At 37.7% G+C, this 144,179-nt stretch overlaps 3 long non-coding RNA genes across 12 annotated transcripts; 2 read left to right on the top strand and 1 right to left on the bottom strand.

The window, feature by feature from the left end:
* Positions 1-29,432: 29,432 nt before the first annotated feature.
* LOC134484776 (uncharacterized) lies at positions 29,433-121,583 on the bottom strand. Of its 9 annotated transcripts, none has more exons than XR_010062560.1 (9): positions 75,339-75,684; positions 65,976-66,063; positions 65,621-65,685; positions 60,982-61,041; positions 60,062-60,462; positions 59,854-59,948; positions 59,469-59,599; positions 46,006-46,089; positions 29,433-29,639 (listed from the first exon to the last, which is right to left on the bottom strand). It is a non-coding gene; the product is annotated as an uncharacterized LOC134484776 (long non-coding RNA). The 9 variants fall into 9 exon arrangements; XR_010062555.1 differs by having other exon boundaries at positions 60,062-60,227; positions 75,339-75,682; XR_010062562.1 differs by lacking the exons at positions 65,976-66,063; positions 75,339-75,684 and adding an exon at positions 121,490-121,583 and having other exon boundaries at positions 60,062-60,227.
* On the top strand, positions 39,937-61,262 carry LOC134484778 (uncharacterized). 2 transcript variants are annotated; one of them, XR_010062563.1, is made up of 3 exons: positions 39,937-41,108; positions 44,502-44,592; positions 60,735-61,262. It is a non-coding gene; the product is annotated as an uncharacterized LOC134484778 (long non-coding RNA). The 2 variants fall into 2 exon arrangements; XR_010062564.1 differs by lacking the exon at positions 60,735-61,262 and adding an exon at positions 52,820-54,116.
* On the top strand, positions 120,684-137,466 carry LOC134484779 (uncharacterized). The gene is made up of 2 exons (XR_010062565.1): positions 120,684-121,852; positions 137,230-137,466. It is a non-coding gene; the product is annotated as an uncharacterized LOC134484779 (long non-coding RNA).
* The last annotated feature ends 6,713 nt before the right edge of the window (positions 137,467-144,179 follow it).

The following is a 144,179-nucleotide window of genomic DNA, read 5'->3' as shown; positions in this document are numbered from 1 at the left end:
TATATTCCTTTGTATATATATATTTGTGTACTCAAAAACTGTATTTTCCAATTCATTTTTTGCACTGATTTTGGCAACAAAGAGGGTCGAGCTATAGAGTAAATCTAAGACTTTAAATATAGTGTACCTAATTCAAATGATAAACTCCCAAATCCTTATTTTATCCCAATATTACCAGACATCAGTAAAGCAAAGGACAAAATGAACTACAGATTATGTTTCTTGTAGTCCCATTAGATATCAGTACTCTAATATCTGAATTCCTGAGTTCTCAGGGACAGACTTGAGGGTTTTAAATAAATTACCCCGATTCTTTCTTCTGGTAAAACATAAGATTCAAGAGGATGGGCAGGGAGAAAAATCACTTGAGGTCAAGATAAACCTCAACTTCAATAGTTTCATAAGATCAGGAGGGAGTCTATTTGACATTGTCATTTGGTGATTCTACATTCATGACCTAGTTTCCCAGAAAACATATTAAAATTCCACCCAACATCCTAGCGGTAGGAGCCAGCAAAATGTGTGTGTGTGTGTGTGTGTGTGTGTGCATACATTTTCTATATATATTTCAGACACCAAAATTAGATAAGATTGATGATGCTAAGAAGTGCATGCTGTGTGGAAAACAAGGGCACTGGAGAAAAATTCCTGAAGAAACCATGGCCTATGATCTAAGATCAAGAATCAACAAATGGGATCTCATAAAACTGAAAAGCTTTTGAAGGCAAAGGATACTGTGGTTAGGAAAAAACAGCAACCAACATATTGGGAAAAGATCTTTACCAATCCTACAACAGATAGAGGGCATATATATATATATATATATATATATATATATATATATATATATATATATCCAAATTATACAAAGAACTCAAGAAGTTAGACAGCCGCAGGGAGTCAAATAACCCTATTAAAAAATGGGGTTCAGAGCTAAACAAAGAATTCACAGCTGATGAACACGGAATGGCAGAGAAACACCTAAAGAAATGTTCAACATCTTTAGTCATAAGGGAAATAAAAATCAAAGCAACCCTGAGATTTCACCTCACACCAGTGAGAATGGCTAAGATCAAAATCTCAGGTGACAGCAAGTGCTGGCAAGGTTGTGGAGAAAGAGGAACACTCCTCCTTTGTTGGTGGGATTGCAGACTTGTACAACCCTTCTGGAAATCAGTCTGGAGGTTCCTCAGATAATTGGACATTGAACTACCTGAGGATCCAGCTATACCTCTCTTGGGGATATACTCAAAAGATGCCCAAACATATAAAAAAAAGACACGTGTTCTACTATGTTCATAGCAGCCTTATTTATAATAGCCAGAAGCTGGAAAGAACCCAGATGCCCTTTAAGGGAGGAATGGATACAGAAAATGTGGTACATCTACACAATGGAATATTACACAGCTATCAAAAACATCGCCTTTATGAAATTCATAGGCAAATTGATCAAACTGCAAAATACCATCCTGAGTGACGTAACCCAATCACAGAAAAACACACATGGTATGCACTCATTGATAAGTGTCTATTAACCCAAATGCATGAAATATCCTAGATGCACAGAACACGTGATACTCAAGACGGATGATCAAAATGCGAATGCTTCACTCCTTCTTTAAAAGTGGAACCAGAATACACTTGGCATGGAATAGGGAGGCAAAGATCAAATGAGCGGCAGAAGGAACACCCATTCAGAGCCTGCCCCACATGGGGCCTATACATATACAGTCACCCAATTAGAAAAGATCGATGAAGCAAAGAAATGCAGACTGACAGTTACCACATGTAAATCTCTCCTGAGAGGCACAGTCAGAATACAGCAAATACACAGGCGAATGCCAGCAGCAAACCAATGATCTGAGAAAGGGACCTGCGTTGTAAGAATCAGAAAAAGGACTGGATGACCCTGAAGGGGTTCGAGACCACATATGAACAACAATACCAACCAACCAGTGCTTCCAGGGAGTAAGCCACTACCCAAAGACTATACATGGACTGACCCTGGACTCTGACCTCATAGGCATCTATGAATATCCTAGTAAGAGCACCAGTGAAAGGGGAAGACCTTTGTCCTTCTAAGACTAAATCCCCAGTGAACGTGATTGTTGGGGGGCTGGAGGTAATGGGGGGAGGATGGGAAGGGGATCACCCATATAGAATTGGTTATACAATGGACACCTTTACATACTACATCTCCCTAAAGTTAGAAACTACTTCTTGCTTCATTAGTGTATACATGCTGTAAATGTAGAAGGTCAGGCACTGGGCATACAGAGAAAAGATCTAGGAACATGGGGTGAAATAGATTCTTCTGGACAATCATTTTATTCCCAATTCCATTCCTCTGACATACAATTCAATTTCCTAGGTTTTCTATGTTTTCCACAAGCCAGTATTTTTTCTACAGACCTTAATTGAATGAATTTCACATTACATTTTCTTATTTTACATTCCTTGATAGGGGACTTTATAAATATATTCCTGAATGTGTACTCAAAACTTCTGTTTTCCAATTCCAATTTTTAAATGATTTTTTCAACAAAGGGGACTCAGCTATACAGTATAATAATTTAAATATTATGTACCTACTTCAAAGAATAAACTCCCTAAACCTTAATTTATCCAAAAATTACCAGAAATCAGTAATGCAAAAAACACCATGGAGTGTAGAATGCAGTTCTCTAGTCCCATTAGATATCAGTTCTCACATATCTACCTTCCTGTGTTCCCAGTCCCAGACTTGAGGGTTATGGATGTTCTACCATGATTATTTCTACAGGCCAAACAATATTCAGAAGGATCGGCTGTGAGAGGAATGGCTTTAGGTCCACTAAAACCTCAATACCAATATGTTCATATGAAAAGGAGGGAGTCTATTGGTCATATTCATTTGTGGATTATAAAATCTTGACCTAGTTGTGCAGAATCCATTTTAAAATTGCACCTAACCAGCTGTACGAGCCAACAAATGTATATTTACTAGCCACAAAAACTAGATAATGTTGATAAAGCTAAGCAGTGCATTCTGCAAGGAAGCTGATATAGATCTTCCCTGAGAGACACAGGAAGAACCTGTCAAGCAGAGAAGTGAATGCAAGTGGCAAACCAGTGAACTGAAAACAGACCTCTTGTTGGTATATTTTGAGAAAGAATTAAAGGAGCTGAAGTGGTTTTCAACCCCATAAGAACAACAATGCCAATGAACCAGAGCTTTCTGGGTCTAAACCAATATTCAAAGACTAAATGGACAGACCTATGGCTCCAACTGGATATGTAGCAAAGGATGGCTTTTTTGTGCATCAACAGGAGAAGCCCTTCATCCTCCCTGGGTTTGACTCCCAGTTCAAGGGAATGTCAAGGAGCAGTAAGGGACATTGTAGAAATGGGGAGAGGGACAGTTTAGGGATCTTATGGGCTGGAAATTGGGGAGGAAATAACATTTGAATTGTAAATATAGAATTATCCAATTGAAAAAAGGAATAAAATTTGCTAAAAAAATAAAAGAAATTAAAGTAAAGAAATCTGCCACCTAATCACACCTACTGATTCAGAAATCTAAAAGGTCACTGTCAAGGAATGGAACTCAGATTATTACTAGTGAAAAGACTGAGATGATGAAGTCTCAACTAGAAACAATTCTATCTCCCAGATATCAGTGTCAGACACAAACTGCAAAATAAGACCAATTTTTCCCTATTTAAGTTTCAAACCACAGATGAAAATCACCACGTGATTCAGGTAGTCTCTTTACTCTCCTTAAAACAAACTTAAACACCTTCTATTGTTGTTGTAAAAATTAATAAAAATAAAAAATAAAAAATAAAAATGAAACAGTAAATGTTTTTCTCTGGTTGGTTTACCCTGCTTGGGTTCCACACCTCAGTGCCCCAGATATCTGCTGGATATCTTGGCAGAAACACAGCCCAGCCACACACTTTCTTACAGTGAGACTCTTACATATAAAAACACACCACACAATAATCTTATTTCCAATTGGTAAGATATAATTGCCCACTTAAACATACAAAGCCCGGTACCATCTATCCCTTGCACCTTATATTTACCAAGTCTCCAGCTTCTCCCACAACGACTCCTTGCTTCTCCTCTCTCTCTCTCTTTCTTTACTCACTCTCCCAAATATATCAACCCTTTCATGCTTTAGTTTCTCTTTCTCTTACAAAGACTCCTAGCTTCTCCCCTCTCTCCATCTCCTGTCAATTCTAACTCTTCTCAGTTCCCCATCCTGTCTCTAAACCGTTCCCTTCTCCTCCTAGCTTCCTTCTCCTCCCCTATCTCCATCTCCTGTCTCTTCTAACACTTCTCAGTTCCCCATCCTATCTCTAAACCATTCCCTTCTCCTCCTTGCTTCCTTCTCCTCCCTTCACACTCCCAACTGTGCCATCCTCTCCCCCTCCTGCTCAGGTTCCACTGGCTCAACTGTCAGCAACTGTTCTCTCTAACCCTATTCTCTGAATCTAATCCCCCTCTTGCTCCTGACATTTCCCTCTGTCCAAATCTCACGCTCTTGCCTTTATTTAACAAATTCAGAGAAAATTTCAAGGCAAACCACAACATTCTATCAATTCTAAAATCAATATGCAACTTAAAACTCAGGGCTTTAGCCCAAAATATATCCATCACTTAAGCTCTCTACCCGGAGCCACAGATTTTTCTTTAACCTTAATAACTTCTACAATATATGTCTGCATTCACTCTGCCTGCTGTTACAGACATTTATCACAACTCTCAACTTGGTGGTAGTGACTAATTTTTCCTTATCTAAGTTCTGAAGCTTTTATGAAAATCCCCCCTGTTTCAGGAAATGTCCCTACACTCTTCTTTCTAAAACCAAATTTTATCACTTTTTAATAATACCTTTAATAATGAAGTACCTTGTGTAGCTAGGATTTAATCCCAAAATTCACTTGGAGCCCACCTTAAAAAGAATATGAGTATCCTGAAAAACTTTCTAAACAACTTTCTTTAAAAAGCAGCTTTAATCTCTTAACTCTCTGAGCTGCCCTTACTTATCACAGAGCAGCGGACCTACAGCCTGTCAGTACAGGCTGCTTCGCTTTTTCATTGTTTGAATTCCTGGCCTTAAGTTATCACATGCCTTAACATAGAGCCTGTGTCCTCTTACTTAGAAAATAAAACTTTTCAGTAAACTCTAAGGAATGCTATTGGATTCTTGATCATCACCTTGGTTCATGATCTGTTGTAAAAAGAGAAAAGAAAAAAGTAATGTTGCCTTTTACCCCGCTAGCACTGGCACCATATTGTCCCATGATATCTGGTAGATATCTTTGGGAAAACACATCCCCACTCCTTGGCTGCCCAGTGTCTCTTGCTGCCACACACTTTCCTATCCTCAAACCCTCATGTAAAAGAACACACAACACAATAATTTTGACCCAATTAATAAGATATAATTGCCCACTTAAACAAACAAAGCACTTTACCATCTATCCCTTAGGAACATTAATACCAACCTGTAAATACAGAGAGCAGAATCTTGACTTCACCTTCAATGGCTTCTCACCCTCTCCTCTTCCTGTCTCTCCCTTTTCCTCTAGTCTCCTCCTCTCCTTTCAAACATCTCTCCCGCCCATCCTTCCTTCTCCTCCAATGACAGGATTCCTTCTATCCTGTTCCTGCCCCTCACATGTACTTTACAAATTCAATGGGAGGTGGTTCTTGTGAAGTCACCTGAGTTCTGAGTACAAGACTAGGCAACTATCCTTGGGCAGTGGATTTAGCATCAAAATACAGATAACTTCAGGGCAAACCACAACAAGTAGCTTTGATATCCTAGTGAAATCTTTCAAGCCGTTAAAAATTGCAAATGTGAACATGTACTAATTTCTTCTCCTGCTTGATGGTGAAAAAAGTGGTACCCAACACTGTATGAGACCTAGTATTACATAATACATGTAGACAAAACAAATTACTCCCAAGGCCAACGTAACTTCATAAGTAAGCAATTTGTTATAAAGTAACAAAGAACAAACAAAGTATTTTTTCAGTTGGTTTCCCTTCACTGTAGGCAGCAATTTGAATTTCTAGAGCAATGGTTAAGTATTGTATTATTTATCATTAAAAGTACCCTCATAAGAATCTTAAAAAAAAAAAAGAAATCTAAACATCTGTATAAAAACGTCATATCTGCTTTAAATGATCAGAATATACGTCTGTGATTGGAAATCCTTATTAAATCTTATCAGGAAGCTGAGGGTAAAACTGGATCAGAAATGAGTCATCAACAGTCCAGCTTCTGTGACAGTCACACCATTACCTGTACCACCATTGTTCTTGATCCCTGACCTTAAAAGGTCCCAGCCTTTCCGAACTTCAAATTGTTCCATATATATATATATATATATATATATATATATATATATATATTACATCAGAGACAGTAGTGAAAACATCTTAGCCAGCTTCACGAACAATTTTATTTTCCCAAAAGCTTTTTAAGGGTTGTGGTCGTCTCTGACCATTGTACATTTCTTCAGGCAATGATGGAAGCACTGATCTGCCCCAGAGGCAATCCCTAAATGACCTTGACCACTGTTATTGCCAATACCAATGGTGCTGCCCTGTGAGTGGTGGGAATCTCCATGAGGATTTTCATGCACTTCTTAGATTAAGAGAGATATGAGTGGTATAACTGAGCAACACTCTGCATGAAGTCCTCGTTGGGTTCATGACTCACCAAGGTCCAATGAGGCTGTGCTGAAGAGTGGGCCATAACCCAGGAGTTCTAAATCTCTATGCCATTTCTCCTTCTCAGGCCTTGGCCATACTCCATGTCAGAACCAAATTTGAACCATTCTTTTACCATGGATAGAATTTCAAATACTCTACTGATAGTGGGCATCCTTACATTGTCCTTGACTTTAATGGAATTGCTTTATGTTTCTCTCCATTTAGGTTGATGTAGGGTACCGACTTGCAGCTCATTGCTTCTATTATGTTTCTGCATAGGACTGGTATCCCTGCTCGCTCTTATCCTTTTAACATGAAAAGGGTTTCGAATATTTTTGCAAGCCTTTTCAGCATCTAATCAGATTATCATGTGATTTTTTTCTTTTATTTTCATTAGGTAGTGCATTATATTGATGGATTTTCAGAAATTGAACCATCCCTGCCTCCCACTAGAAATTAATAATTGCACAGCATAACCTACAGAAGTGTTCTCATATTCACACACATACTCTAACAGCTCCTCCAAAAAACAAAAACGAAACATGTTAACAAAAAAAGCCATGCACCCTACAGAACATATCTAATACTCACATACACACTCAAACATCCCAATCGAAAAAACAAAAACCAAAAAACATGCAATCAAAAAAAAAAAATAACCATGCTTCGACAACATCAAAATAGAATGAACTAAATATCACTTATCATTAATGCCTTTAAGCATTAATGGCCTCTACTCAATAGTAAAAGAACACAGGCTATCACAATGGATTTAAAAACAGGATCTATCCTTCTGTTGCACTCAAGAAACACAATCCAGCAACTGAGATAGACACAACCTCATACAAAGGTGTTTGAAAAGCTTTTCCAAGCAAATAGACACAAGAAACAAATGGCGTAGATATTCTAACATCCAGCAAATCAGACATGCAACCAAAAGTAATCAATAGAGTTGGGGAAGGACAATTCATATGCATCAGAAGAAAAATCCACCAAAATGCCATCTCGATTCTAGATGTCTATATGCCAAAGACAAAGGCAGCAATATTGCTGAAGCTTAAATATCAAATCGAACCTCACAAATGAGTAGTAGGGAATATCAATGTCCTACTCTTACCAAGGGCAGGCCATTGAGACAGAAATTAAAAAAAAATGATGTAACTAACACGGGGTTCAATTAAGTTGACCTCACTGATATCTACATAATAATTCACCTGAATACAAAAGTAAACACTCTCCTTTCAGTACCTCATGGAACCTTATCCTAAACTGACCATGTTCTCACACTCTAAAAAAGCCACAAGAGATACAGAAAGACTGTGCTAACCAATGTATTTTCTCAGATGACAATGGATTAAAACTGGACTTCAACAATAAGAAAAAGTGTATAAACTCATTGAAATTCAATAACTCGCAACTGAAGAACCATCAGTTCAGAGAAGACATAAAAAAAAGCATTCCTAGAATTCAAAGAAAATGAAGGCACAGCTTCTCCAAACTTAAGGGAAATAAGGAAAGCATTGCTAAGAGGAACAGGCATATGCAGCACAAGGCGCTTTCATAAAGAAACCAGAGAGAACCAACACTAGCAACTTCCCAGCACACCCTAAGTCTCTAAAATAAAAAGAAGCAAATACATATTAAAGGAGGAGACAGCAAGAAATAATCAGACTCGGGGTGAAAGTGGTACATCAGAAACAAAGAATACAAAGATCAACAAAAAAAAAATAGCTGGTTCCTTGGGAACATCAACAAGACAGACAAACCCTAAGACAGATAATGTACTAGGAGGAGAAATAGCATCCAAATCAGAAATGATCAGGGAGCCACATCGATGGACACTGATGAAAGTCACAAAATCCTTAGGTCTCACTTCAGAAACCTGGTGGTTACACAATTTGAAGCTCTGAATGAAATGGATGATTTTGTAGATGGATAACACTGACCACATGTAAACTGAGGTAAGATAAACTATGTAAATAGCTCTACAACACCTAAAGAGACAAAAGAGTAATTAAAAGTTTCCCCACTGAAAGAGCCACAAGGCCAGATTGTTTGAGCACAGAGTCCTACCAGATTTTCAAAGAATTCTCAACATACTCCAAAAAACAGAAACAGGAGGAAAATTGCCAAACTTATTCCTTGACAGCACAGTCACCCTGACACCTAAATCACAAAAGGACTTAACACAGCAAGAATTTCAGACGAACTTCCCTTAAGAACATAGGTGGAAAAAATACTAGGTAAAATTATAGAAAACAAAATCCAAGGACACATGAATATTCCATCCAGTGCCATCTAGTAGGCTTCCTCCTGTAGCTGCAGGAGTGGTTCAGTCTATGAAAATCGATCAAAGTGATTCACCATATAAGCAAACTGAAGTGTAAAAAATTCTGCCCTCAGCATTTCACATTAACTTGTGAGCTACACATGGAGTTAAACTTTGTTTAAGTTGCATATAAACCAATATATATATATATATATATATATATATATATATATATATATATATATATATACCTAGCTATACTACTCCTGGCCTTATAACTGAAAAGACCTCTGCCATACCTCAAGGACATGTGCTCCATAAGTTTCCTTACTGCTTTCTTCATAATGAGAAGGAAATAGAAATAACCCAGATGCCCCTCAACCAAAGAATGGCTACAGAAAATGTGGTTCATTTATAGTATGGAATACTATGCAGCTATGAAAATGAGTACATTGTGAGGATGTAGTCAAGTAGATGGAATGAGAAAGTATTGTTCTGAATGAGGTAATTGAGACACAAAATAACATGTACATATTCACTTAAAAGAAGGTATTAGCCATAAAGTACAGAATTCACAAGCTACGATCTACGGAACCAAAGAAGCTAAACAAGAAGAAAGGCCTAAGAAAATGCTTAAATTTCACTCAGAAAGATGAATAAAATAATGAGAGTAGGCAGATGGAAGGAAAGGATTGGGTGGTGAGAGGATGGGAAGGGAAATGGGGTTTGAGAATCATTTCTTGGGAGAGACGGGCAAGAGGGACAGAGGGCCAAGAGAATAAACTGAAATCAGTGACTGTCCAGGGTGGGTGATATCTGTATTATTTGCCTGCAATCTGGGATGTGTGAGGCTACCCCAGCATCCATGAGGGTGACTTTAGCTGAGATTCGTAGCAGTGGGGATACGGGTACTGAAATGGTCACTTTCCATAGCCACAGAGGACCCAAGGTGGAAGGATAATAACCCAAACACACTCCCAAAATTTTGACCCAGAATTTGTCCTCTCTATAAGAAACACAAGTACAGAGATGGAAGAGGAAATGAGGGAATGGCGACAAGGTAAGTGGCCGGATGTGAGACTTATCCTATGGGCAAACGGCAAACCCTGACATTATTAATGGTCCTTTCTTATGTTTGCAGACAGGAGGGTAGCATTATTGTCCTCTGCAAGACTCAACGGAGCAACCGACTGACACAGGTGCACAGACATACGGCCAAATATCGAATGGAGCTCAGTGAGTCTCACTGAAGGGCTGAGGGAAGGGCAGACAGAGACAGAGGAGCACAATGATCTTCAGGTGGGGTCACTAAACCAGTCGCTTGTCTGTGGATCCTGTTCTCCTACCCGGGCTGCGTTTTCAGGACCTGGTGGGAGACGATGAATCTAGTTGAGTAGAGACTTGATGTGCCAGGGGAGAGGGTGAACCCAGAGGGGTCCTCCACTCTCTCAGATAAGAAGGGGAGAGGATAGAAGGAGGGAGTATAAATGGTAGGAGCCTGGAGGAGTGTGGTTCCAGGGCAGCATTCAGAATGCTACCTGGTGAATAGATGCAACCATTCTAGCAAGGGACTCAGGCATGACATCACTGGGAAGGGGGCGGGACATCATGGGTGTGGGACATGACATCATGGTGGTGGGGCATGACATCACGATTATCCATCAGAAGTAATTATCTGGCTAAACATTCATCACGAGTGTCAGCTCCACAGGCTCACTGAAGATCCTGAACCATAGTTGTTAGTGAAGTTATATATAGAAAAACCCAGTCAATATCTTATCTTGTGTCCTTTCACCTGTACCAAATCGTTTGATCTCTTTGTTTGACTCTTGATAACTGTTTTGGAACCTCTTGGAATGTGTTCTGAGTAGGATTAAGTCTGTTTACTCTCTCAGAACAATTAAATGGTGACACCTGGGAGACTGGCAGAGTTGTCACTGGAATTTTGACTAATAGAAAGAGACTTATAGCAGTCCCACTATAAAAGAGCTTAATAACCATTGATATAATTTTAAGAATTATTGTAGGATCGTTATTAAGACTAAAGAATTCATCTACTTGTCTGTATACTAACACTACGGGACAGTACAACTTCATAGGCCTGCAGAGATGTGCTCCAAAGGTGCTATAACTCAATTATTGTTATATATGTCTAATAATAACAACAGGAATAGCATTTTAATAGCAGGAAACTTTCCCAAAATGAATCCATTACAGCCTTGCTTAATAAGGGTGTACCAGTTGTGGATTATAAAGTAATCCGATGCTGTTCATCTGAGGATGATCACCTGCCAGTTATTAGCTTGTCCAGTCATGGCTCCTGACACTTTCTTCTCAGTCCCACATAGTACCTTCTCCAAAACTGACAATATGATCCATCACAAAACAGGCCTCAACAAATACAAGAAGACTGAATTAATCCCTTGCATCCTATGAGATCACTAAACACTAAGAATGGTCTTCAATAACAACAAGAACAACCAAAGACCCACATATACATGGTAGCTCAGGAATGATTTACTCGAGGAGAACTTGTTCAAGGAAGAAATAAAGAAAAAATTAAAGACACTTTTGAATTTAATGAAAATGAAGGCATAACTTGGGAACACAAAAAAGAAATTCTAAGAGGAAAACTCACAGCTCTGAGAGCCTCCACAAAGAAACAATTGCTATGATCCACTAGTAGTTTGACAGAACACCTGAAATCTCAGAACCAATACAAATCCAAATACACCAAGAGGACTATACAGCAGGAAATAATCAAACTCCAGACTGAAATCAACCAAGTAGAAACAAAAGGAATTATATAAAGAATCAACAAAACCAGGAGCTGGTTCTTTGAAAAATCCAGAAATAGGTAAATCCTTAGTATTCAAATTAAAAATAACAAAATCAGAATTGAAATAGAGATATAACCATAGAAAATGAGAAAACTCGAAAAATTATCAGATCCTACTATAAAAGCCTATGCTTAAAAAAACGGGAAAGTAAGGAATAAATGGATAATTTTCTATTCAGATACAAGTTACCAAAGTTGAAACAGGATCAGATAAACCATCTAAATACTCCCATAACTCATAAAGTAGTAGAAGCAGTCATTAAATATCTCCCAACCAAAGATCCCAGGACTGGAAAGGTTTAGTACAGAATTCTCTCAGACCTTCACAGAATACCTAATACCAATATTCTCCAAACTATTCAACAAACTAGAAATAGAAGAAACACTACACAATTCTTTCTCTGATGCCATAGTTATGCTTATAACTAAAGCAAACAAAGACCCATCAAAAAAAGAGAATTTCAGACCAATTTATTCATGAATATCCCTGCAAATATTCTCAGTAAATTTCTTTCAAACCAAATCCAAGAACACATCAAAACAATCATCCATCATGATCAAGTAGGCTTCATCCTGGAGATACTGGGATTGTTTAATATACAGAACCTGATCACTAATCAAACTAATCCCAGTATAAAAACAAATTCAAAGAAAAGAAAACAATTAATTATCTCATTAGATGCTGAGAAAGCATTTTACAGTTAAAAGTCTTGGAAATATCTTAAATTCAAGGACCATACTGAAGCACAGTAAAAGCAATATACAGCAAACCAGTAGCCAGCATCAAACTAAATGGAGAGAAATTTAATGCAATCCCACTAAAATCAGGAACTAGACAAGGACACCCACTCTTTCCCTACCTTTTCAATATAGTATTCGAAGTCCTAGCCAGAGTAATTAGACAACAAATGTAGGTAAACAGACTAATATTGCAAATGAAGTATTCAAAATGTCACTATGTGCAGATGATGTGGTAGTATATTTAATTGGCCCCAAAATTTCCACCAGTGAATTTATAAGCCTAATAAACATTTTAGCAAAGTGGCAGGGTAAAAAATTGATTCAAACAAATCAGTACTCTACTCAAAAGAGAAATAGACTGAGAAAGAAATTACAGAAATGACACACTTGACAATAGTCAAAAAGCATATGAAATACTTCAGTGTGACTCTAACCAAGCAAGTGAAAGATATATATGACAAGAACACATGTCTCTGAAGAATTAAATTGAAGGTCTCAGAAATTAGAAAGATCTCCCATGCTTGTGTATTGACAGGACAAATGTTGTGAAAATGTCCATTTTGCCAAAAGCAATTTACAGATTCAATTCAATCCCCATCAATATTACAAGTGAATTCTTCACAGACATAAAAATGACAGTTTGCCAATTTATTTGGAATAAAATAAATCCCAGGATAGAGAAAACTATTCTCAAAAATAAAAGCATTTTGGGGAAATCACCATCCCTGAGCTCATGTTGTGTTACAGAGCAATGGTGATGAAAAACTGTAATGTATTGGTATTGAGACAGGCAGGTAAATAAATGGAATAGAATTGAAGATGCAGAAATGAACCCACACAGCTATGGCCACTTGGAAATTGATAAAAGATCTAAAACCATTCAGTGGAAAAAACGATAGCATTTTTTAAAAAATTGTGCTGTTTCACCTGAAGGGCAGAATGTAGAAGAATGCAAATTAATCCATTCTTATCTCCTTGTACAAAGTTTAAGTAAATGTGGATTAAAGTCCTCCACATAAAGATCACCAGTGGAACAGGAAGCACTTGGTCCTGGTAAGACTGAAACCCCAGTGAATGTGATTGTTGGGGGAGGGTGTCAATGGAGGTAGGGTGGGGATGGGAACACCCATAAAGGGGAGGGGGAGGGATTAGTGGGATGTTTGCCTGGAAAACTGGAAAGGGAATAACACTGGTAATGTAAATAAGAAATACTCAAGTTAATAAAAAAATTAAAAAAAGACCTCCAAATAAAACCAGATACACTGAAACTAACTGATGAAAAAGCAGGGAAAAGCCTTGAACACTTTAGAATTGGGGAAAATTTCCTGAATACAACACCAAAGTCTTTTGTTCTAAGATCAAAAATTGAAAAATGAAACTTCATAAAATTTCAAAGTTTCTGTAAGGCAAAGGACACTGTCATTACTTCCATACAGCAACTAACATCTTGGGAAAAGATATTTAAAAATCCTATATCCGATGGAGCACTAATCTACAATATATACAAAAAATTCAATAAGCTATCCTTCAGAGAACCAAATAACACTATTTAATAGTGGACTACAGTTCTAAACACAAAAATTCTCAACTGATTAATATTGAATGGCTGAGAAGCACCTAAAGATATTTTCAACATCCTTAGTCCTTGGGGAAAAGCAAATCAAAACAATCCTGAGATTCTACCTCATACCACTCAGAATGGCTAAGATAAAAAAGTCAGGTGACAAAAGAGGCTGGCAAGGATGTGGAGAGAAAGGAACACTCTGTCACTGTTGAAATTGCAAGCTCTTTAAATACTCTGGAAACCGGCTGGAGGTTCCTCAGAAAATTGAACGTAGTATTTACTACTTGAGGACCCAGCTGTACCATTCGATGGCATATATCCAAAACTTGCTCCAACCTACAACAAGTTCACATACACCACTATGTTTATAACAGCCTTATTTATAAAGGACCGAAGCTGGAAAGAGCCCACATGTCCCTCAAAAGACAAACAGATAAGGTGGTACATTTACACAATGGTGTGGTACTGAGGTATTAAATAGAATGACTTCAGGCAATTCTTAGGCAAATGGATGAAACTAGAAAATATCCTGAGTGAAGTAACCCTAACACAAATAAAGGCACATGGCATTCACTCACTGGTAAGGGGGTAATCTCTTGAATTTCTCAGATACTAAGGATGTGACAGGTTCCCTGGACCTAACATTGATGACATTAGACAACATACACAACAACAGTGATATTGAACCTGAAGACACCACCTGCAGTAGATAGACATGGTCCACAGTGCAAGAATGGGACAACTCACCCATCTCTTATTAAATCACAGTTATCCCTGTCTAGTGGAAATGCAGGGCAAAAATGCAGCAGAGGCTGAAGGAAAGGCCATCCAGAGATCTGCAGACACCAAACTGGACACTGTTGCTGATCTTGAGATCTGCTTGCAAACTGGAGTCTGGTATGCCTAACCTCTGAGAGGCTCTGCCAGCACAGCCAACCATTGAACTGAGCCTCGAGATCCCAATGGAAGATGTAGGGGAAGGCCTGAAGGAGCTGAAGGGGATTGTAATTAGAGGTCGAATAACGATATCAATTAAGCAGACACCTCAGAGCTCCCATGGCCCTAACAACCAACCATAGAATGTATATGGTCTGGTACCCTACATATGTAGCTGAGGACTGCCTCATCTCACATCAGTGGAAGGGGAAGCACTTGGCCTTTAGATGCTTGATGTCCCAGAGAAGAGTGATTCTAGAGGGGTGAGGCAAGAATGAGTGGGAGATTTGGGGAGGCACCCTCTTAGAGACAAAGTGGAGGAGTATACTGTGGGGTGGTTTATTAACAGGGACTGGAAAGTGGTTAATATTTGCAATGAAAACGAAAATAATGATTAATAATACTAATAATAAAGGAGTGGCATTTTCCATACATTATTTTACTGCACAGGTTAGCTTGGAACATTTATTGTTGCCTAGATGCATATTTCTTCCTACAGTTTCTGATTTCTTGTTTTCTGAGGAGTGTAGCCTTAGGTCTTTCTCTTCATTCAAAGAAGGCATAACACTTAACTCCTTTCTCCAAGCAAGGGTGATTGTAGATATGTCTGTAAAAGGCAGGAGCCATTTCTACAATCTAATTGGGGGTCACGAAAAGAATTAATTACAAGCAAAATTTGTAACACGAACAGTATGTGTTCAATAAACTTACTAGTATTGAATGCATCCCAGGATTTCTAGCCAGGCAACTGTGTACGATAACAAGAGACATTTAGAATTTCAATATATGTGACTAGAGAAAATACATTCCATTGAGTAGCATACTCAATATTTCAAAAATATCATCATGGAAATAATATTAAGAGCTTTAGGACGAGAAAAAATAATGAACACCAAGTCACAAGCATCACAGAAACACCTGGAAGTCACATGGAATTCTAATATCAATCACATGCATTCTATGCTCTATTCATATCCTATCACATGTTCATTCCCTAACACAGTCCACCAGTGATTTTCTAGTCCCTGCAGTCTCTGAGGAGCAAGGGTCTGGATCAGCTTTTCACATTCGGTTTTGAGGCTCCAAGACACATGACTGCACCACTGATGGCCTTCAGTTTACAGGAAACTACCCTGTTTTAAGAGTCGCTTGACTGCACAGTGTCTTAAGCACTCCTTGCCCTTTCCATTCATGTTGATCCTTCCAGAATCCCTTGTCTTGGCCCCTGACAGTGTGCACAAGAGCAGACAGCACTCTGGATTCAAAGGAGGAGAGTCGACAGGGATCCTCCCCATTCAGAAAGCTTGGATGATCGCCCGCTACTACAAGCAGAATTGACAAGTGAGGCAGCTCCTGACTGGGCCATGAAGACCTCGCGACTGCCTCGTGCAGACCTCGCGACTTCCCGGTGCAGACCTCACGACCCCCGTGCAGACCTCGCGACTGCACCATGCAGTCCTCGCTACTGCCCCGTGCTAACTCGAGGACAGGCCCTCTCGAGCTTTGGTTGTTTCCTGAGATCAATGGTCACTCGAGATTTCCCTGCTTTGCCTTCCGGACTTGTCCAAAGTTCTCGGGAGAGAGAGCAATACTCAAATGATAAAGCTCAACTGATGTTCCTCACCACTGGGAAGTACATTCACTGCCACTTCACGAGTAGTAGCCCATTTGCCATTTCTTGTTCAATTTCCTAACGGCTAAAAGGCCAGATGTGTGGAGAGAGGCCAGTGAGCTTCATCCCGGACTTTACCCTCTGACCATGCACCGCCGATTTCCCAGCCTCCTCGGCCTTGGAACGCCTTTAGATTCCCCCAAGATGATTATAACACCGGACTCCAATGGGGGAAGCACTTTAAGGGTTCCCAGTGTTCGCCACCTGAGACCGCCTTCAGTGTCCCCCAACCGGATTATAACTTCCTACACCAGTGTGGGAAGCAATTGAACAGCAGAGACCCGAGCGACTTTGTACCTTCCGGACTACTTAGACGCACTCGGTAAAAGTTCAGATCCACAAAACCCTATGAAGACCAGAGATTCAAAAAAACCTGATATTCGTGCTACAGAAAAGCTACGGAAACTCGAAGATCATATGAAGGCTTCAGTCAGTAAGGGGGTCCTAGACCACAGACCGGAACTGACAGAGAAGAAGAAATGGACAGTTCCACTTCCTCTGAGGGTTCCTGAGGGCATGAGTAATTCACTGACCAAGGATAGCAGATCACTGAGTAACCCACTGACCAGGGATACCAGAACATGTGCTTACATCCTGCTACCAGAAAAAGAGTGGCCGCATCTTTAGTGCTCATTCTTGGGAAGATGAAAAAAAAAAAGTGGGTTATTTCTACTGGGTTTGAAGAAAATATGGACTTTGACGAGTTGGTAGCCAGAGTGCCTGCAACATCTACAAAACACAGTACTGGAGAGAACACTGAAAGATTCAAAGTAGATTACACTGTGCCTGGGCCACCTTCTGCTGACTCTTCTACTGACAAACTTGGACAGGTAATTTCCCCACACTTTCCAGGTTCCCAACATCCTTCCCTATCTAGACATGGAGAACTTCGATCTCCCATTTTACCCCAAGATATTCCTACCCACCCAAGACTTTGCGGAAATAACCAAATGTTTCCAATGTTCTATAGGGTTATTCCACATTTGCCCAAGTGTCCAAAATTCTTCCCACAGATACTGAACGGAAAATGATACATTCTCCTCTTCCAGAAGGAGTGTTTTTTTTTTCTTCAATCTTTATTAACTTGAGAATTTCTTATTGACATTTCAAATGTTATTTTCTTTCCAGGTTTCCATGTTAACATTTTCCTAGCCCCTCCCACTCCCCTTCTACAGGGGTGTTACTGTCTGATTCTCCCCCACATTACTGCCCTTCTCCCAACAATGCCATTCACTGGGGGTTCAGTCTTGGGAGGACCAAAGACTTCCCCTTCCACTGGTGCCCCTACTAGGCATTCAGTGATTCCTATGATTTTGGAGACCAGGGTCAGTTCATGTAAAGTCTTTGAGTAGTAGCTTAGTCTCTGGAAGCTCTGGTTGGTGGGCATGTTATTTCACATGGGGTCTCAAGCCCCTTCAGTTCTTTTAGGCCTTTCTCTGATTCCTTCAACGGGGATCCGTTTCTCAGTTCAGTGGTTTGCTGCTGGCATTTGCCTAAGTATTTACCATTATCTGGCTTTGTGTCTCAGGAGAGATCTACATCCAGTTCCTGTCAGCCTGCCTCTCTTTGCTGCTTCATCCATTTATTTAGTTTGGTGGCTGTATATGTATGGGCCCCAATGACTGTTCCTTCATTCTCTTCTCTAAACATTGACACCCTGTGCCCTACTATGGGTATACTTGTTCCCCTATTAAAGAAGGAGTGAAGCATCCACATTACAGTCATCCTTCTTGAAATTCCTGTGGTCTGTGCATCTTGGGAAATTAGAGCATTTGGGTTAATATCCGCTTATCATTGACTACATACCATGAGTGTTTTTTCTGTGATTGGGTTACCTCACTCAGGGTGATATTTTCTAGTTCCATCCACTTGCCTATGAATTATATGATGTCATTTTTTGAGAGTTGAGTAGTATTTCTTTGTGTAGATTTATCACATTTTCTGTATCCATTCCTCTCTTGAAGGGCATCTGGGTAATTTCCATCTTCTTCTGTGAATATAGTGGAGCATGAGTCTTTGTTGTATGTTGGAGAATGTTTTGGGTATATGCTCAGGGGAGATATACTTGGGTACATAGATAGTGCAATGCCCAGTTTTCTAAAGAAGCTCACAGAATGATTTTTACCAGTCTGCAATCCCACCAAAAATGGAGGAGTGCTCTTTTTTTTCTCTATATCCTTGCCAGAATCTGCTGTCACCTGAGATTTTTTTTGTAGCCATTCAGACTGGTGTGACGTGGAATGTCAGGGTTGTTTTGATTTGCATTTTCCTTATGATTAAACATGTTGAAAATTACTTTTTTTCTCCATATTTATTAACTTGGTTATTTTGTTTTTTAACATTTCAATTGTTACTCCCTTTCCCAGTTTCTGGACCAACATCCCCGTATCCCATACACATCCCCTTCTATATAGGTGCTAGCTCCCCTTCCTCCCTCATTAGTGCCTCCCCAAAACAATCCCATTTAATGGTGAATTCAGTCTTGGCAGGACCAAGGTCTTCCCCTTCCACTCGTGCTCTTCCTAGGATATACATTGCTACCTATGAAGTTCGAGCCCAGGGTCAGTCCATGTATAGTTTTTGGGTAGTGGCTTAGTCTATGGAAGCTCTGCTTGGTTGACATTGTTGTTCAGATGGGGTCTCGAGCCCCTTCAAGCTCAACTGATTCCTGATTCCTTCAACAAGTGTCCCGTTCTCAGTTCAGTGGTTTGTTGCTGACATTTGACTGTTTATTTGCTGTATTCTGGCTGTGTCTCTCAAGAGAGATCTACATCTGGATCCTGTCAGCCTTCACTTTTTTGCATCATCTCTTATCTCCTTAGGTTTCTGTATATGTATGGGCCACATGTGTGGGAGACTGTGAGTGGGTGTTCCTTCTGTCTCTGTTGTAAACTTTACTTCCCCATCCTCTCCCAGGTATATTATTGTTCCCCATTTAAAGAAGGAGCAAAGCATTCACATTTTGGTCAACCTTCTTAAGTTTCACATGTTCTGTGCATCTAGGGTAATTGGTCTAATACCCACTTATCAATAAGTGCATACCATGTGTGATTTTCTGTGATTGGGTTACTCACTCAGGATGATATTTTCCACTTCCATCCATTTGCCTATGAATTTCATAAAGTCATTGTTTTTGATAGCTGAGTAATATTACATTGTGTAGATGTACCACATTTTCTGTATCCATTCTTCTGTTGAAGGCATCTGTGTTCTTTCCAGTTCCTGGCTATTATAAATCAGGCTGCTATGAACATAGTGGAGCACGTGTCTTTGTTACATGTTGGGGCATATTTTGGGAATATGCCCAAGAGAGGTATAGCTGGTTCCTCAGGTAGTTAAATGTCCAATTTTATGAGGAAGCTCTGCACTGATTTCCAGAGTGGTTGTACCAGTCTGCAATCCCACCAACAATGGAGGCCTGTTCCTCTTTCTCCACATCCTTGCCAGCATCTTTTATCATCTGAGTTTACATCTTAGACATTCTGACTGGTGTGCGGTGGAATCACAGTGTTGTTTTGATTTGCATTTGCCTTAAGACTAAAGATGTTGAACATTTCTTTAGGTGTTTCTCTGCCATTTGATATTCTTCAGCTGTGAATTCTTTGTTTTGCTCTGAACCCCATATTTCAATAGGGTTATTTGTCCCCCTTTAGTCTAACTTCATGATTTAGAGTTTGACAATCATTATCCTAAGGATCCTTTGCTACAATTTTTTACTGAGCATCCAGTGATCTTTCCTCAGGTCACTGCCTCAGAGCGTTAGATATTTATACAGATGGCTCCAAAACAGGTGTAGGTGCCTACATGTTTGATTCTCAAGAAACAGTATTGATTCAGTACAGTCCAGGAACACCCCAAATCACAGAATATAAAATGGTATTGGAAGTTTTTAAAATATTTCATGATTCTTTTAATTTAATTTCTAATTCTGCTTATGTAGTTTACGCTCACTTGAAATTTCAGGGCCAATTACTTCGACTAATACTGTATGTCAAATTATTTTCGAATTACAAAAATTGATTTGGGTCAGAAAAAATAAGTTTTTCATACAACATATCCGAGCTCATACTAATTCGCCTGGTCCTGTGGACAATAATAACGACTTGGTGGATGCTAGTACTCGTAGAGAATTTATTTTTCATGCAGCTCCAGTTGATCTTACTAGAGAATTGCATCAAAAGATTCATGTTCCTGTCTTTACAAAAGTTTAACATCTCTAGGGCTACAGTTCGTGATGTGGTGTTAGTTGCCAGAATTGTGTTCAATTTCACCACCCTTGTCATGTGGGGATTCACCCTTGTTGTCTGATCCCCCTAAAACTTTGGCAGATGGATGTCACACACATATTTCAATATGGAAATTTAAAATATGCTCATTTTTCTGTTGATACTTGTGCTGGTATTATACATGCTACTCTGGTGACTGGTGAAAAGGCTAGTAATGCCATTAGTCATTGCTTAGACACATGGGTGGCCTGGAAAAGCCTGATAGTGTTAAGACAGACAACGGGTCTGCCTACACAGCAAAGTCCTTTAAGGAATTTTGCCAGACAATGCAGGTTTGTCATACTACAGGATTACCATACACTCCCTAGTGGCAAGGAATTGTGGAAAGAGCACATTGTACCTTAAAAGAGCTTATAAAAAGCAAAAAGGGGGATTTGCCAGTGGCCAAACACCAAAAGAAGAACATTCATTAGCTATTTTTACTCTAAATTTCTTAATTTTGTCCGTGCATGGCCGCTCTGTCACGGATTGCCATGCTGCTACTACACCTATGAGTAATGCAGAAGAAAAGTGGAAGGAAGTATTAACTGGTGAATGGTGTGGGCCAGATCTTGTGATTTCGAGGTCTAGGGGAGCTGTTTGTCTTTTTCCGCAGAACTAAGAAAATCCAATTTGTACCTGAGCACTTGACTCAAAAATTGCCTTCTGCTCTCCTGAAGATGAGACTACGAACCCTACTATAGCTGGGAATGGTAATCCAGGTTGATTCACTAATCTTGTGGGCTACTGCCAGATCCTGGCCAGTACCCATGCCAGTTCATAGCAATTCAACTGTTTTGCCAAACTTTTCCTCTGCCTCCTGTTTGTGTGATGCTCCCTGTATTTTGCCAAATGGAGAAATGCCCCAATGCTATGCAGCCATTAACTTTTCTCTGTCGCAACCTTATGTTTTATTTAAAGAACTCTTCCCTGCCTTGCATTTGGTTGCGTAGAGCCACATTTCAATATTCAATATAATATAAGCTCTAATGTGAGCAATATACCCATTTGGTATCTGGTCTCCTATTAGTTAATCAAAGGATAGTTTAGTTCAAGGACAAATTGAAGCACTGTATCATATTACGCAGCTGTCCTGCTTTTCTTCCCATAGAGGCTTATGCATTACTCCTTTGCAAGTTAACTTTTCTCAGCATTCTCAACAGAGCAAAGAAATCTTGAATTATCTGAAAGGGAACTATTCCATGAAAGCAGAGCAACTATCAAGACAATTGCTGATGTAGATTACTGACTTAACAGCACTAGGTTGGACCCTATCACAGTTGAAGATTTTACGTCATGGATTGCCAATGCTTTCTCCCTTTATTAAGGAGTGGGCTGGCATGTTTGCCTGGGGAGCTATTTTCCTCCTTGGGTGCAGAGTATGTCTCCAGCTTATTGGCCATTTAAAAAGACAACATGTCAGACACAAAGCGGTTGTTTACTAGGCTATGATCATCCTTGAAAATGGTGCTTCTCCCAAAATAGGGCTGGCCTCTTTATAAGATTAAGTGTTCGCCCTAGATCATTTTTGTCATTGTCATGTGGAGTCATTGTATCCAGAGATGGGTAAATTTCCTCGAGTTCGGTCCAACCTGAGACAGGAGACCCAGGTGTTGTATGTGAACCCAATGACGGGTAAGTCTGAGTCATCATCAGCAATGACCTAAGACAGGAGCAATGAAAAGAATGACATTACACCCAGATCTAGACCATTCATATTATTAAACAAAAAAGGGGGAGAAATGGGGAGCAGCATGGTAAAACAAAGATGGCGCAGACATCCTGTCCCGTGTGGTAGTGAACGACTTATCGAGGATGAATAGGCTTGTCCACTTGCCAGGGCGGCCTTATGATAATGAGGTGATCCGGAGCCCTGCTGTGGTGAACAACGGTATTTGCATACTGCTCATGCACGGAATTTGCACCTGGCATCAGTTGGATGGGACAGTAATGTGCTAATGAGGGATTCATGCTCTGCCAATCCATGAAGGACAAGTAGCAGAGTAATAGTGGGGTGATTCGTGATCCACCAATCCCTGAAGGACAATTAGCATAACCACAGCCTCTTCTCTACATAAGGCGAGCACTTTTGCCGCTCGAGTTCCCCTTATCAGTAAAGAGGTGATCCCGCAATAAAGGCTGTTAAGAAGAATCCCACTGTGTTGCGTATTCCTTGCCAGCCGAGGTGGACGTGACACTTCAGAATAAAAGTCGTAGAAAGATCAGGAATTGAAGGCCCATTTCTAAACATAGTGAAAGAAATATACTGTAAACCTCTAGATAACATCAAACTAAATGGAGAGTAACTTGAAGCAGTCTCACTAAAATCAGGGACTAGATAAGGCTGCACCACTTTCTTCCTACTTATTCAAAACAGGACTCCATGTCATAGACAGAGAAACCAGACAACAAAAGGAGGTCAAAAGGATACAATTGGAAGGTTAGATATCAAAATATTACTATTTGCAGATGATATGATTGTATACTTAAGTGACCCCAAAAGTTCCACCAGAGAACTACTTAATCTGATAAATAACTTCAGCAAAGTGTCAGGGCATAAAATTAACTCAAACATACCAGAAGCCTTCTTATCCTAAATGGATAAACAAGCTGAGAATGAAAATAATGAAATCATACACTTCACAATAGTCCCAAATAATGTAAAATATCTTGTTGTGTGATTTACCAAGAAGGTGAAAAATGTGTATGACAAGAAATTCAAGTCTCTGAAGAGAGTAATTGAGGAAGAACTCAAAAGATACAATGAGCTTCCAGGCCCATGAATTGACAGAATTGATATAGTAAAGATGACCATTTTGCCAAAAGCAATCTACACAATCAATGCAATCCCCGTCAAAATTACAATTCAATTCTTTAATAGAGAGAGAAAGAGCAATTTTTAAAATCATTTGGAATAAGAAAAACCCATGATAGCTAAAACTATCCTCAACAATAAAAGAACTTCTGCGGGAACCACCACCCCTGAACTCCAGCAGTATTACAGAGCAATAGTGATAAAAACTCCATGGTATTTGTAAGGGACAGACAGATAGAGAGTGAAAAAGAATTGAAGACCCAGAAATGAACCCACAAACCTTTCACTTGATCTTTGTCAATGGAGATAAATCCATCCAAAGGAAGAAACATAACATTTTCCGAAAAGAGGGCTGGTTGAACTGGAAGTCAGCATGAAGATGAGTGCAAATTATACCATTTTAAGAACATGTACAAAGCTTAAGTACGAGTGAATCAAGGACCTTCACATCAAACCAGATACACTCAAACTAATATGTAGGGAGCGGCTAAAGATGGCTCCGACATCCGGTGATCATTAGTGATAAACAACTACAAGGTGCATGTCGTGACATTTCTCCAGCAGTTATCAGACTGGAGTGATATTCATGTTAATAAGGTACTTCATACTCCACCAATCCCCAGAGAACAAATTTACAACCACAGCCTGTCTTGTATTTAAGTCAGGTGCCTTTGTTCCCCAGGGTCCACCATATCAAGAATGAGGTTTTCATGCAAAAAAGGCTGTTGAGAAGAATCCAATGGTGTTGTGTCTTCCTTACTGGACGACGTGGGCGCTACAACTTGTACGGGGACCCAAGAAAATTCTCTTTTCTCAAGAGGATTCGGAACTTTTCAGCCTCAGGTCTGTGTCGTGAGGAAGTTTCTGGATGGGACGATAAAGCTCCTGAATAAGGGATGATAAAGCTCCCAGAAAAGGGACGATAAGTATCCTGGATAGTGTCGATCAAGTTGTGGTGTATTAGGGACTATAAAATTTCCCTAATGGGAAAATAAGTTTCTCTTGAGTAAGCAGAGATGATGAAAGCCTTGTTTTACAGGCAAAAAGGTGAGTGAAACGTGGCAATGTTTTTTTTTCCCCCAAATGATCTTCTGTGGGTTGTACTAACACTTTTGCCTTTTACCCTTTTTGTGTGGTGGTGTTGCTACTGTTTGAATTGCCACGATCCAGGCCATGAATACATGTGCTGGGTAGAGACCACTAATGATGAGCTACAAACTGGTGTGTAAGTAAACACTCCAGCTTGCCCTGCTCTTAAATCAATAGTAAATAAGGTCGTAGATCGTGGGAAACTCACACTCCACCCCCTCCTGTCAGCTATTCAGGAGCTTGTTGGTCAGCGTAAGCTTAAAATCAAAAGGAAAAGAGACAAGGAAACTTGAGGAAGAAATCACTCTTAAATAAAATTTCCCCAGATAAGGCCTCTGGCTAAGGAGTAAGTGTAGTAGAAGGAAATTTAATTTTATGGACCCTGCTCTAGTAGTGGTGTGTTGGTTGATTCCCAATGTTAATTTTTGAAACATAGTGTTTTATCTGTGCTTTTGTTCCCAGCCCACACAGTAGGGGGGAGCAAAACTAGCTGCGGAGCTGCTACAGTGAACATGGAAACTTCTCAGTCTCACCCAATTTTCCTGGCTCTTCAAGAGCTGTTTGAAAGAAATAGACAGGATAAAAAGAAGCACTATAGAGAGATTTCTTAGTGATTTCGAAGCCATTACTCCTTGGCTAACTCTCTGGGAATCTCATGGTGGACAGCTGAGATAAGCTGGGAAAAGATTTAAATTTTGCTTGGGAGCAAGGAACTATAAAGACAGAGGATGGGCCGGTTTGGCACTTAATGAATACCTGCCTAGAAGATCAGAAATGCTGTTAACAGGCTATAGAAAAGGGACAGGCTGTGTTAGAAATGTTACAGAAAGAACGATCTGAAAAGGCTGAGCGTAAGGCGGGGGAAGACTCTAAGTAAAACAAGAACTAGAAAGGAATTTATCCATAACTCAAAGAACAAGGTCAGAAGAAAAAATTCCACTTGCTCCCAGTTGAACACCTGACCTTCAACACTTGCTCACAGAAAGAGAGTGCTCATTAAGACAACTTCCTTAAGAGAGTCTGCCTTATCTGCTGGCTTTATTCCAAGAGAGGAGTCAGTCTCCAGCATTAAGTTACTTTTGCCCTTGATCTCCAGCATTAAGTTACTTTTCCCCTTCATCATCATTAACATGGAGAGTGCCTTTGATCCTGTCCCCTCAGCAGCCAGTTTCTGCCCCTATGGTAAAAATGCCCCAGATTTGGGGACAGGGGGTGCCTAAAGTAGTTTCAAAAATGTCTACAGCAGAGTATGAGTAACTTTGTCTTTCTAGACAGAACAGGCTTTGCTCTAAGATGATAAGAGGTGAAAGTCTTGGCATAGGCTCTTCACCTTACTCCAATAAGGGGTTGTGACCAAGGTCAAGATTAATGTTTTCTTTTCCATGGGCCTTTAGCCCTCTGATACAGTTTGATAAAGGGCCACTGTTGAGGTCCTGAAAGTCCCAGGTGAACTGGTTACAATTCTTTTGTCAGTCTTTTGATGAAAAAATCATGTAAAAACATTAAATGACTTTCAAAAGTTACTAGGAAGAATAAATTGAATTTGACCCTATATTAAAATGCCTAAAGTAGATTTTCAACCACTCTATGAGATCCTGAAAGGAAATTCTCAGGTTACATCACCCTGTGCTGTAACCAAGGAAGCAAAATTATCCTTGAGAAAAGTAGAAGAAAGACTGGAAAAAGCAATGCTAAGAAGGTAAAAGGAAAAGGAGGTTCTCTTTTTGTGTATACTGAGAACTTTTCGTCAGCCTACAGGAGTGCTATGGCAAAAAGGACCACTACTGTGGATTTATCCCCATATTTCTCCGAATAAAACCCTTGAATATTTTTCCTCTGCTGTCGAACAGCTTGCTATGTTAGGTGTTAAATCTTGTATTCAGCATTTTGTTATTTTGTCCAAGAAAATTATACCATATACTACCACTCAGGTGGAAACATTGTGTGCCCTGATAGATGACTGGGCCATATTATGCTGTAGTTTTGATGGAGAGTTTGAAAATCATTATGCTAAGGATCGTTTGTTACAATTTTTTACTGAACATCCTGTGATCATTCCTAAATTCGCTGCCTCAGAGCCTTTGTCTGGAGCGTTAGATATTTATAGAGATAGCTCCAAAACAGGTGTAGGTGCCTATATGGTTTATTCTCAAGAACCAGTATTAATTCAGTACAGTCCAGGCACCCCCCAAATTGCAGTATGTAAAATTGTGTTGGAAGTTTTTAAAAGATTTCATGATTCTTTGAATATAATTTTTGATTCTGCTTAAGTAGTTAATGCTCTGCGCTCACTTGAAATTGCAGGGCCAATTATGTCGACTAGTACTGTGGGTCAAATTCTTTTAGTATTACAAAAATTGTTTTGGGCCAGAAAAAATAAGGTTTTCATACAACATATCCGAGCTCATACTAAATTTCCTGGTCCCATGGCCAATAATAACATCCTGATGGATGCTAGTACTCGTAGAGAGTTTATTTTTCATGCTGCTCTGGTTGATCTCGCTAGAGAATTTCATCAAAAGTTTCATGTTCCTGTTTTCACTCTTCAACAAAAATTTAAAATCTCTAGAGCTGCAGCTCGTGATGTTGTATAAAGGTGAGAATTGTGTTCAGTTTCACCTCCTTCCTCATGTGTGAATTAACCCTCGTGGTCTGATCCCGCGAAAATTTTGACAGATGGATGTCACATACATATCTCAATTTGGAAATTTAAAATATGCTCATGTTTCTGTTGATACCTGTTCCCGTATTATACATGCCCCTCTGATGACTGGTGAAAAGGCTCGTAATGCCATTAGTCATTGCTTACAGACATGGGCAGCCTGGGGAAAGCCTGATAGTCTCAATACAGACAACGGTCCTGCCTACACTGTAAACTCCTTTCACACATTTTGCCAGACAGTGCAGGTCAGTCATAGTACTAGATTGCCATACAATCCCCAAGGTCAAAGAATTGTGAAAAGAATAGATCGTACCTTAAAAGAGCTCTTTCAAAAACAAAAAGGGGAAATTGCCAATGGCAGAACACCAAGAGAACAGTTGTCTTTAGCTCCTTTTACTCTAAATTTCTTAATTTTAGATGTGCATGGCCGCACTGCTGCGGATCGCCATGCTGCTACTAAACCTATGGCTAATGCAGACTTAAAGTGGAAGGATGTTTTAACTGGTGAATGGTGTGGCCCAGACTCGTAATTTTGAGATCTAGGGGCGCTGTTTGTGTTTTTCCACAGAATCAAGACAATCCAATATGGGTGCCTGAATATTTGACTTGCAAACTGCCTCCTGCTATTCGTGAAGATGAGACTACGAACCCTACCATTACTGGTGGAAATGGTAATCCAGGTTGATTCACTCACTCTGTGTGCCATTGCCAGATACTGGCCAGTACTTATCCCAATTCACAGCAATTCTACTGTTTTCCAACTTTTTCTGTACATCCTGTTTGCATGATGTTCCTTGTATAGCGCCAAATGTAGAATTGCCCCAACGGTATACTGCCACTAATAATTCTTTGTTACATACATTATGTTTCACTCTTAAAAATTCCTCCCAGCATTTTATATGGTTGTGAAGGACCACATTGGCCAATTGGTTAGATCCTATGAACAATAGTGCTGTGGGCACTGGAACCATCCTGGCTGCTTTGAGTCAAATTGCCCAAGTAGCTTCTTCAGGCAGTGAAAACACATCAATCAATAATTCTGCTAAGTTGAACATTACAACTTTGATTAGGATACATAATTGCAGTTTTTCATGTATTACTCTTTACAGGTTAACTTTTCTCAGTATTCTAACAGAACAAAGAAATCCCAAATTATCTAAAAGGAAACTGGTCCATGAAAGCAGAGCAATTATCAAGACAATTGCTGATACAGATTCTTGTCCTTAACAATACTAGAATGGAACCCATCACGTTTAGAGATTTCACATCATGGATTACCAATGCTCTCTTTTTTTTAAAGAATGGGCTAGCATTTTTGCCTGGGGAGCCATTGTCCTCTTGGGATGTGGAGTATGTCTATGGCTCTTTTGCGGTTTACAACGAGAACATGACAGACACAAAGCGATTGTTTACCAGGCTATGGTTGCCATTGAAATTGGTGCATCTCCCAATATATGGCAGGCCTCTTTAAAAAATTAAGAGTTTGCCCTAGACTATATTTTGTCACTGTCATGTGAAGTCATTATATCCAGAGACGGACACCATTCCTCAGGTTCAGACCAACCTAAGACAGGGGCTTGGTGTCGATAGGGTTACACAAGGACAAGTAAGGCCGAGTCCTGGAGAAGAACGACCTAAGACAGAAACAATGACATATACTGATGTGACACCAAGATCTAGACAGTCATTTTTAGAAAACAAAAAAGAGGGAGATGTAGGGAGTGTCTAAAGATGGCTCCGACATCTTGTGGTTGTTAGTGATAAACACCTACAATGTGCATGTATTGACATTTCTCCGGCAGTTATCAGACTGGAGTGATATTCACGCTAATAAGGTATTTCATACTCCACCAATCCCCAGAGGACAAATTTACAACCACAGCCTTTCTTGTATTTAGGGGGAGTGCCTTTTTTCCCTCGGGGCCCCCCTCATCAAGAATGAGGTTTTCCTGAAATAAAGGCTGTTGAGAAGAATCCAACGGTGATGTGTCTTCCTTGCTGGTCGAGGTGGGCACTACTTTAATAGAAGAAAAGATGGGGAAGAGTCTTCAACACATGGGCACTGGAGAAAGTTTCCTGAAAAAAAAAAAAAAAACATGACTTATGCTCTAAGATCAAGAATTGACAAATAGGACCTCATAAAATAGCAAAGTTCTGTAAGGCAAAATACATTGTCATTTAGACAAAACTGCAACCAACAGTTTGGGAAAACATTTTTACCAATCCTATATCTGATAGTGGGTAATATCCAAAATATACAAAGATCTTAAGAAGTTAGACTTTAGAAAGCAAAAACAGAATTAAAAATGGGGTACTGTGAGTTACAAAACATTCTCAGATGCAGGTTATCAAATGGCCAAAAAACACATAAATAAATGTTCAACATACTTAGTAATCAGGGAAATTCAAATCAAAACAAATCTGAGCGTCTACCTCACACCAATGAGAATGGCTAAGATATAAATCTCAGGTGACAGAAGATGCTGGTGAGGATGTGGAGAATGAGGAACACTCCTCCATTGTTGGTGAGATTTCAGACTTGTACAACCCTTCGGAAAATCACACTGAAGTTTCCTCAGAATATTGGACATTCCATGAATGAGGACGCAGCTACAACTATCCTGAGCATATACCCAAAATATTGTCCAACATACAACCGAGAAATATATTTGTCTGTATTCATAGCAGCCATATTTAAAATAGTTAGAAGCTGGAAAGAACCCAGATGCCCTTCAACAGAAGAATGGATACAGAAATGTGGTACATCTACAAAATGGAATATTACTCAGCTGTAAAAACAATGACTTCATGAAATTCTAGTCATATAAAAGGAACTAGAAAATATCATCCTGAGTGAGGTTACTCAATCACAGAAAAACACACTTGATATGCATTCATTGATAAACAGATATTAGCAAAAAGCTTGAAATACCCATCATGCCATACACAGACCACATGAAGCTGAAGAAGGATGACCAAAATGCAGATGCTTCACTCCTTCTTTAAAAGGGGAACCAAAATACCCATGACAGGGGATAAGGAGGCAAAGGTCATAAGAGTGACTGAAGGACCTGCCATTCAGAGCCTGACTCACATGTAGCCCATATATGTACAGACACCAAAACTAGTTAAGATGGATGAAGTTAAGAAGTGCAGGCTGACAATGACTGGATATTGAACCCTCCTGAGAGACACAGCCAGAATAAGTCAAATACAGAGGAAAATGGAAACAGCAAACCACTGAACCAAGAACCAGAACCCGGTTGGAGGAATTAGAGAAAGTATTGAAAGAGCTGAAGTGATTTGCAACCCCATAATAATAACATTGCCAAACAACCAGAGATACCAGGACCAAACCACAAGAGAAAGACTATACATAGACAGACCCATGGCTCCAACTGCATATGTAGCAAAGGATGGCCTTGCTGGGAAAAATGTAATGAGAAACTCTTGTTTCTACCAAGGTAGGACCCCCAGTGTTGGGGAAAAAGGGGAAGTGTGGGGAGGCCATGGGTGGGAATGTGAACTCCCTTACAGAAGAGTAGGGGGAAGGGTTAAGGGGCTTATGGACTGAAAACATGGACAGGGAATAACATTTGAAATGTAAACATGAAATCTCCAACAATGAGAGAGAGAGAGAGAGAGAGAGAGAGAGAGAGAGAGAGAGGGAGGGAGGAAGAAGAGGAAGAAGAAGAAGAAGAAGAAGAAGAAGAAGAAGAAGAAGAAGAAGAAGAAGAAGAAGAAGAAGAAGAAGAAGAAAAAGAAGAAGAATTTTAAACAGAAATAGAACTAAAGTTCCATTCTTCTCCATTCCCTCTCTTCGTCAGCTGTTGTTTAGGCAGTAGTTTTAGTGAGATGATATAAGTGTAATTTCTGGTGTTACATTGAGACACCATCTCATAGAAAACTTTAGTCTCTTACAATCTTCATGCTCCCTCTTCGGTAATGTTCCTCAGCCTTGAATCATGTGACATTTTGTAGATATAGTCATTGAGACTGGGCTTGAAATTACTATCCTGCATTTTTTATGGCTGGGATTTTTACTGTGATGTTTGTTCCAGAGACTGTAATTAATTCTGTATATAAGGACACATGGCTTTGATTGTTGTTAGATATGATACTGGCTTAAGTAAGTAAGGGGCTGTATATGCTCCTTCGCACCCACAGCTTCAATAGTCTTATATACATGGCTACATTTCTACTACAAACGATTTTCATTGAACAGGACTTAAGCCAAGTTAGAGAGCTGTTGGCTATCACCAAGCTATTTACGCCATTGCACTGCCCTTATGGTTATACTGCATGTTTATCATTGTGTTTTACAGGCATGATGTGAACAATCATTTGAAACTGACAAGACTGATGATTGTAATAACAGGTTATACTAGAAATTTGACCTGTGCCTGGCACATCTTCCAGTATAAGAATATTGATTTTCTGATAGGTAGGGGGATGTAAAAGTTAAATTTTGTTTAAAAAAAAGAGGAAATTAAAATTTTCCTCCTATAGCATGTTTAATTAACTGAAGCAAAATAAAATCTATTTACATGATGTTGGGGAAATATCATTTAACAATATAATTCTAACTCTTTTTTTTAATCTATTAGCCATTTCTGAGTTTTTTGCCTATTTTTGTAGAATGTCACATTTTAAAAACAATTGTCAAAGTTTCCACTCCTTGGTTAGATTCTAAGAATGAGAATTGGCACATCTCCCTGGAGTAGGTCAGGCATAGCTCTCCTTTTGGGTATTTAGGCTTTCTTTGTGGGAGAGTCATGGGGATTGTAGTGTCAGAAGAGGCTCAACTCTTCTTTTGAGAATTTTTTTTTTAACTTGAGTATTTCTTATATACATTTCGAGTGTTATTCCCTTTCCCAGTTTCTGGGCAAACATTCCCCTCCCCCCTCTCCTTCCTTATGGGTTTTCCCATCTCAACCATCCCCCCATTGCCGCCCTCCCCCCATAGTCTAGTTCACTGGGGGTTCAGTCTTAGAAGGACACAGGGCTTCCCCTTCCACTGGTGCTCTTACTAGGATATTCATTGCTACCTATGAGGTCAGAGTCCAGGGTCAGTCCATGTATAGTCTTTAGGTAGTGGCTTAGTCCCTGGAAGCTCTAGTTGCTTGGCATTGTTGTACATATGGGGTCTCAAGCCCCTTCAAGCTCTTCCAGTTCTTTCTCTGATTCCTTCAACGGGGGACCTATTCTCAGTTCAGTGGTTTGCTGCTGGCATTCGCCTCTGTATTTGCTGAATTCTGGCTGTGTCTCTCAGGAGCGATCTACATCCGGCTCCTGTCAGTCTGCACTTCTTTGCTTCATACTCTAATTGGGTGGCTGTATATGTATGGGCCACATGAGGGGCAGGCTCTGAATGGGTGTACCTTCAGTCTCTGTTTTAATCTTTGCCTCTCTCTTCCCTACCAAGGGTATTCTTTTTCCTCATTTAAAGAAGGAGTGAAGCATTCACATTTTGACCATCCGTCTTGAGTTTCATTTGTTCTAGGCATCTAGGGTAATTCAAGCATTTGGGCTAATAGCAACTTATCAATGAGTGCATACCATGTATATCTTTCTGTGATTGGGTTAGCTCACTCAGGATATTTTTCAATTCCAACCATTTTCCTAAGAAATTTCATAAAGTCGTTGTTTTTGATAGCTGAGTAATATTCCATTGTGTAGATGTACCACATTTTCTGTATCCATTCCTCTGTTGAAGGGCATCTGGGCTCTTTCCAGCTTCTGGCTATTATAAATAAGGCTGCGATGAACATAATAGAGCATGTGTCTTTTTTATATGTTGGGGCATCTTTTGGGTATATGCCCAAGAGAGGTATAGATGGATCCTCAGGCAGTTCAATGTCCAATTTTCTGAGGAACCTCCAGACTGATTTCCAGAATGGTTGTACCAGTCTGCAATCCCACCAACAATGGAGGAGTGTTCCTCTTTCTCCACATCCTCGCCAGCATCTGCTGTCACCTGAGTTTTTGATCTTAGCCAATCGCACTGGTGTGAGGTGAAATCTCAGGGTTGTTTTGATTTGCATTTCCCTTATGACTAAAGATGTTGAACATTTCTTTAGGTGTTTCTCAGCCATTCGGCATTCCTCAGCTGTGAATTCTTTGTTTAGCTCTGAACCCCATTTTTAATAGGGTTATTTGTTTCCCTGCGGTCTAACTTCTTGAGTTCTTTGTATATTTTGGATATAAGGCCTCTATCTGTTGTAGGATTGGTAAAGATCTTTTCCCAATCTGTTGGTTGCCGTTTTGTCCTAACCACAGTGTCCTTTGCCTTACAGAAGCTTTGCCGTTTTATTAGATCCTATTTGTCGATTCTTGATCTTAGAGCATAAGCCATTGGTGTTTTGTTCAGGAAATTTTTTCCAGTGCTCATGTGTTCCAGATGCTTCCCTATTTTTTCTTCTATTAGTTTGAGTGTGTCTGGTTTGATGTGGAGGTCATTGATCCACTTGGACTTAAGCTTTGTACAGGGTGATAAGGATGGTTCGATCTGCATTCTTCTACATGTTGCTCTCCAGTTGAACCAGCACCATTTGCTGAAAATGCTATCTTTTTCCATTGGATGGTTTTGGCTCCTTTGTCAAAAATCAAGTGACCATAGGTGTGTGGGTTCATTTCTGGGTCTTCAATTCAATTCCATTGGCCTATCTGTCTGTCTCTGTACCAATACCATGCAGTTTTTATCACTATTGCTCTGTAATACTGCTTGAGTTCAGGGATAGTGATTCCCCCTGAAGTCCTTTTATTGTTGAGAATAGCTTTAGCTATCCTGGGTTTTTTGTTATTCCAGATGAATTTGCAAATTGTTCTGTCTAAGTCTTTAAAGAATTGGATTGGTAATTTGATGGGGATTGCATTGAATCTGTAGATTGCTTTTGGTAAAATGGCCATTTTTACTAAATTAATCCTGCCAATCCATGAGCATGGGAGATCTTTCCATCTTCTGAGGTCTTCTTCAATTTCTTTCCTCAGTGTCTTGAAGTTCTTATTGTACAGATCTTTTACTTGCTTGGTTAAAGTCACACCGAGGTACTTTATATTATTTGGGTCTATTATGAAGGGTGTCATTTCCCTAATTACTTTCTCGGCTTGTTTCTCTTTTGTATAGAGGAAGGCAACTGATTTATTTGAACTAATTTTATAACCAGCCACTTTGCTGAAGTTGTTTATCAGCTTCTCTGGTGGAACTTTTGGGATCACTTAAATATACTATCATGTCATCTGCAAATAGTGATATTTTGACCTCTTCTTTTCCGATCTGTATCCCCTTGATCTCCTTTTGTTGTCTGATTGCTCTGGCTAGAACTTCAAGAATTATATTGAATAAGTAGGGAGAGAGTGGGCAGCCTTGTCTAGTCCCTGATTTTAATTGGATTGCTTCAAGTTTCTCTCCATTTAGTTTAATGTTAGCAACTGGTTTGCTGTATATGGCTTTTACTATGTTTAGGTATGGGCCTTGAATTCCTATTCTTTCCAGGACTTTTATCATGAAGGGGTGTTGAATTTTTTCAAATGCTTTCTCAGCATCTAATGAAATGATCATGTGGTTCTGTTCTTTCAGTTTGTTTATATAATGGATCACATTGATGGTTTTCCGTATATTAAACCATCCCTGCATGCCTGGGATGAAGCCTACTTGATCATGGTGGATGATTGTTTTGATGTGCTCTTGAATTCGGTTTGCCAGAATTTTATTGAGTATTTTTGCGTCGATATTCATAAGGGAAATTGGTCTGAAGTTCTCTTTCTTTGTTGTGTCTTTGTGTGGTTTAGGTATAAGAGTAATTGTGGCTTCGTAGAAGGAATTCGGTAGGGCTCCATCTGTTTCAATTTTGTGGAATAGTTTGGATAATATTGGTATGAGGTCTTCTATGAAGGTTTGATAGAATTCTGCACTAAACCCGTCTGGACCTGGGCTCTTTTTGGTTGGGAGACCTTTAATGACTGCTTCTATTTCCTTAGGAGTTATGGGGTTGTTTAACTGGTTTATCTGTTCCTGATTTAACTTCGATACCTGGTATCTGTCTAGGAAATTGTCCATTTCCTGAAGATTTTCAAATTTTGTTGAATATAGGTTTTTATAGTAAGATCTGATGATTTTTTGAATTTCCTCCGAATCTGTAGTTATGTCTCCCTTTTCATTTCTGATTATGTTAATTTGGACACACTCTGTGTGTCCTCTCATTAGTCTGGCTAAGGGTTTATCTATCTTGTTGATTTTCTCAAAGAACCAACTTTTGGTTCTGTTGATTCTTTCTATGGTCCTTTTTGTTTCTACTTGGTTGATTTCAGCTCTGAGTTTGATTATTTCCTGCTTTCTACTCCTCCTGGGTGTATTTGCTTCTTTTTGTTCTAGAGCTTTTAGGTGTGCTGTCAAGCTGCTGACATATGCTCTTTCCTGTTTCTTTCTGCAGGCACTCAGCGCTATGAGTTTTCCCCTTAGCACAGCTTTCATTGTGTCCCATAAGTTTGGGTATGTTGTACCTTCATTTTCATTAAATTCTAAAAAGTTTTTAATTTCTTTCTTTATTTCTTCCTTGACCAGGTTATCATTGAGTAGAGCATTGTTCAATTTCCACGTATATGTGGGCATTCTTCCCTTATTGTTATTGAAGACCAGTTTTAGGCCGTGGTGGTCTGATAGCACACATGGGATTATTTCTATCTTTCTGTACCTGTTGAGGCCCGTTTTTTTGACCAATTATATGGTCAATTTTGGAGAAAGTACCATGAGGAGCTGAGAAGAAGGTATATCCTTTTGCTTTAGGATAGAATGTTCTATAAATATCCGTTAAGTCCATTTGGCTCATGACTTCTCTTAGTCTGTCTACATCACTGTTTAATTTCTGTTTCCATGATCTGTCCATTGATGAGAGTGGGGTGTTGAAATCTCCCACTATTATTGTGTGAGGTGCAATGTGTGTTTTGAGCTTTAGTAAGGTTTCTTTTACGTATGTAGGTGCCCTTGTATTTGGGGCATAGATATTTAGGATTGAGAGTTCATCTTGGTTGATTTTTCCTTTGATGAATATGAAGTGTCCTTCCTTATCTTTTTTGATGACTTTTAGTTGGAAATTGATTTTATTTGATATTAGAATGGCTACTCCAGCTTGCTTCTTCTGACCATTTGCTTGGAAAGTTGTTTTCCAGCCTTTCACTCTGAGGTAGTGTCTGTCTTTGTCTCTGAGGTGTGTTTCCTGTAGGCAGCAGAATGCAGGGTCCTCGTTGCGTATCCAGTTTGTTAATCTATGTCTTTTGATTGGGGAGTTGAGGCCATTGATATTGAGAGATATTAAGGAATAGTGATTATTGTTTCCCTTTCTATTCATATTTGGATGTGAGGTTATGTTTGTGTGCTTTCATTCTCTTTGTTTTGTTGCCAAGACGATTAGTTTCTTGCTTCTTCTAGGGTATAGCTTGCCTCCTTATGTTGGGCTTTACCATTTATTATCCTTTGTAGGGCTGGATTTGTAGAAAGATATTGAGTAAATTTGGTTTTGTCATGGAATATCTTGGTTTCTCCATCAATGTTAATTGAGAGTTTTGCTGGATACAGTAACCTGGGCTGGCATTTGTGTTCTCTTAGTGTCTGTATGACATCAGTCCAGGATCTTCTGGCCTTCATAGTTTCTGGCGAGAAGTCTGGTGTGATTCTGATAGGTCTCCCTTTATATGTTACTTGACCTTTTTCCCTTACTGCTTTTAATATTCTTTCTTTATTTTGTGCGTTTGGTGTTTTGACAATTATGTGACGGGAGGTGTTTCTTTTCTGGTCCAATCTATTTGGAGTTCTGTAGGCTTCTTGTATGTCTATGGGTATCTCTTTTTTTAGGTTAGGGAAGTTTTCTTCTATGATTTTGTTGAAGATATTTACTGGTCCTTTGAGCTGGGAGTCTTCACTCTCTTCTATACCTATTATCCTTAGGTTTGATCTTCTCATTGAGTCCTGGATTTCCTGTATGTTTTGGACCAGTAGCTTTTTCCGCTTTACATTATCTTTGACAGTTGACTCAATGATTTCTATGGAATCTTCTGCTCCTAAGATTCTCTCTTCCATCTCTTGTATTCTGTTGGTGAAGCTTGTATCTACAGCTCCTTGTCTCTTCTTTTGGTTTTCTATATCCAGGGTTGTTTCCATGTGTTCTTTCTTGATTGCTTCTATTTCCATTTTTAATTCCTTCAACTGTTTGATTGTGTTTTCATGGAATTCTTTCAGGGATTTTTGCGATTCCTCTCTGTAGGCTTTTACTTGTTTATTAATGTTTTCCTGTGCTTCCCTAAGTGTGTTCATGTCTTTCTTGAAGTCCTCCAGCATCATGATCAAATATGATTTTGAAACTAGATCTTGCTTTTCTGGTGTGTTTGGATATTCCATGTTTGTTTTGGTGGGAGAATTGGGCTCCGATGATGGCATGTAGTCTTGGTTTCTGTTGCTTGGGTTCCTGCGCTTGCCTCTCGCCATCAGATTATCTCTAGTGTTACTTTGTTCTGCTGTTTCTGACAGTGGCTAGACTGTCCTATAAGCCTGTGTGTGAGGAGTGCTGTAGACCTGTTTTCCTCTCTTTCAGTCAGTTATGGGGACAGAGTGTTCTGCTTTCGGGCGTGTGGTTTTTCTTCTCTACAGGTCTTCAGCTGTTCCTGTGGGCCTGTGTCTTGAGTTCACCAGGCAGCTTTCTTGCAGCAGAAAAGTTGGTCTTACCTGTGGTCCCGAGGCTCAAGTTCGCTCGTGGGATGCTGCCCACGGGCTCTCTGCAGCGGCAGCAACCAGGAAGACCTGTGCCGCCCCTTCCGGGAGCTTCAGTGCACCAGGGTTCCAGATGGTCTTTGGCTTTTTCCTCTGGCGTCCGAGATGTGTGTGCAGGGAGCAGTCTCTTCTGGTTTCCCAGGCTTGTCCGCCTCTCTGAAGGTTTAGCTCTCCCTCCCACGGGATTTGGGTGCAGAGAACTGTTTATCCGGTCTGTTTCCTTCAGGGTCCGGCGGGGTCCTGCCGCTCCTGTGCCCTCCCCCACGGGAGCCCAAAGGCCTTATACAGTTTCCTCTTGGGCCAGGGATGTGGGCAGGGGTGAGCAGTGTTGGTGGTCTCTTCCGCTCTGCAGCCTCAGGAGTGCCCACCTGACCAGGCGGTTGGGTTTCTCTCTCACCGGGTCTGGGAGCAGAGAGCTGCTGCCACCTCTAAGGTTTATTAATTGGCCTTTATTTTAGTTTAAACAGCTATTTAGTAGGGAGAACAAATAGGATGTAGATATCAGAGATGGGGGGAAGGAAGTTGGCCTAATGTTTTAGTTTAAAAAACGAAGAAATACATGGTACATGGGAAAGCTCTGGGTACTGTGTAGGGGTTGTGAGGGTACACTGAACACATCGCCTTGATCTGAACCTTCAACATATTGGATTCAGGAGGTGAGAGCCTCTCAGTTGCATCTGCATTTCCTTGCTGGTTATGGCTCCTGGAAGTCTGAGATTTTTTATTATTAATTTCTTTATTCCAAAAGGCAGGGATTCGGAAGGGTTCAGTTGTTTTTCTGAGAGCTCATGACTTTCATTATTTTTCTCCATGAGAAAAAGTTCCTAAGGAAGGAGTGATGACAAGTATTGTATCCTCTGCTCAGTGTAAATTCCTCCTTGCTTTGGATTCCTATAGTGCACTTTGTTTCTGACACTGATATCTGTGACAGAGATGTGCATCTAGCTGCGACATCATCATCTCAGTCTTTCCACTAGTATTACTCTGATTACAATTCCCTGACAGGTACCCTTTAAATTTCTGGGTCGATACGTATGATTCCTTGACAATTTTCTTTTCTTTTACTTATATCATTTTTTAAGCAATTTATTGCTTTTTTAATTGGATACTTCTATATTTTCTTTTCAAATATAATTTCCTTTCCCAGTTTCCTCTCCAAAAGAGCCCTGACCTGTCCAATTCCCCTTTTTCTATAACCCCCTTACTGCCTCTTGACATTCCGTTGAACTGGGAATCAAACCTAGGGTGAACCAAGGGCCTCTTCTTCCATTGTTGCTCACCAAGACCATCTTCTGATACATATGGAATTGGAGCCATTGGTCTGTAATGTGCAGTCTTGAATGTTGATTTAGTACCAGAAAGGTTTCGTTCATTGGCATTGTTCTTATGGGGATTAAAGCCCCATTCAGATCTTGTAATCCTTTCTCAACATTTACCAACAAGAAGTCCATTTTCAGTTCAGGATTTGCCATTATCATTTAACACTGTATTTCACATACTCTAGCTGTGTCTCTCAGGAAAGGTCTATATCTGTTCCTGGCATAATGCACTTCATAGCTTCATCAATTTTATATCATTTTGGTGGCAGATGTATATATATATATACATACTTTTGGTGGCTCCTACAACTAGGTGGTTAGGTGGAATGTTAACATAGAATCTTCCCAACTAGGTAAAGAATGTAGAATTCAGAAATGACAATGTCAAATGGACTCCATCCTGTATTATGAACATATTGAATTTGAGGTTTTACTGGTGGTAATGCCATTCTTCTCTCTGCCTATCCTCCAGTATCTAAGGTTTTTACTTAAGAAAGAATAATATTAAAACATTCAAAACCCTCAAGTCTGGCCATGGGAACACAGGAAGATAGGTAGTACAGAATTAATATCAAATGGGACTAGAGAACCGAATTCTATAGTCCATGTTGCCCTTTGTGTTGCTGATGTCTGGTAATTTTTAGATGAAATAAGCATTTAGGAGTTTATCATTTGAAGTCAGTACACAGTATTTACACCATTATGCTCAGTCTATAGCTAGGCACAATTTGTTGCCAAATCATTGTAGAAAATGGAATTGGAAATCAATATATTTGAGTACACTTTCAGGAATATTTATGAAATGCCCTGTCAATGAAAGTACAATAAGAAAGTAAAATATAATATTCATTTAATTACAGGACTGTAGGGAAAATACTGGCCTTTGTGATACATAGATAACCAAGAAAATTGAACTCTATGTCACTGGAATGAACCTGGGAATAAAAATATTATCTAGAAGAACCTCCTACACTAGATGTTCCTTAAACTTTTCTACCCATGCCAAGGCCCTTATTAACTTTTTCCATCCCAAGCATGTAACTGCTTAAAAAATCAAAGAGAAATCTCTAGCTTAAGAGAGATGGAGTATGTAAAGGTTTCCACTGTATCACAGGAGACATACATGGAATGGGCACCCTCGAATCTGGTCTATGTAAGGAAAGCTGTTTAGCAGGTATACCATTGAACTTCTCAATGACATAATCATTAGGCCCTCCCTGAAACATCTCTTGTAACCTGGAAAGCCCTAGCTTCTGTGATGTCACAATATTGTTGTGACTGAAACTCCCTATCAGATATCACTTCAGTACCTCTAGTGTTTACTAATTGAATTCTAATTCAGAGTAAACAGCCATTTTGGAGTGAAAGCAAAGAGGATGAAGAGATCAGAGATGGGGAGAAGGATGCTGGCCTTCTTTCTTGATATAAAAAAAGGAAGAAATACATGGTCCTTGGGAAAGCTCAGTGAGTCATTGGTACAGATTGAATGGGATGGCTGAAGAGACAGCCTTGATCTGAGCCTTCAATATAAGGGTAACAGAAGCTGGGAGCCTCCCAAAAACATCTGGACTTCCCTGTTATTATAGTTCTTGGAAGTCAGAGAATTTATATCATTTATTTCTTTATTTCAAAAGCCAAGTTTTGGGAAGGGCACAGTTGTTTTCCTGAGATCTCATAGCCTTTATTCTTTTTGTAAAAAAGAAAGTGTCCTAAGGAAGATAGGATTGACAAGTATTGTGTCCTCTTCTCAGAGTAAACTCCACCATGCTTTGGATACCTATGCTGCCGTTTGTGTCTGACACTGATATCTGGGAGAGAGAAGTGCTTCTGTTTGAGACTTCATCATGTCAGTCTTTCCACTAGTTTTACTCTGAATACCACTTTGGATTTCCGAGTCAATATATGTGATTAATTGTCAGTTTTCTTTCTTATCTTTCATTATATTTACTCTTTAGCAAATTTTATTGTTTTTTTAACTTGTTGTTTCTATATTTAAATTTAAAATATTATTTCCTTTCCCAGATTCCTGCCCTTAAGATCCATATCTGTTCCCTTTCCTTGTTTTCAAACCCCCTTTTCTGCCAATTGACATTCCCTTGAACTAGGAGACAAAGCTAGGGAGGACAAAAGGCTTCTACTCCCATAGTGCCCAACAATGATGGGGAGAAGGAACCTGGCCTTCTGCCGTGGTATTAAAATAAGAGAAAAATACGTCATCCTTAGGAATGCTAAGTGCATACTTCATACGTGTTGACTGGAGTAACTAAAGAGATAGCCTTGATATGAGCCTTCACCATATGGGAATCAGGAGCTGAGAGCTCCTCAGAAGCATCTGTAATTCCAAGTTCTTATGGTTCCTGGAAGTCAGAGTGTTTATATCATTCATTGCTTTATTCCAAAAGCCAAGTTTTGGGAACAGTACAGTTGATTTGCTGTGACCTCATGGCCTTTATTTATTTATTTATTTTTTGTCCAAAAGAAAGACGTCCTAAGGAAGAAGGGAAAGACAAGTATTGTGTCCCTAGCTCAGAGTAAACACCTCCATGCTTTGGATTCCTATAGTGCAGTTTTTATCTGACTCTGATATTTGGGAGAGAGATGTGCTTCTAGTTGAGACTTCATCATCTCTGTCTTTCCACTAGTATTACTCTGAATACCACTTTAGATTTTCCAGTCAATGGGTTTGATTAGATGACTGTTTTCTTATCTTTTATATCTTGAGTTTATTTATTTTTTAGCAAATTTAATTGCTTTTTTTAACTAGATGTTTCTCTATTTACCTGTAAAATATTATTTTCTTTCTAATTTTCCTTCTTATAAAATCCCTACCTATTCACTATCCCTTCTTTAATGACACTTTCTGCCCCTTGACAATCCCTTGAACTATAAGACAATTCTGGGTTGGATCAAGGGCTTCTCCTTCCATTGGTGTCCATTAAGATCATCATCTGCCACATATCCATTTAGAGAAATTGGTCTGTCCATGTAAAGTCTTTTAATATTGGTCTAGTACCAGGAAGTTCTGGTTCATTGGTACCGTTGTTGTTATGGTGTTGAAAGCACCTTCAACTCTTGTAATCCTTTCTCAAAATCTACCAACAAGAGGTCCGTTTTCAGTTCACTGGTTTGCCACTAGCATTCACTTCTGTAATTGACATGCTCTAGCTATGTCTCTCAGGAAATATCTACATCCAGATCCTGGTACAATGCACTTCTTAGCTTCATCAATCTTATTTAATTTGGTGGCTGTTATATATACTTTTGGTGACTCCTACAATTATGAAGTTAGGTGGAATTTTAACATGGATTCTGCGCAAATAGTTCAAGAAGGTAGAATCCACAAATGGCATTGCCAAGTAGACTCTCTCCTGTTCTTATGAACCTATTGAAGTTGAGGTTTCACTGGTCCAGAAGCCATTCTTCTTTGTGATCATCCTCCTCTACCTTCTGCTTGGCCTTAAGAAAGAAACATGGTAAAACATCCTAAACAATTAAATCTGGGCCTGAGACACTAGAATGTAGATATTTTTGCAGATGATATCAAAAGTGACTAGAAAAGAAAATTCTATGCTCCATATGGTCCTTTTTTAACTGATATCTGGAAATTTTGGATAAAATATAATTTTGGAGTTTATCGTTTGATGTCGCTACACCATATTTACACTGTTATACTCAGTCTATTGCTGTGCGCCTTTGTTGAGAAATCATTGCAAAAAATGAGTTGGAAATTAGAATGTTTGAGTACACATTCAGGAACATTTATAAAATCACCTATCAAGGAATATACAGTAAGAAGTGTAATACAATATTCATTAAAACTAAAGGTCTGTAGGGAAAATACTGGCCTTTGTGATACAGAGAAATCCTAGAATTTGAACTGTATTTCACAGTAATGTACCTAGGAATAAAATATTATCTAGAAGAATCTCCTACACTCCATGTTCCTAAATCTTTTCTACCCATGCCAGGTCCCTGACCAATTTCATCATTTAGAGCATGTAACCACTAATGAAGCAAAGATAAGTTTGTAGATTTAGAGAGATGGAGTTCGTAAAGTTTTCCATTGTGTCACAAGAGACATACCAGGAAAGGGCACCCTTGTATCTGGTTCATGTAAGGAAGCTATTTAGCAGGTAGGCTTTTTCTGTGATGTCACAAGTGTTGTTGTGACTGCAACTCCCTTTCAAATATTCCTTCAAGACCTCTAGAGTTTACTAACTGGCCTGTAATTCAGAAAAACGAGCCATTGGGGAGTGAGAAGAAAGAGGATGAAGAGATCAGTGATGGGGAGAAGGAAGCTGGTCTTCTGACTTGGTGTCAAAAAAAAAGGAAGAAATATGTGGTCCTTGGGAAATCTCAGTGAATCCTTGGTAGGGGTTGAGTAGGATCACTGAAGAGATAGATTGGATCTGAGCCTTACACATATGGGAATCAAGAGCTGTGAGCCTCTCCGAAACATCTGGACTTCACAGTTCTTATGCTGCTGGAAGTCAGAGATTTTATATCATTCATTTCCTTACTCCAAAAGCCCAGTATTTGGATGGTCACAGATGTTTTCCTGAGAGCTCATGGCATTAATTCTTTTCGTAAAATATAAAAAGGTCCTAAATAATAAGGGAGAGAAAAGTATTGTGTCCTCTGCTCAGAGCAAACTCCTCCATGCTTTGAATACCAATAGTGCAGTTTGTTTCTTACACTAATATCTGGGAGAGAGAAGTCCTTCTAGTTGAGACTTCATCATCTCAATCTTTCCACTAGTATTTCCACTGACTAACACTTAAGTTTTCTGAGTCAATTGGTGAGATAAGCTTGCATTTTTCCTTTCTTTTCTTTCTTTCTTTTTTTAAAATTTTTTAGCAAAACTCTCAAATATCATCCTGGGTGACGATGTAGATTAGACCCATCAGATGAAATGAAGAATTGAAAAACTCTCCTGGGGATGAAAATGGTAAGGAAATCACATTGATGTATCATAAATGCAGTGCCAAGAGCAATATTAATACTAGTCTGGGGAGATGCTGCCTTTATCAGAGACCACAGACCTTTAGTTTAGAATGATTCAGTACTAAACTGGGAATGGAAAATGATGGTTGATATGGTTCTAACAGATCTCATAACATTAAAAAGGGTCTCTTCCAGATCAGAGAATGATTATTGTAAAGCAACTTCCAGAATAAACTTATGAGACCCACCATCAGCCTGTGAAATAATGTGCGAAAGAAGAAATTAGTGTCTCTTCAGGGACAAACTATTGCTTTCAAACAAACAGTAAAGTGTCCATTCTATGAATGATACATAGATATATACACATTATAGCAGGATGAATACAGAGTTTCTTCAGGTCCATGAAAGAGGTATTCAGCAGTTGACCTGGCTCAGCAATAAAGTTATTTTTGCCAACTCATGAGACCTGAGCTCCTTCACTAGGAGATCCATGATTGAAGGAAAGAACAAACTTCAGACAACTTGTCTCAGATTTCTATGTAGTTCAGATTTCCTGGTCTTGGTCCTCAGAAGGAAGGACATCTTGTTTTTCAATTCTTGTTCATCCTATAATCCTTCTCTCTGATGCACTAATGCAAATAAATTAGGGTGCATTTCATTGATAGATTACAATTGATATTTTAATTCTTTTGCCAAGAACTATAGAAAATAAGAAGGGCTGTATCAAAGCATCCTTTGAAAGTCAGACTACGGGAATGTGTCCATTGGAAATTTGTAACTTAGCTGAAACTCTTACTAGAGACAAACTGCCATAAAAGGTCTTCTCTAGATACCTGGTGTAGTAGTTGGTGTTCCCAACATATAGTAAAGGATGAATCTCGCTGTATAGAGGAATCTGATTGTTCAAAATGATCACAGACTACGGACCACATAATTTAACAATGGCTGACTATTTGTAAACTCCTAGAACCCATTAGATTATTAGTCCAAAAGGCTTGGTGTCTCATCTGGTCATAAGTATATGGATAAATTTTCAGTATGCAGGTTCTAATGTATGTGAGGGTTTGGTAGCATTGTGAGTGTAAACATGAAAAAGTAAAAGCTTCATTCTTCCATGTTTTCTATGGGGATTCAAATAAAAGGCATAGTTAAGAATAGACTGGGATTGCAATTCTCAAACAGACCAGTATCTTCAACTGAACATTCATTTCTGGGAAGCTGCACGCTGTCAGAATGGCTCAGGTGTATGTGAACTGCAAGATCTAGTCTGGGAAGGCATTCCTGTTCATCAATCACACCTGCCCCTACTACAGAAACACCCAAGACTTCCTCAATCAACTTTTTTGGACACATGGTCTTCTGGGATTCGAAGAGATTAGATCTACTAACAACAACAATGCGATTCAAGATTACTTACAACAGGTCACTGGAGTGAGAATAGTTCCTTGGATCTTTAAAGGTAGAGAAAGACTGCATAGGTAGTCACAGTGATCTAATCTCCCTGCAACAGAAAGAGAATATAATGATGTTGCTGAAGCAGTTTGGAGCTCTGCAGTTATAAAAGGGATGGCTGTAAAAGCCCATGCTGACAGCAGACATTCAACCATGCTGAGAGTTGAAGTGCGTCACAGATGACTTCAGTATTTTCATAGGACAGGGATTTAGAACAAATTGGCTTTTATTCTATTCCTCAGTGCAAAAAAATCTGTTGCTGTTTGCCTCAAACCATGGGGTAGGGAAACTTAAGAGGCAACAGAGGTTTGATTTTCCAGTCTTCATGTTCTGACATGTCTCTACTTCTAAGTCCATGTTTCACAAGCCAGATCATTTAAATCTCCAAGGAATCAGTTACTGTTTGCCTACCATGCTGGTCTTCTGAAGTCATTTTACAGAAGTCCACTTCCTAGTAATTATTAAAGCAATGAATATTATGAAGTTGTTTATGATCTACACACAGGCCTTTCATGCCCCAAGCATGTACTATCCCACGTCTGCCTTGGCAACTCTCAGCCTGTGTTTTAACCTATTCATCCAACAACCCACAGAAGTCCACACTTGTATGAGGATGTTGTTTGAGAAACAGATGAATAGCTTTAGCATGGTTGTTCTTCACTGTAGCCATATTAACACAGACGGCAGAGTATATGATGCATTCAGCTCTGTTTGTCGTGTTTAATTGCCCATAAAGTCCCAAACAGCTCTGAGTTAATTGTGTCAGAGTACGAGCAAAGTCAAATATAAAATGCAAAATTTCAGAACTCTCCTTCCAAGGCTGTTTGTGAAAGAAGTTGTTCGCAAAACACTGTCCTAATAAATTTATTCCATTCTCACTTTGATATTTTGATTTGATGTCTTGAAATGACATTTAATTATCATTGAAATGCAGGTTCTCTCTATGGTCTCTAGTGAGAAGGACTCATTATTCAAAGGGATGTATCTGCAGATGCCTGAAAAAATAAATATAAAGAATAGATCTTGATAAAATTCTAGGGTAAAGATGCAACATCCTACTCCAAAGATCCATATAAGAAGCACATTTGACATTGACCTTATATTATTAAGAAATTCTTCACATATTCCCTCTATCATTGAGGATTAAATAATCTCAGATGAATAGTTGACAAACAAGAATAGCCTTTAGAATCATTTTACCCTCTTCACTAATAGTTTTGAGCAAATAGAACACTAAAAGATCAGATAGAAGAAATGGTTATAATCAAAAGATACATGTGGGTCAGCTCTAACTCTCATGGTCAAGGTCAATTTGGACACGCTCATTGTGGTCATGGTTTGCTCTCATAAGACTCTGCAGAAGGTTTTTCCTATTGCCTCAGTGTAAGCTCCAGGAAGACCAAGCTACCAGAGCTGATCAGGTTCCCTTAGAATGCACTTGAAAGCCACATACGCTGAGGAACTTTTGATGTGCTTTAGCTCTATTGTCAAGTTTTTTTAAGCCTCTAACAAATAGCAAGCTGTCCTTTTTACTCCCTCCTCAACACCTCTAAATGAGCCCTAGCTCAATGGCTCAGTTTCATTGGTCATAGCGCAGCACCCCAAATATGAGCTTATCTTACTGTGTTTCTAACATCCTGCCTGCTACACCAATGGCCACTCCATACTAGATCTCACATGACTGGTAGCTCTTACTCCACCCTTAAATCCTTTCTCCACCCTTGTGTCTACTAGCCTGTTTGCAGGAATACTAGATATCCTCACAACTGGTTGGCCAAGAGCATCTTTATTGAACTATAGAGAATCAATTTGGGAACAGGACCTTCAGTGTTTGCAGGCAGATTCCCGATCTAAGAATCAAAACGTGACCAAACAAGACTCAATCCATGTCTCTGGTTTTGTGTGGGAGATAGAGGAGTTAGAATTTCAGAGTTGAAATTCAAATAATTATAATATACATGTAGTATTAATTATGCCAGGATAAAAGGATCCAAAAAGTGGAAATGGGCAATATTAAAGGCAAGAGAAAAATCCCTAGTACAGCAAACAATGTGGACCTGTTAGAGAGACTGGGCTCTTTCCAGCCATCTGAATTTATACTTGAAATTCTTCTGACCACTTCTTGATCTCTGCATGTAGAAAAGAAAAAAAAGAAAAAGAAAACATAATAAAACAAAAAAAAATCACCAAAATGAAACTAAAAGCAAAAGCAAAAGCGAATCAACCCCAATCCTAAAAGAAGAGGACCAAGTGAAGATTGCTTGAGGTCCTCATTTTTAACTACAACTACAAGCGACCAATAGCTTTCAATTCAAATTTTTTTTCATTATTTTATTTGAAACTTCTCTGTGGGTCAAAGAAACAAGGTTTATAAGCTGCAAAAACAGGAAACAGAAACAAACCATACTGTAGAGCTCACCACTGGTATTACTATGGTGACTGTGGGCAATGCGGAGAATACTGCTGTTTGACAATGGGTCTTTTGGTTTTATATATGCTGGCAATATCTATGATTCTGAAATGAATTAGAGTCATCACCGAATCATGACTAAATCAACTGTTCCTTTTCTTTGGATATCAAGATATGGCAAACTGTTGACTGACTATCATTTGTATTTTGGACCTAGCCTCTGTGGTAAATCTAAGTTTTTTGATGGAAAATCCTCCACCAAAACACTGTTTTGTCAATGGTGCTGCCAGCCAAAAACCATTTCCTGAGGCTAATCTGCAATCTCCAGAAGAGGAGATTTTATTTCTAATAATAATCTTCTACCAGATAAGCTTTCTTCAAATCCCAGACATACAAGAGAGAAAAATTTAAAGCAGGTCCACTACAAGCAGCAAGAAGACAAGAATATACACTGGTTTCACAACTATGTATTACAGTATTTGGAATTTTAGCTAGAGGAATATGACAACCGAAGAAGATCCAGGGAATACAAATGAAAAATTAAGAAATCAAAATGTTCTCGTTTGCAGATGTCATGACACCATTTTAAAAACTCTAAAAATGTATCAGTCTCTTAAGACTGAAAAAATACAGTCATAAAATCAGAATATCATACGAACACACAAAATTCCTTAGCCTTCCTTTATTAATTAATCAAAAATTGACATTATTACACTATCTACTTATTCTTAAAACTATAAAAGTTTGATTTATTCAAGTCTTTAAGGTCCTTCAGAACATCAGCTGGAATGTTCTTATATGTTTTCTGGATGGATCATGGTTACTTCGTATGTCTTCTCATAGTATGCTTTATAACTATGCGAATTCAGGGTATTTTGTTATATATTTTAAGAGTGTTTCAAGTGGAATACTTCCCTGATTTCTCTCCCATGGTTTGAAATTGGAAAACAAAAACGATAACGTGTTTTGAGTTTTCACTTTGAATTGTGAATATATTTTCAGCTTTAAGAAACGTAAACTTTTAAAGAACAATTGTCTCTATTCAGGATCACGTCTAGCTAATTCATAGTGGTCTTTGCATTTTTAATATTTTCATCCACAATATTTTATTTTATATATTCTGATTATTGTGAGGGGAATTTGACCCATATTTCCTCAAAGTATGGTTTGGATTGTCATAAAGGAAGGCTAAGGAATTTTGTGTGTTCCTATGACATTCTGCTTTTATGACCGTATTTTTCAGTCTTAAGAGACTGATACATTTTTAGAGTTTTTAAAATGGTGTCATGACATCTGCAAACGAGAACATTTTGATTTCTTAATTTTTCATTTGTATTCCCTGGATCTTCTTCGGTTGTCATATTCCTCCAGCTAAAATTCCAAATACTGTAATACATAGTTGTGAAACCAGTGTATATTCTTGTCTTCTTGTTGCTTGTAGTGGACCTGTTTAAATTTTTCTCTCTTGTATGTGTGGGATTTGAAGAAAGCTTATCTGGTAGAAGATTATTTTTAATGTTGACTTGAATCTGTTCACAAGTATTTTATTGAGAATATGTGTGTATAGGTTTAAATTAGTGTGTAAAATACTCCCTCTTCCTCTCTTTGTGTCAGTGGTCCGTACCTCTTTCTCCCTCTCTCATTACCTTCCCTTTTGCCAGATTGTCCCCCTGTCTCACTCTCTCTCCTTATTTTCTCTATCATTGTTAGATAATACCAGATTCAAAATAGAATTTTAATGTATTAAATCCTTTTGTCTACTTTATGAAATAGTCCTAAACACTTTAAATGCTATTTAAATGTATATTCATTTCTTTTCAACTGAATACATGTGAATCTATGATATTTGAGGTGGGAGAAATTAAATACCTGATTCTATGCAATTATTTAGTATAGAGCTGTTTTAATTATGCAAAGTGAGCTGATTTAATATTGCTATACCCAATACATCTAGTATATACTCTCACTTCCAACCCCGACCAGCAGGAAAGGAGCAACACCACACGTTCTTCTCAAAGCAGTTTATTCAGGAACCCTTTTGTCTGCAAGCAGGAACAATGCCTCCATCCAGCCCCCGAGGCCACTCCCTTATATCCTCCCTCAACCACCTCACCAGTCTGTGTAACCTCTGTTCATAGGTCCACGTCATATAATGTTATGGTGCGCCTGCGCAGTTCTCACAATGGGGCATGTGCTTAAGTTCAGGTGCTATTCGTGAGACGTGGCAGCAGTCCCGGACTCCATCTTGGGATTGCCACTACGCCAGCTCCCCACAGTAAATCACGAATGCTTTAAAATATTCTAGATTTGGGACTGTAAATCTAAATAATCTGTGTTTTCTCCATGTTTCCTATATTCTCTTTCATTTTATTCATTCAACCCTTTCATTACCTAACATGGCCAGAGGTTATGACGATCTTGTTAATACTTTCCAAGAGTGACCCCTTCCTTTCATTCATTATATAGTTGTCTACATTTTACTGATTTCAGCCATGATGAGTTGGATATACATGTTATACACCTTCCGCAAGGCCAAAAAGCCATTCTGAAACAAGGTGAAAAGAGACTTTAGGTGTAGAAAATTGTGGGAGGGATCAGACATAAAGCGTGTCTTCTGGATACAAGAAATATTGCCCTCATGTCACATAGCAGCTGTTGTTTCCTGCACAGCTTCAAACCAGTCAACAGGGAAGAATGCAGGGAAAAGGCCTGAAAACTGCTATACCTATCTGACATATTATGGACAGTTAGTATCTTCAGTTGGAGGATTGAAAATTATTTGTAAGGGTTTATCATAGAGTTATTAAACAGTACTTTAATGTAGAAGATATACACAGGAAGGATTCAAAGAAATAGAGTGATGTGGAAAAAATAAATGGAAAATTATCATCAACATTCATTGGTGGAAATTCTCAAAGAGTAAAATATATAAACTATATTCCTCAGTATAATGTATGTAGAAAATGTTTTATTATATAGGGATATTTTAAAGCGACCTTATGATTTCAGTTGGTTAAAACAGATCTGCCAATTCTGTGAGTTTAATGAGTGTATTATGTAATTTGATCTTAATGATTTTAAAGTGGCTATTTTCAAAAATAGTAAGCATTATTTCCATGTACATGTTCAAAAACGTGCTTCTATAAATAATATTAGAAAAACTAAAACACTATATATCAAGAAATTAAATTAGGCTACATATCTAAACAAAATATTCAAAAGTGAAGAAACTCAAGTGACTAAGAATCGAAAGTGAAATATTTATCATCCTTATACAATACAGAAATGCAAAACAAAATTATTCTGAGAATTTTTTCCTCCCTTTCAGAAATTTTAGTTTTATAACACATGAGTCAACTTATGTTTGCTGTGTTATGGAGAGAGGGGAACATTACTATTCTCCTGGTTGGAATGCAAACTTCTACAGCACCTTTGGAAATCAGTATGATGTTTCTTCAGGAATCCGGAAATGGATGCGCCTAAAGATATAACTCGAGGAAAATATATCCAAATTTTGATTCATCCTAGTATAGAGACCCTTGAATAATTAGAAATATTCAAGTTGTTCCTTTACAAATGAATGCATAAAGAAAATGTGGTTCTTTTACAGATTGAAAAAGGAAAGCATGTAATTTTCAGGACAATGAATGGATCTTGTGAAAGTCATCATAGATGAGATAATCCAGATCAAAAAAGAAAAATGGGAGACATTTTCACTTTAATCTGAATGTTAATTCTCCACACTATTTCGGTTTGATTAGTTTAGTGTAAATTCAAGGGGTGCGGTCCAGACTGTCCTCACTTTGGGACGTACAAATGAACTTATGGATTGCAGAGGAACACTGTCAAGAACAGGACTGTCAAACGTGAAGAAAGAGGGAAGAGGATGACAATGGAGGGAATATAGAGATGTACAGTTAAGTTGGGAAACATTTGAGGCATGGAAAGGAATCCCAATGCAACAGAAATAAAAAATATTTTTTTGTATTGGTAACTAAAGATTTATAGCTATAAGGACAGGAGATAAGACATTGATTGGGTGTATCTATGTGATTTTCAATAGTAAGAAACTCACGAAAATTATGGATTTCAACTCTCAACAAACCTATAGTACAGAAAATGAAATATATAGTCCTTAAGGAGACAGATGTGAATATCTCTGTTGTAAACATAAATGTGTTATATTATACACATTATATGTATAAAATAATATATTTATTTGTTTACATTTCAAATGTCATTTCCCAAACTGGTTTTTCTTTCTTAAATTCCCTAAGCTATTCCGATCCTCATTTTTCTAATATGGTGCTCCCAACTTCGACTTTTGCCCTCTAACATCCCCCTTCTCTTTGATATGACATCTCCACAGGACCAATTGCTTCCCTTCCCAGATATGGCAGTTGAGGCAGTTGTCTTCCCCATATGCTCTGGTATCTATGTAGCAGAAGTCTTGGACTGGCCAAAGCATATACTAGAAGGTGGAAAATTTCCTGAACCTCTGAAGGGTAAGCTTAATTGATACTGTTGTTCTTCATATTGGGTTCCAAATCCCTCCAGATCCTTAAGTCATTCCCCTATCTCTTCCTTTGTGGCTGTCAGGTGCTGTCAAATGCTTAGGTGTTTCTGCATCTGTCACGGTCAGGTGATGGCAGAGCCCCACGGAGGACAGACGTATTAGGCTCTTATCTGCGAGCACATCTTGACCTCAGGAACAGTCTGAGGATTTGGAGTCTCTGGATGAAATTGTTCTTCTGGTCGGGTGGTCTCTGGATTGCCTTTCCTTCAGTCTCTGCTCCATTTTTGTATTTACATTTTTTAGATTGGAGATTTATAGGTAAAAAAAAAAATGTGAGCTGTGTGGGCAGCACCACCCCTTCACTGGAGGGCATGTCTAGCTACAGGAGGAAGTCTCTAGTTGTTCTATCTATTTTCCTGCTCGGTATTTAAACTACCACCATCACAGTAAGTTTCTGGGATACACTTGCATCCCTGGCATCTGGGATTTTCCTGGGGATACCCATGTTCACCACCCACCACTGACGCTTATTGTTATTTACTCCACGTTTCCTCTGAATTTCTCTCCTGTCTCTTTTAATTGGTGCAACTCCCACCACTTTATCCATCATTTTCCACATCTAGCTAGATTCTTCCACTCCACTGCATTCCATGATTATTTTGTTCTCCCTTCTAAGTGGGTTCCAAGTATCCGCCATTTGGCCTTCTCACATGTTACCCTTCATGTTATAAAAGATTTATATAGTGGGTATTCTGTTAGCAGGGCTAACATCTACTAGTCACTAAGTCCATCCCATGTTGTGTCCTTTTCGATTTCTGTTACTTCACTATTTTCATGTTCCATCATTTGTCTACAGAGTTCTTGGTGTCCTCATATTTAATACCTAAGTAATGTTCCATTGTTTACATATAGCACACTTTCTGTATTTATTCCTGAGTGGAGATGAGGTATATCATGGTTCTTTCCAGCATTCGACTGTTATAAGTAAGACTGCTGTGAATATCTTCAACCACATGTCCACGTTATGTGTGGATCAAGTTTGAGTATATGTGTTGAAGTGAGTGGTAAAGCTGGGTTTTCAAGTAAAGCTATTTGCAATTTTCTCTGGACCTCCACACTGATGATATCCAAAGTGGCTATCAGCTACTAATCCCGCAAGCAGTGGAAGAGTGTTCCACTTTCTCTACATCCTAGCCCACTCTGCTACTGCATTAGTTTTTTGTCTTAGCCAATCTGATTGTTTTAAGGAAGACTCTTATGTTCATTTTGATTTGCCTTTATGTGAACTAAGGATGTTAAACATTTCTCGATATGTTTTTCACCTATTGAGATACCTCAGTTGAGAATTCTTGGTTAGCTCTCTAATCCAGTTTAAAAGTTGGGTTCTTTGTTGTGTGGGAGTTTACCTTTCTGAGTTCTTATATTTTTAATTTTGGCACTCTCTTAAATGTAGGGTTCGTAAAACTCTTTTCCAAATGTGTAGGTTGTTGTTTTCCTATTGGTAGTGTACTTGGCTTTAAAGAAAGTTTTCAGAATGATGGGATTTTGTAAATTGACTGGTGATCTTAGAGCCTTTGGTGTACTGTTCTGAAAATTTTCTCCTGTGCAAATGTGTTCTAGGCACTTTCTGACACTGCCCCTTCTATTGGCTTCTGCATATGTGATTGTGTGTGGATTTCCTTGATGTGATTTGACTTGAACTTTGAAGAAGGAGATAGAAATGTTCAATTGGCACACAGCTATATACAGAACAACAGTTAGGGTAACATCATATCTTAGAACGATTTGGTTTATGTATAACCTACTTAGTCATAAAGGAAATGCAAATCAAAACAACCCTGTGATTCTATCTCACATCAGTCAGAATGGCTAAGATCAAAGACTCAGGTGACAGCAGATGCTGGAAAGGATGTGGAGAAAGAGGAACACTCCTCCATTGTTGTTGGGATTGCAAATTGGTAAAACCTCCCTGAAAATCAGACCTGAGTTTCCTCAAAAATTGGTCATTGCACTTGCTGAAGACCCAACTATACCTCCCCTGGGCATATACCCAAAAGATGCTCCAACATACAACAAAGACAAATGTTAAACTATGTTCATAGCAGCCTTATTCATAATATCCAGAAACTGGAATTAACCCAGATGTGCTACACGAGAAGAATGGATACAGAAAATGGCCTATATTTACACAATGGACTAGTACTCATTTATCAAAAATAATGAGTTCATGAAATTCATAGGCAAATGATGCACCTAGAAAATATCATCCAGAGGGTGGTTACTCAATTACAGAAAAACAAAGTATGCACTCATTTTTAATTGGATATCAGTGCAAATGCTCAAGTTAACTATGATACAAGGCACAGACCACATGAAACTCAAGAAGGAGGACCAAAATGCTGATGATTCACTCCTTCCTTGAAAGAGTAAATAAAATATCCATAGGAGGGGTAGGGAGATATTGTTCTTTGGAGACTGAAGGAATGACCATTCAGAGTCTGCTGGACATGTGACACACACACACACACACACACACACACACACACACACACACACACACACACATATGCACCAAAACTATTTTGGATAAAATAAGGCTTTCAGAGTTTATCATTTGAAGTAGGTACACAATATTTACACAGGGAACTAGGAGAATTCAGCTGAAGGACTTTTTTGTTTTCTGGCTGTACTGAGAGCTGAAAACCAGTTGGTAAGAGTGCCTACACACTTGAAAGCAGAGATAATACCATCTTTTCTGCTCCAAGTTACCTGTTGTTTGGACTCAAGGACACAATGAGAAGATCGAGTGTTAGAATAAGAAGTATAAAAGAGAGTGAAGAATCCCAACTTATAGGGCCAGTATATATCTTCAAAAAAATTTGAAGAAATCTTCTCCAACCTAAAGACAGAGATGCCGAAAAACATGCCAGAAGCCAAAAGAGCTCTAAGTAGATCTTACCAGAAAAGAAATTCCTCACATCGCATGATAGTCAAAACACTAAATGCACAAAATAAAGAAAGAAGTTTAAAGGCAATAAGGGAAAAAGGTCAAGTAACATATAAAGTCAGACCTATGAGAATTACACAATGTTTCTCACCAGATACTATGAAAGTCAGAAGATCCTGCAATGATATACTCTAGACCATAAAAGAACACAAAAGCCATTCCAGTCTACTATTGCCAGGAAAATTCTCAATTAACACATATGGAATAACGAAGATATTCCATGACAGAACGAAATTTATACAGTATCTTTCTACAAATCCAGCCCTACAAAAGATAAAAGGTAGAAAACTCTAACACAAGGAGGGAGACTACACACTATAAAAAGCAACAAACTAATCTTGCTATGAAACCAAAAGAAAAGAGACACACAAACATGATTCTACCTCTAACAACAAAAATGACAGAAGCAACAATCACTATTCCTTAATATATTTTAACAACAATGGAGTGAATTCCCCAATAGAAAGACATAGACTAAATGAATGGATACATAAAGAGTACCCAGCATTTTGTTGCATGTAAAAAACACAACTTAGAGACAAAGACAGACACTACCTGAGAGTATTAGGCTAGAAAACAAATTTTGAAGCAAATGGTCTGATAGACGGAAGCTGGATTTGCCATTCTACTATGGAATATAATCGATTATCAACCAAAAGTTTTCCAAACAGGTGAGGAAGGAAATTTCATATTTATCAAAAGATTATCACAGCAATAGGAACTCTCACTCCTAAATATTTTTGCTCCAAATACATGGGCAACTGCATTCCTAAAGGATACCTTACTAAAGCTCAAAGCACCCAATGTTCCTCACATAATAAGAGTGGGAGATTTCAACACCACGTTCTCTTCAATGGACAGATCATGGAAATAGAAATTAATAAAGATCTAGACAAACTAACAGAAGTTGTGAACAAAATGGACATTACATATATTTATAGAATATTTCATCCTAAAATAAAATACTATGCCTTCTTCCCAGCATCTCATAGTATTTTTTCCAAAACTAATCATATAACAAGTCACAAAACAGGCCTCAAAAGATCTAAGAAAACTGAAATATGTCCATTTATCCAATCAAACCGTGACAAACAAAGGCTGATCTTCAATATCCACAAAACATCAGCGAGCCCACACATACCTGTAAGTTGAACAGTGCTCCACTCAAAGATAACTTGTCAAGCAAGAAATAAAGAAAGATTAAAGACTTTTTAGAATTTAATAAAAGTGATGGCACAACATACATATGCTGTACTCTACAATAAAAGAACCTCTGGGAGAATCACCATTCCTTACCTCAAGCAGTATTACAGGGCAATAGTGATTAAAAAGAAATCAATGACAAAAAAAAGTTGTATTTGTACAGATCTAGGAATGTTGATAAGTGGAATAGAATTGAAGACCCCAAAACAAACACACACATCAATGGTCACTTGATATTTGACAAAGAGGCCAAAACCATCCAATGAAAAAAAAAATTAGGATTTTCAACAAGTGGAGGGCAGCATGTAGAAGTATGCAAATCGATTCATTTTTATTGGTCTAATCAAACCTTAAGTCTGAGTGGATCAAAAACCTCTACATCAAACCCAATAAACTGAAACTATAAGTAGAGAAGAATCTTGATCACATGGGCACTGGGAAAAATTTCCTGAACTAAACACCACTGGTTTGTACTGTAAGATCAAGAATCAGAAATGAGACTTCATAAAACTGCAAAGATTCTGTAAGTCAAAGGACACTGTTATTAGGAGAAAACAGCAAACAAATGATTGGGAAAAGATCTTTATCAATCCTACACCTGATACAGAGGTAATATCCAAAATATACAAATAACTCAAGAAGTTAGGCACCAGAGAGCCAAATAATCCTATGAAAAATGGGGTGCAGAGCTAAACAGAGAATTCTCAACTAAGGAATAACAAATAGCTGAGAAGTGTGTCAAGAAATGTTCAACATCCTTAGTCATCAAGCAAATAAAAATAAAAATAGTCCCGAGGTTCCACCTCACGGCAGTCAGAATGGCTAAGATCAAAAACTCAGGTGACAACAGATGTTGGTGAGGTTATGGAGAAAGAGGAACACTGCTCCATTATTGGAGGGATTGCAAACCTGTATGATAACTCTGGAAATCATTCTGAAGTTTCCTGAGAAAATTGGATAATGCACTAACTGAGGACCCAGCTCTACCTGTACTCTGCATAGACCCAAAAGATGGTGCAACATTCAACAAAGACACATGCTCCACTATGCTCACAGCATTATTATTTATACTAGCCAGGAACTGGAAAGAATCAAGATGCTCTTCAACTGATGAATGGATACATAAAATGTGATACATCTGTACAATGTTCTACTACTCCACATTAAAATCAATGAATTCATGAAACTCATAAGAAAATGGATTGACCTAGAAAGCGTCACCCTTAGTGAGGTAACCCAATCACAGAAAAGGACACATAGTATGCACTCTCTGATAAGTGCATTTTAGCCCAAAAGTTCGAATTCGGCAAGATATAATCCACAGACCACATGATGTTCAAGAAGAATGATCAAATTATGCAAGCTTCACTCCTTCTTAAACGGCGGAACAAAAAACATTCACGGGAGTTTATGTGGAGGCAAAGGTAGAAGTAGAGACTGAAGGAATTCATGCCCCACCTGTGGCTCATATACATATATACAGTCACCAAATTATATAAGATTATTGACGCTAAGAAGTGCATGCTGACTGGAACTGGATATAGATGTCCCTGAGAGACACAGCCAGAGCAGGTCAAATTCATAGTTGAATGCTAGCAGCAAAACATTAATCTGAAAATGGAACACCAGTTGCAGGAATTAGAGAAGCGGTTGAAAGACCTGAAGGGGCTTGCAACCTCATAGGACAACAATGCCCAACAACGAAAGGCCCCAGGGAGTAAAGCATCACCCAAAGTATATACATGGATTGACTCATGGCTGTAGATGTATATGTAGCACAAGATGGCCTTTTTGGGCAACAAGGGGAGGAAAAGCTCTTAATCCTTCCAAATGTGGACTCTTAATATAAGGAAGGTTAGAAAGATTAGACGGGTGGATGATGTGGATGGGAACACCATAATCGAAGAAGGAGTGAGAGCAGATAGATGACGTATGAACAGGAAACAAGGAAATGGTATATTTGAAACTTAAATTAAAAAATCATATAAATGAAAAGAGGATCCTCAGATTCCTTTGAATAGGTGGAGGAATATCTAATTTCCCTGTGTGCAGAAGAGGAATTTTTGCTGTCCCTCCAGGAAAAGGTGATAGATTTTTGATGTTTTAAAGTATAAGGGTGAAATAGGATCTCCCCTGGACTGTATGGAATGTGCATAGCTTCTCTTCCTCTTATGTCTGGAGTACTATTGAGCAGAAGTTGAAGGTTGATTGATACCTTGGAAATTATAGAACATTCCAGCCACACACTACTTCAGCAACTCCAAACTGAAAATCACAGTAAAGAATACACACCTGAATATCCATGGTAGGCAGTCAACAGTCTTAGAATTCTTGTACGAGGCTCTAATGCAGTAGTCTTAGGTTCAGTATCTTATTCAAATATATGTCCATCTACACATTCCTCTGCATGTGAAAGGACACCTCTGTGTAAGGGAACACAATGAAGATAGTAGTCTGATTTGTGCTTGCTTTTAGACTCTTTTTTGAGAACTCAGTCCAGATTTCTCTGAGATCTCTTCGTCAGAACAGTGTTTCTCAGGACAATAAACTTAGAAATTTTAGAGAGGAAATGGATTTGGCATATGGCAATGTGTCGTAATTCCTTGGCGTTCTGGAGTCCTCTTAATTGTATAAGTCTAAATCTTACTCAGTAAGATGGTGGAGGTAGGGAACTTACACAGAAGTAGGACTGTTGTGTCAGTCATCAAAAAGGTAATATACCAGACTTCATGGGAAAAAGTTGTTATTGCACCGTGGACATCACTGGGAATTCTGAGAAAATGTGCAAAGGAGATATTGTATACCGGTTTGTTAGAAGTTTAAAATCTCTGGCTACTTCTAAAATTATAAGAAAAAACATTTTATTCTGGAGAAAATGTTAGTACCTCGTGGAGCAGAGGAAGATCCAGTATTGCTTGATCAGCTTCCTATTCTTTTTCAGTATTTAGAATGTCCATATATTTTCATGCCATTTGAAAGTCCAGGTAGCAATTCTTCCATCAGTCCTATAGGTTGCATTTCATTCCAGCAGTTGTCTTTGGGCTTTGAAGACTTTTGTCAGACAAGAAAAGATCAACACCCCTTTCTTCCATGGAGGAATGTCTCAGAATACATGTAGCAGAAATAAGTTTGTATGTAATCCTAAAGAGTTGGGATATAGCAGGCTCACAAAATCAAGAGAAGAAGTGCTAATGATGGCCACAAGAGAGTGCAGGCATGAGTACGCCTTGGGCAAAATAAGATATTTCAGGCCAATGTGGGCCTTTGGTGAAAGTGCTCTTGTCCACTATACAGAGAAAAAAGGTGAAATACTTGTGAGTAGATGTGGAGTGTTGATGCTCCCATAGGGAAAAGGAGAGACACTGAAGTTCTTCTATGAAACAGTGACATTACAGACCCCATGGACAGAAGATGTGAATTTGAGAACAACTGGAGCAAAAGGTATCATACTGATGTCCCTCCTAGAGGAAGTTTTGAATGTGAGACACAGTTAAGTGTTAATTTTGTGACATCTTTCATCAAAAGTAGCATGGTTCAGAATCATTCTTTGTCAAATAGGTTAGCTGCTGAGGACCTTTTTGAGTGGAAGTGGAGTTTGAGACCTGGGTGCCAGAGATGACTTCAGGAATTGTAAGTCTTATAAGACAGATATCGGACACTCTTATATACAGAATGTACATTTGATATATACTGGACATAAATCGATGATCTAAAGTAATGACTTTTAAGAGTAGAATATTAAAGAAACGTAGAATCTGCTTAAAGTGACAAACCTATTTAAGGATAATGGAGTGTTCAAGCCTACCTTGAGCAGGCAAGCTAGGGCTACTTCACATATCGTATCTTCAGTTACACCATGGGAGGCCTGTCAGGGATCCAAGCATTAGTATTATTCAGCAGTCATGATTTTCAGTCTCTAAATCCTCTTGAAGCTAATCATCGACAATGGTTATAAGCATGAAGGATGGTATATAGGACAAATAATGAAAGTTTCACAATTTACTAACATAGATCATAATTAAGTGAAGTGCCTTTGGTCACATCTGTATTTTCTTAGTGGCCATAATTAGATGGACATGATCTAAAGCTCCCTATTAGAGGGTTACCTTTGATCTAAACATCCCTATTAGAAGGTTGAGTATGCTCTAAGGACTCTTTAATCTTGGTCCTCTTGGGCAAAAAAAAAAAAAATTCTGAGATCTCAATAGTAAACTATAGTCATTCTTATAACTGATCTTAGACAGAAGAGGATGGTGTAAGGTATTATTTGTCAAAGAATAAAAACCTGAAGGCTACCAATCAAAGTGAAGTGCTGATTTCCCTTCATCTAAAGGGGATGGTGTTGAGATGGCTTGGAAATAGGTGCAGCTTGTGTAACCTGTGTTCATAACTGCAACTTATGGGGTCATACTGAACTGTTCTGCTAAACAAGAAAGTGCCTGGCCATGTTTAACCAATTACCAAGATCCAGTCACCTAACTGTGAAGAATGAAAAATTCTAGCTCACCTTTGGTGGTGGGAAAACATATGGTATTGCATAATTTTCTTCCAATTATTCTTTCCAGCTTCCATTAGTCAGCATGCTCTTCTATCAGGGTGATTGTCTGAACTGTGATGCTCCATTGATACACACACACACACACACACACACAAACACACACACACACACACATATGTGTGTGTGTATGTGTATCTGTATGTGTACGTGTACGTATATGTATATGTATATGTATATATAAGATTTATACATGTATATATATCATATATGTATGTATATATGATGTATATATGTATACCTATGATGTATATATATATAATGTATATATACCTATATACATATATGTGATGTATATATGTATATATGATGTATATATTTATAAGTGTACATGTGTACACATCCATAAATGAGAGATGGAAAAATTGCATTTCTGACAACCTTCTGTAGTAAGGTTGCATATATTTTAATTTTAGCTATCTGTACTCTGCCCTCAGATCTACACCAAGAATCTTATGATGTCCCACTAGGAAATTGGAATTATGATTGCCTGGCAATCTTGGTCAAGTTTGGCAATTAAGAAAAATGAAGTTAAATCAGGTATAAGATGTCCTTGTAATTAAGTGATGCTCTTGGGGCATCCAGAGCTAGAGGCTACAACTGAAACTCCTCACAAATATAGATGGAATCAATGAGACTTGCCCATAGGAGCCAAACCTGAGATTTCTCTGTGAGCATCAATCCATACCAATACTCCCTTGGCCAGGAACAGGATGTCTATAGTTTTTGTGGATGAAGATCCCATTTTGTACTACATTGAACTGCATGTTATTGAATCTGATTCTGGCTTCTACAGAGGTATGCCATGAGACCATGGGGCCTCTTTCGTCAGAAGTGAAGTGAATTGAGCCCACTTTCAAATAATCAAAGTTTGGGGGTCTTTCCTTTATATGAGTACTTGAGAGGACATAAGGCAACCAGGGAATGTGTAGAGTAGGCTCAGTTGTAGGAGGGAGGTCTGACATTCTGTTCAATGACTTAGGTAATTGATGGAAAAAGGAAGATCTTGACGCCTTTAATAAAGAGAAAACTTTGAGATCTGATTGTGCAAAGGTATGTGTTAGAAAACCCTTGGAGTTGGGGTTGGTAGTATGAAACATCCTGTGAAACATGAATGTCATTATTACCTGATTTGGTAAAGGATTTTCCCCAACAATGCCGTTCAATTTCTATACTTCTTTAGTTGGTAGGAATTTTACATCTTGTATTTAATATGGGGAAGTGCAGGTAACATCCCAGGCCTTTTTTAAACAGCCTGCATTACTGTCTCTGGATCTTTTGCTCATTCAGTTTGTCTAAATATGTCCATATATTGGCAGCAACAAAGGGTGCTCTTGATTTCTAGTGATTGGATTGATTCCATCAATCAATGATTCTATATATAGGAACTGGGACCTCAAACCCGAGTGGAAGAACATATTTCTCTATCCACCATGGTAATAGGTAAAAGCCTTGAATTTCTATTATTTAGAGTATATCCATGTGAGGTAATTCAAATTCATGAGGGACTTCTTTAGAATACAAGGTATGGCATACTATTTTTTGGAAAAGCATGTCTCATGTCACCTTGTGAATAAAGGAATGTGTGAATTTCCTTTGGTCAAAGGAAGTGTACTCCATCAAGAGGTGAGAAAGATCCAAGGCCACACTGATGGGGAAGGAGTCACATCATCATTCAGGGTGGTTCTCAGGGCCTCGTCAAAGAGGAATGAGTCTAGGACGTATATCAGAACAGTAGAGTTCTGAGAAGAGATTCACAGAATGGGAAGTTCTGAGAAGATCTTCAGCAAAAGTGAAGTCCTGAATGTATTGGTTCAGAATGTGGAGGTCCCTAGTCATATTTTGAAGAAAAGAAGTATCCACTTCACCCATGGTCAGCAGGGGAAGGTTATCGGCTACACTGGGTCTTGGAGAAATGTTCTGCCTCTATCTCAGTAACTTCTAAGTATGTTCTCTATATGTATACCCTATATATCTTTTAGTCCAGGCAATGGTCACAACAACAGTATAAGTGGTTCAGGAAGCGGTGATGTTTCTTCATGGATGTGTTCAGCTACACACATATGTGAATAAAATATAGGAATGGTGTATATTTTGATGACCTACTTTAAGGCACATAGTATAAGAGTCAATTTAGCTTTGTGTCTTCTGAACTAGGATTTAGAAGCAGAGAAATATAAGATACCATTGTTTGCATATGTGTTGTATGAATACCTTGAATAAAGAGGTTAGTTTTAAGCAAACTTTCTTAATAGCTGTGTTCTGTGGCATAGGACGAAGGGCAGCTCTAGTGATTCTTTAGTTCCACAGGTACTCCAAAATTCCCATAGTACACAGGGAGGAGGTCTGAGACAATTGATGTGCACTGGGAATAATTTTTAGAGCCCTTTCAATAGAATTTGATTTCCCAAGCCCCCATTTGCAGAAGCTGAGGGTCTAAAATCTACTGGGTGGATTGAAGTACAAAATTGACCCACAATCCTACTGGAAAGACAGGGAATGTTAGATGATCATTCATGTAGGATGCGTGGTATAACACTCCCTTGGTCTGGCAGCTCTTTAAGGAGAAAAGACAACACCACTTGATGGGAATAGGAATATAAAAGGGCCATGTAAGTCTTCAAGCAGGTTTTAAGCCTCTTTACCATAAAGGATCTAGGGCAATGCTGTACTTTGGCGAGTACTGACATGCTCTACAATATAAGAAGAAGGAGTAAGTTAACACTGGGTAAAGTGAACCCCATGTAAGAGAGGAAAACTCTAAAGCACTATTGAAAATGAAGAGAAATTTCTTCAGGCATAGTGTATATAGGTGCCATACACACTTCTGTCAACAGAAAAGGTCCCTGGTACCTTATGCCAGGATAAAGTTTCCAGCAGTAATCATAAGTTTCAAATTCTCATTCAGAGTTTTATATATTCATAATTTCTGTTAATGCAAGAGAAAAGACAGGAACATATTTCTTCTGCCAAAGGCTTTGGATAATTGTTTCTGGCTAGGTTAATCCTTCTGGTTCGTTCAGCTGTTAAGATCTAAGCAGAAATGTTGAAATTATTACATTTCTATTGATTTGCCTGATTGCAGTTTGCAAGGGTTATATACTCTGATTCCAAACTTCGACTCTGGGACTTCAAACCGGAGTAGAGTCGAGTCCCTGGATTATAGAAGGAGTCACTTTTGAAAATATGTCTGATCAGTTAGGTATACAACTACTTTGTTGGAAATTCAAGGGCCCAATATTCAGAGAGAACATTTAGGAGGACTGGAAAGAGCGAAAAGGTCACAGAATCCTTCAGGCAAAGGTTTACCTTGGGTACTGGAAGAAGAGAGTCAAGTGCAACTGTTTTCACAGTCCAGAATAACCATGTGTCTGGGGACTATGAGGCGTGCTTGCCAGAAATTAGGGAATTTGCTCTTACATATTGGGTGGTAATCTCTGGATTTATCTTTTACTCAAGCTGTTAAGCAGCAGGATAATCATGGACAACAAAGATGAAACTGCTCCATTTTATGTTACAAACCTTAAAGGCAGAACGTAGGTTAGGGCTCAGATTTGCACTGACATGTCTGAGGACATCATGTCCATGTGGTCTGCCATTCCTTCAAACATTTATGTATGCCTGGCCACCCAGGTCAGAAGGAAACATTAAGACCTCTTAGAAGAATAGAACTGAGATTCTCTGGATAGAGGTGGATTCTCGGAAGAAACCATTGTCAGGGGATATTAATTTAAAGTTTCCTTAAGAAAAAATAAACATCTGTATGAGAATTCATTTCATTTGCTTCTCTGTATGTTCTTTATCAGAAGAATTTGTATTAAGCCACGTTCAACTTTAAGGGTATGTCTAGATTTTCTTATTCAAAGAAAGGGGAATATATTCATCTTACTTTGAAGAATATGCTTGTCAGGGGCTCTTCATTGCATCCCAAGTGAACCTCCAGTTTACCTTGAACTGACAGAGAAACCAGGGAAAAATTAGGAAACATATCTGTGGCACAGTCCATAATATCAAGAAATAGTGTGGGTTTCCTCACCCTAAATTAATATCTAAACTTCCTTTGGACAAACTAGAATGATATGAAGTAACCTTTCTTTCAGGGATAACATATGACACCTCCTTAATCAAAGAAAGAATAGATGAGTACCCCCGAGTAAAGAAGAGTTGCTGATGTCCCTGTGACAGGAAATTGTTTTGAGTATTCAAAATCCCCTAGTATTTGAGAAAAAAATTAAATTGCTTACAATAGCTCAAGAGGTCCTACATTGCTTCATCTTCTAATGGTACTTCACAGTCTAGCATATACACATCTTTAGCTGAATCTGCAAGAGACTGAATATAGATTCCATGATTCAAGAAAAGTTGGGGGTGTCCTAAGCCTGATTGCCTCCTATAAACTATATTCAACCAAAAAGAAATGAGCACCAGACTGATGACTTCACAACATATCATGTGACCTTACACAAGGAAGTAGCATGAGATTCCAGGATTTGCTCCCTCCTTTTGGATTTCAGTGAACCTTCAACAGAGGGATCAATGCTCCATGGTCTGAGGTAAAATATTCCATGGGCCCCAAGCAAAAGGGATGGTTCTGAGAGACCATTTGGTCAAATGAGTAACTCTAAGGCCTAATCATCCTGAGCAGAAAAAAATACCAATGTTTTTGAAAGGAGAAAGGTCTTAAACCAGTTTGAAAGTAAGGGACTATTCCTGATTACCTTCTATAGAAGACTATGGTCCCAGCACTCCAGGGCTCCATATTTTCAGAGAACTCAAGAAAATTCTTATCTCCAAGGCCTCCACTACAGACTTGACAGCAATCTGAGATTTATTCTGAAATCTTGTGTCAAAGTCACTGGATCTAATCCCTATTTAAACTTACTATAAGCCGCACAGGTATGGGTGTGAGGGATATTGGCCTTTCTGGTGAGAATCTTAGATAAGTGGCCTTGGATCCAGGCTGGAATTTTTATTCATTGGCCAAGGGACCTCAATCCATTGTTCTTGGAGATTTTTTGGTGGTCAGAGTTGTATTGGCTATGCAATAAGGTTTGAGGAACAAGTTCTGGTCAGCCACAAACAAAGTGAGAATCTTCTATGGATTCTTGTTCACAAGGATTCAGTTTCAGGTACACTACAGCAGAGGCTGAATGTTTGAGACACTCCTCAGTCACAAGGTCAATTCTAGATTTTGGTCCATCAGATGGCCATGTCTCTGACCCCTCCATTGCAGACAGAGGAAGAATAAAGTGTTTTTATTCCAGGGCAGTTGACTTCTAGTGTTTGTCGTTTTATAGGTATTTGAGTCCTTTGATGTTTAATGATATCGGACAAATGATTGGTTTTGTCTATTATTTTTCTTGTTAAATGTCGAATTATGTTTCTGTGGCTACCTACTTTATCTCTTTTTTGTGTTTTTTAAAAGTAGATTGTGTTCTTTCTTTTTCTGGGTGTAGTTTCCTGCCTTGTACTGGAATTTTCCATCTATCATCTTTTGTAGGACTGGATTTGTGGAAAGATATTGTGTAAATTTGCTCATGACATGGCATATCTTGGAATCTCCATCTATGGTAGTTGAGAGGTTTTACAGTAGCCTGGGCTGACATTTTTTTTCATTTAGGATCTGTGTGATATATGCCCAGGATTGCTAGCTTTCACAGTCTATTTTAAGAACTGTGGAATACTGATTGGTCTCCCTTTTTATGTTACTCGACCTTTTTCCCTTACTGCGTTTAACATTTTTTTCTTTGTTTTGTGCACTTTATATTTTAACTATTATGTGATGGAAGAAATTTCTTTTCTGCTCCAATTTTTTTGGAATTCTTTTTGCTTTTTGTACGTGCAAGGTTGTCTCTTTCTTTAGGTTAGGGAAGATTTCTAGTATAATTTTGTAGAAGATATTTACTGACCCTTCAAAGTGGGAGTTTCATTCTCTTCTATACCTATTATCCTTAGGTTTTATCTTCTCATTTTGTCTATGATTTCCTGGATGTTTTGGGTTAGGAGTTTTTTGTTTTGTATTTTTGGACAATTGTGTAACTGTTTTCTATGGTATCTTCTGCCCCTGAGATTCTTTTCTATATTTTATATTCTGTTGGTTGATGCTTGCGTTTATGACTCCTAATATCTTTCCCAGGTTTTCTATATTCAGAGTGTTCATCTTTGTGTGGTTTGCTGTTGTTGTTGTTGTTGTTGTTGTTTTCTGTTTCCATTTTTACTTCCTGATGGATTTTTCAATTCCTCCAGCAGCTTGTTATGTTGTAATGTAATTCGTTAAGGGATTTTTGGGTTTCCTCTATGAGGTCTTCTATCTCTTTACATCTGTTGTCTTGTATTTCTTTGATGGAGTTATTTATGTCCTTCTTAAAATCCTTTAACCTCATCATGTTCAGTGATTTGAACTACAAACTTTTCTATCTCTTTTCTCGTGTGTCAGGGGTATACTGGGCTAGCTTTGGTGGGAGAACTGGTTTCTGATGATGTCTAGTAACATCAGTTTATGTTCCTTAGGGAATTATACTTGCCCCTCACCATCTGGAGTTAGCTGGTTTTGCTGTCTCTGAAAGTGGCTTGAATTCTCTCTTAGCCTGTGTGTCAACAGTAATGGGACCGTTGTTCTCTCTTGAATTATCTTGTGTGCCAAGAACTGTGGATAAATTTCAGCTATATGGAATAGATAGAAACAAAAGTATGCTGTAACAGACGCACCTCTTTTCGTGGGTTCTGAGCACTCCAGGAAGTTACCTCTGAGAAGAAAAAGTCTTTCCTGTGCTCTTGAGTGTGTCAGCACTCCTGGAAGTCCATCTATTTCCTCATTGGATCTGGGGACAGAGAGCTGAGGTACAGGTTCAGCTCTGGGAACACAGCTCTGGGTCCTCTTGGTTTTTAAACTTTCACTGGAACAGCTCACAAAAGAAATTTGACTCCCTGATAAGTAAGTGCCTAGGAATCATCATCTCTCTGTCTCTTCAAAGATGGGACCACAAACATATGGCAGCTGGCATTTTCACATGGATGCTGTGAATTAAACTTAGGAATCTCATTCTTTCATGTCAAATGTATTCCCAGCTGAGATAATTGTTCAGTGAACAAAGTATTGTTTTGAATATGACAGAGACTATCTGTGACAAATTAAAATGTTTAGGCAATGTCAACTAGGTCATTGAATTGAAGAACTCACATAATTACTACATGATGGTCTAACCAATGCACGGGATGCATATTCATTAAAATGAAGAATAGTATAAAGTTTATTTATGCAACTTACTGAATCATGTAATAAATAATAAGTCTCCACTAATGTACCATGTCCATAATAGTGTATAGATTAGGAATGAATAGAAAGTATTATGAACTTTCTTCTATAAAGATTGCATTATAGTACAAGAAAAAAGAAAAAAATGAATGCATAAATCAGTGTGTTGGAGTTGATAGTATGCAAGTAGTTGAAGAATCTATTTTAGAAATAAGGTCATGGAGATTGTCATGAGGAAGTGACATTTAAGTTAAATTAGATGAAAAATAATTGATCTATATTTTGGGCAAAATTACAGTAAATATAAGGATGATAAGAGGACAAAGACCTTGACATATCCAAAAAAGTAAATATGAGAGTAGTTTGTATTGATTAAGAGATAGAAGAACGGTCCAAATAAAGCTGAATCTCAGGCAATGTCTCATATGGGAATATAGAAACAATGTTAGACATATAATTTTTATTTACTGAAAATGTCTTAGAAATCATTGTATAGTTTTAAATAAGTTTGTTTAACTCACAATGTATATAGTAAGGGACTCTGGTTACTTATGAATTATGATATGATACAGAGAATGATTTTAAGGATGTTTTTGAAGTCTATCTGGAAGTAGTGTCAATGATAATGAAAAAGAGTCATATCAGAGAGCTATGATGGAAATTGTTGTGTTTGGTAGTAGAATGAGGGTGGGTTGAGTAGGAAGAAAAGAAACCCAATGACTTTTTTTGAGAAAATGAAAAGATGTTGGTGTTATTTACTCTGATGTGGAATGTTTCATGATAAGTGGATTTAGGAGAATTATAAAGGAATTTATTTTAGACCCTTGAAGATGCTTGAAAGAACCTCTAACTCACTAGACATTCCTACTTACTGTTCATGGTTTGTTGATTTAAACCATTACTCAGACCATTATTAGCTGTTATATAAAAAAAAACTTACATTACTATCTGTATTTTTTCAAGGTGTATCTGGGAGTACTTATTTAATTAAGAGCAAACCTATGATTATACTACATGCTTATTTAGTATATTCAGACAAATTATTTGCCCATTTACTTACTACAAACATTTTGTATTGCAATTAGAATTTAATCCAAGTTTATTGGTGCTGACACACTGTTTGATTAGAATATAATAGCTCATGAATGTGAATTTCACAGAAAGAAATCATTTGCTCAGATTTTGTAAACTTACAAACCCTAGAAGAGTAAAAACATGTAATAAATTCTATCTCTTCTACTTTTAATCTTTAGTATTTTAGTGTGTTATGATATACATGCAAAAATTCCTAACCCAGATGATTTTAACTATAATATCCAGTACTATTAAACATATCAATAGTATTTTACAAATATGAATAATCTATGCTTTCAGAAAATTTTCATCAAAGAAGCAAGAAATTCTTCATAACTTCAACACAACATGGCCTTTGGGAACAGAATAAAACACAAATAAGGAAAGGCGGAAAATGATTGACACATGCACTGTTCTTGGTTTGAAATTTAACAATCATGCTAGTTATAGGATACAGCTTTGAAATTCGAGTCAATGAGAGGATGAAAAATACTGAGGAAGAGTAGGTAAATTGAATTCTTGCTACATGAACAAAAACACTGGATCTGAAGGTAAGGTACATTTTATATAATGACCCTCGTCTTCTGACACTATTTATTCAATGCTTTGGTATTTGTTCGTATATTATGTTCCAAAAACATATCAATGATTCTGGTTATTCTTAATTAATGAACATGCATTTCAGCTGATTTAATATTCCACATTATCTTAATATTCTTCTGTATTTTTCAGTATGAAAATATAGATAATTATTTTGATTAGAGTAAAATTTTATTTTTTTATCTTATGAGAGAAGAAATTATTAATCAAGAATGGATATTTGATATTTTCTAAAAGATGTTAATAGAGGTTGAAACCGTATATATAAGATCAACCATTTATACCTTTTCCAAATGAAACTCATTGAAATGTCGTACACATGTAGTACATAAATGGAATGATACATAGGAATAAAAACATCCCCTATGTATCCAGAATCATCTATTATCACCATGATGAAAGCCAATATTAGGAAGAGAAGATGGTACAGCCACTTTGCAGGAAAATCAGCTTCATTCAAAATGAAGATTGAGCTGGGAAGTGATTTGACTAAGTGTAGTTAAGAATAATGAAAATGCCCAAAAATTGCAATCTCACTAAGTGGTATTTCCTCGTTGCAGGAGGTATGTTGTTAGGGGTAGGCTTTGAGGTTTCAAAAGACTGAAACTATTTCAATCTAGTTTTCTCCACCTTCTGCTTATGGTCTGAGATGTAATCTTTCAGCAACCTCTGCCTGTTTATCTTTACTCTGATATCATCCATCACTGACTCTGATATTCTGGATTATAAGCCCAAATAAAGTATTTCTTTTTTAAAGGAAAGAATAATATAAATGAGTTTAATGTTATGAGAAGCAGACCTTGTTTACCTGATATGGTTGCCTTTTCCTTTCTTAGCTTGGGCCATCAAACTTCTGCTATGTTGAATGAGAAATCTCCATATTCTCTACTCTCACATATTGCAGTTTGTCACTTGGCCCTCAGGACCCCCTTATACCTGGGGCTGTATTTTTGTTCTTGGAAGTTAGAAAGTTTGGACTTCCTGACTTTGGAGGCAGGGTTAAAAGAAAATGGGAAGTGAGTGATATACATACCACAACTCTTCTATTTTAGTATGTAAATGGGGGTTATTAGAGGATGGGATTACTGAAGTGAGCATAAAGGAAAGGTGCTGCTTTATTTGAAATGTTTTCTTACCTCATCTGTGCCCTTGTAAAGGACCAGTCTTATCTCTCAGGCCTGGCCATGTTCCTGTCACTCCTCACCTGCCTATCTCTTGCAGCTCTTAATTCTAGTTCCTACTTCTCACTCTAGGTTTCATCTTGACCAGATTTAGTTCATTTTTCAGTGCTCCTGCTCTGAAACGTACACAAGTTCTTTTTCTTTTGTTTTATTTTCAAACTTTCAATGTTTATTTTCGTTTTTGTTTTACCTCTTTTATGGAAGCCTTAGAGGAGAATCATTCATGGATGTCTCTTTTGATTGGAATGAGAAAATAATGAAAAAAATCTTTTTTTTTAAATTACAGGACATTTTCATGTCTAAGTTTTTCTCTTACATACACCTGCCATGCTAGTTTATCTCCCTGTCTTGTCCTTAGTCCTTTCCTCCCCTTGCTACTTGGATACTGCCTCTTAGGACTTACTGCAGAACCATAAATGCTGGCATACACAAGGGAGGTGTTGATTCTTCATCACTTTTCTAACTTTTTTTCTCCCTTCTCTCTTGATCTGTTTGAATAAATTTTGATCTCTGTACTCAATAGTATATTGCTATAGTGCTTGGGCCATGAAAATATCTGTTATTGTTGCGTTGTCATAGTTTTACAGCTCAGGTTTGGCCTAGTTACACTTTGGGATCTAAGTCCAAGAAGTTTGAGGACTTTAATAAAAACTTGTCAGGAGCTAAAAATACTTTTAAATGATTTCTTAATACATGACGCCTAGAAAACCCTTTCATAAATCATGGATAAAGCAATCTGAGATTCTTGTTTCTGTAAAGTACTTAAAAATATGAAAGGGAGAAAGGCCATGGCTTGCTCACTCTTGTCATTAGATAGGGCGCTCAGATATGAGTTTTCCTGCGATTTCTGCTTAGAACATAAAGATGTCTTTGGTAGTTTGCATTACCAGATTGCTTATATTAATTCCCTTTTTGCTATTGTTTTGGTTTTCTGTCTTCATTGTTTCCAATAGGACCATAGCTCCCCACTCTGTGTAGATAAAAGGTGGGTCCAGTACAGCTGTTATTGTTCTGGCACACAAACTACTTTTTGGGAACAAATGTTCACCATTGTATAGTTGACAGTGGTTTGAAATTCTTTCCTTGTCCTCAGTTTCTTGTAACAACATATTCTTTACATCTTCTTTAATTAATTGTATTGACCTCCCTGTAATCATATTATGTATCTGTGTGTATGGAAGAAAGATTTTCTTTAAATATTCTGTGGTTTGTGGGTTTATTCTTCCATAAAGTATTTCCCAACACCACATGACCTCAGGCCATTACTAGGAATTACTGTATGCTGGGAACATTGGGGGAGGATAGTGTGAAATTAATCACTGTCCTTTGTTTCAGAGATTTTTATTTTTTAATAAGTAACCAATACTATACAAATAGCTAACTAACTCTTGTGTTCCCCTTCCTGTATGGCTCCTGGTGTAAATAAAATGCATTTTTTCATTGATAAACAATAATAAAATCTCATAAAGGCACAAACATACTTAAAGACAGAAAATATTCACAAAGGAAAATCCATTTAAAATGGAGATAAAATATAAACAAAATGAGATCAAAAGACCCATTCAGAAACATGATATTAAAAATGTCATTGTCAAGTTACAAATTTTTAAGATGAGATAATAATAATATATACTTAAGAAGAGATGAAAACCATTAAATGCACTGTGTGCCCAAAATGTTCACTCAAAATATAGTATATACCAAAGAATGGAATGGAGCTCTCATTCTTGCTACTATAGAGGCAAAATGGAAGAATTACTATTAGGCTAAACCCAACCTAGATTTCATAGTGCCAAACTATCAAGAAAGCTAGTGTTTCAAAAAATACCACATTAAGCAAATATCGATAATAAAAACAAATATAAAAATAAGAAAGTATTGAAGACCAGCACTAGTCCATGATAATCTGATAGGGTGCATGGGATTATTTCAATATTCTGGTATCTATATGGACCTGTTTAGTGACACAGTATATGGTAAGTTTGGAGAAGTTACTTTTAGGTGCAAAGAAAAAAGGTATATTCTCTAGTTTTAGGATGAAATGTTATTTAAATATCTGCTAAATCCAGTTGGATGATTATTTCTGTTATTTTTAATGTATCAGTTTAGTTTCAGTTGCCACAAACGGTCAATTGATGAACTTGGGTATTGAAATCTCCTACTATTATCGTGTTGGCGCCAGTATATTCTTTGAGGCTTAGTGATTTTCTTTTGGTGAATTTAGGTGCCCTAGCATTTGAAACACAGTTGTTCATAATTGATAGTTCATCTTAGTATTATTTTTTCTTTGACAATTATTTTGTCCTTCCTTATCATTTTTGATATCTTTGGTTGAAAGTCAATTTTATTCAATGTAAGAAAGGCTATTTCTGTTTTATTTCTTGGGACCATTTGCTTGGAATTTCTCTCCAGCCTTTTACCTTGAGATAGTGACTGTCTATATAATTAAGGTATATTTCCTGTATGCAGCAAAATGTTCGGTCCACTTTATTTATTCAATCCCTTAGTTTATATATTCTTATTGGAGAATTAAGTCCATTGATGATAAGAGATATTAAATAAAATTTATTGTTCTTTCCTGCTATTTTTATTGTTAGAAATGGAATTACTTTTGTGTGGCTATCATCTTTTGGGTTTGTTGAAAGATTAATTCCCAAATTTTTCCTAGGGTGTAGTTCCTTTCTTGTGTTGGAAGTGTCCATCTACTATCCCATGTAGGGCTAGATTTGTTGAAAGATGTTTTGTAAATTTGGCTTTGTCATGGAGTATCTTGGTTTCTGCATTCATGGTAAGTGAAAATTTTACCAGATATCCAAGCCTGGAGATCCAGAAATAAATGCAAACACCTACGGTCACTTTATCTTTGACAAATGTTCTAAAACCATTTAATGGAAAAAAGACAGAATTTTCAAAAAATGGTGATGGTTCAACGTGAGGTCAGCATATAGAAAAATCAATTATTTAAACAAACTCACAGGGTGGGGGAACAAATGATCACATTGTTAGATGGTGACAAAAAATGAAAACAATCAATACCTCTTCATGTTAAAAGATTTGGTACATATTATAAATTCAAGGTCCATACATAAACTTAGTAAAAACAATATTACAAAAAGAGTACCCAACATCAACATAAATGGAGAGAACCTTGAAGCAATTCAATAAATATCTGGGAATAGAAAAGGTTGCCCAGTCTCCACTTACTTCTTTAATATAGCACTAGAAATCTTATTCACAGAAATTAGACAACCAAAGGAGATAAAGGGAATTCAAGAAGTCAAAATATCATGATTTGTATATGATATGATAGTATATTTTAGTGACCCCAAAAATTCAACCAGAGAACTCCTTCAGCCAATAAACAACTTCTGTAAAATGGCTGGATATAAAATTAACTCAAACAAATCATTACGCTTCCTCTACTTCAAGGATAAACAGGTTGAGAAGAAATTAGGGATATGACAATTTTCACATTAGTCACAAATAATAAAAAATACCTCAGTGTGACTCTAACCAAGCAAGTAAAAGGTCTTTATGACAAGAACTTCAACTCTGTGAAGAAAAAAAAATGAAGAAAATCTCAGATGGAAAGATTTTCCATGCTTATGGATTGGTAGAGTTAATATTGCAAAAATGGCAAACTTGGCAAAAGCAATCAACATATTCAAGGCAATCGCTATCACAATTCCAACTCACTGCTTCATAGAGTTAGAAAGAGCAATTTGAAAATTCATTTGAAATAACAAAAACCCCATGACAGAGAAAACTCTCCTCAACAAGAAAAGAACTTCTTTACTTTTTCTTTTTTTTCTGCTTGTAAAGTTTATTCACCACAAGGGCACCCCTAAAGGAAGAAGCAGGAGCTGATATCTGATCTGTGTTCTTCTTGAATGCCTTGCATCGTAACACAGCATAAGGTTAGCAAAAGGATGGGAAGGTTTGCTTTTCATTTGTGGAACATTCCGTACATGTAATACAATGTGCTCTGATCAAGTGCACCCACAATCCCTCCTGCTCCTCCTAGACCTGCCCGCATCTCATCTCCCTTCCAAATTTCTGTAGTCTTTCGCTTAATTTTTTTTGCATATTTCTAACACTGGATCCTTTCATTTCTTTTTTTTAATTAACTTGAGTATTTCTTATTTACATTTTGAGTATTATTCCCTTTCCCGGTTTCCAGGCCAACATACCCCAACCCCTCCACCTCCCCTTCTTTATGGGTATTCCCCTCCCCATCCTCCCCCCATTGCCGCCCTCCCCCCAACAAACATGTTCACTAGGGGTTCAGTCTTAGCAGGACCAAAGACTTCCCCTTAAATGAGTGATCTTACTAGCATGTTCAATGCTACTATGAGGTCAGAGTTCAGGGTCAGTCCATGCATAGTCTTTAGGTACTGGGTTAGTCACTGGAAGCTCTGGTTGCTTGATATTGTTGTTCATATGGGGTCTAGAGCCCCTGCAAGTTCTTCCAGTTATTTCTCTGATTCCTTCAACGGGTTTCCTGTTCTCAGTTCAGTGCTTTGCTGCTGGCATTTGCCTCAGTATTTGCCATATTCTGGCTGTGTCTCTCAGCAGATATCTACAACTGACTCCTGTCTGCCTGATCTTCTTTGCTTCATCCATCTTGTCTAATTGGGTGGCTGTATATGTATGGGACACACGTAGGGTAGGCTCTGAATGGATGTTCCTTCTGTCTCTGTTTTAATCTTAGCCTCTCTATTCCGTGCCAAGGGTATTCTTATTCCCCTTTTAAAGAAGGAGTGAAGCATTCACATTTTGATCATCCATCTTGAATTTCATGTGTTCTAGGCATTTAGGGTAATTCAAGCATTTGGGTTAATAGCAACATATTAATGAGTGCATACCATATGTGTTTTTCTGGGATTGGGTTACATCACTCAGGTTGATATTTTCCAGTTCCATCAATTTGCCTATGAATTTCATAAAGGCATTGTTTTTGATAGCTGAGTAACATTCCATTGTGTAGATGTACCACATTTTATGTATCCATTCCTCTGTTGAAGGGCATCTGGGTTCTTTCCAGCTTCTGGCTATTATAAATAAGGCTGCTATAAACATACTGGAGCATGTGTCTTTTTTATATGCTGGGGCATCTTTTGGGTATATGCCTAAGAGAGGTATAGCTGGATCCTCAGGCAGTTCAATGTCCAATTTTCTGAGGAACCTCCAAACTGATTTCGAGAATGGTTGTACATTCCCACCAACAATGGAGGAGTGATCCTCTTTCTCCACATCCTCGCCAGCATTTGCTGTCACCTGAGTTTTTGGTCTTAGCCATTCTCACTGGTGTGAAGTGAAATCTCAGGGTTGTTTTGATTGGCATTTCCCTTATGACTAAAGATGTTGAACATTTCCTTAGGTGTTTCTTAGTCATTTGGCATTCCTCAGCTGTGAATTCTTTGTTTAGCTCTGAACCTCACTTTTAATAGGGTTATTTGTCTCCCTGCGGTCTAACTTCTTGAGTTATTAGTACATTTTGGATATAAGGCCTCTATCTGTTGCATGATTGGTAAAGATCTTTTCCTTCTTTGGGAATCACTATCCCTTACCTCAAACTGTATAACAGAAAAATAATGATAAAAATTTAATGGTTATGGTACAGAGACAGATACCCACATCAATGGAATAGAATTGAAGACCCAGAAATGAAGGCACATCCCAGGCACTTGATATTTGACAAAGGATCCAAAACCATCCAATGGAATAAACATAGCATTTTCAACAAATAATGCTGGTTTGACTGGAAATTAGCATGCAGAAGAAGGGAAATCAATCAATTCTTATCACCGCATACAAAGCTCAAGTCAAAGTGGATCAAGGGTCTCCACATAAAATCATATAACCTAACACTAATAGAAGAAAAAATGTGAAAGAATCTTGTACACTTGGGCACTGGGGAAATTTCCTGAATATAAAACCAATGGCTTATGCTCTAAGATCAAGATTTGACAAATGGAACTTCATAAAATTGTAAAGCTTTTGTAAGGAAAAAGGCACTGTCATTAGGAAAAAGGAGCAACCAATCGATTAAGAAAAGATCTTTACCAATCCTACATATGATAGAGGGCTAAATTCAATCTAAACAAAAACTCAAGGAATTATGTTACAGGGAATCAAATAGTCCTTTCAAAATGGTGTATAGAGCTAAACAATGAATTCTTAACTAAGGTATATCAACATCCTTACCCATCGGGTAAATGTAAACCAAAAAAAAAAAAAAAAAAAAAAAAAAAAAAAACCTGAGGTTCCACAGCACACCAATCAGAATGGCTAAGATAAAAACAAATTCAGATGACAAATGATAATTAAAAGGAGGTAGAGAAAGAGGAACACTCCTCCAATGTTGGTGGGATTGCAAGCTGGTATAACCACTCTGGAAATCAGTCTGGAATTTTCTAACACAATTGGTAATACATGAGGATCCTGCAATACCACTTCTTGGTTATTTACCCAAAAGATGCTCCAACATGTAACAAGGACACATGATGCTATATGTGTATAGCAACAATATATATATATATAATTATATGTGCATACATACATATATATTGTATTATAAACACACACACACACACACACAAACATATTCATAAGAAAGAATCCACAGGTCATATGAAGCCCAAGCATAAAGAAGACCAAAATGTGGATGCTACATTGTTTCTAAGAAAAAGGAACTAAATATTCATGGGAGGAAATACAATGATAAAGAGTCAAGCAGGGACTGAAGAAGGGTTAACCAGAGACTGCCCCACGTGGGGATCCATCCACTATGCCGCCACCCAATCCAGACTTTATTGCTGATGCCAACAAATCCTTACTGATAGAAATCAGATATGGATGTCTCATGAGAGGCTCTGACAGATCCCTACTGATATAAATGAGGATGGTTGCAGCTAACCATTGGATTAAACAAGGGGGTTTCAATGGAAGTTTTAGAGAAAATACTTAATGATCTGAAGGGATTTGCAAAACCCCAGGAAAAACAACACCACCAACCAACAAGATCCCACTATAAATTCGGGGGATTAAACAACCCACTAGTGAGTACAGATTGAGGAACCCACGATACCAGCCACATGTGTGGCAGAGAAATGCACTGTCGAGCATGATTGGAAGGAAAAGCCTTTAATACTGTGAAGAATTATATCCCCAGTGTAGGGTAATGCCAGAGGATTGAGGTTGAGGTGGGTGGGTGGGAATGGGAACATCCTCAAAGAAGCTGAAGTGGGGGTTTATGGGAAAGGTAGGAAAGGATATACCATTTGAACTGAAAATACATAAAATATTCAGGAAAAATTATTAAATAAAAATGACACTATGTCTCATTAAATTAATAGTAAAATATCATTTCCCATTTCTGATATTGGCTCAAATATTAGAGTTTAGCATTAATTTCTTTGGTCTCTTTTGCTGTCTATAGCCAATATGTCCCTTTTTTCTATGCCTTATTTTAAAAGAACTGTATTTTACAATTTAAATAAATATAGAATGGAAAAATACTGACATCATTTGTGACTCAAAGATAATAACAATTTTACTATATTTCCCTTTAGTAAAAGTTAGACATCTCCGTGAAGACACTTTGATGGATAATATCAAAATATGTTTATAGGAATGGTACATCAAGTACTTTTTGTTAATAGCGTCAGTCAGGAAATGGTTCTAATATTTATGCATTATGGTAGCTGATTATGGAAGAAACTAAATGTTCTTAGATTTTGTAATAATGCATATAAATAATTAATTCTTAATGTTTGTTGACAGAAGGAAGTTATCAATGAATATATATATATATATATATATATATATATATATATATATATATATGGCACACGTTTCTAATATAAATAGAGCAAATTAAATATATAATTTATGAACTAAAGGTGAGTAAAAGTAAGATCTATCATTGATTCTACCTACAGTTGGAGTTAAGACATGATTCATGGATCCATGTATTTCTTTCTAGACATCCAATGAGATAAAATTAGTGTGGAAAAAGATAAAAATGCAATTAGCATGTGTGATCTAGTGTACATATTTAAAAATTGCTTTTGAAAAATACTCAGAAAATATTTTCAAGGTTATATATACATCATATACAAAAATTAACTATGTCCATAAATTATCAATATCACTCAAGCTACTTTCTCTGGTCTTATTTTATTTGAATTATCAAATGAACATGTATATGTATGTATGTATACTCAAACAGGCACACTCACACACACACATACACACACACACACACAAAATACTTCTAAAAATTTAAAACAAATTAGTAAATAATAGTCTTTCAGAGAAAATAATGAAAAAGGATGAACTAAATTCCAGTACTCCCAAAAGTGTACATTTTAGCATATAAAACTTTGCCTTATAAGTTTTAGAAAAATACATATGTGGCCAATATATGTAATCAGATCCCATTTGGACTTATTACTCAGAGTTAAAGTAGATAATAAAATGGAGTGGGAAAAATATTAAATAACAAGATTTAGCTATACTTTTTCAATTATACAAAAAAATCTGAGAAACAGTTAAATGACACAACATTTAAAATTGCTTTCTATTAAGCATTGATATCTACGTTTAGTCTTCATAGTCTAAATAATAGAGAGAACTAAGTCTCACAAGTTGTTTCCTGGCTTAAATACAATTTTCTTTGCTTGTGAATGTACACAGAATCAATTAATATAATAAAAATGGATAGATGTTGTGTTACAAAAAGTAAAAGACCTTTTGTTTATTTATTCGGTATGAATTTATTTTTGTAGAATGTCTTCCCATGTTTCTGTTGGATATTTTATAAATCCTTACTTTGGTGCGGTTGGTGCTTAAATTTAACTGAACATGGCTGCATATGTCAATATAGTAGAAATGGATTCTTGGGGCAGAGATTACCTTTGTGTTAAACCTGATTAAAATGAATGGTGGTCACAGTGTGCACAACCAAATAGAAGGTAATAAACTGTGGCTTCGGGTACCCATCTTTTTATGAGATTTCACTTTGTAGTGTTGGAAGAATTGTTCTGTGATATCATGAGATTGTGCAGTAAACAGTCCTTTTCTTTATTCCTGTAATGAAAGCAAACATTTATTGTTTTCAGTTCCTTCAGAGAGCTTGCTAGGAGACTAGATCAAGGAGGAACTTGGGAAGAGGGACTTAGATATGCAAAATATATTTTTGGTATTGGATTTCTTCTAGGTACTTTAGGGAACTAACTTCATAAGATTTGGAATATAATCAGAAAAGAGCTTGTTAAAGATGTAGAAAAGCACGTGGTGTGGTTGCACAGGCCTTTAATCTTAGTACTAGGGAGCAGAAGCAGGCAGAACTCTAAGTTCAAGGCCAGCTTGGTCTACAGAGAGAGAAAGAGAGAAAAGGTGAGAGAGAGAGAGAGAGAGTTTTCTGGTACTGCCAGGGATATAAAAGAAACACTGTCAAAAATTGTTCAAGAATAAGTTCCGTATTATACAGAGAAAAAAATTCTCATTTTATTTTAGTAAGATGTTAATAATTTTTTCTTCATTCTAATGAAATGACTTAGCTATAAAATAATCTGAAGGCACCGAAAATGTAAGAAAAGGTGCTTTACATCACTATTCCCCTTAAACTATAAGTTGAATTTTTATTAAATAAACCTATGTAAATACACTTTGAAGGCTTTTCTGTGATTAGCTAAAGGGCTTTTACATTGTGAATTAAGAATGGTGAATTTCAGGCCAATCTTGAAAGGTCATCACTAAGGTGTAGAAGCATATTAAGCATACAAAATCAAATATAAAATTTTGCACAATAAAGAATGAGAACCTTTAATTGGTTTTCCTCTAATGTAAACACTTTCTTTTTCTTGAGTGAAGATTTTATGATTTGAACTAATTTTATGAGAAATACCACCTGCTTTCAGAAGATAAGAAACAGAGAAAGATGAGGAAAAACATATGCTAAGGAACAATGAACTGGGATAGAGTATTCTAGGTAATATATACATCAATAAATTTGACCCGTCTGTTACTGGTAAGGTGGGGACTTCATTACGCATATTTATGTACTTAAAAATGTTTTCTTTTCTTCTTAAGTTGTATGGTTGCTCTGAAAACACTGGGTTTTGTGCTAAGATCTTTGCATATTTAATGATAGTTTTGAAATATTATGTTATAATCAAAAGCCGTGCTTTGTACAAACTTTTTAAGCAACAAAAAAGAGAATTGTCCGCTTGAGTTTTATGAAGAAAGTTAGTATGTTAAACATGAATAAATTTTTCTGATATATGCCTTCTCTTCATATACCATGCTTATTGATGAATCCTTAGCACATAGGAATGAATAGTAACCATCTTAGTATAGTTTCAGGATTTTATAGTATATTGTTTGACACGTGCATTTCTATTAAAATGCTATCACTTTTCTAATTCTCTTAATTTAACTGAAGAGGTTTTCCATAACTTCTAGTCCGTTTTTAATTAATTTAACAGGTCTTTGGTGTTATTATTGAATTTTATGACAGTATCTTCTTAATGTTCTTTATTTTTAAGGTAAATAGGTAAATATATATATATATATATATATAACAAAAATATTTTATAAAAAAATTAAATTATTAGTGGAAAATCACTTAGTGATGGACAATTTTATAAACATTCTCTAAAGTATGAATATTCTACAATTTTAATTAGTATTAAAACATTATATATACCACAACCTTTATTAACCTTAGCATACACTGATCTAGTTAACATAACCACAAATTTTTATCTGTAAAATTTTTTTCTTAGTTTGTCAGTAATTAATCTTGACTTCTCTATCTGAGCTTTCTCATCATTATTCACAAAAAAATCTATTGTTGTTTTATTGAGAATAGTAAGGAATGTTCATTGATATGTAGATACATAAGAATATGACGATATACGAAATGGTATTTCATTAAGCCCTAGGAAAACTAAACTATCATGGTTTCAGGAAAATAAACGTAACTAGAAAATATACCGAGTAAGGTAGCAAAGACTCAGAAAGGCAAATACCATGTGTTCTTCCTCATATAGATCATAGAATCTCCTTCTAATATACTTGTATTTATGTGAAGCTGTGGATGGTTTGAGTTTATTTAACTGATATAGGTCGCAGACATGAGAAAGTTGGGTTTTAAACAGTGTGCCATGGAAGATATTGAACATGTGGGATATGGATGTAGATGTAAGAATAATGAAGTGAGACTAGTATAAGTGGTGAGGGACATAGGACAGGAAGGAATAAAGAACTGAAAAAGCGAGGATGAGGTTGAATGTCAACAAGAATAAAATAAGACAACCTGTTACTTTATAGGTTAGGTTAAAATAAATATTAAAATTTAAATCTAATACCATTATGTTTAATGCTATATACATCATGTTTGAGGAAAAGTGCCAGCAAGTGATATCAAAATGGAAATAATATATTTATCTTATTTGATCTTAGTCAAATTATCCATAATTATTTGGTAAAAACATCATTTGTCTGCCAAATTTATTGTAGCACTTAAAAAATTGCCTGTGATATAATCAAACTTTATGATAGTAGACAATTTTATTATTAGGTCAACTTTTAAAATCTGTGATTTGATCTATGTTTTAAGTTTTTTTTTACATAAATTTGTTCCTCCAGACATTCACACATATTAAATTATCATTTTCAAAGTTGAATACTAATATAAAAGTATGATCCAGCAGGGTTTTTGAAATTGCTCAATTATAAGTAATATTATCCGTAAACTACAGGACATTCTCCACTAAGCTCATAGAGACAAAGAAGATACACAAGAAGAATGCCCCAAGTGCATATGATTGAGTCTCATGTAGAATGGGCATAAAATTGTCTAGGAGGCCGATTGAGGGAAGGAACTAGATGGGAGATGGAAGGAAGAGCAAAATGGATCCTGTGTGGGAAGGGAGAGGAGATATGACCCGATAGTCAGGAGAAGGAAAGGATATCTTGAACTTTTAGAGATGAGGAGGTAGGGGAAATCTCCAGGAAGAGAAAGAGTCCGGGATAATGAAGGTACGCACGAATCAATGGGGTTTAACGAAGCTGTGACTTACATTGGTGATATGGAACATTAAGAGGCCAACTCCTGTAGCCCGGAAGGACACCAGTGGAGGGATAAAGACACAAATACAACTACAAAACTTTCTAGGCAAAATTTTTCAAGCCTAAAAGAAATTTAGAACCGTATTCTAGGGTCTATGTTCTCCTTTGCTTTATTGATGGCTGGTAATTTTTGTATAAAATAAGGATTTGGGACATTATCATTAGAAGTAGGTATACAATATTTATATTGTTATATTCATGCTTTAGCTGGGCCCACTTTGTTGCCAATATCATTACAAAAATATAAAATTATAATTAATAATTTTTATAATTATAATTTTATAATTATAATTATAAAATTAGAAAACAGAATTTTTGAGTACACATTCAGGAATATATATAAAGTCCTCTTTCAAAGAATGTACAATAAGAAAATGTAATACAATATTCATTCAATTTAACATCTGGAGGGAAAATATTGGACTTTAGGAAACAGAGAAAACCTAGGAACTTGAATTGTATGTCACAGGAATGGACGTGGAAGTGAAATTATTATCCAGAATATTCTCCTCCACTCCATGTTCCTAGATCTTTTTTACCCATGCCAAGCCCCTGACCAACATTCTCTATTCCGAACATGTAAGTACTAATGAAGCAAAGAGAAGTCTCTAGCTTTAAAGATATATAATATGTAAAGGTTTCCAGTATGTCACAGGAGACACTCTTGGAAAGGGCACCCTCAAATCTGGTCCATGGGAAAGTTCAGTGAGTCTTGGGTACGTATTGAGTGGGATTGCAGAAGTAGTAGCCTTTATCTGAGCCTTCCACACATGGGAATCAGGTGCTGCGATCTTCTTAGAATCATCTGGACTTCCCTGCTTGATATGGTTCCTGGAAGTCAGAGCGTTTATGTAATCAATTTCTTCAATACAAAAGCCAGTTGTTGGGAAGGGCACATTTGTTCTTCTCAGAGCTCGTGGCTTTTACTCTTTTTGCTCTGAAGAAAAAGGTTCAAAGAAACAAAGGAAAGAAAAGTATGGTCTCCTCAGCAGTGTAAACACCTCCATGCTTTGGATTCCTATTGTGTAATTTGTTTATAACACTGATATCTGGAGGAGAAGAGCTTCTAGTTGAGACTTCATCATCTCAGTCTTTCCACTTGTATTACTCTGAATACCATTCTCTGACAGTGACTCTTTAGATTTCTGAGTCAATTGGTTTGATTAGCTGGCAGATTTCTTTTCTTTCTTTCATTGTTTTTATTTTTTATAAAATTTTATTGCTTTTTTAACTGGATATTTCTACATTTGAATTTCAAATGTTATTTCCTTTCCCAGTTTCTTTTCCATAATTAGCCTATACAATTCTGCTCCCCTTCTTCTATAACCCACCTTACTGCCCCCTGACATTGCCTTGAACTTGGAGTCAAACCCAATGACTTCTCCTTCCATTGGTGACCCCAAGGCCATCCTTTGCAACATATGCAGTTGGAGCCATAGTTCTTTCCATGTACAGTCTTTGAATATTGGTTTATTACCAGAAATCTCTGTTGCATTTGCATTGTTGTTCTTATGGTGTTGAAAGCACCTTTAGCTCTTTTAATCCTTTTTCAAACCCTACCAACAAGATGTCAATTTTCAGTTCACTGGCAGCATAGACTCCTTAGCTTCATCACTCTTATCTACATCTGGTTGCTGAATGTGTGTGTGTGTGCGTGTGTGTGTGTGTGTGTGTGTGTGTGTGTGTGCGTGTGTGTGTGTGTGTGTGTGTTTCTGTGTCTGTAGAGCTAAACAATGAATTCTCAAATGAGGAATATCAACATCCTTTGCCATCAGGTAAATGGAAATAAAGAAAAAAAATCCTGAGTTTCCACAGCACACCAATCAGAATGACGAGGATATATTTGGTCCCTTGTACAGCTATGGTGTTTGGTGGATTTTTAACATGGATTCTGCACTACTAGGTTAAGATTTTAGAATCCACAAATGACAAAGCCATATAGATTCCTTCCTATTCTTATGAACCTACTGAAGTAGAAGATTCACTGGACTTCAAGCCACTCCTCTCCCAGCCCATGTCATGAACTTTATGTTTGGACTGAATAAAGAATCATGGTAAAACATCCAAAACCCTCAAATCTGGCCATGGAAACACTGGAAGGTAGATATTAGAGAACTGCTATCTAATGCCACTGCAGAACCACATGATATAGTCTATGTTGTCCTTTCCTTTACTAATGTCAGGTAATTTTTGGATAAAATAAGGATTTAGGAGTTTATCATTTAAGTAGATACAGAATATTTACACTATTATATTCACTTTAGAACTGGGCCCCCTTTTTTCTAAAATCAGAGCAAAAAAATGGAATAGGATAATAGAACATTGGAGTACACATTCAGCAATATATATAAAGTCCACTATCAAGGAATGTACAATAAGAAAATGTAATAAAATATTCACTCAATTAAAGGTCTGTAGGGAAAATATTGGCCTTTAGAAAAGAGAGATATCTGAGGAAATTGAACTATAGGCCAGAGGAATGGAACTGGGAATAAAATTATTATCCAGTAGAATCTCCTGCACTCCATATTCCTAGATCTTAGAGACCCAAGCCATGCCTCTGGCTAACTTTCCCCATTCAGAGCATGTGACCATTAGTGGAGCAGAGATAAGTCTCTACCTTAAGAGAGATTGAGTACATAAAGGTTTCCAGTGTGTCACAGGAGACATACCTGGAAAGGACACCTTCGAATCTGGTAAATGTAAGGAAAGCTGTTTAGCATGTAGGAGATGGCCGTTCTCAGTGACATCATAAATAGGACCTCCATGACAAATTTGTTGTAACTAGGAGAGCCCTAGCTTCTTCTGTGATGTAACAATTACTGTCCTGACAGGAACTGCCTCTCACATATTCCCTCAGTAACTCTCCGGTTTGCTAATTGGCCACTAATTCAGAGTAAACAGCCATTTGGGAGTGAGAACAAAAAGGATAAAGAGATCAGAGATGGGGAGAAAGAAGCTGACCTTCTGTCTTTGTATGAAAAAAAAAAAGGAAAAATAAGTGGTACTTTGAAAAGTTCAGGGAGCCCTTGGAAGGGTTGGAGTGGTATCGCTGAAGAGATAGACTTGATCTGAGACTTACACATATGGGAATCAAGAGCTGGAAGCTTCACAGAAGCATCTGGACTTCCCTGTTCTTATGGTACCTGGATGTCAAAGGTTTTATATCATTCATTTCCTAATTACAAAGCAAAATTTTGAGAGGGCACAGTTGTTTTTCTGAGATCTATGGCCTTTTTTTCTTTTTGCCCAGAAGAAAAAGGTCCTAAGGAAGGAGGTAAAGACAAGTATTGGGTCCTCAGGTCAGAGTAAACTCCTCCAAGCTTTGGATACCTATAGTGCATTTTGTGTCTGACACGGATATCTCGGAGAAAGAAGTGCTTCTAGTTGAGACTTCATCATCTTTGTCTTGCTACAAGTATTACTCTGAATACCAATTTAGATTTCTGAGTAAATAACTGTGATTAGTTGGAAGTTTTCTTTACTTTTATTTCTTTCTTTTTTTAATTTTTTATCAATTTAAGTGATTTTTAAACTGGATGAGGCTATATTTACGTTTAAAATATTATTTCCTTTCTCAGTTTCCTGCCCATTAAATCACAACCTGTTCACAATCCCTTCTTCTCTAACTATAATTCTGCCCTTTGACATTCCCTTAAACTGGGAGACAAACCAAGGTAGAACCAAGGGCTTCTCCTTCCATTGGTGCCAAAAAAGCAATCCTCTGCCACATATGCATTTGGAGCCATATTTCTGTCTATGTTCATTCTTTGAATATTGGTCTAGTACCAGAAAGCTCTGGGTCATTGAGAATGTTGTTCTTTTGTAGTTAACAGCACCTTCAACAATTGTAATACTGTCTCAAAATCTACCAACAAGATGTCCGTTTTCAGTTCACTCGTTTGCCACTAACATTCACTTCTGTATTAGACATTCTCTAACTGTGTCTCTCAGGAAATATCTATATCCAGTTCCTGGTAGAATGCACTTCTTAGCTTCATAAATCTTATCTAATTTTGGTGGCTGATCACCATATATATATATATATATATATATATATATATATATGTGTGTGTGTGTGTGTGTGATATACGTATGATATATATATATATATGTATATGTATATATATACATATACATATATATATATAATGATATATATGAATATACTTTTGGTGGCTCCAACAGTTATGAAGTTAGGGGGAATTTTAACATGGATTCAGTGCAACTAGGTCAAGAATGTAGAATCCACAAATTGCATTGGCAAATAGATTCCCTCCTGTTCTTATGAAACTATTGAAGATGAGGTCTCCCTGGTCCTGAAGCCATTCTTATCACTTCCTATCCTTCTCTATCTTATGTTTGGCCTCAAGAAAGAATCATGGTAAAACATCCAAAAACCTCAAATCTAGCCCTGAGACACTGGAACAGAAGAACCGAGATCAAAACGGACCTGAGAACCAAATTCTATACTACATGTGGTCTTATGCTTTACTTATATGAGGAAATGTTAGGATTTAATAGTAATTTGGTGTTTACCACTTGAAGTAGGTACACCCAATTTACAGTGTTATAATCACTCTAGAGCTGGGTGCCTTTGTTGCGAAAATCATTGAAGAAAATAGAAGTGGAAAAAAGAATTTTCAGTACACATTCAGGAATATGTATAAAGTCACCTATCAAGGAATATACAATAAAAATTGAAATACACATGCATTCAATTAAAGGTCTGTAGGGAATAACTGGCCTTTGGGAAAATAGAAAACGAAGAAAATTGAACTGTGTCACAGAAATGAACCTGAGAATGAAAATATTATCTAGAAGAATCTTCTACACTCCTGTTCCTAAATCTCATCGACCCATGCCAAGACCCTGAATAACTTTGTCCATTCAGAGCATGTAACCACTAATGAAGCAAAGAGAAGTCACTAGCTTTAGAGAGATGGAGTATGTAAACATTTCCACTGTGTCACAGAAGACATACCTGGAAAGGGCACCCTCAAATCTAGTCAATGTAAGGAAAGCTCTTTAGCAGATAGGCCATGGCAGGTCTTAGAGACATCATCATTAGTTCATTCATGAAAAATCTCTGGTATCCTTGAGAGCCAAAGCTTCTTCTGTGATGTCACAAGTATTGCTGTGACTGCAACTGATCTTCAGATGTTCCTTCATTACCTCTAGGGTTTACTAATTGGCCTCTAATTCAGAGTAAACAGTTATTTGGACGTGACAAAAAAGAAGATGAAGAGATATGAGAAGGGGAATAGCTGGCTTTCTGTCTTGTTTTTTTTTTTTAAAAAGAAAGGCATATGTGGTCCTTGGAAAGCTTAGTGAGTCCAAGGTAGGATTTGTGTGGGATCGCTAAAGAGATAGCCTTTTTTGAACCTTCCACATATGGGAATCATGAGCTGCAAGTCTCTTAGAAGCATCTGAACTTCCCTGTTCTTATGGTTCCTAAAATTCAAATAGTTTATATCATTCATTTCTTTATTACAAAACCCAAGTATTGTGAAGAGCACAATTGTTTTCCAGAGCTCATGACCTTTACTGTTTTTGTCAAGAAGAAAGGCACTAACGAAGAAGGGAAGTACAAATATTGTGTTGCTATCTCGAAGTAAACAACATGCTTTGGACACCAATAGTGATTTTTTTGTCTGCCACTAATATTAACGTGACAGAAGTGCTTCTAGTTGAGACTTCATCATCTCAGTCTTTCCACTAGTATTACTCTGCCACTTCACATTTACGAGTCAATATGTGTGATTACTTGACAGCTTTTACTTTCTTTTATATCTTTCTTTTTTATTTTTAGCAAATTTTATTGTTTTTTTTAACGGGATGTTTCTATATTTAAATTTCAAATATTATTTCCTTTCTGAGTTTCCTGAGCATAAGATCCCTACACATTCCCATTTCCTTTTTCTCTAACCAGCCTTTCTCCCGCATGACATTCCCTTGAACTGAAAGATGTACAAGGGAGGACAAGGGCTTCTCTTTCCAATGTTGATCAAAAATTACATCCATTGCCATATATGAATTTGGAGCCATTCCTCAGTCCATGTACTTTCTTTGTGTATTCGTACAGTAAGAGAAAGCCCTGGTTCATTGGCATTGTTGTTCTTATGGGGTTGAAAGTACCTTAAGCTCTTCTAATCCTTTTTTTAAGTTTACCAAGAGCAGGTCCGTTTTTAGTTCACTGGTTTTTTACTAGCATTCACTTCTGTATTTGACATGCTGTATCATTGTCTCTCAGGAAAAATCTTTTTCCGATTCCTGGCAGAATGCAATTCTTACCTTCACCTATCTTATCTAGTTAGGTTGGCTGATATATATATATATATATATATATATATATATATATATATATATATATATATATGCTATGATTTTGGTGGCTCCTACACCTATGTGGTTAAGGGGAAAGTTAACATGGGTTCTGCCCAACTATGTCAAGAATCTAGAATTCACAAATGACAGTTTCAAATAGTCCTCTTGTGTTTACCTATTGAAGTAGATAATTTACTGTTCCTCAAGCCATGTTTCTCCCTTCACATCATCCAATATCTTAGGATTGGCCTGAAGAAAGAATCATGGTGAAACATCCTAAACCCTCAAGTCTGCCCATGGGAAAACTGGAAGCTACGTAGTCTAGTACTGATATCAAATGGGAGTGGAGAACTGAATTCAACAGTGAAAAATGTCCTTTGCTTTCCTGATGTCTGGAAATTTTTTGATAAAATAAGGATTTGGGAGTTTATCATTTGTAGTAGGTTCACAGTATTTACACTTTTATAATCACTCTATAGCTGGAGTCACTTGTGACCAAATTCATTGAAGAAAATGGAATTGGCCAACAAAATTTTTGAGTACACATTGAAGAATATTTACAAAGTCCCTTATCAAACAATATACAGTAAGAAATTGAAATACAATATTCATTCTATTCAAGGTCTGTAGGTAAATGCTGACCTTTGAGAAACGGAGAAACCCTCAAATATTGAACTGTATGTCACAAGAATGAACCTATGATATATAGAATAAAAATATTATCTAGAAGAATCTCCTACACTCCATTTTCCTAAAACTTTTTTACCCATGCCATGCCCCTTAATAACTTTCTGCATTCAGAACATGTAACCACTAGTGAAGCAGAGAGAAGTCTCTCCTTTAGATAGATGGAGTACATAAAGGTTTCCTCCGTGTCAAAGGAGACACACGAGGAAAGGGCACCCTCGAATCTTGTCAATGTAAAGAAAGATGTTCAGGATGTAAGACATGGCATTTCTCAGTGACATGACCATTAGGCCCTCCCTGAAAACTCTCTTGTAACCTGGAGAGCCCTGGCTTATTCTGTGATGTCATAACTGTTGCCATGACTGCAACTGTCTCTCAGATATCCTTCAATACCTCTAGGGTTTACTAATTGGCCTCTAATTCAGAGAAAATTGGAGAGTGATAACAAAGTGGATGATGAGATAGGATGGGGGGAAGGAAGCTGGCCTTCTGTCTTGGTATAAAAAACAAGGAAGAAATATGTGGTCCTTTGGAAAGCTCAGTGAGTCCTTGGTAGGAATTGAGTGGGGTCTCTGAAGAGATAGCCTTGATGTGAGCCTTCCACATAAGGGAAATAGGAGTTGGGAGACTGTCAGAAGCTTCTGGACTTCCCTGATCTTATGGTTGCTGGATGTCAGAGGGTTTATATCATTTATTTCTTTATTCCAAAACCAAGTGTTATGAAGGACACAGTTGATTTCCTGAGAGCTCATGACTGTACTGTTTTTGTCAAGAAGAAAAGGTCCTAAGGAAGAAGGGAAAAACAAGTATTGTGTCCCTAACTCAAGTTAAACTCCTCAATGCTTTGGAAACCTATAGGGCACTTTGTGTCTGACACTGATATCTGGGAGAGAGAACTGCTTCTAGTTGAGACTTCATCATCTCAGTCTTTATACTAGTATTAACCTGACTACCACTTCAGATTTCTGAGTCAATATGTGAGATTGCTTGGCAGCTTTCTTTTCTTTTATATCATTCATTTTTTTTATATTTTAACAATTTTTTCTTCTTTAAGTAGATGTTTCTACATATACATTTAAAATATTTCCTTTCTCCATTTCCTTTCCATAAGATCCCTACCCATTCCATTACCTTCTTCTCTAACCAGCCTTTCTGCCGCATGAAATTCCCTTGAACTGTCAGACAAACTGTGGAGGACAAGGCCTCTCTTTCCAATGTTGCCCAAAAAGGCCATCTCAGCCACATGTGCATTTGGAGCCATAGGTCAGTCCATGTACTTTTTTTGTATGTTGGGCTAGTACGAGAAAGCTCTGGTCATTGGTATTGTTGTTAGTATGGGTTTGAAAACACCCTCAGCTCCTCTATCTTTATTCAAAATTTACCAAAAAGAGGTCCATATTCAGTTCACTGGCTTACTACTAGCATTAACTTATGTATTTGACATGCTATATCTGTGTCTTTCAAGAAATATTTATATCTGGTTCTTGGAAGAATGCACTTCTTACTTTCGTCAATCATATCTAGTTTTTTTGACTGATGTGTGTGTATGTGTATATATATATATATATATATATATATATATATATATATATATTTGATGGCTCCAACACCTAAGTGTTTAAGTGGAATGTTAACATGGATTCTGCCCACCTATGTCAAGAACATAGAATTCACAAATGACCATTTCAAAAATACTCCTTCCTGTTTTTATAAACCTATTTAAGTAAATGTTTAACTGTTCCTCAAGCCATTCTTCTCCCTGCCCATCATCTGGTATCTTATGTTTTGCCTTAAGATAGAATCATGTTAAAACATCCTAAAACCTCAAGTCTGGCCATAGGAATTCTGGAAGCTCAATAGTGTAGTACTGATATCAAATGGGACAAGAAGCCAAATTCATTAGTCCATGTTGTCCTTTGCTTTCCTGATGTCTGGTAATTTTTTTATAAAATAAGGATTTGGGAATTCATCATTTGAAATAGGTAGACCATATTTACAATGTTATACTCACTCATTACCTGGGTCCCCTTTGTGACCAAAATCATTGCAGAGAATGGAATTTGAAAACAATATTTTTGAGTACACATGGAGGAATATTTACAAAGTCCCTTATCATGCCCAACCTCGACTAACAAGGAAGACATGACCAATGAAGATCTTCTTCAAGCAGTTTTACTCAGGAACCTTGATACAATTTTCAGACACCAGGGAATCCCCGGAGCACACTTAAATAGCTAGTGCTGGCCAGTCCCAGCAAGCAACGTGGGCCATGCAGGTAGGCTGTCACTATGCAGAAGCTAGCAAACCAGGCAGGCATAGACAAATAAGGACCTGCTTACTACAAGGAGAGCGCACCATTGGGAGGGTGGAAGGTAGAAACCAGTGCCATGTTTGAGGTGGACCAAACACCGCTGCCTATAGTTCCCCCTTTTATTTAATTAACCGAGCAGGCAAAGGCACCACTGAGCATGGTGACCCACCCCAACCACGTGTCTTAGGATCATCTCTTCATTAAACCAGTCTTAGGACAACTCGTCTCCCACAAGTTTCCCTGCCATAGATAGAAGTTAGGTTGCCCATCACTGTGCACAGTCACTCACACATACTCAGGCGTGAGGTACAACAAGGTCTCTGAATGACCCTAAGACAGGCTTGAGGGGACTGTCCTGCTTCAATGGCTGCAAACTGTGTGCCACCTCTGAACAAACCTCATTCTAAAATAGACACCACAGGCACACTAGGGAGACCAGCAGCAAGAGTCCAGCTAGGGTTTCCATACCCACCCATACCCTCAGATGATTCATAGCATTAGCAATCCAAGATGACAATCTTGTAGCCAGTCTAGCATCTGCATGTGTGGAGTTCATCTTCAGGATGGCTACATGTAGCTGATCCATTTAGGAGTCGAATTCTCCTGCCCAATTGCCTTGAAGATAACGTGACAACTGTTTACCCAAATTAGAGGAGTGGGCTTAAAAGTCATGATGTATCGGCATGAATCTTGGGAACTCCGGTAGTATCCCCCACCAGGGCTCTGTTTGAACCAGCATTTGGGTCACACCGAGAAGTGTCAGCAACAGCAGGATCATCATTCTTGTAGCACCTCCTGGTCAATCTTTCAGGGACCTACAAAGGATCTTGCAGATCCGGAGGAAACACACAAACAGACCCTCTTGCCCATGCCAACATTGGATCTGGTCCATGCTATAAGCCAGTGATCACATCTTTCCATTTCACATAACTTTCAACGTGCCCACCCGACACTGATGTCGGTCAGCAGCAGAAAGGCCATCATCATTCAAAATTTAAAAAAAAAAATTAAGAATAAAAGGGGCTAAGGATATCTGTTCCTTGGGGCTTCTACCATGGCCTATTCCCCTTTTTTGTTTAATTATGCATTCCTTCAAGGTACGATGTGCTTCCTCAAGAACACATTGACGTTGGGGATTATAAGGCAGGTCATGGCACATTCATCTGTTTATAAAAGGATTTGAAAGATTTGGCAGTTTATGCTGGGCCACGATCAGTTTTTAAGTGTTGAGGTTTTCCCCAAGCAGCCCAGGCTTAGAGGTAGTGTCCAACAACATTGGGTGCATTTTCTCCACTCATAGGGGTAGCATGAATGACTCCTCAACAAGTATCCACAGAAACATGAATGTATTTTAGGCTCCCAAATCCAGGTATGTGTGTTACATCCATTTGCCAAAGCTTTAGGGGCAAGAGTCCTCTAGGATTAATCCCTACGTTATGGGGATGGTGAAAAGTGATACACTGTTGACATCCTAAAACTATCTGTCAAGCATCTGCTCAAGACAAGTGAAACTTCTGCTCTTAGGTCTTAGTAAGCACATTAATTTGTTTATGAAACTGTTGGGCTTCATCCAATGATGAGTTTAAGAATATGAACTCCATTCGGGTACATCTATGCACAAGATCATTTCACTCACTGAGAGGAGCAGGCAAACCTTTATGAGCTCTAATATTTTGGACAAAAAACTTGTGACCTCTTTCTCTGATCAATTCCTGAAGTTCCCTCAGCAGCTGGCATACCATGCTGCTAATTTTAATAGGGCCAGCCACTTCTAATATCTTAACTGCATTAACATATATGATGAATGAGAGAGCAAATTAAAGGCAAAGGAACAATTTTATACACTTCCTGCACAATCTTGAATTCAATTATTTGTGGAGAGCTGGGTTGATATTGGCACAAAATTGTCTCTTGATGGTTAATCACATAAGCTCCACAGCCATTTTTGGATCCATTTGTAAAAATGTTTGGTGCCCCCTATATAGGAACACTGAAAGATCACGGGATGTTCTTTAAAGAAGGATAGCAAAGAGTGTTTTGGATAATGATTATCTATCTCTCGATGGAATCCACAGCATGATATAGCCCAATCATCCACAGTGCCACACAAGATCTTCATCTGCTGACCTGTATAGGGCACGATGATTGAGTTTGGGGAAACAACAAATTATTGTACGCAATGTTGGATCGCATTCAGGGCTAATCATGCAACTGCTGTACGATAATACTCTACTGATCTAGCTGGAGAAGCCTTGGGATAAACCCAAAGCAGAGGGCCATCTTGCCACAGCAATCCTGTGTGCTGCCTGTGGGTGGCTAGAATGCATAGCACAATGTCTGCACCCTCCTTCCATCGATGTAATATTGTGACTTGTAATCCTTTTTCAACCTTCTCTAAAGCTTCCTTTGCTTCATCAGTCAATTGTCTAGGAGACTACAAGGCCGAATCCACAACTAAAGTGTTATACAATGGTTTTAATTCATAATTTGGTAATTTTAAATGACATCTGACCCAATTAATATCTCCTAGTAATTTTTCAAAATCATTAAGAGTCCTAAGATTATCTTTCCTCAATTCAACTTTCTGGGGGATAAGGGTATAAGGACTTAGTTTTGTTCTTAAATAATTTACAAAATTGCCCTTTTGTACCTTTTCTGGGGCAGTAATCAAATCCCCTACCTTCTAGCAATTTAACTAAATTTCCATATACTAAATCTAAAATCTCTTCATACTTTGCAGTTAAAAGGATATCATCTGTAAAATTGGGTGCAGGAAACTTCTGTCTTATTGGGGCAATGGCATTGCCCACAAAAAGTTGACACACAGAAGGGCTATTGGCCATACCCTGTGGTAAAACTACCCATTGTAGTCGTTGATCAAGTTCTTCATGATTGCATGATGGAACAGTAAAAGAAAATCTTTCACTATCTCTTGGACAAAGAGGTATGGAGAAAAAGCAATCTTTTATATCAATCACTACAACAGGCCAACAGTCTGGCAGAGAGGATAAAAGAGGAAGCCCGAGTTGCACTGGGGCCCATGATTTGCATCTGTTCATTAATAACTCGTAAATCATGCAACAGTCTCCATTTCCCTGACTTCTTTTTAAACACAAAAATTGGGGTATTCCAAGATAATACTGATGGTTTTATAAGCTTGGCACCCAGCTTTAGTTGTAGCAAACTTCTCAGAAGAAAGCAGCCACTGAGGAACCCAAACCGGCTACTCTGTTTTCCAGGTAATGGGAACCCTTCTTCAGTGGCCCCATGGAAAAACCCAGGACCTGATTCCTTTCTCTCTGTTGGGCAGTTATAGGGTTAGTCATACCCGGCAGGTGTTTCCCTATTCCAATACCAAGAAAATAGCCAATATGTTTCATAATCTTTAGTGAAGTTTCAGAATACTCAGTGGTCAATTTGAAACCCATATCTTTCAGCAAATATCTCCCCCAAAGGGAAATGGGCAAATCCAACCCATAGGGTTGCATAACTCCTGAATGCCCTTCCTGATCTCTCCAACTCAGTTGTCTTGCCCTCATATCAGGAGCTTTTGTCTAATGGAGACCTTGTAATGTTTGAGATGAGGCCTGTACTGGTCTTCCAGAGGGCCAATCTTTCTTAGCTATTATACTTCTATCGGCCCCTTTATCCAACACTCCTAGGATCCTTTTACCATCTACCCTTAGCTCCATTACTGGGCGTTGGTTTAAACCCAAGGCTAAAAATGTAAGGTCGGGGACTGTGGAACGGAAACCATTCTCTCCTCTCCCTCTAGAGTGGGCTACAAATCTTTCATGAAGTCTAGGCAAAAGTAATATTTGGGGTATTCTGTCCCCAGGGGAAATGGTACCAATACCTTTCAGTGATTCTACCATGATCTTGACTACCCCAGTTTAATCTGGGTAAATAACTCCTGGATGGACATGTAGTCCTTTTAAATATGTAGATGATCTCCCTCTAAGTAACCCTACTGGCCCAGGTTCAAGGGGTCCTTTAAAATCAGATTCTATCAACTAGACCCCCATTCAAGGCGTTAGTACAGGTCTGCTGGTGGAGCAGAGGTCCAGTCCTGTGGAGCACTTAGTGGCTCACCTTGTCCTCTCGGATGGCGAAGGGACGGCCATATCTCGTGTCTCTGTTATACGTCCTGATTCTCCACTGGCCCATATATTTGTAGGTCCTGGTGTCCTGGAACCGGCTGTCCATTTTTTGGACCTGCTCCACCAAAACCCGAGCTAAGAGGCTGCCCATTGATGTCTTTTACCGAGTGGCACTCATGAGCCCAATGGTTCCCCTTTTTGGACTTGTGGCACAGACCTTGTTGCCTTGGGCGTTGGCCAATTCCTGTACTGAATAGACTTCTCCTTTCTCAACATTGCCTTTTTAGGTGCACCTGTTGATCACACTTAACACACACTCCTGAACTTCCTCCTTTTCTCTGCGTCTTCTGCATAACAGCATCCACAAGTCCAGCATTAGACAAAGGTCCCCCTATTTCTCTACAGACCTTCATCCAAGCTTCAAGTCCCTTATTCTTGTAAGGAATGATAGCAGCTCGACATTCCTTTGTGCACTGTTCATAGGCCAACTGTTTAATCAACGCCATAGCCGTATCGGGGTCGCCAAAGACTCTCCCCGCTGCTTCCACTAATCAGGCTACAAAGTCAGAGAATGGCTCCATAGGTCGTTGAAGGATCTTGATTAGGTTTCCACTCACTTCTCCCTTATTAGGTAAGGATTTCCATGCCTTTGTTGTAACTTCTTAATCTGCTGGTAAACCTGTCCTGGATACCCTGTCTGAGCATTGGCAAAGCGTCCCTGACCCAGCAGCATATCTCTATCCCAGACAGACTGGCTGCCCCTCGCCCTGCTGCCAAGTTAGAGTCAGCATGTTCATTGGGAAACTCAATAAGACAAGTTCTCCAATACAAATACTGTCCCAGTCTAAGACAGGCCCTAGTAAGTTTAATCCAATCACTAGGAGTCATGCAAAATCTGTGTCAGACCTCAACCTAAGCTATGGTAAATGAGGCCATAATGCCATAAGTGTTACTGATTCCTTCAGGGACTTGATCACCTTAAAGTCTAAAGGCTCATGATACCTTTGTTGATTAGCATCCACATAAACAGGATAGGCCAGATTCACTTCTGTGCGGACTGGCTCCCACACTTCTGGACAGAATGGACTACCTGGTTGTTGCATGCCCAATGTCTCGCAAGAAGAAGCCGTGGCAACAGGATTCCTCTGCGAACAAGCCTTTATTGTACAGCTCTCTTGAACAGGGACAGTGGGACCTCAAGCAGCAAGAGTGCTCACCTTATATAGACAGCAGCAGAGGCTATGCTAATTGTCCTTCAGGGATTGGTGGAGCATGAATTACCTCATTAGCATTGTGCTGCTCCCTCATTAGCATATTACTAGCCAATTGATGCCGGGTGAAAACCCTGCACATGTACAGTGCCGTTGTTAACCACAGGAGGACCCCCTGCACCTGAAACTTTATTTTCTCCCTCTACAACTTTGCAGGGAGGAGGAGCTAAGGGGACCCTCCTATGGAGTTCGTCCACCATTTTAGACTTTTTCCTTTTCTTCTTCTTAATCTGTTTCGTCTGTTTCTTCCTCTATATCTGTCTTTTCTGAGTCTGTCTCTTTTGTACTTCCCTGGTTTTCTGTACTTTCCTCTTGAAGCATTTCATGGGCAGCTTTCCCCTTCTCTATAGTTGCCTGACAACATTTTTGATCCTCAGGACAACTATGCAGTAAATGCCACACTGGATGGACCCCAGGTCTTAGAGTCCCCTGTTCCAATGCAAAATCAAGGTCTTTCCCTATTTTTTCCCAACTTGCCACAGTAAGGTTACCAGAGTCTGAGAACCAGGGAGCAAAGACATGGCATTCACACAAAAATCTCTCTATGGTGCTCCTTTTTATTTTTAGTTCCTTATGCTCAAACAGCTCTTGAAGAGCCAGAAAAATTGGATGAGACTGTGAGGTCCTCAGGATCAAAACTTTTTAGGCTGCTGTGACTTCCTAAGCGTCTTCCTAATTTCAGTTTGTTTCTACCGAGAACTTACTTTTTAACTACCCTGAGAATTTATAACCACTTATTTCCCATGGTCCTTATGGTCCCACCTTACCTTGGGAAATTTCCAGCGATGCCCCGACTGCAAGAAGTTCTGATATCAGGAGGTCCCTTTACGGGTCACCACTTGCCGTGTCCACCCTCGACCAGCATGTAAGACACGAATAGTGAAGATCTTCTTCGATGAGTTTTACTCAGGAACGTTGATACAATTTTCTGACCACAGGGAACCCCCAAACCAAACTTAAATAGATAGTGCTGGCCAATCCTAGCAAGCCAAAAGGGTCATGCAGATAGGCTTTCAAAATGCAGAATCTGGCAGGCCAGGTGGCATAGCCAAATAAGGAATAGTTTACTAAAAGGAGAGCTCACCATTGGGAGGGTGGAAGGCAGAAACTAGCACCAACTTAGAGTCCTGGCACGTCGCAGCTGCCTACAGTTGCTTTTCAAGGAATTTACAATAAGAAATTCAAATACAATATTCATTCAATAAAAGGTCTGTAGGGAAAATACTAGACTTTGGGAAACAGAGAAAACCTAGAAAATTGAACTGTATGTCACAGGAAAAAATCTGTGACATACAGAATAATAATATTCTCTAGAAGAATCTCCAACACTCCATGTTCCTACATCTTTATTACCCATGCCAAGCCACTGAACAAGTTTCTCCATTCAGAACATGAAACCACTAGTGAAGCAGAGAGAAATCTCTAGAATTAGACAGATGGAGTACATAAAGTTTTCCACTGTGTCACAGGAGACATACTTTGAAAGTGGTTACTGTTTGACATGTAATTCAGAGAAATTGGGGAGTGGTGATAAAGAGGATGAAGAGATAGGAAATGGGTAGAAGGATGCTGGCCTTCTATCTTGGTATAAAAAAACAAGGAAGAAATATGTGGTCCTTTGTAAAACTCAGAGAGCCCTTGGTAGGGGTTGAGTGGGATGGCTGAAGAGATAGCCTTGATCTGAGCTTCTATATAAGGGAATAAGGAACTGTGAGGCTCTTAGAAGCTTGTAGACTTCCCTGTTCTTATGGTTCCTGGAAGTCAAAGGGTTTATATCATTTATTTCTTTATTCCAAAAGCCAAGTGTTGTGAAGGGCACAGTTGTTTTCCTGAGAACTCATGACCTTTACACTTTTTCACAAGAAGAAAAGGTCCTAAGGAAGAAGGGAAAAACAAGTATTGTGTCACTAACTAAGGTAAACACGTACATGCTTTGTATACCTATCATGCACTTTGTGTCTGACACTGATATTTGGGAGAGAGAAGTGCTTCTAGTTGGGACTTCAATAACTCAGTCATTCCACTAGTATTACTCTACCACTTCAGATTTCTGAGTCAATATTTGTGATGGCTTTGCAGCTTTCTTTTCTTTTATATCATTCATTTTTTTATATTTAAACAAAATTTATTGCTTTTTAATTAGATGTTTCTATATATACATTTAAAATATTATTTCCTTTCCCAGTTTCCTGTGCATAAGATCCCTACCTGTTCCATATCCTTCTTCTCTAACCAAACTTTCTGCCGCATGACATTGCCTTGAACAGGGAGACAAATTAGAGGGGACAAGGGCTTCTCTTTTCAATGTTGCCCAAAAAGGCCATCCTCTGCAGCATATGCATTTGTAGCCATAGACTACTCCATGTACTTTCTCTGATTATTGGTCTAGTTATAAAAATCTCTGGTTCATTGGCATCATTGTTCTTATGTGGTTTAAAGCACGTTCAGTTCTTCTAATCCTTTTTTTTTTAAATTTAACCACATGTCTGTTTTCAGTTCACTGGTTTGCTACTAGCATTCACTTCTGTATTTGACATGCTGTATCTGTGTCTCCAGTAAATATCTATATCCAGTTCCTTGCAGAATGCACTTCCTACCTTCATCAATCTTATCTAGTTTTTTTTTTTTTTTTTTTTTGGTCTGATGTATACATATATACTTTTGGTGGCTCTTACACCTATGAAGTTAATTGGAAAGTTAACATGGATTCTGACCAACTAGGTCAAGAATATAGAATTCAAAAATGACAATTTCAAAGAGACTCCCCCTGTTTTTATGAACCTATTGAAGTAGACTTTATTTTTTCTCTTTTATTCAGAGCTGGGGAAGGAACCGAGGGTCTTGCGCTTGCTAGGCAAGCGCTCTCCATTGAGGTAAATCCCAAACCTGAAGTAGACGTTTAACTGGTCCTCAGGTCATTCTTTTCCCTGCACATCATCCAGTATCTTACGTTTGGCCTGAAGAAAGAATCATGGTAAATCATCCTAAACCCTCAATTCTGGCCATGGGAACACTGAACGCTAGAGAGTGTAGTACTGATATCACATGGGACAAGAAACAGAATTCAATAGTCAATGTTTTCTTTGTTCTCCTGATGTCTGGTAATTTTTTGATAAAATAAGAATTTGGGAGATTACATTTGAAGTAGGTACACAGAATTTACACTATTATACTTACTCTATATCAGGGCCCCATATGTGACAATATCATTGCAGAAAATGGTACTTGAAAACAGAATTTTTGAGATCAATTTCTGAGAAAAATTTACAAAGTCACCTAACAAGGAATTTACAATAAGAAATTGAAATACAATATTCGTTCAATTATACATCTGTAGGGAAAATACTGGTCATTGTGATACAGAGAAAACCTAGAAAATTTAACTGTGTGTCACAGGAATGAACCGGGGATTAAAAATATTATCTAGGAACATCTCCTACACTCCATGTTCCTAAATCGTTTTCACCCATGCCACGCCCCACAGCATGTAACCACTAGTCAAGCACAGAGAATTCTCTAGCTTTAGAGAGAAGGTGTATATAAAGGTTTCCACTGTGTCATAGGAGACATACCTATAAAGTGCAAACTTGAATCTGGTCAATGTAAGGAAAGGTGTTCATCAGGTAGGCCATGACAGTTTTCAGTGACATCATTGTTAGGCATTCCCTGAAAACTCTCTTCTAACCTGGAGAGCACTAGATTCTTCTGTGATGTCACAAGTGTTGTTGTGACTGCAACTTCCTCTGAGATATTATTTCAGTACTTCTAGGGTTTACTAATAGGCCTCTACTTCAGAGCACATTTGGGAGTGATAACAAAGACGATGAAGAGAATAGAAATAGGGAGAAAAAAGCTGATCTTCTTTCCTGGTATAAAAAACAAGGAAGAAATATGTGGTCCTTTGGAAAGTTCAGTGAGTCCTTTGTAGGGTTTGAGTGATATCACTGAAGAGATAGCATTGATCTGAGTCTTCCACATAAGGGAATCAGGAGCTGGGAGACTCTCAGAAGCATTTGCACGTCTCTGTTCTTATCTGGACTTCCCTGTTCTTATGGTTCCTTGAAATAAGAGAGTTTATATCATTAATTTCTTTATACCAAAAGCCAAGTGTTGTGAAGGGCACAGTTGTTTTCCTGAGAACTCATGACCCTTACTCTTTTTTTCAAGAAGAAAAGGTCCTAAGGAAGAAGGGAAAAACAAGTATTGTATCCCTAGTTCTGAATAAACTCCTCCACGCTTTGGATACCTATAGTACAGTTTGTCTCTCACACTGATATCTGGGATAGAGAAGTATTTGTAGTTGAGACTTCATCATCTCAGTCTTTCCACTAGTATTACTCTGAATAACACTTCAGATTTCTGTGTCAAGATGTCTTTTTACTTGGCAGCTTTCTTTCTTTCATATCATTCTTTTTTTTATTTTTTACCAAAATTTATTGTTTTATAACTGGATGTTTCTATATTTACTTTTAAAATATTATTTCCTTTCCCAGTTTCCTGCCCATAAGGTTCCTACCCGTTCCATTTCCTTCTTTTCAAACCAGCCTTTCTGCCGCAATGCATTCCCTTGAACTGGGAGACAAAGTAGGGAATACAAGAGCTTCTCTTTCCAATGTTGCCCAAAAAGGCCATTTTCTGCCACATATGCATTTGGAGCCATAGGTTAGTCCATGTACTTTCTTTGTAAATCTGTCTATTATAAGAAAGCGCTGGTCACTGGCATTGTTATTCTTCTCGGGTTGAAAGCACCTTCAGCTCTTTGAATCCTTTTTCAAAATTTACCAACAAGAGGTCTGTTTTCAGTTAACTGGTATGTCCCAGCATTCACTTTTGTATTTGACAGGCTGTATCTGTATCTCTCAGTAAATATTTATACCTGGTTCCTTGCAGAATGAACTTCTTACCTTCATCAATCTTATCTAGTTTGGTTGGCTGATGAGTACAAATATAATTTTGGTGGCTCTTACACCTATTTTGTCAAGTGGAATGTTTACATGGATTTTGCTGAACTATGTGAAGAATGTAGAATTAAGAAATGACAATGCAAATAGATTCCGTCCTGTTTTTATGAACGTATTGAAGTAGACGTATAACTGGTCCTCAAGCCATTCTTCTTCCTGCCCATCATCTGGTATCTTACATTTGGTTTTAAGAAAGAATCTTGGTAAAACATCCTAAACCCTCAGTTCTGGCTATGGGAAAACTGGAAGCTAGATAGTGTAGTACTGATATCAAATGGGATTAGATAACCAAATACAGTAGTCCATGTTGTTTTTGATTTCCTGATGTCTGGTAATTTTTTTGTTAAAATAAATATTTGTGAGTTTATCATTTGAAGTAGTTTTACAGTATTTATGCTGTTATACTCACTATATAGCTGGGCCCACTTTGTGACAAAAATCATTGCAGAAAATGGAATTAGAAAACAGAATTATTGAGTACACATTGAGGAATATTTACAAAACCCCCTATCAAGGAATTAAACATAAGGAATTGAAATACAATATTCATTCAATTAAAGGTCTGTAGGGAAAATACTGGCCTTTGGGAAACAGAGAAAACACAGAAAATTGAACTTTATATCAACGGAATGAAACTGGGAATAAAAATATTATCTAGAGGGGCTGGGGATTTAGCTCAGTGGTAGAGCGCTTACCTAGGAAGCGCAAGGCCCTGGGTTCGATCCCCAGCTCCAAAAAAAAGAACCAAAAAAAATATTATCTAGAATTATCTCCTACACTCCATGTTCCTAAATCTTTTCTACCCTGTCTAATTTTCTCCATTCAGAGCATGTAACCACTTGTGAAGCAGAGAGAAGTCTCTAGCTTTAGAGAGATGTGTTATGTATAGGTTTCAACTGTGTAACGGGAGACATACTTGGAAAGTGAAAATTCGAATCTGGTCAATGTAAGGAAATGTGTTCAGCAGGTAGTCCACAGCAGTTCTCAGTGCCATCATCATTAGGACCTCCCTGAAAACTCTCTTGTAACCTTGAGCGTCCTAGCTTCTGTGATGTCACAACTATTGTCGTGACTGCAACTGCCTCTCAGTTATTCCTTCACCAATAGGTTTTACTAATATTCTCTAATTCAGAGCAAATTGTGGTGTGGTAACAAAGAGGAAGAAGTGTTTGGAAATGGGGAGAAGGAAGCGGGCCTTCTGTGTTGGTATAAAAAATAAGGAAGAAAAATGTGGTCCTTTGGAAAGTTCAGTGAGTCCTTTGTAGGGCTTGAGTGATATCGCTGAAAAGATAGCCTTAATCTGAGCCTTATAAATAAGGGAATCATGAGCTTGGAGACTCTCAGAAACAACAGGACTTTCCTGTTCTTATGGTTCCTGAGGGATTATATCGTTCATTTCTTTATTCCAAAAACCAAGTGTTGTGAAAGGCACAGTTGTTTTAATGAGAGCTAAGGACCTTTACTCTTTTTGTCAAGAAGAAAAGGTCCTAAGGAGAAGGGAAAAACAAATATTCTGTCCCTAACTCAAGTTAATCATCTCCTCTGTGCTTTGGACACCTATAGTGCAGTTTGTGTCTGACACTGATTATTGGGAGAGAATATTCTTCTAGTTGAGACTTCATCATCTCAGTCTTTCCACTAGTATTACTATGACTATGACTTTAAATTTCTGAGCCAATAATTGTTATGACTTTGCACATTTATTTTCTTTTATATCATTCATTTTTTTATATTTTAGCAAAATTAATTCCTTTTAATTAGATTTTTAAGTAGATATAAACATTTAAAATACTATTTCAATTTCCAGTTTCCTGATCATATGTTCCCTACGCATTCCATTTCCTTCTTCTTTTTTTTTTTTTTGTTTTTTTTTTCTGAGCTGGGGACCGAACCCAGGGCCTTGCGCTTCCTAGGCAAGCGCTCTACCATTGAGCTAAATCCCCAACCCCTTCCTTCTTCTCTAAACAGCCTTTCTGGCTCGTGACATTCCCTTGAATTGGAAGAAAAACTAGGAAGGACAAGTGCCTCTCTTTTCAATGTTGCCCAAAAATGACATCCTCAGCCACTTATTCATTTGGAGCCATAGGTCAGTACATGTACTTTCTTTTTATATTTGTCTAGTACAATAAAGCTCTGTATCATTGGCATAGTTGTTCTTATGGTGTTGAAAGCACCCTCAGCTCTTCTAATCCTTTTTTAAGATTTAGCAACAATATGTCCGTTTTCAGTGCACTGGTTTACTACCACCATTCACTTCTGTATTTGACATGCTGTATCTGTGCCTCTCAGTAAATATCTATATCTGGTGCCTGGCAGAAAGCACTTCTTACCTTCATCAATCTTACCTAGTTTTGTTGGCTGATGTATACATATATACTTTTGGTGGCTCCTACACCTAAATGTTTAAGTGGAAAATTATCATGGATTCTGGCCAAATATGTCAATAGTGTAAAATTCACAAATGACAATTTCAAATAGACTCTCTCCTGTTTTATTAACCTATTGAAGAATATGTTTAACTGGTCCTCAAGACATTTTTCTCCCTGTCCTTAGTCCAGTATCTTACTTTTGGCCTTAAGAAAGAATGATGATAAATCATCCTACCCTTATGTCTGGGCATGCAAACACTGGAAACTAGATAGAGTATACAGGAATGACCTGTGAATAAAAATATTGTCTATAAGAACTTCCTACACTCTGGACTTTTCTGTTCTTATGGTTCCTGGAAGACAGTGGGTTTATATCATTCATTTCTTTATTCCAAAAGCCAAGTGTTTGAAGGGCATATTTGTTTTCCTGATAAGTCATGACCTTTATACTTTGTCAAGAAGAAAAGGTCCTAAGGAAGAAGGGAAAAACAAGTATTGTATGCTTAGCTCCAAGTAAACTCATGCTTTGGATATCTATAGAGCACTTTGTGTCTGACACTGATATTTGGGAGAGAGAAGTGCTTCTAGTTTAGACTTGATCATCTCAGTCTTTCCACTAGTATTACTCAGACTACCACTTCAATTTCCTAGGAAATACATGTGATTACTTGGCATCTTTCTTTTCTTTTATGTCATTCATATTTTTTAGAGAATTTTATTGCTTTTTTTAAACTGGTTGTTTTCTATATTTACATTTAAAATATTAATTCCTTTCCCAGTTTATTCCCTTAAGATCCCTACATGTTCCCTTTTCTTACTTCTATAACCAGACTTTCTGTCCATTGACATTCCCTTGAACTGGGAGACAAATTAGGGAGGACCAAGGGCATCATCACCATTTTTGCCCAAAAAGGCCATCCTCTGCCACATATGAATTTGGAGCCATAGATCAGTCCATGTACGTTCTTTGTTTATTGGTCTGGTATCCGAAGGCTCTGGTTTATTGGCATTGTTGTTCTTATGGGGTTGAAATCACCTTCAGCTCTTCTAACCTTTTTCAATATTTACCTACAAGAGGTCTGTTTTCAGTTCACTGGTTTGCTACTAGCATTCACTTCTGTATTTGACATGCTGTATCTGTGTCTCTCAGTAAATATCTTTATCCAGTTCCTGGAAGAATGCACTTATTAGCTTTATCAATCTTATCTAGTTTTGGTGGCTGATGTATATAAATAATTTTGGAGGCTTCTACACTTACGTTGTTAGGCGGAATGTTAACAAGGATTCTCCCCAACTATGTCAAGAATGTAGAATTCACAGATGACAATGTAAATAGACTCCCTCCTGTTTTTATGAACCTATTGAAGTAGACATTTAACTGGTCCTCAAGCCATTCTTCTCCCCTGCCCATCATCTGGTAGATTACATTTGGCCTTAAGAAAGAATCAAGGTAAAACATCCTAAACACTCAAGTCTGGCCATGGGAACACTAGAAGATAGATAGGGTAGTACTGATATCAAATGGGAGTAGAGAACCGAATTAAAAAATCCATGTTATACTTTGCTTTCCTGATGTCTGGTAATTTTTTTGGTAAAAAAAAGGATTTGGGAATTCATCATTTGAAATAGGTACACAGTAGTTACAGTGTTGTACTCATTCTATAGCTGGGCCCCCTTTGTGACCAAAATCATTGCAGAAAATTTAATTGGAAAACAGAATTTTTGATTACACAATTAGGAACATTTACAAAGTCCCCTATCAAGGAATTTACAGTAAGAAATTGAAATACAATATTCATTCAATTAAAGGTTGTAGAGAAAATACTGGCATTTGGGAAAGAAAGAAAACACAGAAAATTGAACTTTATGTCACAGGAATGAACCTGGGAATAAAAATATTATCTAGAATTATTTCCTACACTCCATGTTCCTAAATCGTTTCTACCCATGCTAAGCCCCTGGCTAACTTTCTACATTCAGAGCATGTAACGACTAGAGAAGCAGAAAGAAGTCTCTACATTAGAGTGATGTAGTACATACAGGTTTCCACTGTGTTTCCTGAGACATACCTGGGAAAGGCACTCTTGAATCTGGTCAATGTAAGGAAGTGTTCAGCATGTAGATCACGGTAGTGCTCAGTGACATTATCATTAGAAGCTGCCTGAAAACTCTCTTATAATCTGGTGACCCCTAGCTCCTTCTGTTGTCATGACTGCAACTGCCTCTCAGATTTTCCTTCAATACCTCTAAGGTTTACTATTTGGCCTAATTCAGAGACAATTTGGAAGTGAGAAAAAAGAGGATGAAGGATATGAAATGGAGAGAAGGAAGCTGGCCTTCTGTCTTGGTATAAAAAAACAAGGAAAATTATGTCGTGCTTGGGAAAGTTTAGTATGTCCTTGTTAGGTGTTGAGGGGTAACTCTGAAGAGATAGCCTTTATCTTCGCCTTCCACATAAGGGAATTAGGAGCCGGGAGCCTCTCAGAAGCATCTGGACTTCCCTTTTCTTTTGCTTTCTGGAAGTCAGAGAGTTTATATCATTCATTCCTTTATTCCATTGTCAAGTGTTGGGAATGGCACAGTTGTATCCCTGACAGGTCATGGACTTTATACTTTTTCTCAAAAAGAGAAAGTTACTTAGGAAGATGGGAAGGACAAGCATTATGTCCGCAGCTCAGAGTAAACTCTTCAATGTTTTGGATACCTATAGTGCAGTTTCTGTCTGATACTTCTATCTGGGAGAGAGAAGTGCTCTAGTTCAGATATCATCATCTTAGTCTTACCACTTGTATTACTCTGACTATCATTGTAGATTTCCAAGTCAACAGGTATAATTAGTTGGCAGTTTACTTTTATTTTATATCTTTCATTTTTTAGCAAATTTTATTGCTTTTTTTAACTGGATGTTTCTATATTTTCATTTAAAATGTTATTTCCTTTCCCAGTTTCCTGCCTAAAAGATCATTTACTCGTTACCCTGCCCTTCTGCTATAACCCTCCTTATTACCCCTTGACATTACCTTGAACTTTGGAGTCAAACCTAGGGAGGACCAAGGACTTCTCCTTCCATTTGTGCCCACCAAGTCTATTCTCTTCCACATATGCAGTTGTAGCCATAGCTCTGTCCATGTACATTCTTTGAATATTGTTCTAGTATCAGAAAGCTCTGGTTCATTGGCATTGTTGTTCTTGTAGTGTTAAAGCCCTTCAGCTCTTGTAATCTTTTTTTAAATCTAAAAACAAGAAGTCCATTTCCAGTTTACTGGTATGCCACTAGCATTCACTTCTGTATTTGTATAATCTAGCTGTGTCTCTCAGGAAATATCTATATCTGACAGAATGCATTTCTTACCTCCATCAATCTTGTGTAGTTTCGGTGGCTGATGTATATATATGTACTTTTGTTGGCTCCTACAGCTATAATTTTAGCTGGAATTTTAACATGAATTCTGCGCATCTAGGTTAAGACTGTAGAATCAACAAAAGGTAACACCAATTAGACTCCATCCTGTTCTTTTGAAACTACTTATATTGTGGCTTCACTGGTCCTCAAGTCATTCCTCTCGCTTTCCATCCTCCTATATCTTATGTTTGACTTTAATAATGAATCATGGTAAAATATCCAAAACCCTCAAGTATGGCAATGAAACACAGGAAGGTAGATATTGCGGAACTGATATCAAGTGGGACTAGAGAAACGAATTAAATAGTCCATGTGGTACTTTCCTTTATTGATGTCTGGTAATTTTTGGATAAAATAAGGATTTGGTAGTGTGTCATTGAAGTATGTATACAGTATTTACACTGTTATGCTCATTCTATAATTGGGCCACCTCTGTTGCCAAAAATCATTGCAGAAATGGAATTGGAAAAAAGAATTTTTGAGTACACATTCAGGAATATTATAAAGTCCCCTATCGTGGAATGTACAATAAGAAAATATAATATAATATTCATTCCATTACAGGACTATAGGGAAAATCCTAGTGTTTGGGAAACAGATAAATCTGAGAAAATTGAACTAGACCTGGGAATAAAATTATTATACACATTCATTTCCTCCACTCTAGGTTCCTAAATCTTTTCTACCCATGCCAAGTCCCTAGCTATCTTTCACCATTCAGAGCATGTAATCATTAATGAAGCCAAGAGAATTCTCTAGCTTTAGAGATACAGTAGGTAAAGTTTTCCACTGTGTCACAGGAGACACTCCTGTAAAGTGCACCCTTGTATCTACTCAATGGTAGTAAAGCAGTTAAGAGGGTAGTCCATGGCAATTCTCAGTGATATCAACATTAGTCCCTCCCTGAAAAATCTCTTATATTCTGGAGAGCCCTAGCTTCTTCTGTGATGTCACAAGTATTGTTGTGTCTTCAACTGCACCTCGGATATTCCTTCAGTACCTATAGGATTTACCAATTAGCCTTCTGTTCAGAGTAAACAGCCATTTGGGAGGGAGAACAAAGAGGATGAAGATATAGAAATGGGGAGAAGGAAGCTGGCCTTCTGTCTTGGCATAAAATTAAAGAAGAAATATGTGGAACTTGGGAAAACACCCTGGGAAGATGGCTTTAATTATTTTGTTCTATGGGTTCACCAAGCTCATGAAGAAGTTGCTGAACCTTTTGCCAGATGGTAAAGTTTCTAGATACCCCTTATTTGATTTTGATGGTCCTGGGGATTGTATGACTGATGGTAAATGTTTCCCAGAATGAGTGCTAGAGCCAGGTTGATGTTTAGATGCTTTAGAAGACATGGAAAATTTTTTTATATTCTTGGGCTAATGGCACAAGGTCTACATGATTTTTTTTTTCGATGTGGACTGTCCTTCAGACCTTTGTAAATATAAAAAAATGGTTTTGTATCTTTGAAGTCTAATTTGCACAGTGACAAATCACTTTGAGCATGGAGAACACTTTCTGGAGCACTAGCGAGGGGTGAAGAAATTCCGTGAAACCTAGGGCAGATGGTGAACATGCCTTTTCAGTTGAAGGAGGAGTTACTTGAGCATCTTGGGACAATAAGGAATGTCTGGCATGCCCTTGTAAGGATTGGCAACTTTCCACAATTCCTTAGTATTTTTTGAAAATTCCACGTCCCTTTAGGCAGATGGAGAAGGTGTGAGAATCACCTGAGGAGTAGTTGTAGCTTTTGGTGTCTCTTTGGCAGCAAAAGATGGCACAAGATCCCTTTTGGCAGAAGGGGTAAGGTTGAAACAGTCTCCCTTAGAGGAGAAATTCCTAAAGACTCCATCAAAAGGATAAAATCTTAACCCTTTGTTTCTAGAAACTCGATGCCTGTGGTCCAATTTGGTATACGGAGAATGTCAAGTATTTCTCCACAGAATGGACATGTGAAATAAATCTAATGGGGTAGATGGGGATAGTTGTAAAGCATGCTTTTCAGATGCAGTATATCCTACGACATCCTTCTCACATGAGGAAGGTCTTAATGTATCGTGTATATATGTGGAAATCCTGACTGTGATGTCAGAATGGGGGGAATGTATTAGAGCTACCTCTGAGATGTGACCTCTCCTAGAGAGACAGGGGCATATGTGAGAGGTCTGAGACACTCATGTGCAGATAAGGAGGTTCTAGACATCGTTGTGTAACTGTGTAAGTTCCAAGAAAAATTTCCTCTGCAGGAAAAATGGAAAGAGACTTTCATATTGAAGTATTGAAGTGTCAGGTTCCCTACCCTGCTTGATAGGCAAAACAGGTTCCAAGGCCCCTTCAGGAGATAAGGTAAAATTGAAAGGCTTTTAGGTATTTGGCAAGTGTCTGGGTCAGTTTGTGGGTATAAAGAAGGACTGGAAACCCTTTGTGCATATTTGGAAGAGTGTGTAGCATCTTCTATAGTTGGGGAAGATGGCTGATCTTGAGGAGATTAAGAAGTTCCTATAGTCATCTGTGAAGTTTGCGGAGGTCATATCCATTCTTTGCACAAATGGAATCCAAGGAATCCCTTTCCTCAGATGTCGAGGATGCTACAGACACTGGTGTTTGCATATCATGTTCCCCTACTCCTTGTTCATATATGGTTGGATCCATGACCTTCTCTACATATGCAATATGTCCTAGAACATATTTTGTACATGTGTTGCGTCCACAAGCCATTTCTAAATATGTGGCTGTGGGTAGAACTCCTTTTGTAGATGTTTCTTGTCCTGCAGACTCTTTTTGAGATAGAGTACTACTCAGAGAATCATGCTAAGTTTTGGGAAATTCTAGCATCTCTGATGTACATGTGGAAAATTTTGGAGCCCCTCTTTTCAGGACAGAATGACATAGAGTCCCCTGAGGAGGAAGGGTATGTTTTATCTTCTCTGTACATTGTATCAATATGGAGTCTGCATGACTCCTTGACAGTGTGTTATGATAAAATTGTCTCTTTTGTGCTTGATGACAAGTCAGGAGGGTCCTTTTTGGTGGTAGAGGATATTTAAATATTTCTGTTTTATAGGGACATTGGAAGTACTGGGGGAGATGGTGAGGGTGCTAGATCATATTTTTTATGTGAAGAAGGCACAAGAGTTCCTTAGGTGGACTCACAATTTTCTAACATATCTTGTGTGGGTGTGGAACTCTCAAGAGCCCCTTCAAAAACTGGCAGTCATTCTTGATCTAATGGTGTACATGCAGAAAGTTTTGTCACTCCTCTTCTGTTATGTGTGTTATGAGGTTGGCTTGAGAATTTGTGACTGTATTTTGCCCCCCTTGGATCATAAGTGATGATTTAAGTCCTTTTTTAATAGTAGAGGTCTTTGAAGTTCCTCTTGGATTAATAGTGATTTCAGAAATCCCCGTTGTCAGCAGAATCAATTTTCAACTCATTTTACCCGAAGCAGATTGCATAAGGCACTTTGGTGGAGATGGGGGACATCTTTGAGTGTCTTTGTGAGTGGACAAAGCTCTCTGCCAAGTTTTGGCAGTTGGCGAAGGTATTAAAGTCTCATGCAGAGAGTGGGCAGGACTTAATCCATCTGTGGAATATGGAAATCATTGAGATTACCTTTAAGAGAAGAAGATGTGGAGACCATTTTGTTTGATGGGGCTTGTTGTACCTCCCCTCGACCAGAGGGGTCTTCTCCAACACATTTGGAGGAGAATTGGAAAGACTGGAGACCTGCAGGATAGGGAATGAACATTTGAAACTCCTTTGGAAACTCTGTGAGACAGAAGAGTGGACAATACTGAGACCTCAGGGAAGGAGAGACTGCCACCTCCGCCCACTTGTTCCCACAGGCCTAGCCCAAGAGGAAAGTGCATAGTGCATCTGGACACATGTATATAGGAGCAGTCAAGCTGCAGGAGCCCTGCAGTCCAAACTGCAACTGGATCTGAACTGGTCCTAACAGCATCCTACTCCCAAATCTCGTGTGGTGTGGTCAGACTGAGACCATCAGAGGGACAGAAACCCCTGAGAATTCTGCTCACATTCCTGACTTAAAAAAAAAAAAACACCCAGCTCCATCTGGGCCTCCTGTGCATAGGGACATAGGAGCAGTAGGGGCTGGACGTTTCTTCGTGCCTCTCATAAAGAACTGAAAGTCAGCCTGATTGATTCAGATTGGCTGTAAGCAAATAATTTTCTGTGCCTTGGAAAGGGTTTAAAATATTTTCATTAACTTTTGATATGAAATTAGTTAGGACTTTGAGAAAAGGGGGCAGAGAGGCCCTAGAACGTATGTATTTAATTTTTTTTTTTTTTTGCTTTCTAGAGTCTAACTTCTTAAGTTGTTTGTACATTTTGAATATTACCCACTATCAGATAAAGGATTGGTAAAAATATTTTCCCAATCTGTTGGTTACAGCTTTGCCCAAATGATGGTGTCTTTTACCTTACAGAAGCTTTCGTGTTTTATTAGGTCCTATTTGTCAATTTGTGATCTTAGAGCCTACATCATTGGTGTTTTGTTCAGGAAACTTTCCCTGTGCCCATGTGTTCAAGACTCATCCCAACCTTTTCTTCTATTAGTTTGAGTGATTCTGGTTTGATGTGTAGGTCCTTGATTCACTTGTACTGAAGCTTTGTACATGGTCATAAAAATGGTATAATTTGCATTCTTGTACAAGCTGACTTTTAGTTGAACCAGCACTAATTGGAAAATGCTATATATCTTCCTTTGGAAGGTTCTATCTCCTTTGCCAAATATCAAATTATAGGTGTGTGGGTTCATTTCTGGGTCTTCAATTCTATTCCACTAGTCTATCCATCTGTCTCTTTACAAATACCAAGCAGTTTTTATCACTATTGCTCTGTAAAACTGCTTGAGTTAAGGAGTGATGATTCCTCCAGAAGTTCTTTTATTGTTGAGGATAGTTATAGCTGTCCTGGCATTTTCTTATTCCAAATGAATTTGCAAATTGCTATTTCTATCTTTATTAAAGAATTCAGTTGGATTTTTGATGGATATTGCATTGCATTGAATGTGTACATTGCTATTGGGAAAATAGTCATCTTCCCTATATTAATCTTGTCAATCTATGAGCAAGGAAGCTCTTTCTATCTTCTGAGATCTTTCTCAATTTCTTTCTTCAGATACTTGAACTTCTTGTCATACAGATAATTCACCTGCTTGGTTAATCTCACACCAAGATATTTTACATTATTTGGGACTATTGTGAAGTGTGTGGTTTCATTATTTTCTTTCTTAGCCTGTTTATCCATTGAGGAGAGGAAGGGTCCTGGTATGTTTGAGTTAATTTTATACCCTGACACATTATTGAAGTTGTTTATCAGGTTAAGAAGTTCTCTAGTAAACTTTTGGGGTCAATAAGTGTATACACCTCATCTGGCAAGGAAGACACAACATTGTCGGATTCTTCTCTACAGCCTTTATGGCAATACCACCTCTTTGGTGATACAGGGACCTCTAACGGCAAAAGCACTTGCCTTCTATACACAACAGGCTCTGGCTATGCTAATTGTCCTTCAGGGATTGGCGGAGAATGAATCACCCCACTATCACCCCTGCTACTTTTCCTTCAGGTATTGGCGGCGCATGAATTCCTCATTAGCTTATTACCATCCCGTCAAACTGATGCCAGGGACAAAACCCGCACATGTGCAGTATCTTTGGTCACAAGAGGAGGGCGCCGGATCACCTAATTACCCTACAGCCACCCTGGCAAGGAGACAAGCCTGTGCATATGCAATAAATCGTTTACTTCCAGACGGGACTGGATTTCGGCACCATTTATGCTTTACCTCAACGCTCCCTACACTGAAGTGTTGTTGAATTTTGTCAAATGCTTTCTCAGCATCTAATGAAATGACCATGTGTCCTTATCTTTGAGTTTGTTTATATGTCACATAGCATTGACGGTTTTCTGTATATGGAAACATCTCTGCATCCCTGATCATGATGGATGATTGTTTTTTAGATTCGGTTCACAAGAATTATATTGAGTATTTTTGTGTCAATATTCATAGAGGAAATTGGTCTGAAGTTCTTTTTCTTTGTTGGATCTGTGTGTGGTTTAGGCAGTTAACATGATCTACCTGTGTCTCTCAGGAAATATCTATATCTGGTTGCTTGCAGAATTTACTTTTTAGATACATCAATCTTATCTAGTTTTGGTGGCAGAGGTATATATATATATATATATATATATATATATATATATATATATATATATATACATGTATATACTTTTGATGGCTCCTACAGCTATGTGGTTAGATGGAAGTGTAACATGGATTCTGCGCAACTAGTTCAAGAATGTAGAGTTGAGAATTGACACAAATAGAATCCCTCTTGTCTTATGTTTCTACTGAAATTGAGGTTATACTGGTCCTCAAGCCATTCTTATTTCTACCCATCTACTCTTATCTTATGTTTGGCCTTCAGAGACAATGATGGTAAAACATCCGACCCTCCAGTCTAGCAATGGGGACACAGGAAGATAGATAGTGTAGTACTGATTCCAAATAGTGCTAAAAACGTGATTTCTATAGTCATTTTGTCCTTTGCTTTGATGAAAATGGAATTAGAAACAATTTTTGAGTACACATACAGGAATATTAAAGTCTCTTTTCAAGGAATGTACAATGAGAAAGTGAAATACAATATTCATTCAATTAAGGTCTGTAGGCAAAATACTGGACTTTGGGAAATAGAGAAAACCTGGGATACTGAACTGTAAGTCGCAGGAATGTACCTGGGAATAAAATATTATCTCGAAGAGTTTCCTCCACTCTATGTTCCTAAATCTTTTCTTGCCATGCTAAGCACCTGACTAACTTTGTTCATTCAGAGCATGTACCCACTAATGAAGCAAAGGGAAGTCTCTACCTTTAGAGAGATTAGTATGTAAAGGTTTCCACTGTGTCACAGGAGAAACTTCTGGAAATGGCACCCTCAAATATGGTCATTGCAAGGGAAGCTGTTTAGTAGGTAGGCTATGGCAATTCTCAGTGACATCATCATTAGTCCTCCCTGAAAAATCTCTTGTATCCTGGAGAGCCCAAGCTTCTTCTGTGATGTCACAAGTGTTGTCATGACTGCAACTGCCTCTCCGATTCTCCTTCAGTACCTCTAGGGTTTACAAATTGGCAACTAATCGGGGGTAAACAGCCATTTGGGAGGGAGAACACAAAGGATGAAGTGACCAGACATGGGGAGTAGGAAGCTAGCCTTCTGTCTTGGTATAAAAAAAGGAAGGAATACGTGGTCAATGGGTAAGCTCTTTAAGTATTGTGTAGGGGTTGAGTAGGTTCACTGAAGAGATAACATTTATCTGAGCTTCACACTTATGGGAATCAGGAGCTGGGAGCCTCTCAGAAGCATCTGGACTTTCCTGCTTGTTATTTTTCTTGGGAGTCAGACAGTTTATGTATTTCATTTCTTTATCCCAAATGTCAGATTTTGGTAGGGCACTCTAGTTTTTCCAAGGAGCTCATAGCTTGTAACCTTTTGCTAAGAAGGAAAGGTCCTAAAGAAGAAAGTAAAGCAAGTATTGTGTCCTCAGCACAGAGTAAACTCCTGCATGCATTGGATTCTAATAATGCAGTTCGTGTCTGACACGGAGATGTGGAAAGGAGAAGTGCTTTTAGATGAAACTTAATCATATCAGTCTTTCCACTTGTATTACTCTGAATACCATTCCATGACAGTGACCCCTTAAAATACTGAATCAATTGGTGTGATTAGCTGGCAGATTTATTTTCTTTTATTTCTATCATTTTTTTTAGTTTTTAAACAAATTTTATTGCTTTTTTAATTGGATATTTCTAAATTTACATTTAAAATATTATTTCTTTTCCCAGTTTTCAGACTATATGATTCCTTACCGGTCCCCTTACCCTTTTCCTATAACCACCGTTACTGCCCCTGGACATTTACTTTACCGGGAGCCAAACCTAGGCAGGACCAAGGGTTCTCCTTCCATTGTTGTCCAACAAGGTCATCCTCTACAACATACGTAGTTGGAGACATAAATATGTTCATGTACATTTTTTGAACATTGGTCTACTACCAGAAAGCTCTGCTTCATTAGCATTCTTGTTCTTAAGGGGTGGAAAGCACCTTCACCTCTTCTAATCCTTTCTCAAAATCTACCAACAAGAAGTCCATTTTCAGTTCACTTTTTGTCCAATAGAGTTCATGTTGTGGTTTGCCCTGAAGTTATCTGTGTTTGATACTAATTCCAATGCCCCAAGGTCAGCTGCATAGTCCTGTACTCAGGACTCAGGTTACTTCACCAGAACCACCTGCCTATTGAATTTGTGAAGTATATGTGAGTGGCAGGAACAGGATAGAAGGAGGGTTGTCATGGGAGGAGAAGGAAGAATGGGCGGGAGAGAAGTTTGAAAGAAGAGAAGACTAGAGGAAAAAGGAGAGAAAGGAAGATGACAGAGTGAGAAGCCATGGTAAGTGAATCTAAGATTTTGCTCTGTGTATTTACATGTTATTATTAATGTTCCTACGGGATGGATGGTACCCAGATTTGTATGTTTAAGTGGGCAATTATATCTATTCTACTAGATCAAAGATTATTGTGTTGTGTGTTTTTTATGTGAGGGTTTGTGTATAGGAAAGTGTGTGGTGGCAAAAAACACTGTGCAGCCGAGGAGTGGGAATGTGTTTCCTCCAAGATATCTAGCAGAGAATTTCAGACATATTGGTGCCAGAGTTAGCAGGGTAACAGGAAATTTTACTTTTTTATTTTCATATTTTTACAAAACACATTCTTTTCTGTATATCATATGCTCTAGCTGTGTCTCTTTAGAAATATTGGGGTTGGGGATTTAGCTCAGTGGTAGAGAGCTTGCCTAGGAAGCGCAAGGCCCTGGGTTCGGTCCCCAGCTCCAAAAAAAAAAATATCTATATCTGTTGCCTGGCAGAATGCACTTCTTAGCGTCATCAATCTTATCTAATCTTATCTTATATATATATTTCCTGTGCGTGGCTCCTGCCGCTACGTGGATAAGTAGAATTTTCACATGGATTGTGCTTAACTAAGTCAAGAATGTAGAATCCACAAAGGACAATGTCAAATAGACTCCCTCCTTTTCTTATGAACATATTGAAGTTGAGGTTTCCCTGGACCTCAAGCAATTCCTCTCCCTGTCCTTCTTGTATCTTATTATTCCAGAAGAATGAATAATTGTAGAACAACCGCAAACCTCAAGTCTGGCCACGGGAACACAGTAAGGTAGATAATGCAGAACTGATATCAAATGGGACTAGAGAATCGAATTCTATAGTCCATGTTGTCCTTTGCTTGACTGATCCCTGATAATTTTGGGATAAATTAAGGATTTGGGAGTTTATCATTTCAAGTAGGTACACAATATTTACACTCTTATACTCATTCTATAGCTAGGCCACATTTGTTGCCAAAATCATTCCAGAAAATGGAATTGGAAAAAAAAAGTTTTGAGTACACATTCAGCAATATTTATAAAGTCCCATATCGAGGAATGTACAATACGAAAGTGAAATAAAATATACATTCAATTGAAGGTCTGTAGGGAAAATACTGGCCTTTGGGAAACGGAGAAAACCTACAAAATTGAACTGTATTTCACAAAATGTACCTGGTTATAAAATTAATATCCAGAAGAATCTCCTCCACTCCATGTTACAAGATCTTTTCTACCAATTCCAGGACCTTGACTAAATTTTCCCGTTCAGAGCATGTATCCACTAATAATGCAAAGGGAAATCTCTAGCTTTAGAGAGATGGAGTAAATGTTTCCACTGAATCATAGGAGACAAACCAGGAAAGGGCACCCTCAACTCTGGTCAATGTAAAGAAAACTATTTAGCAGGGAGACAATGGCAGTTTTCAGTGACATCATCATTAGGCCCTGCCTGAAAAATCTCTTGTAACCTGGAGAGCTTTGTCTTCTTCTGTGATGTCACAAGTGTTGTCATGACTGCATCTGCTTCTCAGGTATTCCTTCAGTACCTCTAGAGTTTAGTAAATGGCATCCATTTCAGAGTAAACAGCCATTTGGGAGTGAGAACAAAGGATGAAGAGAACAGATATGGAGATAAGGAAGCTTCCCTTCTGTTTTGCTCTAAAAAAAGGAAGAAATATGTGTGCTTCTGAAAGCTCAGTGACTCCTTGGTATGGGTTGAGTGATATTTCTGAACAGATAGCACTGATCTGAGTCTTCCACAAATGGGAATCAGGATTTGGGGTCCTCTCAGAAGCATCTGGACTTCCCTGTTCTTATGGGTCCTGGAAATCAGAGAGTTTATATCATTCATATATATCAAAAGCCAAGTGATGGGAAGGGCACAGTGGTTTTCCTGAGAGCATATGGCCTTAATTCTTTTTGACAAGAAGAGAAAGGACCTAAGGAAGAAAGGAAGGACAAGTATTGTGTGCCTAGCTCAGAGTAAACTCCTCCATGCTTTAGATATCTATTGTGCAGTTTGTGTCTGATACAGATATCTGGGAGAGAGAAGTGTTTCTAGTTGAGTCTTCACCATCCTAGTCTTTCCACTATTATATCTGTAACTACCATACCCTGACAGTGATCCATTAGATTTCTGAGTCAACATCTGTGTTTGTGTTTAGCTGTCAGTTTTCTTTTCATTTATTTCTTATATTTTTTTTTATTTTTACAAATTTTATTTGTTTTTTTAAACAAATAAATATGTACATTTACATTTAAAATATTATTTATTTCAAGAGTTTACTACCATAAGATACCTAACTGGTCCCTCTCCTGTTCTTCTATAAACTACTTTACTGTCCTTTCACATTTATTTTAACTGTGAGTCAAACCAAGGGAAGGACCAAGGCCTTCTACTTCTATTGGTGCCCAAAAAGCCATCCTCTGCTACATATGCAGTTGGATTCATAGGTCTGTCCAAGTACAGATTTTGAATATTGGTTTAGTACCAGAAAGCTCTGGTTCATTAGCATTTTTTTCTTTCGGTGTTGAAAGCTCCTTCAGCTCTTGTTATTCGTTCTCAGAATCTACCAACAAGAGGTCCATTTCAGTTCACCTGTTTGCCACTAGCATTCTATTCTTTATTTGAAATGCTCTAGCTGTTTCTCTCAGGACATGTGTATATCAGTTTCCTGGCCAATAGCAATAGCACTACTTAGCTTCATCACTCTTATCTAGTTTTGGTGTCTGAAAAGAAAAAAAAATATATATATATATATATATATATATATATATATATATATATGGTGGTTAGGTGGAATGTCAACATGGATTCTGTGCAACTATGTAAAGAATGTAGAAATTGTAGAAATTACTAATGTCAATGTCTAATAGATTCACTCCTATACTTATGAAGGTATTGAAGTTGAGGTTTCACTGTCCCTCAGGCCTTCCTTTTCCTGCCCATACCCCTGTTTCTTTTATTTGGCCTTTAAAAGAATCATGGTAACACATCTAAAACTTTCAAGGCTGGCCATGGGACCACAGGAAGGTACATAATGTAGTACAGTTATCAAATTTGATTAGAGAACCGAAATGTATAGTCCATGTGGTCCTTTGCTTTATTGATGTATGGATATCTTTGGATAAAATAAGGATTTGGGAGTTTATCATTTGAAGTAAGTACACAGTATTCACACTATTATACTCACTCTATAGCCGGGCCACATTTGTTTCCAATATCATAGCAGAAAATGGAATTGGAAAACAGTAATTTAGAGTACACATTCAGAAATATTTATAAAGTCCCCTATCAAGGAATGTACAATAAGAAAGTGAAATACAATATTCATTCACCTAAAGGTCTATAGCGAAAATACTGGCCATTATAAATAGAGAAAACCTAGAAAATGGAACTGTATGTCACAGGAATGGACATGGGAATAAAAATATTATCCAGAAGAATCTCCTACACTCCCAAGTTCCTACATCATTACTACCCATGTCAGGACCCTGACTAACTTTCTCCATTCAGAGCATGTAACCACTGTCGAAGCAAAGAGAAGACCCTAGCTTTAGAGAATTGGAGTACATAAAGGTTTCCCCTATGTCACGGGAGACATACCTGGAAAGGCACTCTTGAAACTGGTCAATGTAAAGAAAGCTGTTTACAGGTAGGCCAGGGCAGTTCTCAGAGACATTCATCATTAGGCCCTCCATGAAAAATCTCTTGTATCCTGGAGAGCCCTAGCTTCTCCTGTGATGTCACAAGTGTCTGCAAATGCCTCTTGGATATTCCTTCAGTGACTATAAGGTTTACTAATTCTCCTGTAGTTCAGAGGAAATATCAATTTGGGAGTGAGAACAAAGAATATGAAAAGCTCAGAGATGGGGAGAACAAAGATGGTCTTCTTTCTTGGTATAAAACAAAGGAAGAAATATGTTGACCCCGGGAAATCTCACTGACTCTTTGCTAGGAGTTGAGTAGGTACGTTGAAGAAATACAATTGATCTGACCCTTCCACACATGGGTTCAGGGGCTCGGAACCTGTCAAAACTAACTGGACTTCTCTCCTTCTAATGGTTCCTTTAAGTCAGAGAGTTTATATCATTAATATATTTATCAAAAAAGCCAGGTGTAGGGGAGGGCACTGTCTTTTTCCTTACAGCTCATGCCTTTTCTTTTTTTGCCCAAAAGAAAAGGGTCCTAAGGAAGAAGTGAAAGACAATTAATGTGTCCTCAGCTCAGAGGAATCTCCTTGATTATTTGAATACCTATAGAGCAGTTTGTGTTTGATACTGGGATTTGGGAGTGAGATGTGTTTATATTTCATCATATCAGTCTTTTCGCTAGGATTACTCTGACAGCCATTGCCTGATTGTGACCCTTTAGATTTCTCATTCAATATGTATGATTCGATGGCAGTTTTCTTATTTTTAACTTAGTTAATATTTATTATTTTTAGCAAGATTTTTTTTTGCTTTTTTAATTTGATTTTCCATATTTACATTTCAAATATTTTCCTTTCCCAGATTGCTTTCCATGAGATCCCTAACCGGTCCCCATGCCCTTCTTGTATAATCCCTCTTATTGCTCTTTGACATTCCATTGAATTGGTAATAATACCTAGTTTAGACCAAGGGCATCTCATTCCATTGGTGACCAACAAGACCATTCTCTGCTACATATGAAGTGGGAGCCATAGGTCTATCCATGTACAATCTTTGAATATTTGTATACTACCAGAAAACTCTGGTTTGATGGCATGTTTTTCCTTATAGGATTAAAAGCTCCTTCAGCTCTTGTAACCATTCTCAAAATCTACCAACAAGAGATCGGTTTTCAGTTCACTGGTTGGCCACTACCATTCACTTCTGTATTTGACATGCTGTAACTGTGTCTCTCAGGATAGACCTATATCCGTTTCTTCTAATCATGCAATAATAAGATTCATCCATCTTATCTAATTTTACTGGCTAATATATCTATCTCTATCTCTATCTATATCCATATCTATAATCTGTATATCTATATATCTGTATATCTATATATCTATATATCTGTATATCTATATATCTATATATCTGTATATCTATATATCTATAAATCTATATCCGTATATCTATATATCTATATATCTGTATGTCTATAAATCATATATATATATCATCTATATACACACACAGACACACAAACACACACACACACACATATATATATATATATATATATATATATATATATATATATATGATATAGCTATGAATTTAGATGGCATTTTAACATGGATTCTGGGATACAAGATCCAGAAGGTAGAATCCACAAATGACAGTGCCAAATAGATTCTCTCCTGTTCTTATTAACCTAATGAAGCTGAGGTTTCACTGGACCACACTCTATTCCTCATCCTGCACATCCTCCTGAATCTTATGTTTGGCCTGAGGAAAGAATCAGGGTAAAACATCCAAAACCCTCAAGTCTCGTCATGGGAATCCAGTAAGGTAGATAATGCAGAACTGATATCAAATGGGACAAGAGAACCGAATATTATAGTCCATGCTGTCCTTTGCTTTAATGATGTCTGGTAATGTTTGGATAAAATAAGGATTTGGGAGTTTATCATTTGAGGAAGGTACACAGTATTTACACTGTTATACTCACTCTATTGCTGTGCCCCCTTTGTAGACAAAATCATTGCAAAAAATTTAATTGGAAAACTGAATTTTTGAGTACACATTCAGGAATATATATAACGTCCCCTCTCAAGGAATGCAGACAAAATAATTAATACAATATTTATTCATTTGAAGGTCTGTAGGGAAAATACTTGCTTGGAGATACAGAGAAAACCTAGGGAATTGAAGTGTATGTCACAGGAATGGACCTGGGAATAAAATTATTATCCAGAAGAATCTCCTCCACTCCATGTTCCTAGATCTTTTCTTCCCATGCTAAGCCCCTAACTAACTTTCTCCATTCAGAGAATGTAACCCCTAATGAAACAATCGAAGTACTTAGCATTGGAGAGATGTAGTATGTAAAGGTTTCCACTGTGTCACAGGAGACACTCATGGAAAGGACACCCTAGAAATTGGTCAATGTAAGGAAAGCTGTTTAGCATGTAGGCCATGGAAGTTCTCAGTGACATCATCATTCGGTCCTGCCTGAAATATTCTTGTATCCTGGATAGCCCTAGCAGGTTCTGTGATGTTTGTAGAGTTGTCCTCAAAGCGACTGCCTCTCAGATATTCCTTCAGTAACTCTAGGGTTTACTAATTGGCCTCTAATTCAGAGTAAACAGCCATTTGGGAGGGAGAAGAAAGAGGGTCAAGAGAATAGAGATGGGGAGAAGGAAGCTGGCATTATATCTTGGCATAAAGAAAAGAAAAACTATGTGGTTCTTGGGAAAACACCCTGGGAAGATGGCTTTTGTTCTTTTGTTCTATGGGTTAACCAAGCTAATGGAGAAGTTGCTGAACATCTTAAAGACCTTTGGGCAGATGATAAATATTCTAGATACTCCTTTTTTAGATTTTGATTATCCTGGGGATTCTATGGCTGATGGTAAATGTTTCCCAGGAAGAGTGCTAGAAACAGATTGATTTTTTTGATGCTTTAGAAGACATGGAATTTTTCTGATACACTTGGGCTAATGGCACAAGGTATAAATGAGTTTTTTTCGATGTGGAGTTTCCATCAGAACTTTGGAAGTATAAAAAACGTTTTTGTATTTTTGAAGTCTAATTTTCACAATGACAAATTACTTTGAGGACGGAGAACAGTTTCTGTAACCCTAGAGAGGGGTGATGAAATTCCCTGAAATCCTAGGGCAGACAGTGAACATGCCTTTTTGTTAGAAGGAGGAGGTACTTGAGCATTTTGGGACAATATGGAATATCTAGCATGCCCTTGTAAGGATTGGCAACTTTCCACAATTCCTTCATCATTTTTGGAAAATTACAAGGCCCTTTGGACATATGGAGAATTTGTGCGACTCTCCTGAGGAATAGTTGTACCTTTTGGTTTCTTTTTGGCAGCATAAGATGGCAAAGGATACCTTTTGGCAGAAGGGGTAAGGTTGAAACTGTCTTCGTTCGAGGAGAAATTTCTCAAGACTCCATCAGAAGGGTCAAATCTTAACCCTTTGTTTCTAGAAACTGGATTCCTGAGGTCCATTTTGGTAGAGGGAGAATGGTGACCATTTCTCCCCAGAGTGGACATGTGAAATAAATCTACTTGGGTAGATGGGGATAGTTGTAAAGCAAGCTGTTGAGATGCAGTAGATCCTAAGACATCCTTCTCAGATGAGGAAGGTCTTAATGTACCGTGTATACGTGTAGAAATACTGACTGTGACGTCAGAATGTGGTATAGGTATTAGAGCGACCTCAGAAGATGTGACCTCTCCTAGACCATCATGGACATATGTGAGAGGGCTGAGAGCCTCATGAGCAGATAACGATGTTTCTAGATATTGTTGTGTAATTGAGAAAGTTCCAAAAAAAATTTCTTCTGCTGGAGAAGTGGAAACAGACTTTCGTGTAGAAGTGTCAGGTTCCATAGCCTGCTTGATAGGCAAAACAGGTTCCAAGGCCCCTTCAGAATATAAGGTAAAATCCAAAGTCTTTGATGTATTTTGCAGATGTTCTGGGCCAGCTTGTGGGTATAAAGAAGGACTGGAAACCCCTTGTTCATATTTGAAAGAGTGTGTAGCATCTTCTGTATTTGGGGAAGATGGCTGATCTTGAGGAGATAAGGAAGGTCCTATAGCCCCCTGTGAAGTTTGGAGAGGTTGTATGCATTCTTTTGCCCAAATGGAAAAGAAGGAATCCCTTTCCTCAGTTATCAAGGATGCTGCAGACACTGGTGTTTGCATATCATGTTCCCCCACTCCTCGTTAACATATGGTTGAATCCATAACCTTCTCTAAGATAGAAAATGTCCTACAACATCTTTTTTTTTATTTTGTCACATCCACAAGTCATTTCTAAAGATGTGGCTGTGGGTAGATATCCTTTTGTAGATGTTTCTTGTCCCACAATCTCTTTATGAGGTAGAGTACTACTCAGAAAATCCTGCTCAGTTTTGGGAAATTCTAGCATCTCTGATGTATATGTGGAAAATTTTGGAGCCTCTCCTTTCAGGACAGAATGACCTAGAGTTCTCTGACGAGGTAGGGGGTGTTTTATCTTCTCTGTACATTGTATAAATATGGACAGTGCATGGCTCATTGACTGTGTGTTTAGATAAACTTGTCTCGTTTTGGGCCTGATGACAAGTCAAGAGGGTCCTTTTCAATTTTAGAGGATATTTGAGTAATGTTCTGTATAGGGACATTGGATGTACTGGGGGAGATGGAGAGTGTGCTAATCATATTTTTTATGTACAGAATGCACAAGAGTCCCTTGGGTGGACTCAGAATTTTCTACCACATCTTCCTTGGGTATAGAACTCTCAAGAGCCCCTTCTGAAGCTGGCAATGGTCCTTGATCTAAAGGTGTACATGCAGAAAATTTTGTCTCTGCCATGGCTGGTATGTGTGTTATGAGGTTCACTTGGGGATTTGTGACTGTATTTTGTCCCCCTTGGAACATAAGTGATGATTTAAGCACATTTTTTAATAGTGGAGGACTTGGAAGGTCCTCTAGGTTTAATAGGGAAGTTCTGAAATCCCCTTTGTCAGCAGAATCAGGTTTCAAACTCATTTTACCCAAAGCAGATTGCATAACGCACTTTGGTGGAGATGGGGGACACATTTGACTGTCTTCGTGAGTGGACATAGCTCTCTGCCCTGCTTTGGCAGCTGGTGAAGGTAATACAGTTTCGTGTGGAGAGGGGGCAGGACTTAATCCATTTGTGGATTATGAGAAATCACTGAGATTACCTTTAAGATAGGAAGTTTTGCAATCCTCTTTGTATTATGGGGCCTGTTGTACCTCCCCTTGACCAGAGTTGTCTTCTTCACCACATTTGGAGGATAAGTGCAAAGACTGGAGACCTGTAGGATAGGGAATGAACATTTGAAACTCCTTTGGGAACTCTGTGGGACAAAGAAATGATCACTAGCCTGAAGATGCAGAAATGAATGCACACACCTATGGTCACTTTGTCTTTGACAAAGGTGCTAAAATTATGAAATGGAAAAAAGACAGAATTTTCAAGAAATTATGGTTCAACTGGATTTCAGGACATAGAAGAATCAATTATGTAAATAAGCTCCTGGGGGGGAAATAAATGATCATCTTTATAGATGCTGATAAAATATTTTGAAAAATCAATATTTCTTCATGTTAATTGTCTTGGAAAATATTAGGAATTCAATGCCCATACTTAAACATAGTAATAGAAAATACATAAAAAAAAGTTGCCAACAACAAACTTACTGAAGAGAGACTTGAAGCACTACCACAAATATCACGAACTAGAAAATTTTGCCCAATATCTACTTACCCCATCAATATAGTACTGGAAGTCGTATCCACAAAAATTAGACAAAAACATGTAGGAAAACGGAAAAATTTAGAAAGCAAGAACTTAAAATATCATGATTTAAGATGATGTGATTTTATATTTTAGACCCCAAAATTCCACCAGGGTACTCGTTCATCTGATAAACAACTTCAGCAAAGTGGCTGGATGTAAACTTAACTCAAACAAATCAATAGCATTCTATTTCAAGGATAAACAGTTTGAGGAGAAAATAAGGAAATGACAGCCTTCAAAATAGTCACAAATAATAAAAAATACCTCATCTTGACTCTAAACAAGCAAGTGAAAGCTCTGTAGGACAGGAATTTCAAGTCTCTGAAGAAAAATTTTGAAGAAGATCTCAGAAGATGGAAAAATTCCCATGCTCTTGCATGTGCAGGGTTAATATTATAAAAGTGGCCATCTTGCCAAAAGTTATCAACAGATTCAAGGCAATCACCATCAAAATTCCAACTCAATTCTTCACAGAGTTAGAAGGAGCAATTTGAAAATTCAGTTGGAATAACAAGAACCCCATGATAGAGAAAAAGTTCTTCAACAATATAAGAACTTCTGGGGTAATCACTGTTGATGACTTCAAGCTGTATTACAGAACAATAATGATAAAAATTGAACGGAATGGTAAAGGGACAGTCAGGTAGATCAATGTAATATAATTGAAGGCCCAGAAATGAAGGCACACACCTATGGCCACTTGATATTTGACAATGAACCGAAACCAACCAATGGAACGATAAAATTGTCCACAAACGGTTCTCATTCGACTGGAGGTTAGCATGTAGAAGAATGGAAATCAAACAATTCTTATCACCCTGTACAAAGATCAAGTCGAAGTGGATCAAGTATCTCCACAAGAAACATATAATCTAAAACTAATAGAAGAAAAAGTGGGGAAATTTACTGAACATAACACCAATGTCTTTGCTCCAAGATCGAGAATTGACAAATGGGACTTCATAAAGCTTTTGAAAATCATAGGGCACTGGAATTTGGAAAAAGGTAATAAAATAGGTTAAGAAAAGATCTTTGCCAAGCTTCCATCTGATAGAGGGCTAAAATCTATCTATAAAAGTCTCAAGGAGTTAGACTCCAGAATATCAAATAGTCCTTTCAAAAATGGTGAATAGCACTAAACAAATAATTCTCTACTGAGGAATATCAACATCCTTAGCCATCAGGTAAATGCAAATCAACAAATTCTGAGGTTACACAGCACACCACTCAGAATGGTAAGATAAGAAATTCACAACAGATTCTGAAAAGGAGGTGGAGAAAGAGGAACTCTCCTCCTTTTTTGGTCAGATTGCAAGTTGGTATATCCATTCTGGAAATCAGTCTTGTATTTTTACAAGCTGGCAATACTGAGACCTCAGGGAAGGAAAGATTGACACTTCTGCCCACCTGTGCCCACATCCCTAGCCCAAGAAGAAACTGCATAATGCCTCTGGACACATGAATATAGGAGCAGTTAAGCTGAAGGAGCCCTGTAATCCAAACTGCACCTACTACCAATTCTCATGTGGGGTGGGGAAGACTTAGACTGTCTGAGAGGCAGAAACTCCTGAGAACTCTGCTCACATTCCTGACTCAAAAAAAAGAAAAAAGAAAAAAAAAAACCACCTAGCTCCATCTGGGCATCCTGCGCATAGGGACCTACGTGCAGTAGGGGCAGGACCTTTCTCGCTGAGGCTCTCATAGTGAGCTGAAAGTCAGCCTGAGAAGCCACTTCAGGCCTCAGACCAGAAGTGAATCCAACTTTTTTCCTCTAAGTGACCTGAGTGGTGGACTCAGGACAAGCAAAGAAACAACATCTCTGGTACCAGGCACTTCCAGTTACTAGCAAGCTCCTGAACCTTGCTGATCCCAGGCCAGAGCTCCCTGCTCCTAAACACTGTGGGAGAGAGATGAACACCCAGGAGTGTGGGCAATACTGAGCCTAGAAGGCACAGAGACTGCCATGTCTGCCCACCCATACTCTCATCTCTGGCCCTAGAAAAAACTCCATAGTGCCTCTGGACCCAGGAATATAGGAGGAGTAAAACTGCAGGAGCCGTTCTAGACTGTGAACTGGTCAAACACCTCCCTGCTCACAAATCCTGAGGATGGGTGAACTAGATCTTCAGAGGAGCAGAAACTCCTGAGAAACCAGAGGAGACTACTTTCTGCCCAGATTCCTGACTAAAGAGGAAAACACCTTGGGCCTTCTGTGTCATCTACCCCCACAGAAGAACCTAGGAGAAGTATGGGAAGTTCTTTCTGGCTCCTGCCCACAGGGAGAGATGAAAGCCAGTACACAGGAGCAATTGGACGCATGTGAGCAGAATACTCTGTTCCCATGACTGGGGAAAAAAAAACAAGTAAAACAGGTCTACAGCAGTCCTGACACATGAACCTACAGGACGGTCAAGCCACTGACAGAAAAAGCAAGACAAGCAAATTCCAAAGACAACCTGATGGCTAGAGGGAAGCACAGGAAATCAAACAACATAAATCAAGACTACTTGGGTTCATCAGAGCCCAAATCTCCCACCAAAGCAAACACTGGATATCTAAACACACCAGAAAAGCAAGATCTAGATTTAAGTTCACATTTTATCATGACGATGGAGGATTTTAAGAAGGTCATAAATAACTCCCTTAAGAGAATACAGGATAACAGAAAATACAGAAGTAAACAGGTGGAATCCCAAAAAGAAGGAACACAAATACCTTAAAGAACTACTGGAAAAACAACAAAAAAGGAGAAGGAAATGAATAAAAGCATCCAGGAGTTAAAAATGGAAATAGAAACAATAAAGAAATCACAAAGGAAGACAACCCTGGAGTTGGAAAACCTAGGAAAGAGACCAGGAGTCATAGATGTGAGAATCACCAACAGGATAAAAGAGATAGAAGACATAATCTAGTGAGCAGAAGTTTCCATAGAAAACATTGAGACAACTGTGAAAGATAATGTAAAACAGAAAAAGCTCCTAGCCCAAAACATACAGGAAATCCAGGACACAATGAGAAGATCAAACCTAAAGATAACAGGTACAGAAGAGAGTGAAGACTGCCAACGTCAATGGACAGTAATACCTCCAAAAAAATTAAGGAAGAAATCTTCCCTAATCTAAAGAAAGAAATGCCCATAAACATACACAAAGCCTACAGAACTCCAAATAGATTGGACCAGAAAATGATATCCTCCCATCCCATAATAGTCAAAGCACCAAATGCACAAAACAAATAAAAATATTAAAGGCAGTAAGGGGAAGATTAAATTACATATAAAGGCAAATCTATAAGAATTACACCAGAATTCTCACCAGAGACTATGAAAGCCAGAAGATCCTGGACAGATGACATAAAGACACTAAGAGAACACAAACGACAGCCCAGGCAACTGTATCCAGCAAAACTCTCAATTAAAATAGATGAAGAAACCAAGATATTCAATGACAAAACCAAATTTACACAATATTTTTCTACATATCCAGTAATACAAAGGACACTCACTGGCATGCCCCAACACAAGGAGGCAAGTAAAATCATAAATAGAGCAAGAATTAATTTTCACAACAAATCAAAGAGAACCACACAATCCTAAAGTAACCACCATTTTTGTAATTAAGACAAAGTGGCCATCACTATTCATTAATATCTCTCAACTTCAATGGACTCAATTCCCCACAGAAAAGACACAGACTGACAAACTGGATACACAATGAGGATCCAGCATTTTGAACTACAGGAAGCACACTTCAGAGACAAAGACAGACACTTCCTCAGCATAAAATGCTGGAAAAATAAATTCCAAGCAAATGGTCTGAAGAATCAAGCTTGAGTAGCCATTCTAAAATCATATAGAATCGCTTTCAACCAAAAGAGATCAAAAAGCTTAAGGAAGGACATCTCATATTCATCAAAGCAAAAATCCACCAAGATGAACTAGAAATTATAAATATCTATGCTCCAAATACATGAAAGAAACCTTACTAAACCTCAAAAAAACATATTGCACCGAAAATAATAATCCAGGAGATTTAATCTCACTACTCCCATCACTAGACAGATAACAGAAACAGAAATTAAACAGAGACATATACAGACTAACAGAAGTTATAAACCAAATGGACTTAACAGATATTTACAATATTCTATCAGAAAACAAAAGGACAACTTCTTCTCACCACTTCATGGCACTTTCTCCAAAATTGATCATATAATCAGTCATAAAGCAAGCCTCAAAGGATACAGAAAAATAGAAATAATCCAATGCACCCTATCAGACCTCCATGGGCTAAGGCTCTTCTTCAATAACAGTTAGGAAAGAACTACTCACATAAACATGGAAGTTGAACAATGCTCTACTCAATGATAACTTTGTCAAGGAAGAAATGAAGAAAGAAACTAAAGATTTCATAGAATGTAATGAAAATGAAGGTACAATATACCCAAATTTTTGAGATAAAATGAAAGCTGTGCTAAAAGGAAAACTCATAGCTGTGAGTGTCTGCATAAAGAAACAGGAGAGAGCATATGTCACCAGCTTGAGAGCACACCTAAAATCTCTAGAACAAAAAGAAGCAAATACACCCAGGAATAGTAGAAGGCAGGAAATAATCAAACTTATGGCTAAAATCAACCAAGTAGAACAAAATGGACTATACAAAGAATGAACAGAACCAAAAGCTGGTTCTTTGAGAAAATCAACAGGATACATAAACCCTTAGCCAGACTAACAAGAGGGCACACAGAGTGTGCCCAAATTAACAAAAAAAGAATTGAAAAGGGAGACATAAAAACAGAATCAGAGAAAATTAAAAAAGTCATCAGATCATCCTACAAAAGCCTATAATCAACAAAACTTGAACATTTGGAGAAAAATGACAATATTCTAGAGTAATGCCAGGTACCAAAGCTAAGTCAGGAACAGAAAAAATGTTTAAACAACCAATAACTGCTAAGGAAATACAACCAATCATTAAAAACCTCCCTAACAAAAAGAGTCAAGGATCAGATGGGTTTTGTGCAAAAATCTATCCAGAATTCATAGAAATTTTCATAGCAATACTGTCCAAACTATTCCACAAAATTGAAACAGATGGAGCACTACTGAATTCCTTTTGTGAAGCCACAATTACTCTAATTCCTAAGCCACAAAATGACCCAACAAAAAAAGAGAACTTCAGTCCATTTTCCCTTATGAATATCGATGCAAAAATACTCGATAAAAGACTTGCAAAAAAAGTCAAAGAACACATCAAAACAATCATCCCTCATGATCAAGTCGGTTTTATCCCAGGCATGCAGGGATGGTTTTGTATGTGGAAATGTTCAACCTAATCCATTATATAATCACACTCAAAGATAAAAACCCAATGATCCTTTCATTAGATGCTGAGAATGCATTTGACAAAATTCAACACCCATCATGACAAAAGACCTGGAAAGTACAGGAATTTAAGGCCCATACCTAAACATATACAGCTAATTCATAGCTAACATTAAACTAAGTAGAGAGAAACTTAAAACAATCACACTGAAATCAGGGACTAGACAAGGCTGCCCACTCTCTCACAACTTATTCAATATAGTTCTAGACATCTTAGCCAGAGCAAGTAGACACTGAAGGGGGTCAAAGGGATATAGACCGGAAAAAAAGAAGTCAAAATAGTACTGTTTGTAGTTGATATGATAGTATACTTAGTGACCTCAAAAAGTCCACAAGAGAATTAATAAGCCTGATAAAAAATTTCAGCAAAGTGGCTGGGTATAAAAATAACTCTGCAGAAAAGCTAAGCAAGCAGAGACAGAAACTAGGGATATGACACCCTTCACAATACCCCCCAAATAATATAAAATATCTCAGGGTTACTTTATACAAGCAAGTAAAAGATATAAGCATATGAGCAGAACCTCAAGTCTCTGAACAAACTGAAGCATACTTCAGAAGGTGGAAAGATCTCCCATGTCCATGGACTGGCAGAAATAATACAGTAAAAATGACCATTATACCAAAAGCAACCTACAGATTCTTTCCAATCCCCATCAAAATTCCAATCCAATTCTTCATAGAGTTAGAGAGAAAAGTTAATAAATTCATCTGGAAAAAGAAAAAACACAGAATAGCTAAAACTGTCCTCAAAAATAAAATTACTTCCCTGGGAACCACTATCCATGAACTCGAGCAGTATTACAGAGCAACAGTGATAAAAACTGTATGGCATTAAAACATAGGTAGGCAAATAAACCAGTGGAATAGAATTGAAGACCCAAAAATCAACCCATACACCCATGGTCACTTATTTTGTGAGAAAGGAGCCAAAACCATCAATGGAAAAAAAAAGATAGCATGTTTATAGAGTGGTGCTGATTCAACTGGGGGTCAGCATGTAGAAGAATGCAGATCGAACCAGTGTTACTACACTGTAGAAAGCTTAAGTCCATCTGGATTAAAGACATCCATTTCATCACAGATACACTCAAACCAATAGAAGAAAACGTGGGGAAGCATCTCGAACACATGGGTACTGAATATAATTTCCTGAACAAAACACCAAAGACTCATGCTTAAGATCAAGAATCGACAAATGCGATCTCATAAAACTGCAAAGCTTCTGTAGGGCATAGGACACTGCTGTTAGGACAAAACGGCAACCAACAGATTGGAAAAAAGATCTTTACCTATCCTACAACAGATAGAGGACTTACATCCAAAATATACAAAGAAACCATGAAGTTAGACTGTATGAGAAAAATAACCCTATTGAAAAATGGGGTTCAGAGCAAAACAAAGAATTCACAGCTGAAGAATATCGAATGGCAGGGAAATAGCTAAAGAAATGTATAATCTTTAGTCATAAGGGAAATGCAAATCAAAACAACCCTCAGATTTCACCTCACACCACTCAGAATGGATATGATCAAAAACTCAGGTGACTGCAAATGTTGCGAGGATGTGTAAAGAGATGAACACACCTCTATTGTTGGTGGGATTGGAGACTGGAACAACAATTCTGGAAATCAGTGTGGAGTTTCCTCAGAAAATTGGACATTGAGATATCTGAAGACCCAGCTACACCTTTCTTGGCCATATACCCAAAAGATGCCCCAACATTTAACAAAGACACATGCTCGACTATGTTCATAGCAGCCTTATTTATAATAGCCAGAAGCTGGAAAGAAATCAAATGCTCATCAACAGAGGAATGGACACAGATATATGGTACATCCTCACAATGGAGTGTCATTAAGAGATACCAAGTTAATATCAATGGAGAAAATAAAACTTTACTGGCTCTTTATCTGACGTATGGATCATATCTTTTAGACACAAAATACCTTATGCTTCATAAATAAAGTAATGCAATTAAATATGCTATATATTTGAATAAATGCTTAAAATAATGGCACAGTAATTATCAAAAATTACATGAAAAATACTAAACCCACAAATCATTGCTGAAGTACAATTACAAATAACAGTGTTTGTATAGTGTTGCTGGAACAAAGAACCCTGGTATAAGTTTGTTGGGTCTAAAATTTAATATAGTTATTAAAGAAATTAATATAAACCTGAAAATTGAAATTATTTGTGATCCAATAGTACCACTTATGGAATATCTACCTGAAGGAATCTGTCTACCCCAGTTTTAATTCCATGAATGTCTTTACCTTCTAGCTCTTCACAATATCCATGTTACAAAATTGGAAAAATAAATTATATAGGCACTAGACCTTTATTTAACCAACAAAAGAGCAAAATTATATCATTGGCATGGATATTGATGAAAATAGATATCATTGTGCCAGTTGAAAATTCAGAAGTATGAAGACAATTATCTAAATCTTATTAAAGTGGCCAACTGCTGTTTGTTTGACTTTGAAGCCTCTTCTATAGAAGGAAAGTCAGATGTCATGTTATAATCATGGTCACATTTTTCCCATGGTTCACATGGCCATAGAGAGGATTCTACTATTCCTGTTTTGCTAAATATCCATGTTGTCAAACTGCCTTCCAATTCTTATTGTTTTTGTCCATACATTACTGCTTTTATGAGCTGTGGTCAGAGAAATGAGTAGGTGTACTGTGCAGCAATTACTGTAGTTTGTGTAACTGGTATAAGTGCTAAGAAAGTGAGAAGAAGGGAGCTGAGTATAAGGCTAGGGAAACATTGCAGAAAAGGAGAAGGCAGAATTTGAGGAACGAGAAGATGAAATTGTCCCATCTAGACATCACACAGTTATTGGACCTATGGGCTCACTGCATCTACAGTCATATGACAAAGTCCTGTACATAATTAAGACAATGGATTAGGGAAGATCCAAGCAGGCAGTACTCAGTGAACCAATGGATTATAAAGAAAATAAAACAGGAAAACATAAAGAACATGAAGCTGAAAAGGGAATGTATCCAGAGAGTGTAGAACCAAGTTAAGGATCGGTGTGATCAAGGTACATTGTATACATGTGTGAGGAATAAATAAAAATTCTAAAATAAAAAAAATTCTGAAAATATATTAATGATTTCTATATCCTATGGAAGTCATTTTTCTCAAAAATAGAATAGAGTATCCTAACTTTTTGTAAGTTGCAGAAAATTCAGTGAAAAAATTTAGTTACCTTAGTTCAGTGAATGCTGTCTGCATTATGGAAATATCAAACTGAGGCTCATTAATCTGTACAGTTAACTTATATCACCTGTTCAAATAAAATAAAATGAAACACTGCATAATGATCCACCAAAACCAAACTGCACACTAGAGATTGAAATCCAAATCGAAAAATGTCCTGTTCTTAACCTCAACAATTTTACTCTTTGAAACTCCAAATTCTTATGAATATAAAAGTTCTAACCTGATACTCAGCATATATTATGGTGTCTCTGTGACTTATGTGGTAAGACTTTTAGGGTGGCACATTGCCATCAATTATGTCATTCATTTTTAAAATCCTAGGACAACAAGATCTAAAATCCATGGGCTTTGGTTCTGACAGCCAGGGATTGCACTCTGTACATTATCACTTTATATTAATTAGCTAAACTATGAAAGGCAATTTGCTGCCTCACAAAATTATATTGATTCATTGCTATGGTTATGACAAGGGTTTCTTTTAAAAATAGAAATAAATTTCTCATGACAAATTTTACTTTCTCTTCTGGTGTTTTGTGGGGTTTTGATGAGCTTAAACCTCTCCTTCCCAACATAGCACTGACAATAGATTATTTCTCACTGTAGATCCTAGTCACACTAAAGAAAGGAAAAACACTGAATATAGTATGTGCTTTGTACTCTGTCCCAACAGATCGTTTTTGACCTCTTCTTCATCATCTTCACCACTACACCACCACCACTACCACCACCACCACCACCAACACCAACACCACCACCACCATCATCAACATCATCAACACCATCATTATCTAATTTACATGAAATTGAATTTGGAATTTTGATACACCAAAGAATGAAATGAGAAGTATTGTGCTTGAATAAGATATATTAATGAATACTAAGTCCTGTACAGTCATTTTAATGTTATAAAGATATTGCAAAAGTTGCTTCAGATGATTGAATGAAATGCTAGTGCCCTATACAACAGGGTTTGGGAGTCCCTTAGTGAGAGAATGGTACTTTACAGCAAGGCCTTCATTATCAGATTTTGACTCAACAAATCTGACAACGAAGTGAAATTGTCACAGAAATAGGATAGTGCCTCTCTAGAAACAGCTTTTATCCACTAATATGCATTTACTTCTATTTCTTAATTGTCATGTTGATATGGGCTTAGGATACATTATGTTCTATTTATTAATGATATTTTAGTATTACTTGGTTTAATTTTGAAAATTTAAAAGGAACATACCTATGCCATGATTGTATCCCATAGAACTTTTAATTTGATCTTGAAGAGATTCATGAAAACTGAAGTATCGAAAATGTATACCTTCCCATTCAAAACTTGTAACATCCATCATGTGAAACTCCCACTGAACCTCTGTGGATTGATGTATCTGAAAGCATTTAAAGACTCTCCTACTGCATTACTGCAACTCTACAGAAGCTTCACTCCCATATTGGCCGTTCCAGATTGGCTGTAAATAAATCATTTGCTGTGTCTTCGAAAGGGTTTTAAATATTTTCATTAACTTTTGATGTGGAGCTACTTAGGACTTTGAGAAAAGGGGACAGACAGGCCCTAGAAAGTATGTTTTTAAAATTATTTTCTTAAAATTAGACTTTCTCTTGCAATATTTTTGAATTATGATTTCCCTTCCCTCTACTACCCCATTCTTCTATGCCTCTCTAGTCATCTGTTTCTACATTCTTCTGACTCTCAGTAGAAAACAGTCATCTATGGGATAAAAATAAAATGAAAGTTAATGAACTGGAGTAGAACAAAACAAGCAGATAGAAAAGAGCCAATGCATGCTACAAGAATCAGATACAGACACAGAGACCCAGACTTCCATTCACATACTCATGAATTCCATGGAAACATAAAACCAGGAAAAAATATATACACAAAACATACAGAGAAAAAATTAATAAATAAATAAACAAATAGCAAAAGGAAAAAAAAACATTCTGAAGAAAAAGTCCTAACAAGGATTTTCCAAAGATAATATTGAGTTCCCTTAGTGCTTTATATGCAGTCTACCCTTAAAATTAGTTTGGTTACCCAGTGAAATTGCCTTGGAGAAAACTAAGTTTTCATTTTCTAATGATAACCCATTGAAGATAACTTCCAGTTTAGAGAGAAGGTGAGATGCAGGGCTTGGCTTCTTTCAAGGGCTAATTAATAATTAAGGACATCTGTGAGATGCTGTCCTCTGAGCATGATACATTTGTGGCACTCAGGAACTCACAATAGTTACATCTATCTGAACAGACTCTATACAATATTGATACTGCCTATTCAAAGGAACTAAGCGCAGTGCTGGAAATAGAAAATGATGTAGCTACGGGCGTCTTACCAGGTGTTACATGTATAGCTTCATGCACATGTTCACAGAAGAGGCTCAGTTTATATCCAGGGGGTCATGAAGCAAAAAAGATAAAAGACATGCACGTTCTATGGGATTTGGTGTAAAGAGAGTATGTTGATTGGGAAAGATATTAGATTGAGAGTGTAGAGGGCTTCCATACATGTGTTGTGCAAGTGTGGAATTGTCAAAGAATAACTTGCTTTCTTAAAACTTTCAAATGTAACCACTAAGAACGGTTTGGCAGACATTCTTTCAAATCTACTCTATTTGTTTTTAAAATTGGGTCTCATAGTGTAGCTCAAATTGAACTAGAACTCCCAGTGTTCTATCTACTGCTTCCCATGCTCTTGTAGCAGGTTTACTCTACATTGACAAAATTATAGAATATGTGTAAATCTTCTGTTTATGAAGTTTGATTACATAATGCAATATTCTGTCATGTGTTTTTCTTTTAACAATATATCTTGAATACATGTGCATGGGGAATTTCTTCATGGAACATCATCCATTTAATAAATGGGAGTATACTCATTTGTTTAAATAATAACCTCATGGTGGCTTTCATATTATTTTCATTTTCATTAACTAAAGTTAGCTACAGAAAATCAGCATGGACACTGACTCAGGCACTGTGCTCAGTGGTGATTATTTACATTATATTTTGTATAAATTACAAAACACGTTGTTGGAATGATGTCAAGGCTGTTAAGTAATGTAATATTTGTATAAATACTGCCAATTTCCACCTCAGAGACTATAATAAATACATATAGTAATCAATTTTATGTGAAAGAACCCATAGTATACCATTCAAAATTAAATGAGACATATATTTTAAAAGGGTATCAGTCTCTGACTTCTGTCATATTTTGAATAGGCGAAGTATTGACGAAGTTGAAGCAGAGGGCAACCTCTATAGGAAGACCACCAGTCTCAAATAACCCGGACCTCTGAGATCTACCAGACACTGAGCCACCAACCAGGCAGCATACACAAGCTGGTCTGATGCCCTGACACATGTATAGCAGAGGACTGACTGGTCTGGCCTAATCCTTGAGAGACTTGAGGCCACAGGGATTATGGTGTCTGGCAGGATTTGGGGAAAATCCTCTTGGAGTCAGGGAAGGAAGAGGTGGAATGGGATAAAGAATTCTGGGAGGAGACCAGGAGAGTGTACAATGGAAAGAATGTAAATAAATAAAATAATTTATAAATAGATTCACTTATAAATTCAAATGCTAGATTCTTTTTAACATCTACATTGCAATTCAATCATGAAGTTTAGCGTTTTATGCTTACTGAACTGTGTAAGCTTTAATCCTTAACTTCCTCTTCATACTATTTGCGAATTTTCTTTTTTACTACATTGCATCAATTCTGTTTGCATATATAGAAGGCTTACTCTTTATAATTTGTGCAGAAAATAGATTTATGAATCTTTTTATATTAATGATCTGTTATGTGTGAATGTCTATGTATAGATTTGTGCATATGAACACAGGTACATGGGGAGACCAGGAGCTGCTTTTGTAGATGGTCACAAGTGGCTTCATGGGTGTTGGAAACCGAACGTGTTTGCTATTAAGAACAGTAAGTACTCTTAACCACTAAGCTAATACTACAGTACTCACTCCATAATAAAATCAACCTATTTATAATTTTCTGATGTATTTCAGGGTATCATTGAACTTGAGACATCTTGCCACGTTTTAAGTGTTATGACTACATACAAGCATTATTTATTCCAGCTTTCTTTTCTTTATCATCTTAAGATGTGTTGGATTAAATATGTTAATATTATGCACTAAATCCTTCAAATGTTTACTTACAAAACCTTGGGTTAGTGTCTGTTTCTTTCCTCTGCAATGACTATATTAATTTTACACCTTGCAGTTCTCTCTTTACACAGTCCATCTGATGTGTTTTTGCTTTCATATAGAATGAAGTAAGAGCTTTTTAGTTGTTCTTTGAATAGTTAATGTACTAAGAAAATGTTTTGAATTTTCTATTTGAAGGGCAATACATTAATTTTTAAAATATTCCTAGAGTTTTGTTTTTTTTCTTAGTATTATTGTTCTCATTAGTCTCATTATTAATATTCTGTGTAAGCTTTTATGTGTTCTGGTCATATAGTGAATATAGAAGTCTCCCAAACATATATGAGTAGGTATCTAATTTAGGTTCTTGGCTTTTCATGCCATGGAATTTTATCTGCTAAACCACCTCACTGGAACACACTCTAACACTTTAAGGTGACATATAGCTCCAGGCTGCTTTTATATATACAATGTTTTCATCATTTGGCTTTTAATAAATATTTTTGATTATTCTAATATATTTTATTTTCCATGTCCACTTGGTAACTCTAGTATGCTTATTTTAATATTTAATTATTTTAATCATAATTATGCATTTGATACCTAGATAATGTAAAATTATCTTAGATACAATTGAATACATGCAATTAGTTACCTAAAGCATGAAGCTTGGTACATAATTTTGTTCATCATTACTATGCATTTGCATAAAACAGGATATTTCAAAGTCACAATCCTGATGCCAGTTTTACACAGTATGACAGCTAATAACTATCTGTGATTTTTAATCACTTAAAAGGATTTAGGATTATATTGTTAAATGATATTTCCCCAACATCAAGTAAATAGATTTTATTTTGCTTCAATTAAGTAAATGTGCTATAGCAGGAAAATTTTAATTTCCTTTTATTAGTTAAGACTAAATTTAACTTTTACATTCTCCTGCCTATCAGAAAGTCAATATTCTATTACAGGAAGAAGTGCCAGGCACTGGTCGAATTTCTAGTATAACCTGTAATTACAATCATCAGTCTTGTCAGTTTTAAGTGATTGTTCACAACATGCCTGGAGAACACAATGATCAACATGGCAGAATATCCACGATGGCAGGGCAGTGGCATAAATAGCTTGGTAATAGCAAAAAAACTCTCTAATTTTGCTTAAGTCCTGTTCAATGAACATGGATGGTACTGGTAATTTACCCATGTGTAGAAGGCTATTGAAGCTGTGGTTATGGGGTAGAATGAAAAGCCCCTTACTTACTTAAGCAAGTATCTTACCTAACAACAATCAAAGCCATGTGTCCTTATATACAGAATTAATTACAGTCTCTGCAACAAAGATCACAGGAAAAACCCCAGCCATTCAAACTGCAGGTTAGCAATTTCAAGTCCAGTCTCAATGGCTCTATCTACAAAATGTCACTTGATTCAAGGCTGAGAAACATTACAGAGGAGGGTGCGAGAAGATTGTAAAAGACTAAAGAGTACTACGAGATGGGTTCTCAAAGTAACACCAGAAATTACACTCATAATGTCTCACTAACATGACTGCCTACACAACAGCTGAGGAAGAGAGGGAATGGGGAAGAATGGAAGTTTAGTTTTCTTTCTGTTTCAACTCCTCCTCCTCCTCCTCCTCCTCCTCTTCCTCCTCCTTCCTCTTCCTCTTCCTCTCTCTCTCTCTCTCTCTCTCTCTCTCTCTCTCTCTCTCTCTCTCTCTCTCTCTCTCTCTCTCTCCCTTATTGGACTTAACCTTTGTACATGGTCATAAGAATGGGATATTTTTCAGTCCCCAGCTCCGAAAAAAAGAACCAAAAAAAAAAAAAAAAAGAATAGGATATTTTCCCTTCTTCTACACGCTGGCTTCCAGTAGAATAAGCCCTATTTTTGAAAAATGCTATGTTTCTTCCTTTGATGATTTTATCTCCTTTACCAAAGGTCAACTGATAGGTGTGTGGGTTCATTTCTGGGTCTTCAATTCTATTCCATTGTCGATGTCTCTGTCTCTGTACCAACACCGTGCACTTTTTATCACTGTTGCTCTGTAATACTTGTTGAATTCTGGGTTGAAGATTTCCCCAGAAGTTCTATTATTGTTGAAGATAGTTTTCACTTTCCTGGCTTTTTCTTAATCCAAATGAATTTTAACATTGTTTCTTCTATCTCTATTAAAGAATTCAGTTGGATTTTTGATGGAGATTGCATTGAATGTGTAGTTTGCTTTTGGCACAATGGTCACCTTTACTATATTACTACTGTCAATCCATGAGCATGGAAGCTCTTTCTATCTTCTGAGACCTTCTTCAATTTCTTTCTTCAGATACTTGAACTTCTTGCATACAGATCATTCACTATCTTGGTTAAATTCACACCAAGATATTTTATATTATTTTGGACTATTGTGAAGTTTGTGAAATCACTATTTTCTTTCTCAGCCTGTCTATGGATACATTGAGGAGAGGAAGGCTCCTGGTATGTTTGAGTTAATTTTATACCCTGACATTTTTCTGAAGTTGTTTATCAGGTTAAAAAGTTCTCTGGTGGAACTTTTGGGATCACTTAATTATACTATCATATCATGTGCCAATAGTGATATTTTGATTTCTCCCCTTTCCAATTTGTATCCCATTGTCTTCCATTTGCTGTCTGATTGCTCTGGCTTTGACATGAAGAACTGTATTGAATAAGTGGGGACAGAGTGGGCAGACTTGTCTTGTCCTTTATTTTAGTGAGATTGCTTCAAGTTTCTCTCCATTTAGTTTGATCTTAGCTGGAGGATTTCTGTATATTTCTTTCACTATGTTAAGATACGGACATTCAATTCCTGATCTTTCCACGACTTTTATCCTGAATTGCTGTTGAATTTTGTCAAATGCTTTCTCAGTATCTAATGAAATGACCATATGTCCCTATCTTTGAGTTTGTTTACATGTTGGATCACATTGATTGTTATCTGTATATTCAAACATTGCTGCATCCCTGATCATGACGGATGAATATTTTGATGTTTTTTTAGATTTGGTTTGCAAGTATTTTATTGAGTATTTTTGCATAAATATTCATAATGGAAGTTGATCTGAAGTTCTCTTTCTTTGTTTGGTCTTTGTGTGGTTTAGGTATAAGACTAATTGTGGCTACATAGAAGCTATATGATAGTGCACTGTTTCAATTTTGTGGATTAGTTTGGATAGTATTTTTATGAGGTCTTCTATGAAGGCTTAATAAAATGCTGTACGGAACCCAACTGGAACTGGGATCTTTTTGTTTGGGAGACCTTTAATAACTGCTTTTATTACTTTAGGATTAATGGGGTTGTTTAGATGGTTTATTTGTTCCTGTTTTAACATTGGTACCTGGTATCTGTTTACAAAATTGTCCATTGCCTCCATATTTTCCAATTTTTCGAATATAGGCTTTTATAGTGGAGTCTCATGATTTTTGCAATTTCTTCAAATTCTGTTATTATGTCTCCCTTTCATTTCTCAGTTTGTTACTGTGGATACAGTCTCTGTGACCACGGGTTAGTCTGACTAAGGGTTTATATATCTTGTTGTTTTTCTCAAAGAAACAGCTTCTGGTGTTGTTGATTATTTGTAAAGTTTTTTGTTTCTACTTGGTTCATTTCAGCTCTGAGTTTGATTATTTCCTGCCTTCTACACCTCTTGGGTTTGCTTATTTCTTTTTGTTCTAGAGCTTTAAGTGTGCTGTCAAGCTGCTGATATATGCTCTCTACTGTTTCTTCTACCAAGCATTCCGAGCTATAAGTTTTCCTCTAATACTGCTTTCATTGTGTCACTAATGTTTGGGAATGTTGTATCTTCATTTTCATTAAGTTCTAAGAACTCTTTAATTTCAAGTTGTCATAGAGTAGAGCATGGTTCAATTTCCATGTATACATGAGCTTTCTGTCATTATTGTTTTTGTCCAAGACCAGTCTTAGTGTGTGGTGATCTTATAGAATGCATGGGATAATTTCTATCTTCCTGTATATATTGAGACCTGTTTAGTGACCAATTACATGGTTAATTTTGG

The sequence above is a fragment of the Rattus norvegicus genome (genome assembly GCF_036323735.1).
Source record: "Rattus norvegicus strain BN/NHsdMcwi chromosome Y unlocalized genomic scaffold, GRCr8 chrY_unlocalized_7, whole genome shotgun sequence".
Classification (NCBI taxonomy): Eukaryota; Metazoa; Chordata; class Mammalia; order Rodentia; family Muridae; genus Rattus; species Rattus norvegicus.
This window is presented reverse-complemented; position numbering and strand designations above follow the sequence as displayed.